This window comes from Rousettus aegyptiacus, unplaced genomic scaffold (assembly GCF_014176215.1).
Source record: "Rousettus aegyptiacus isolate mRouAeg1 unplaced genomic scaffold, mRouAeg1.p scaffold_m13_p_8, whole genome shotgun sequence".
Lineage (NCBI taxonomy): Eukaryota > Metazoa > Chordata > Mammalia > Chiroptera > Pteropodidae > Rousettus > Rousettus aegyptiacus.
In genome coordinates this window covers 30,392,756-30,515,422 of record NW_023416311.1, presented here as the reverse complement: position 1 = coordinate 30,515,422, position 122,667 = coordinate 30,392,756, and the positions used below count along the sequence as shown (strand labels likewise).

Sequence of the window (122,667 nt, the reverse complement as noted above, 5' to 3'; positions counted from 1 at the left end):
AGGGTCATCTGCAGCCCATAGGAGGCCTAGGGAGTCCAAGCATTGAGACTGAGTTGGAGATGTTTTGGGGCTGGAAGTCATACAGCTCATCCATCTGCGAAACATTAAAAGATTCTAGTCCCCTGGACTTCCCCTTAGATACCTACTTTATAATTCCTAAGTATTTATATAAATAGCCCTGAAAACAATCCTCTTTACTTCTTGGTTTCTTCTTGGTTTTGCAATTATTTTCTGCACCACCAATAAAGAAAAAACACTGAAAACTAAATTATGAATAAAACTTTATTATTACTTTGATATTTTTATATTATTAATAGATCTCTTTTAGACTTATTTAGACATAATTTTAATCATACATTAAAAAGTGATACATGCCTCTTATACTCATATAAAAAGGAAAATGTAAAGAAAATAAAATGGTTAAGGTATCGCAAAACTCTTCATATTCAGAATCCTATTCTGAATCATTTTTCTGTGCAATGTTGTCTGTGCCCATGTTTTTTCACCCTGTATTGTTTTCCTTGCAACCAAGAGTATAAAATCCTCTTGTATTATATAATAAGGTAATAAGGCAATTCTTAAGTATACTCCACTATTGTCTCTGGGATTTTCTTCCAAGCTGTTGACACCCATTTTGGTGCGCCTGCCTACTGGTACAGGCATGACGACTACGCACCACTGGCACCCAGCCAGCAATAATTGTACATTACTTCTGAATTTCGGAGCTATGAAAATGTAAAAATAAAATTATACATATTAGATTCAGTAAAAACAGTAGCATTCACAATACAATCTGCTTTTCATTTTAATACTGTAATAATCACTCCTGTATTATTTCTGAATAGCTTGTAAATTGCGTGTTCTCTACCTGTAGTTTTTAGATTGAAGCTGAGAAGTGCTTTAGTCATGGTCTATTGACTATCTTTGTGAGTATAACATGAACAGTAGTGATATTGTGGATATCTGCACAGTATATGCCAGATGTCTTGTTAATTTAATCGTGCTTACTAGAATTTTGTAATTTACCTGATAGTTATACTTTTATATTTTTAACTAATTTATATGACCTAAAGCTGGGCACTGTGATTGTGTTGGGGAACATGTTGATACTTTTCCTGAGAAAAATACATTCCTTTATTATTTAAAACAAAACAAATGTTCATGCATTTGAAAAGTATTACCCTAAAAGTGCTCAGAAAGCATCTTGGAGGGGCTAGTTTATGCTCTAGAATCAAACAACCTGAAAACTCTCAGAGACAACAAACAAGGTATCTTTCTTACTCAGTCTACATGTCCGTGTCTTCACTCTGGAATACAGACTGATGGAACAGTCTTATATGAGACATTCAGAGTCTCATGGCAGAGGGAAAAGAAATAGTAGACCAGAAACTGACTTTTAAATAAGAAAAAAGTGCACATCTCTGTTAAGAAGGTTATTGCAAATCATAGGCACAACCCATAATTCAACTGGGCAAGGAAGTATAATCCTCTTGCAAGGAGGGGCAGCACAGATTTTGACTAATGTAATCTACCATGGGTGTATAGTTAAAATATACCTATGGAAAGACAACTTTGAGGTAATCTGTGCTTCCACCTCCCAAATAATTTAGAGACTTCATGCCTTCAGATTTGAGTACAGGGAAGTTGTATAAGAGCTCCCCAGTGAAACAGAACCAATAAGATATACATAGATAGATAAAAACGTTACCGGAGAGTGGAGGTTCTGTTCCACTCTCGACTCGTTATCCAGGCCCTTGATGTCTTATACAAAGAATTGAGCGAGACACCGAAATACAACAGCAAAGAATAGTTATTGGAAATGGAGAGTACAGCAACAGTACACTTGCAGATGTGGAAGTGGGCCGAGCAAGAGAAGGGCGGCTCAAAGGCCTGGTAACTAAGCCTTTGAGGTTTTTATCCCTACTTAACTGTGGGTGGTTACTTTTCTTAGAGGAGTGGGCTTCCTTGATTGAAAACTAAGATTGACAGGACTCAGTGACTAATCATTTACTTTCTGTACATGTTCATTCCCAGAATTCAGTCTAACGAATTAGTGAATTTTCGGTCATATGCATTACATCATAATGATGGCATAATGAGGCTCAGGTGAGTTGGGGTCATTCTGGTCTCCATTACACAGGTGTAAGTGACCAGTTGAAACTGGTACCTAATCTCTGCCTACTTGTTTCTTTGTGGAAGTTACTTTTTAGGAAATGTTGCAGGATACGCGGACAGAGACACAGGACACCGAGGCAATAAGCAGGAAGTAGTGTTTACTGGTGCTGGCCCTGGCTCAGTCTGAAAATGCCTTTTGGCTTACTTAATTGTGGGAAGACTCGGGTGGGCCTTTTCTAAAACAGGGTGGCCTTGGTGTTTTGCAGCCGAAACCCCTTGTCTATCTTTCCTGCCTAATTTTTTCTAATGGTCATGAACACTTTCTTACTGGTATGGATGTTGAGGAACGGAAGGTCTCTTCTGTATCTGCTCCCTGCTGGGAGGGTCGTAGTCTCTGCCTTTTGGGGTTTCATGGAGCTCTTTCCCTCTCTAAGTCAGAACGGGGTTTTGGCTTGTCCTCCAGAGGATGTATCCTGCCGAAATGCTGCCCCTGTCCCTAGACAAGGAAGGAAGGAAGAAGATGTAAACTTGTTATTTAAACCATATATCTATTAATTTTCTTACTATTGATAGGACATGAGTTACTTAATAACCTGAGTTACAAGCTTCAGGGTAATTACCCGAGTTTGAGGGAGAGAGGCTTTCTCCCAGGGGAAGGAAATAAAGTGATTAAAAGTTCTGTGAGCACATTTTGTAAATAATGGCCCATATTACAAAGAAATGTATTATGAGGGATTGGCTCAAGCGATTGTGGAACGGAGAAATCCCATAATCTGATAACTACAAAGGAGTCCCAGGGAAGTTGGTGGTATAGTTATAGTCGAATCCTGAAGGCCTGAAAACCAGGAAGTCAATGATGAAAGGCCCAGTTCAAACCAGAAGACCCAGAACCATGAGCACAAGTGTCCAAGGGTAAATGAAATGTCTCAGCTCAAGCAGAGAGAAAACTTGCCTTTTTGTTCTATTCAGGCCCTCAAAGGACTGAATGATGCCCACTGGCTTTGGTGAGAACAATTGTCTTAATTCAGTCTAATGTAGGGAGGAGGCAAGAGAATTAAAAATGTTAATCAAGTCACAATCAGAGACTGCAATACGCTAATCAGCCCTGCAGCCAGGCCTGGAGGACACCTTCAGAACAAAGAAAGATTCTGTTGGGTTACTAACAACCCATTCTCCACACCTGTGACAGGGAAACAGAACCCAAGAATCATATCTTTGGCTAAAACCGTAGGGAATTTAAGGATTAAAGAAGGCTGGAAACTGCCAGAAGGCCTTTCACTCTACATATTCTTACCTTTTCATGCTACATACTCTTCTCCTTGCTCACTGTATGTCCATATTAAAAGAAATAGGAACTAAAGAATGACATATAAACTGAATTCCCTGAACACTCAATGTCCCTCCCAGTGCCTTACCATGTCCCTCTCACTATCCACCTCTGAGAGGAGACCACACTCTGTGGAGTGTTACCTCTTTTCTAATTAACTTTCCTTTTGACTCCAACTTTGGCGTGTGTTGAATTCTTTCCACACTCTCTGCCAAAGGACTCTCTTCTCTCCGTACAGGACTTGGGCTCGCTGTCACCTGGGAACATTTGCCCTGTCCTGTATTGTCTATCAATTCAAATGCTAATGTCTTCCTGAGACATTCTCACAGACACTCAGAAATGCTTTACTATTTGGACATTTCTTGGCTCAGTCAAGTAGACAGATAAAATTCACCATCACAAAAGTTGGATGTGTTCCCACTTGAAAACCTTTCATTTTCCTTGAAATAGATGATGGTGACTTCATTGACTAAGAAAGAGGAGCTTGGTGAGAGGTAGGGAGCTTAGGAGAGCAATATTTGGAATGGCTGTTGAGTCAGAAAAAGAGACAGCCATGGTTAAAAGGAGATAACCATGGACAAATAACTCCTAAATTAAGCTAGAACCTAGCTGAGGTTAGGAATAATTGTGAAATGGCACCTTCTCAACATTCAACTATATCAAACTCTGTGATTCAAACTTGGCACAGTGATGCACAAAACATGTATGGTCTTTGTCTTCATGGAATTTACAGTCAAGTAGGAAGATGGACATTTAATAGTAGCAAAAATAAATGTAAAATTACAAATTGTGGCAAGTCTATGGAGAGAATAACAGGTTTCTGTGAGAAAATTAATTTGAATTAAGGGGAAGAGGGTCAGGGAAGGCTTCTCTGAAGAAGTGACATTTGACCTGAAATCTAAAGGATGTTTTAAGCAGAATGTGTAGATTAAGGAACAGCGGTTTGGGATGAGTGAGATACTAAACAGCACCTGTGATCTGAGTGTAGGGAATGATAAGGAGACAGCAAAAATTCAGGATTAGTCAAGCCAGATTATGCAGGTTTTTATAAACTATGTAAAGTTTACCTTATACTTAGGGCAGAGGGTAGCCATCGAAGGCTTCTGGGAAGAGTAACATAAACAGATTTAATATTTCAAAGTTCATCTCGGCTGTCTTGGCTGATTGAAAAAAAGACAAGATGCAGAGATCATTCAAGTAACTGGTAATTTGGACTAGAATGACACTGTGATACAATTGGTTTCTTCCCATTTCTGTATTTCTGACACTAAGAAGTACATTTTGTCTCAAAGATCTTTGGTTCAGGGGAAGTGGCCTTTCCCGCATTAATGTTCCTAAATTCCAGGTCTGCACAACTCTGCATTTCAAAGCCAATCTCCTTCCTTGCAACTTTCTCACATCTAACTTTTCCTTGTGTACTCATTCCAAATCTTGCTTCTTCTATCTCGCCAATCAGGACAATGGCTTCTCAGGACAATATGCTTTTTATTTACCAGCCAGAATGCTTTCACTCAAATCAGCATTAGCACTTAGCTTACAGATTTAGGCTTTATTATAAGAAATAATGATAAATACTAGGGTAAAAAAACTGTGTAACAGGTCCTCACCCCACTTCCAATTAATAATGAGGCACGAAAATCACTTGGGGCTTTTAAACGACAGCTTCTCATTTTATTCAGAAAGACCTATCAGGTGGGGAGGCTGACAGTGAAAGCCCGCAGTTCTCTCCCCTCGATTCTGCAGTCGCTTCCCGCAACCCCGCCAGAACAGTCATCAGTATCCCCGAGCCCTCTGGGAAGCGGAGTCCCTTCCGCCGAGACCCCCGACCTGGGGCTGTCGCCAAATGCGCAGATGCCACTCCGGACGGAGCCTCCGCCTTAAGTCTTTTGTCTTTTCGGAGCCCCGAGGGTCCGCAAGACGACTCTGTCCGCGCGTCCCAAAGCGCAGCCCAGCGGAGATCGAGACTAGTGGCTGGGCCCAAGTCCGCAGCCCGTCCAGCGGTAAGAGAAAGCTGGGCCTGAGACGCGGGTCTGCGCGACCCACCCGCTGTTCTAATGCCTCCCACCGCAGCTCGAGCCAGGCTCTCAGGTTCGGGCCTCGGTGGGAAAACGGTTGGGCCGTGCCAGCATCCAGCTCCGCCTCCGGCATCGATGACTATCCCGCTGGGTCTCGAGCCGGCTTTGTCGGTTTAGCTCTGAGCGAAGAGGCGCGGGGAAGCAGGGTTGCCGCTAAGCCCCCTGGGCAGTGGAGTCCGGGAGCGTGACGTGGGCGTGACAGATCGGGGCCTTCTGGGAGCCCACGTGGAGAGGCCGGAGGGCTCGGCTTCTGAGGTGTGGCGAGCGAGAGCGCCGCCGCCTGGTTTTGACCTTAAATCTTGTCACTCCACCAAGATCCTTAAGGTTCTGAAATTTTGGTACAAAAAGAAAAAAATGGGGACCGCATCTTACTTATTCCCCTCAGCGTTTATTAGTTTGGGAGCCTGCCTGTGTTTGGGGCGCCACTGCAAGGGGTTTAACTTAAAGTGTGAGGGAACCTCGGCCTGTATATTTTCAGGGTCTTAAAATAAGGAACTAGTGAGGGCCCACTTGATCAACTGTCTTGTGTTTATGAATAGCAAGGATGAACCAACTGTGAGAGCCCTGCTTATAGTTATTGCTACCATAATCACAGGTCACCTTATGGACACTTGTGACATTTAGGGTCTTTTGGGAGTTTCTGCACGATTTGGAACCAGATGTATGACTGAGTCTAACAGTTCCACCACCCTCTTTTTTTTGCCCTGATGTGCCATGTAGTGGGTTATCTTGGTACTCCAGAGGATGGTCTTCCAGCCTTAAATAATAAAGGTTCCAAGCAAAGTAGAATTACTTCTGCATAGGACTAAGCTTCCTAGGAGTAGGAGGGAGTAGAGGGAGATGCTTCAAGGAGCAGGAATCAATTCCAGAGGAGGGCAAGCCTAACATCGAAATCTTTCTCCAAAGCTTCAGAGTTGAATGATTTACACAAAGAAGCACAAAGATTACGCATTGCTGAAAATCCATGTTTATCTCATCTGAAACAGTGAATAAGGAGGAAGTCAAAGCAATAACAGGACAAAGAAGAGAAGCGGATCATGGATTATCTAACCATTAAAGTTGGGGGGAAAGGTAAGAATTGCAGAAATGAGCGTGGAATTGAAAGTAGTGACAAGTGGAGGAAATGTCTTTGATGAGATTGAAAAGGTTAGTTGTCCCTGTATGATAGAAAAGGGAAGCAGACACATGTCAGGGGAAGGCCCTGAAGTAGAGAAACTCTCAGTAAGCCACCACGTATGGGAATCACTAAACAGGTTTCTTGTAGCACATTCTCCAGTCCCATCTTTTTCTTTTAGCACTTCTGTGCTCATCCATATTCCCTCTGAAGCCATGCAAGGGAGAATATTCTATAGTGGTTGCTATAGATGAAGGGCAGGTCACACTTTTCCACCCCTGTTAGACTGTTTCAAAAGGTCGATGTATTGTGGATCTGTGAGTTTAACTTTTTTGGTCAAAGTACTTTCACTTTATTGTCTTGTTTTATCCTCATCTGAGCTTTTTAAGTTAAGTAAAGTAGGAGATAGATAGATAGATAGATAGATAGATAGATAGATAGATGATAGATAGATATCTGTATATATATAAATTCAGCTGGCTTGTGATAGCTTTTGTCCTAGTAAATTTGGAAGTAGGAAAATAGAGTTTTATCTCCTTTATGGCTTTTTTTTCTTCTCCTTCTAGCCATGACTACTGAGGATGCTTCTGTGCCCCAAACACAGAGCACAGAAGAAATGGAATCTACTGTTGAGCTCCTGCCTGATGAGTTCCAGGTAAGCTTAAGTTTAATTTCCCTCCCCTGAAATCTTAGCTTGGTGTTTATAGTATGTCCTTGTTTCATTCTTCCACCTTGTTTCAGAGGTTCATGGAAATTCATTGTAGAGAACTGAACCAAAGAAATTTTTTCTTGAAGAGTTGGGGGTGCTCAGGCTGAAGCTTTAAATATGGGATTAATCTGAGTTTTAAAGTATGAAACTATAATCACTAAGAGAATAAGCATAGATAGAAAAGAGGTGAGATCTTACTGAGTTCTGTAGCTCTCCAAAACTTAGAAATCAAGGGGATGGAGAAGAACCAGCAAAGGAGATTGAGAAGATATGGCCAATGAAGTAAAGGGAAGCCAAAAGTGTGGCATCATGGTAACTAATAGAAACAAGTGTTTTAAAGAGCTGTGTTAAATATTGCTGCTAAGTCAAGTAAGATGAGGCCTGAGAGTTGATCATTGGATTAAAAAATATGAAGATCATTGATGACTGCCAAGAACAATTTCATGGAGTAGTAGGAGGGAAGGCAGGATTGGGATGGGTTTAGAAGAAAATAGGAGGAAATTGGAACCAGAGACTATAAACAACTATTTTGGAGAGTTTTACCGTAAAGGAAAAGAAAAAAGTAGGGTGATACCTAGAAGGACTAGTAAGACCAAAGAGGTTTTTAAAAAGATAGGAGAAATAATAGGTTTTTTATAGGTATTTGAAAGTAAATGGAGAAGAGGTTTAAGGACTGAGCTCTGGGGAACTCCAACATTTGGAGCCACTTTTCAGACATTATTACATTTATTTTAAACAAATTTTGTAAGTTAGGGATGATATCTATTTTAAAGTAAAATGAGGCTCATGGTAACTTGTTTCAAATGATAAAATGATTGAACCCTCATTAGAAACCAGCTATGTCTGATTCTAAATCCCATGCTTCTGATCCCTTTATTCTATTGACTGACTTTCTCCTAAAGTCTTTTCTAATTAACTGTGGTCACCAAAGTACACGCACATGACCGTCAATATAACATAGAAGTTTGAATCATTGTAGAACAGCTGATCATCTTCAATTAAAATTAGTAAGTCCATTCATTAAGAACAACTTTAATTACTAAAGGATAACAAGACAAATCTAAAAGTCATGGCCCCAAATACAGAGAAAGAAAAGTAATCTATTTAGGATAGCATGACTTTCCATATGCATTCATGATAGCAAGCTGAATTTCTATAAAAGCTCAGAATATTCCAGGAATCAGTATAAATTGCACATGAGACTTATCTATAGCATAGTTAGTAATTAACATGTTTGTCATTCCGAATGTTAGATTTATTTAGTAAAATATGTGAGAAGCAGAAGAGTATAGTTAAGAGTATAGCTTTGGAGTCTAAATCTTAGCTCCAATCTTTACATCTGTAAATAGTGTTAATAATAATACTTACTTCATATAGTTATTAGTGCAAGAGGTAGTTCAAAGGACTTAGAAAATAACATAGAAAATTAGTTATAAATGTTAGCTATTAGTATTTTCTCTAACACAGACTAATACCTAGGAACTTTAAAATATTCCATAAAATCATTAAAATAAAGATTTAACTTTTAGATTAAATAACACTTTCTCTTCTAGATCGTTCTCTTCTCTCAAGGATTACCAGGTCTTATAAGAATGTGCTTGTTCTTCCAGGAATTGGTGACTTTCAAAGATGAGGAAATGGACTTTATCCATGTGGAGGAAGGAGAGCTGAATCCTGCCCAGAGGTACATGGGCGTGGATATGAAGGTGGAGACTTGTGGGAGCCTAGTATTTTGGGGTAAGGAAGTTATGTTGTAATGCAAGCTTACTGGAACATAAGTTTTCTCTATAATTAATGGCATGAAATGTCATAGTTTTACTTATGATCCAGAGAGCTCTGATCCCCTACAGGATCCCTGATCAGAATTTGTCTTCTTTTTTTCTTTTGGTAAGTTAAAGTTCACCATATGTGTAACTGAAAAAGGACAGCTTCATTATATTGATTTTAAGACTTACAAAGCTGTAGTAACCAAAACATTGTAGTATTGCTGAAAGGATAGATGTAAATTAATGGAACAGAACAGAAAGTCTAGGAATAAACCCACACATATATGGTCAATTAATTTCTGAAAAAGTTGCAAAGACAATTCAATGTGAAAAGGAGAATCTTTTCAACAATTGGACATCCATAAAATAAACTTTAAGTCATACCTCCCATCATGTACAGTAACTCAAAATGGATCACAGACCTACTTATAAAACCTAAAACTGTAAAACTTCTAGAAGAAACATTAAGGATAGTCATCGTAACACCTTTTAAGGCAAAATTTTGTTAGATGTGGCACCAAAATCTTGATCTGGTAAAGCCATCTGGGTCTTGAGTTTATTTTATTGGAATGTTTTTAACCTCGAATTTTGGGTCCCCTGTTAGGTAGAGGACCATTCAGATTATTTATTTCTTCTTGAGTGAGCTCTGGTAATGCTTTTCTATCTTTCATTCCTGATATTGATAATCTGTATCTTCTATGTTTTAATTTTGTTGGTCTTCCCAGGAGTGTAATAATTTTATTATCTTTTCGAGGAACCAGCTTTTGATTTCATTAATTCTATGTATAGTTTTTTGTTCTCAATTTTGTTCATTGATGCTGTTATCTTTTTATTTTTCACTTTTGCTAACTTTTTGTCTACTTTGCTCTCCTTTTATTAGTTTCTTAAGGTAGGAGCTTGATCATTGGTATAAGATCTTTCTTCACTTGCAATATGAATATTTAATATTATAAATTTCTTTCTAAGTACTGCTTTAGCTGCATTCCACAATTTCGATGTGTTTTCATTTCTGTTCAGTTCAATATAATTCAGTTTTCACTCTTCCTTGACTCATGAGTTATTTACAAATTCCCAAATTTTAGGTGATTTTCAATAAATTTCTGTTTTTAAATTTTGCGGTTTAGGTCTGTGTGGTCAGAGATACTTTGTATGATTGCAATTCTTTACAATTTTTGAGACTTGTTTTATTATCCATAGTATAGTCTCAATGAATGTTCCATGTACACTTAAAAAAATTTAATTAGGTCAAGTTGCTTGACAGTGTTGTTCTGGTCTTTTATATCCTTACTGATTTGCAGTCTACTGACTTCTGTTGATTACTGATGGAGGACAGTTGAATTATCTAACTATAACTGTGGGTTTGTCTCTATCTTCTTTTAGTTCTATCAGCTTTTGCTTAAAGTAGTCTGAAATTCTTTTGTTAGGTGCATATATACGTTACGAGTTTTATGTCTTCTTGGTGAATTGACCCCTTTATCATTATGTAGTATCCCTCTTTAATTTTGGTAATATTCCATGTTTGCAAGTTTATTTTGTCTGATATTAATATAGCCATGGTAGCTTTTAATTAGTGTTGCATAGTATATATTTCCATTCTTTTAGTTTAACCTATTTAAAGTGTTTTCTTGTAGACAGCATACAATTGGGTCTAATTTTAAAATGCATTTTGACAATGTCTGTGATTTTTCAATTGGTATGTTTAGATCATTTACATTTAAAATCATTATTGATATGGTTGGATTTAAATCTTCCTTACAGCTAATTGTTTTCTATTTGTTCCATATTTTTCTCATAATTTTTTTCTGTCTGTTTTTTCATTTTTTATTTCAATTTATCTCCACTATCAGCTTATTATTATACCTTATCTTATATTATTTTATTTTTTAAGTTTATTGGGATAACATTGGTTAATACAATTATATAATTTTCAAGTGTACATTATAATTTGACATCTATATATTCTATTGTGTGATTACCACCCAGAGTCTAGTTTCCTTCGGCTACCATATATTTAATCCCCTTTATCCACTTCACCCTCCTCCAACCCCCTTGTATTTGACCCCCTTTACCCTGTCTAACTCTTCCCTCTTCCCCTACTCCCCACCCTCTGGTAACCACTAGTCCATTGTCCATGTCCCTGAATCTCTGTCCTGTTCATTTGTTGTTTTTAGATTTACATCCCACATAAAAGTGACATCATGTGATTTTCAACTTTTTCAGTCTGGCTTATTTTGCTTAGCATGATTATCTCGAGGCCCATCCAGGTTGTCGCAAATGGCAGTATTTCATCTTTTCTTATAGCTGCGTAATATTTCATTGTGTGTGTATATATACACACAATGAACATTGGTATGCAAATATCTTTTGGGATATGGGTTTTCAAGTCTGTGGGGTAAATACTCAGTAGAGGGATTGCTGGATCACATGGCAGATCAATTCTTAGTCTTCTGAGGGACCTCCATGCTGTTTTCTATAGTGGCTATACCGCTTTGCAGTCCCACCAGCAGTGTAGGAGGATTCCTTTTTCTCTGAATCCTCTCCAACATTTGTTATTACTTGTTCTGTTGATTATAGCTATTCTAACAGGTGTGAGATGGTATCTCATTGTGGTTTTGATTTGCATTTCCCTAATAGCTAGTGATGTTGAGCATTTTTTCATATATTTGTTGGCCATTTGTATGTCCTCTAGGGAGAAGTGTCTGTTCAGATCCTCTTCCAATTTTTTGATTGGACCTATTAAACCTTATTTTTAAAGTTTCTTTAAATGGTTTTCCTATGCTTCTTTAATTAATCACAGTATACCTTTAAATAACATGCTACTTTATGTATAGTATAGGAACCTTCTATAAACTTCTAATTTCTCTCTCCCATCTTTTGTGTAATTGTTGTCTTGCATTTTACCTTTATGTATGCTATAAACCCATAATATTTTGCTACTGTTTTTGTTTAAGACAGTCATTATCTTTTAGAGCAATTAAAAATAAGAAAAAATTATATATTCATAAAAATTAATATTTATTTTTATTTATGACATTCCTGGCACTTTTTTTTTTCATGTAGATGAGAGGTTGGCAAACTTTCTCTAAAGAGGCCAAGATAATAAACATTTTCTGCTTTGTGGGCCATATGGTTTTTTTTGCAACTACTTAACATTATAGCATGAAGGCAGCCATAAACAATATGCAAACAAATGGGAGTGGCCAGATTTGGCTTGTGGTTGGTCACATTTATCCCATGGGCCATAATATGCTGACTTCTGGTATAGAGCCAAGTTTTTGACTGATAACCAGGTACCTTCTGTCTATATCATTTCTCATAGTTCAGGTCTACTCGCAATGAATTCTCTGAGCTTTTCCTTGTCTCAAAAAGTCTATATTTCATCTTCATTTTTGAAAGATACTTTTCACTGAATATGGAATTATGGTGACAGGTTTTTGTTTTCTTTCAGTACTTTAAATGTGTCACTTCACTGTCTTTGGGTTCACATAGTTTGTGACAAAACTTTGCTGTAATTTTTTATCTTTGTTCTTTTGCATGAAATGCATCTTTTTTCTATGGCTATCTGTAAGATTTTCTCCTATGATGATTTTCAAAAGTTTGGATATGATGTGTCCGTGTGTGTGCATGTGTGTGCATGTATCACCCTATTGGGGGTTCTCTGAGCTTTCTTGGTTCCTTGGTTTGATGTTTCTCATTAATATTGGAATATTGTCAGCCATTAACAAATCAAATATTGTTTCTCCCATTCTCTCTGTCTCTTTTCTATCCTGGATTCTAATTACATGTATGTTAAAACATTTGATATTGTCCTATAGTTCTTAGATACTCTTCTGTTCTGTTACTTTGTTTTTTCTCTTTTTTCTCTCTTTTTTTTTCTTAGTGTTTTAGTTTGGGTAATTTCTGTTAACCTATTTACAAGTTTACTGATTCTTTTCTTACCTTTATTGACACAACTTCTGCACCCATCAAAGACATTCTTCCTCTCTGTACCATATATTTTTTTCATTTGACTTTTATAGTTTCCATCTCTTTGCTAAATTTCCCCAACTGTTAATGCATATTATCTATATTTTCCTCTAGAGCCTTTTACATAAAAATCATATTTTAAAATCTCTTATAGTTTTAATATCTGGGTAATTATATAATCTGGTTCTGTTGATTACTCTGACTATGGTTTTAGACAATCTGATTTGAATGGAGCTGGAGCTGGGTGCATGGCATGAAGAGAGGATGCAAGCAAACCTGTTATGAGGCTGCTTTGTTAGTTTAGGTGAGAGTTGATGGTGCTGAATTGGGGTGGTAATAGTGGGAATGAAGAGTACAAAATAGATATGAGACAAATTTGAGAGGAGGTATAATCCTTAAAACTTGGTGATTTATTTGTTGTGTTTGGTAGGATAGAAGGAAGAGTTCAATATTATTTTCAAGTTTCTGACTTTCAACTAGAAAACCTTTTGGAGGTTTTGTGAGGATAAGATGTGTTTATATATTTAATCTTTTAGAATAGTAGCTTACACTTAATTAACACTATATAAATGTTTGTCCAATATTATAATTCACAGTAAATTTTAAACTTCATATACACACATATTTTATTCATATATTGGTTATGTTTCTATAATGGGATAAAACAATTTAAGAATGCTTATTACCCTCCAGATTTACCTACGTGCTTGTATTGTTTGTATTTAATTCATTTTATACAACATATATTTAATTGTTGTATGATGTGTTATTTAAAATATATTTAATTTAAAATCTTGGTGGTTCTGTTTTCTTGGATGGTGAAACCTGGGAATGAACGGGTTGAGGGAGAGGATGAGTTAACATATGCCTCTATTGAATTCAAGGTTTCTTAGTGGATATATATATAGTAAATAGTTAGCTATTATGGGTGTGGGAGAGAGAGAACTGAGCTACAATGGCAATCATATTTCAATGTATAAATATATCCAAACAACATGTACACCTTAAATTTGTGTCAATTAAATATATTTCAATTTTTTAAAAGGCGGTTAATACCATGGATTGGATGAGGTCTTTAAAGGAGACAATGTAGTTCGAGGGTAACAGGGACAAAAGAGGGTAGCCGAAGATTGAATACTAAGAACTATCAACATTTAAGAAAACACAGCAGAAAAAGGTCCAAAGAAATACAGATCCAGAGAAAAACCTGGAGAGCTTATAATTACAAAAGTGAAGAGAGAATATAGGTCAATTATATCTGAACAAAGTTGAGGTGGCAGGGAGAATGTTGTTAGGAGGAAAGCATGGTCAGCACTGTCAAGGGGTACTGGGAGGCCAAGCTAAACAAGAATGAAAGGATCACTGGATTTAGGTGACATAAATTGTTAGGGACTTCAATGAGAACAGAGAAAAGCCGGACTGCAGTAAGTTCAGGAACAAGTATGTGATGAGAGAATATCCAAAACCTTTTTGAGAAATTTGGCTGTGACAAAAAAAAAGAAGGAAGAAAGGATGGAGGGAAAGGAGATGGAAGGAAGCAAGGGATGAAGGAAAGAAAGAAGGGGAAAGTAGTTAGTGGAGACACAAAAACATAATTAAGGCATATGGTAAACAAAAAAATCTGTGCCTTTAATAAAGGACTGGAGAGAACTATTTAAAAAGTTAAAAATAGTTGTCTCCAGATGGCATTATAATAAGTGATTTTTGTCTAATACTTTTTTAAACTGTTTGCTCTCAACCTGTGTTTTCATCTTTCTTCCCTTCCTTAGTTATTTTGTGTTAACATTTATTTTCATTCTATCTGCTTATTTTTCTCCCTGATCAGTCTGTTCAGTTTTTTGTTCACTTAAATAGCACATTCTCATTGTCTGTCCTTCTATTGTGCCTTATATTAGTCATTCTCCCAGCTCTGCTATTCCCTGAAACAACCTAATTTTCCACCACCATGAGGCGCTTTCTTAAAATATTCAAACAAACATTTTAATAGGGATCATTTTTATTTTTTTATCCTCTTGCCAACTCTATGGTCTTCTTCTTATTCTCTTCCTCTCTCCCTCCCCCTCCAATTTCTCCCTCTCCTTCCCCCTTCCTCCTCTGTCATCATCTTATTATTATTTTATATTAGTTTCAGTATGACAGACATTTATATAACTTATGAAGTGATCCCCCCGATTACTCTAGCACCCACCTGGCACCACACATAGCCATTACAATAATTCAACAGTTTTCTTACTCTCAACATGGAGAACATAAACATTTTCACTCTTTATTTCAGATTCCGAATCTATACGTGAAACCAAAGAGTTTCTTTCAAAGCAGGAAGTGTATGAAGAAGTATCATCTGAAAGGGAGCTACTAATAGAAAGACTTAAAAAGGATGATTCCTGGGACTCCAGAGTCACAGAAGCCTGGGAATGTAAAGGCACATTAGAAAGGCAGCAAGGAAATCAGAAGAAAGATTTAAGGCAAGTCATAATTAAACACAAGGAAAACCTTATGGAGGAGTGTAATGAAATCAGGGGAAGTTCAAACTCAATGAAACAGCAGAAAGTTTACTCATTGGAAATGTAATGAGTGTGGGAATTCTTCAGTTACTATTCAGCCTTTCTCCTACATGAGAGTATTTATCCTGGAGAGAAGCCCTATGTATGTAATGAATGTGGAAAGGCCTTCAGTTGGAGTTCATCACTTATTCAGCATCAGAGAATTCACAGTGGAGAGAAACCTTATGAGTGTAAAAAATGTGGGAAAGCTTTCAGTCATTGTTCAGCCCTTATTCAACATCATATCACTCATACTGGAGAAAAACCCTATGAATGCAATGAATGTGGGAAGGTCTTGAACCAAAGCATGTACCTTATTCAACATCACAGAATACACACTGGAGAGAAACCCTGTATATGTGAGGAATGTGGGAAAGCTTTTAATGACAACTCAATCCTTATTAAACATCAACGATTTCATACTGGAGAAAAACCTTATGGATGTAAAGAATGTGGGAAAGCCTTTAGTGGCAGGTCAGGCCTTATTCAGCATCAGAGATCTCGTACAGGGGAAAAGCCATATGAATGTAGCGAATGTGAGAAAGTTTTCAGTTACTGTTCAGCTCTTATTCAAAATTAAGGAACCCACACTGGGGAGAAACCTTACAAATGTAATGAATGTGGGAAAGCCTTCAGTGACCACTCAGCTCTTGTAAGACATCAGAGAATTTATACAGGAGAGAAACCTTACAAATGTAAAGAATGTGAGAAAGCCTTCAGTCAGAGCTCATCCCTTACAAAGCATCTGAGAACTCATACTGAAGAGAAACCATATAAATGCAGTGACTGTGACAAAGCCTTCAGCCAGAGTTCATTTCTTATTCAACATCAGAAAACTCACACAGGAGAAAAATTCTACAAATGTAAGAAATATGAGAAAACTTTCAGTGTGTGTTTAGCCTTTCATCAACATGAAGAAATTCATAATGGATATAATGCAGCAAGTTTCTAAAATAATTATGTATTCTCACCATGATTGTAATGATGAGCAAAGTTGGAGTACTCACCTGATAACAGGAATTACTATCAAGTTACAATAATTAAGAAAGCGTGTATTAGTGTATGCTAGATAAATAGGTCAGTAAAACAGAAATGAGTCCTGAAATAGACCCACCCACTTAAACTGTCATTTTCAAAAAGAGGTGTCAGAGCAGTTTAACAAATAGTGCTTGAACAAATGGATATTCATAAGGAGAGGGGGAAAGAACTCTTGGCCTCTATTTCACTTTATATGCACAAGTTAATTGGAAATGGATCAGAGACCTAAATTTAAAAACTAAACTATAAAATACTTAGAAGAGAGCATCAGAGAATACCATCATGAGATGATGGTAGACAAAAATTTCTTAGGACAGAGAAGCAATAACCATAAAGAAAAAGAAAAATTATAAATTATGCTTAATGAAAATTTTAAACTGTTGTTTTATTTTCATAAGTCATTAAGAAAATAAATAGACAACCCACAGACCTGGAGACAATGTTTACAAGTCATGTATCTGATAAAGACTTATGTCCAGAGTGTAAAGGGAACCCCTACAATTCCAGAATAAAAAGATAATAACCCAATACATAGTATGGGCAAGAGAGTTGAACTTCACAAAAGAAAATATACAAATATTTAAGAAATTCATGAAAAAGTGCCCGACAACATTAATCATCAAGGAGATGAAAATTAAAATTATACTGAGATGCTACTACACACACCTGAACAGTTAAAAAGTAAACATTAAAATTAAAAATACAAATGTTGGTAAGGTTGAGGAACAACTGGTAGTCTCATGTATTGTTGGTGAGAATATAAAATGGTACAACATTTTGAAAAACAGTTTGGCCATTTGTTTAAGTAAAATTAAATACATGCTCTTTGACTCAGCAATTTCACTCAAGTATTTACAGTAAAAATGGAGACATATGCCTGAAAAAGAATTGTTTTTAATTTATAATAAAAACAAGAAGCAATACAAATTTCCATTAAGAATAGCATGGAAAATGAAACCCTTATATATTCATGCAATGCATACTACTTAGCATTTAAAAGGAATGACCTACTGGTACACACGACAACATGGATGTATCTCACAGATGTTATGCAGAGCGAAAGAAGCCAGATATAAATTTTATATATATATATAAAACGTATATATATATACGTTTTATATATAAAACGTATGATTTTATTTATATGAAGTTCTAGGGGAGGTAACTAATTTTGGTAGGAAGATTGCCTCTCTCCCCACAAAAGATGCTCACACCCTAATCCCTGAAACCTGTGAATATGGTGTTACCTGGCAAAAGAGACTTTCCAGATGTAATTAAGGTTAGGGACTTTAAAATAGAGAGATTATCTTAGATTACACATAATCATAAGTCTAATCACATGGGTCCTTAAAAGCAGAAAACTCTCTGGAGGTATAAAGGATACAACAAAAACGAAAAAAGTTAAATGCACAGGAAAGATTTTATGCTCCATTAGTGGCTTGAAGATGGAGGGATCTAAGAACCACAATCATAAAGGAGCTGCCAATAACCTGAATGATCTGGAAGCTCTGGGGGAGAACTTCTCTGGGGAAGAACTTCCAGCTAAGAGCCCAGGCTTGTGGACACCTCAATTTCAGCCTTGTGGGCAGAAAACTAGCTGAGTCCACCTGGACTTCTGACCTATAGAACTATGAAAGAATAAACTTTTGTTGTTTTTAAGCTGTTAAATTTGTGATGGCAGCAATAGAAAACTATTATATAAATCTAATGTGAAAAAGATTAGAACTGTGATTGCCTCTCTTAGGAGGGATTGACTGGGAAGGGACACTAATGCATTTTCTAGAATGAGGAAACAACTCTATACCTTGATATGAGTGTGAGTTACATGAACATACCCTTCTGTCAAAAGTCATCAAATTGTGTAATTAAAAATTGTATATATTAGTGTTGTTAATGTTACCTCACCCACACACACACAACTATAAATAAACCCTGAACTTTAATAGTTTTGTTTATTGTAGTGGTATGGATCGACAATTTTGAAACCTATGTGTTTATTAGGTATTTTAGTTAGGATATGACCAGAGAAGCAAAACCACTAGGGAGCTGGATAAGCAGTCTGTGAGTCTGCTGAAGTCAGCGGGCTGGCATTTAGGAAGAGAAGATGGCTGTGGAGTGTAGAGGAAGAAAATGAAACCCCTGTCTACCTTTCACCAGATCCACATCGGTCTCTTTCCACCTCTAAGCCTCCAATATTGATGATGTAGATAATCTGTAAAAAAGATTTCAAGCTTCATAGCAGAACTGCACATGAACCTGACTCAGGATTCATAAAAGGTGAAGGAGAAGATCTCGCAGGAACTGAAGGAACTGGAGTCTCAGTTCTTGCCTCCAAAGAGATCTGGTGGTAGCCAAAGAAACTAGAATGGGCTGCCATCCTAGGCCAACAACTTGAGCCAGCAGACATCCCACTGAACAGCATGCCACCTGGGCTTCCAAGCTTAAACATACTTGATGCTTGACTTCCACCTCTCATATCTCATGCAAATTTTTCTTGTAGCCAATCCTAAATGAAAACTATGCAGGTTAGGCAATTCTGAGAAATGTAGTTCTATTTTAGCTGAATTCACACTACAAAACCACCCGATTCCACCTCCTAAAAATGCCCTCTGCTACCTCTTAATAGCCAAAAACCTACCCCCCACTCTTAACCCCTGGGAACCATTGAATTATTCCCCATCTCTAGAATTTTATCTTTAACAGAATATATAAATGGAATCGTACCATATATAAGATTTTAGTCTGGCTTGTTTCATTTGGCATAATATATTTAAGATTCATCTGTGTAACTGTGTGTGTCAATGGTTTGTTCCTTTTTATTGGTGAGTAGTGTTCCCTTATATGGCTATGCCACAGTTTGTTAATCCATTCACTAATTGAAATATATTTGAGGGGTTTCCAGTTTTAAACAATTTTTAATAAAGTTGCTATAAACATTAGCATACAGGATTTTGTCTAAACACAAGTTCTCATTTCTCTTGGGGAATTGTGTTGAAGTAGTATTGCTGGATCATATTGTAAATATTTTTAACTTTAAAGGAAACTTGAAATGTTTTACAAAGTGGCTGTACCATTTTGCATTTCCACCAGCAATGTATGAGAGTTTCAGTTGATCTACATACTTTCCAGCATTTGGTATTGTCAAGATTTTTTATTTCATTTTATTAAAAAATTTATACATGTTAATAAGCATGTAGTGGTATCTAATTGTGGTTTTGCTTTGCATTTCTATAATGGATAATGAAGCTGACCATCTTTTCATGTGCTCAGGAATAAAAACAAGTTGAATAAAAAGTTCTCAGTAATCCTACCTTCTCAAGTCCTGTGTCAATTTTGTGCATTCCATTGCCTTCAAACAATAGTTTCTATGTTTTGTTGTTATAGATCTTGACTGAAAAATAGTTCTTTTGTTCTCCTCATTTCTGAAGATGATTTATTCACCCCTCACCCCAATTAACCTTCATTCTGGTTTTAACCATGCAACTTGCTTTGGCCAATGATATGTTAACATAACACAAGTGTGTGCTTAAAAAGTGCTTGCATGTTTGGACTTTATACTCTTGTGTCTTCCCTGACCATGAAAAGAACTTCCCTAGACTAGCCTGTTCTTTCCAGGAAGAGGATGAGAGACAAGTGAAGCTGAACTACTCTGACGGAGACCAGATTAAATCTGCTGACCTCTAGCCAACCTCCAAACATGTGAGCAAGCCCACTCAAAATTAGAATTCTTCAGGCAAGACTAGCATAGAGAAGCCATCCTCCAGAAGATCCACAGGCATGACAATAATAAATTCTTACTGTTGTATGCCAGGAAACTTACGGTTGTTTATTAAATACTATTGTAGCAAATGGTCATTGATATATTTGTCTAATATTTTGCCATTTTGACTGAAGGGCTATAAATTTTCTCATATATTTCTACTTTTTTTTTGTGATTATTTTTTCATGTTTTACAGGTTCTCATAATGCTCTGGAATGGTTTGGAGAATACGTTCGCCCCAACTGTATGGAATTTGCAAATTGTAAGCCATTTTTACATTTGATTTTTTTCGCAAGGTGTGAAATGCCAGTATTGTTAATTTGCGTGCAAACATTTAAAGCACAAGCTAGGGGCTCATATATCACTCTTGTGAGCTCTTTTCCATACATGGCTTAAGATAGGTTGCTCTTCTCACCATAACCCTAGGCCGATAAAGAGATTTTACCAATACATTGATTTCCTGGCCTCCTAGTTCTTATAAAGTCCAGTTCCAAATTCATGCAAGGCATAGGGCCTATAGCCTCACCTCTTGCTCCTAGATAAGTATTAAAATACCAACCTTTACCTTTCCTCCTTAGTGCAGTAAGCTGCACATGCCAGTTTCATAAAAATACCAACCTCTAAATGTTATTCAGTTTTGATTTCATTGAGTTCTGCTGCTTCAGTTCTTCCCCATAATTATAATTTCCCCCTTCTTTCTTTGTTTCTGTTCTTATAGACTTCCATGATTTTTAGCTCAGTGATAGATATTTAAAATGTTTTATCTAGCATTTTATATTCTTGGGACTAAAAGAGGAAATATGTTCATTATCTGTCATCTCACCTAGAAGGCTAAGTCTAGCTTTTTTATATTTTAATTCTAAGAATACCCAGTAAATAAGATACATCATTGTGCCCCAAATTAAGTAAAAACACCTCATGAAAGATCAAAATTTCTTCCTCTAGTCCCAATTTCTTCTCCAGTTTCATCTCTGTCTACCATCCCTCTTTGCACATTATACTCTAGCATTTGTGATCATTTCTTCAAACATCATCCCCTCTCTTGATTCAGGGCCTTTGTATATGCAGTAGCCTCTACCTGAAACATTCTTGTCATCTCTCTTCATCTGATTTACTTCTATTTATCCCTCTAGTATCAGCTTAAATTATCACTTGTTCTAGAAGACTTTCCCCAACCCTAAGCTAGGTCACTTACCTCTAATATTATGTTCTTGTGACCCCTTTTAGTTTTCTTGCCATCACTTTATTATCATTACTTGCTCAATGTCTTTCCTATTACAGTTGACCCTTGAAAAATGTGGGGGTTAGGGACATCCAGCTCTGTGCAGTTGAAAATTCACGTATAACCTTTGATTCTCCAGTTATCCCTGAATCTGAGGGGGATTGGTTCCAGGACCTCCCACCGCCCCGCCCCCACAGTTACTAACGTCTGTGAGTGCTCAAGTCCCTTATATAGAACATTGCTTATAGTTTGGTCCTCCACATCTGTGGATTTCCCACCATGGATCAAAAATACTGTTTTTGATCTGTGCTTGGCTGAATCTGTGGATGTGAAACACAGGGATGTGGAAGGCAAACTGCATAATGAAAAAATCGGCATATAAGTGGATCCACACAGTTCAAACATGGGTTGTTTCAAGGGTCAACTGCATATGAAAAGCTGATTCTTTGTCATTCCAATGATAGAGTTTTGTAGTGCCAGAGACATAGTGTATCTTGTTCACTGCTTTATTCTCATTGCATATCACTTGTTGTGAGAGACGCCTGCAGTCCTGGCAGGATGCCTGGTGCTTGGAGCAACAAGGTCATCAGAAGCGGGTGCGGACTTGCACACAAGCTCACACTACAGGGAGGGTGCACACAGGCCTTACCTATTCTGGGACTTCTTGCTCTAGGGACAAGGATAAGAAAAAAGAAATAGCTGATAACACAGTAGTGGCCTCCAGGCTGAATTTGGGAGTTGGCTGTAGTTTGTAATTACTAACCTGATAGTAGCTAATAATAATAACAAAGCCAGCTTTGTGAAAGAGAGAATAAAAAACCATGGAGACAGGGTTGGGGATGCTAGCTAGCATTGCCATTCATCCCTTCTCTTTTATCCATGTTAGTTAATGCATTTCCAGACTCTTCTTCCTAACTGTCTCCGCAACAATCACTTACTGCAGACATAATAAATAATGGTGAAATGACAGAGTGAATGAACCATACCTAACTTTATAGTTACTAAGAGTAGATATAGGATTTACTTTGAAATTAGACTCAACATGAAAGAGCCTTGTATAAGGACTCAGTGGAGTAGTCTTTCATTTGCTGTTAAATAACTCCATGATTATGGGTGTGTTTCTTAATTTATAGAAGTACAGTATCCTATTCTGGATTATGAAAATTATGAATTAGATCATTAAATGTCTTCTGTGCCTCTAATGCTCAGTGTTCTCTCTGTCTGGAGTGTCTAGGATCCCAAACTACCCAATTTATTCACGTAGAGCAAAATTTATTCCCTTCCAAAGTCAAGAAAGATAGATAATTATTTTTAAAAAATAAAAAAACAAGATGAAACAAAACATTCTGTTGTGGTGTGTTCAAATCTAAGACCCACAGAGCCAATTGAGATTAATTATGAGCCTTTATTAGCTGTCAGGTGACTGACTCTCCACCATGCAGGGTTAGAGAAGATCAGCCCCCGGTCTTTGTTTGAGGCAGTTTTATAAAGCCTTGGACTACTTCCTAGAACAAAGAGGGTAAGGAAATTACAGAGAACAGATGTTAGCTGTTAATGTCTTTTACAAAGATAAATGTATCTGGGGAACTACTAAATCACACCTAGGCTGATAGGCAGTTTTGTTATCTTTATCCTGTAAGCAGGTTACAAGAGTAGAAATTGACCATTAACACAATACAAATATATTGTCTCATACCACACTCTGGTTAATAGGTGAGCTGATTACAGAAGCAAACACTGGCCATCTTCATATCCTATGCAATACATTTTCTAAAACCACACCCAAGCAAGTGGGGCAACTTTTGGTATCTAAAGATATTTCTTCCCTGTAGCTGACTTAACTAGTCAGCTCACTCTGAAAATTTTCTAACCTTAACAATTCCAACCCAAACAAAACAAAACAAAAACATGATTTCTCTACTTTGCAACAGCAGTTTTTAGCTGTTTCAAGATGACTTTCTGTGAGAGATAAACAAATTCAATGAGTTACTGAAGAGTTCCCAGGAGCCTCCATGGGCCTCTATTACTCTAACCCTCATGTTCCTCTGAGAGATTTCTCATTTTATTTCCAAGCAGTATCATCCAGCTGCTCCTCATGGTCTAGCCCAAAAGGGAATAAATCAGAAGCCAACCCCCTGAAATTACCAGAATTATCTAAAATGGTTCCAATTAGCACATTAGCAGCTCTGAAGCAAAACCTTCAGTGGCCTTTAGCTCAGGACCATTTGCAGTAGGTTCTGGGTCCTGCCCTAGCCCCAGGAAAACTCTAGAGAAATGAGTCCTTTTGAGGTTCCATGAGTTGTGTCAGAATTGGGAGGGGATGTTTGGGGAACAAGGGAAGCATTTCTAAGTCCACTTAAATGGATAATGAGTGAGGAGAATACTGTTTCCTATAGGGAAAACCAAAAGCAACACAATATTTACATTACTGAGCCTCAAGGGCTCTCAACAACTTGCAGCCCCAAGTTGTTTTCAAATGTCTTATTTCCTTTTCTAAGATCCATCAAGATCTCTGAAGTCTGGAGAACCAGAGAATTTTTATAAAGTTTAAATTTCTTTTCTTAGACAAACACTATTTGATCCTCAAAGAGCCCAATGAATGGGCTAGAAAGGTGCTGAATATGTAGATAAATGCCCATCAGGTGCCTAGTAGCCTCCAACAAGATCATTACCACAGGCTCTACCAGACGCACCCTTGGTTCTTCTTGCTTGATCTTCTGTACTTCTATCCCCATAATAGAAAGGTGACCTACTCCCCAGAATGTTCCTCTGCTCTTTGCTTTCCTTATTCATGAGTGCTTTGTCTGTTACTAACACCACAGATTTAGAGAATCCAAACAAAAATATGGGAATACCAAGGTTGGAGCAACCAGGGGACATGATCATTGGAGGCATCTTTCCCATTTACATGACATAGTCTTCACTGAAGTTGAATTTCACTGCTGGGCCAATTAGACTGCACTCATCAAAGTGAGTAACTTATTGGTTTTGACTGCTGTCTAGCACTTGAAAGGAGATGGTGAGGAGTATTTTCTAATGATATCCTCAAATATCCTGGCATATAGGTGTAGTCAGTAACTAATAACTACTTCTTTTTAAAATAGTATTAATATTAACATCCTGTCCTGTCTTTGAGTGAAGCTCTTGTCCTGTTCCACTGTGTTCAATGTCATTTTTTAAAATGTCATTTTAAATGCTGTACAGTACATATATTCATGATTACATTTTTAACAAAAACTTATATGAATGATTTTTTTACAAGTGAATTTTTTAAATTTAATTTTATTAGTTTCAAGTATATAGTACATTGGTTAGACATCTATATAAGTGGATTTTTAACAATTATTTTTATTCTTCTTCGAAAATTACAAGATGCGTATTTACTACAACCTGTGAAATGATACCAAAAAAAAAAAAATCCATAGTTTTTAGCTTTCACTTTTCATTTCTTCACTCATATCTTTGAGAGCATAGTGGTATATCATTCAACACCTTTCTTCAGTCTTAACCTTACACACACATCTGTACAAATGAATAGAGTTTTAAATTTTATTTTACTGTTTATTTAATATCTATAAAAAGGAATTGTGCTATCTGCATTATTATGTAACTTGCTTTTCTCCTTTAATATAAGCTTTTAATTTTCTAGAAAACATTTGGAAAGTGGGATTGCTGGGCCAATATGAACATATATTTTTTATATCAATAAAAATTGCCAGATTACTTTTCACAAATACAGAAAGGAATATTTCTTCTTGTAATGTTGAGATAGTCAGTGGCTATCAGTTAGTGCATGCCCACAAAAATTGCTCTCAAAAAATTTCCTAATTTGGCTTGTAGCTTTGAGGAGATAGTCTAATACAGCTGGTTGCTGGTCAAACTCTGGTCTAGTAGTTCTCAGATTTTGGTGTGTATAAGAATAACTGAAATGTCAAATTTTAGATCCCTTAGGCTCACCCCCAAAGGTTTTCTTCAGTAAGCATGAAGAGGAATGCAGGAAACTGCATATTTATACTGCATATGCTACTTGATGTGATTATTTCAATAGCTGTACTTTGAGGAACACTTTTCAACCCCATGGTACCATAAGTTCAAAAAATTTTGGTGGTCTGGTTCAATTTAAAGATAATGATTTAATGTAAGATAGTATAATCAAGTTCTAAAATTCATCCTTTGAATTAGACTGTGAAAAGTCAAATATGCATTTTGTAATCTCTAGATTAATCATGAAAAGAAAACTAAAAGATTAAATAGCTAACAAGTTAGTACAAAGACTAAATAAAATGATGAAAATATCTTAATCTAAATAAGGAGGAATAAGGAGAGGTAAAAAAAACATTTAATATGTTGGTCCAAGAAAGCTAGTATATCTAAATGTCAGCCATTAAACATAAAATTGACATACTAAATAAAAGATTCAGATTGTCAGGCTGCATAAAATAATTAACAATATGCTATTTTTAAGGGACACTTAAGGACACAGAGTGAAAATAAAATGACATACTATGCAAACACTAATCAAGAGAAAATTGATGTAGTTATATCAATATAAAACAAGGTATAGAATAGAACAATGAGTATTACTAAAGATAAAGACAGTTATTTTATAAAGATAAAAGGGCAAATCTAATAGGAAGACAGAAGATCTTAAATATGTATGCAACCAATAAAATATCTTCCAAATACAGCAAGAAAAAATTGACAAAGTTAAGCTCATCTCACAATAGCTGATAGAATGAGAAACAAAACAGAAAGACTATAGAAGCTTTGAACAATGCAAATAACTAATCTGACCTAATTGACACGTATGGAACACTTCCACCCAAATAACTGTAAAATGCGTATTCTTTTCAAGTCCACATGAAACACTTATCAAAATAGACCATATGATAGGCCATGAAGCAATCTCAACAAGCTTCAGTGGATTAAAGTAACATATATTCTATTCTCTGACCACAGTGGAATTGATCTAGAAATTAATAACAAAAAGATAATGAGGAAAAAAGCATCTACTTCCTAGAAATTAAACAATATACTTTTAAATAACCAAAGAGAAAAGAGGAAATAGAAATAAGAATTGGAAATATTTTGACTAAATAATAATGAAAATGCAGCATACCCAAATTTGTGGGATACAACTAAAGCAACATGTTAGAGAGATATCTCTAGCACTGAATTTTCTGAAAATAGAAGAGGCTGAAAACAAATTATCTCAGTTTTCACTGAAAGACCAGAAGCAAAAGCAAATTAAACACAAAGTGAAAGAAAATACATAATAAAGAACTGAAATTTTAAAATAGAAAGCAAAATTCAATATAGGAAGTCAACAAAGCTATGAGTTAACACCTTGCATATGACTGTGTTTGCAAAAAGAAACTGGAAGAACTCACAAGAAACTAATTATTACATGTTGGGGTTTAAAGGAATAAAGTTGATGGGGTAGGTGTAGAGGGCAGCTGTTCCCTGTATTTTGTTTTGATTTATGAGCCATTGCCTTTTCAAAAAATTTTTACATCCACCCAGTGCTGTTCCAAACTGTATTGAATTCTGAGTCAAAAAGAAACATATGTACCCCAGTATACACTTATCAAAATATTGTTTTATGTTTTAACCAGATGGGAAAAGTTAATAAAGGCTCTATAATTTTTAAAAATGACTATATATAAAGTCCACATTGCTCAGTCTGTTTGCACATCATTGTCAACCTGCACGAAATGGGATGTGATGACCATGAGGCCTAGGAGTCATTAGGCAATTGGAAATGACTATTCCCAATGCATAATAACTGCAGGTTATAAAACAAGCAAACAATAACCTTTCTTATTTAACGTTTTGATATTTTTGTTCATCATGGACTTTTTGCATTAATTTTGATTTTTAAAAATATTGTTTTAAGATATTATTCATCTTGAATACTGTCTTTCTTTTTTTTTTTTTTTTTTGCACACTCTTAAATTTTGCACCCAAAATGAATGCTTCACTTACCTCACCTTAATTTCTACCCTAAACACCTTATGTGAGACCATTTAGAGCTGGGAAAGTTGGAATGGGAGTTGATTCAGAGTGATTTTCATCATACCCAAGGAGAGTAAAGAACCTTTGTAGACATATGTATTTAAAAAACTTACTAAGGGACTATGCAGATATTGGTAGATGTAAGGAAATTTTAAAACTTAATTTGCAGTTTGTTTGTTTATTTATTTATTTTACCCAGAATTACCACCTGGAGTTACTGGGTAATTTGGGTCTTAATCTTTGTAACTGAAGAAATCAACAAAAACATCTATTTGTTACTCAATCTCACTCTAGGATTCTCCATTTGGGACTCTAGGAGCTCCATCTCAGGGTCCCTCCAGGGAACCATCAGCTTTCTGACTGGGTCGAAGAACCTAGTACCCAACTATTGCTGCCAAGCTTACCCTCCTCTCTTTGCTCTAACTAGGGAATCTCAATCAGCACTGTCCATTCCCATGGCAAGATAAGTTTCCCCGGGTGAGTAACTTGGAAGCCTGTTCTCATTTCTTATCATTCTTTACCCACCAGCCTGACTCTTCTCTTGGCAGTTTGAGCCTAAAGTCATAGTTCTTTCTCTCATTACAGAAAGCAGCCCCACTCAAAATATAAACAAGCACACAGGCATTCATTTATACAGATACAGCAAACATTTTCCTCAAAATATTATATTATCCTATTGCTAAATATCCAACTGGCATTCATCTTTCAGTTTTCCCCAACCCATCTTTAATTATTCAAATTATAAGATTTTCGCCAATATGAGAGCGGATGAGGACAGGTGAAGATTCTTGCCATCTGTATTTGTAGATAAAAAGGTCAGGTAAAAGGAAAATGAGCCAGAGAAACCCTTGCCCCACAGAATCAGAATGACATCTGTGGCATGTAGAATCCAACTCTGGACTGAATAATCTGAAAGTGCATCAACCTATATGGCATTAAAATCTCAAACCTTAAGGTTTCAAGATGAATCTTAAAATCACAGAATATGAGGTTGGGAATCAATGTATTGATTTAGTATATTTATATTGAATATACAATTCTGTAGGCAATATAACATTGGCTCAGTTTACTGGAGCCATCATTACTGGGGCTACCTGATTACTATAAGGGACTGATCATGATTAAAAAGTAATATAATCCATACTTCCTATCAATAAAACATGACCTAAATATGTTTGGAAAAAATACTGCAGGGATGAATATGATAGTAGACAATTTAGTGCAACTAAAACCAAGAGCTTTGAAAACTGGCAGAGATGAGTGCTTAGATAAGTATGGGTTAAACTTTAACTTTGATTAATTTTAATTTTGGTTATTATTATGAGCAAAGAATAGTAATAGTGGGTAATATTTATATAGTGCTTATTTTGTGTAAGGTGTAATTCTAATCACCTTACGTATAATAGCTCATTTAATCCACATAACCATTGCTTAGGTACTATTATTTCCCCCATTTTAAGGATAAAGGTAAAAGCATAAAGTCACAGCTCATCAGCAGCAGACCTGTGACTTAAATTCAGTAATCTGGCTCCAGAGTCTCTACTGTCTTTGCATGTGTGTGTGTGTGTGTGTGTGCGCGCGCGTGCGCGCGCATGCTTATGTAAAATACCCAGGTAGAGAGGAGGCAATCTAATTCTAGACGTGGTTAAGTGTAAGGAGAAGTAGTGATATAAATATACAGTGAAGGTGCTTTACAGAGTCACTTAAACAAATTAGACTGTATGAACTAGGCCATATATTTTGGCTCTTATGCCAAAACTTTAACTGTAAGAATAAATTTTAATATTTCTATATGCTTCTGTCAGAATTAATTTCTGATTTCTGAAAAAGATGAGTTCATTTTCCAGGTCAGTTATGCATCCTCTACACTCAGCCTTAGTGATAAAACTGAATTCCCTTCATTCCTAAGGACAATATCCAGTGACCAATCTTGGGCCCAGGGTGTAGCACACCTCCTAAGCTACTCTAACTGGGCATGGATGGGCATTGTGACTCAAGATGATGATTTTAGAATCCAAGGGAGCTCCCTATTGGTCACTGAGCTAGAGAAAATGGGAGCCTGTAAGGAATTCTTAATTACCATTCCCACCTCCAAGTCCTGGGAGAACATAGAATACAATAAGGAACTGCTAAGAACATCAACTTCAAAGGTCATTGTGATGTATCTTATCAGCATCTCCCCCCATATCTATGAGAGACTCTCAGTGAGTGATATGAAGGGGAAGGTATGGATAAAAAGCACTGTCCAAGAAAATGAACTTAAACAGTCTAACCTGGGCCTGTCCCAGACCATCAGCATCTTTAGATCCAAGGTCATAATTCTAGGCTTCTCAGAATTCCTTGATCGAATGCATCCTTCCAGAACATGTTTATGAAGACATTTTAGGAAGAAAATTTTAGGTGTAAGTGGCCAGGTCAAGAACTTGGTCTACAAAGTAGCACAGACTCTGGAGAGGTCAAACTTTGCACAAAAACAGAGCATCTACAAAGACAGTACATGAGTGCTTTAGTACAGACTTACAATACTTACACTTCTGTCTACAGCATTGTTCATGCTCTTCAAAACCTGTATTCTTGGGATGAGGAATGAGGGCCTTTAGAAACAGGGCATACTCAAAAGACAAAGACATCCAAACCTGGCAAGTGAGAAACTAAATAGCCTTCAAAGAGATTATTCAATACAGCAGGTCCTTGAATACATGTTTTGTTACAACATTGATGAGATGCTATAGGAACTTAACTTGGTTTATATCAATTAGTCTATGGTAAAATTGGTTTCATTATACATCATTTTGCTTCAAATCACAGAACTTATTGACAACGTTAAGTGAGGGCTCCCTGTTGTAGTAGGAGGTGTCTGTTCTTCCAACATGCTCATTTGCTATTCCCATCCCCTGTTTTAAATGAGTGTGATTATGGAATTGCAAAGGGAAAATTAACTTCACGTATTCAATTTCCAGGTTAGATGATAACAAGTAAGCCATTCTCTCTTCTGGTCCACTCAAGTTCAACAATACATTATTTCTGGCTAATAGACAGTAAATAGTCTTTCCTGCTGGACAGATCACTTGCTTGATAGTACCAGAGGTGAAAGGGGATAAAAATAGGAGAGTAATTCCACCACCCAAGACTAAGAAGTCCTTCTGACATGATCCCGCTTTCAATTTCCCCATAAATTAGAGAACTTAGAATAGGCTAAGGGTACATAAAATAGCTGGAACTTTTTATTTTGAGAGCAAAGATTTTTGAAGTTGAAGAATTCAAATGTTATTCTTTCTGCGGTATGTTAGTCCAGGTCCTTCAAGAAGCAGATGCCAAGATGAGATGAAACTTGGAAGGATCTTACCAGGAGACATGCTTCTGAAAAAGGAAATAGGGTGGGAGCTTGTAAAGTATAGGCCTGGGGTGCAGGAGGAGCCATCAGCTTAAGATACAAGTCTAACCTTAAGTGCAGGAGATGGGTGTGAAGGTCAGTAGGATACATCTTGGTCTGCACTAAAGTTTAAGGAAAGTTTAGCAAAGCCCTTGGGAAGTCTATGAGCCAATGTCAGCTTACAAAAGAGTCCCATACCTTCTAGAGATGGGTCTGCCTTGGTGTCCCCATGCGCTCAGTCAGTTACAGGGAGCAGCTTTTGGGAGGCATGGATTCTGCAGGAAGGTGAGGAGACAGGGCCCCAGTCAACTGTTCCTTGTAGCAAAAGGTTTATGATGCACATCCTCATTGCCACTGCATGAGGCTTAAGAGAATATCCTGATGGACATTTAGGAGTATTAAGATGGATTTGCATAAAAAATTACATATAACATAGAAAAATACATAGGATAAGTGTCTATCAGTTTAGGTCAGGCCATAGCCCATAGTCAAAATTGGATTTTCATTGATAAGAAAGCTTCATGAAATAGAATTATTGAACTCTGTCATGCAGCTCTAGTGGATATTTCTCAATGTATTTCCTTAATAACACACTACAATTTAGCCAAAATGTGTTTTGGATCCAGGCATGTTTTCATTGTGGCTGATTTCATAAGTTTAAGACAAAACAGATAAAGTAGAACCTCTATTTATCCTAATTAAACTCCATTTTTGCTCTCTAATCCCAGAAAAGAGTGAGAGCACTTGGGCTATGGATGGTGAAAAAGAGGAACATATTCTTGCCATCCTGGCCCTTTTTAGCAAGTTACATACTATTCTGCAGACCAAGAACCTAGTCTACCTGCACAGTCTGCTGCTGGTTCTTTCTCCACAGTGGGAAGTATAGAAACAGGAACACAGGATTTCCACCAGTTCATTGGTTGTGCCAGTAGCCTGACCACAGAGGTATATGCATGGTGGTCCTAAAAAAGAGGACTACTAGACAGGATGATGCAGTTTTTTCCTCTGGGCCTGCTCCCACAAACAGCTCAGAAACATGTAAGGGAATCTTATAGTCTCCAGTCCCCATCACACTTCCAACCTACAAGTGACCTTGACTTATAGCTTGTCCTGTACAACTGCATCTGAAGGGAAAAGAGAATTGGGGGTCTCAGTATCACTGGTAAATCTCTTCTGCAGCAGCAAGTTGCAGGAGCAGGAGCTACAACGATGTGCTGGCTCAAACCTCAGGTACCAGTACTGCGAGCTGCCCTCTGAATGCTTAGAGTGAAGGTCACTGTGGGAAACTACATCAAGCCTGGGGTTTGGAACTCTACTGTACATGGACTCCAAGTTTATCCTCAGCCACTTCAGGCTTGAAAATATACTGGTGGGTGCCAGAGTTTGTGGTTGTCAGGGTATGCTCAAAATTCTGTAAGTAGGTGCTATAGGTGCTATAGCTCCAGTAGCACAGAGTCCAGGAGAAAACACATAGTGCACAGAGCTGATGTTTGAGAATGGCTTTAGGGCAGGGATAAGCAAGAATTGTCTATTGTTCAGGATGCAAATTTCTGAACAATCCTTATGGAAAAAGCCTGAGTTTTGAAGGTTGGGATAGGTAGACACTCATGGTCGACTTGGTACATGGGCTGCAAAATGTGGAGTCAGTGAGCGATCCAAGGGACAATCTGTGGGTAAGACCAAAGCATTAGGTATTTAGAAAAACGGAAATGCCAGTGCAGAGGTATTAGGCATAAGGCAGAACACAGGAACCTGGAGAAAGTGATTAAGAGTAGAGCCTGGGGAGATGTCTTGAGGTGCAGAGAAATGGAGACACACATTTTATAGAGTATGCAAGGGGACTACAAAGCATGCTTTGCCAGCATAAGGACAGAAGGACTGGTTAATTCCGGCAAGGGATCAGTCATGTATGTATGTATGTATGTATGTATGTATGTATGTATTTTAAAGACTATAGCACCTGGTATTTCTAGGTGGTCTCCCTTCCAAATACTAATCAGGCCCAACCCTGCTTAGCTTCTAAGATCAGACAAGATCAGGTGTGTTTAGGGTGGCATGGCCATAGACATTGAGATCAGTCATTTAAATCACAAGTTCAAGGGAGTAGATCTAAGGTAGGGCCAATATCCAAGTGTAAAGGGAAAAACCAAGTCTTCCCCTCCTGTGATTCTTTCTCCTGTTTGTCTCCCTTACTACTCAAACAAAACACCTCACTTCTGGTCATGAAATACTTGGAGGTTTTCCCCCACAACAAGCAACTCTCTGCAACACCAACTGGGTGCCCTACAGTATAACTCTGTTCTAAGACTATCTACTTAGAGATAGTCTCAGTTCCCACAGGTTAAGGGCTCAGTCTTAGACGACTGCTCTCACCCCACTTCAGATGTCAATCACAAGTAGTAGGTCTCCAGGTTACCCACAACTTCTGTCTGATTTGGCTACAAATTGGAAATTCCCATGACCTCTACCTTAGGTTTGATTAATTTGTTCGAACAGCTCACAAAACTCAAGGAAACACATATTTAGGATTACTATTTTATTAAAGGATATGATAAAGTATACAGATGAACAGCCAGATGAAGAGAGGTCTGGGAGGGTCCAGGGGCTTCTGTCACTGGGAAGATGGGATCTGCCACCCTCCTGGTATGACTGTGTTCACCAACCTGGAAGCTCTCCAAAACACCTATTGGGATTTTATGAAGGTTTACCCATATAGGTATGATCAGTAATTAACCCCATTTCTAGCTCCTTTTCCCTCTCTGGAGACATGGGTAGTGGGGCTGAAAATCCCAAGCTTCTAATAATGACTTGGTCTTTCTGGTGACCAGAAGCCCCCATCCAGGAGCACCTCCAAAGTCACCTCATAGAACAAAAGATGTTCCTAGTGCTCTTATCACTTAGGAATTTATAAGGGTTTTAGGAGGCCTGTACCAGGGGATGGGGTCAAGGACAAATATTAGAATAAGAGATGTTCCTAGTATTCTTTCACTTAGGAAATTACAAGAGTTTCAGGGTCTCTGTGCCAAGAACTGTGGGCAGAGACAATATTTTCTATTATCTTACACAAGGAGAGTCTAGTCTGAAGGCTGGTAGACAGTCTGAATGATGCTTTTGTTAAAGTTTCACATAATGAGATAAGATTCATTCAGATTTTGCAGAAGAAATGTCAATGCCTAGGTCAGCATAGACAGGAAGTACCTGGCATAAATCTGATAAGAGAGGACACCAGAAAACTTGGTTTAAAGTTAGACACAATGATATCTGTGTTCTGCCTCATCACAGAGATGTGGTAGAGTGTAAACAAGAAGCAGCAATAGGTTCATAAGTACTAAGGTAAGAGACAGGAAAACTGAGGTCCCAAGATTCAGCACCTACTGCTTTGCTCATTCCCAAACATATAGAAGAGATTATAACATCGTGACTTTCTTGCTCACTGCTGTTGTTCCTGTGGGCTGGCAAAGAGACTCTCATATAATGTTGAAAGAATGAAGGAAAAAAGCAAGCAAGCAAATAAGAGGCATACTCTTTCCAGACCCTATTTGTTAGTTGAGAAGAAGCTCAAATAAAATGCTATGAAAAGCTTTCAAAGGTCCAGGGACAGTCAGGGCCATTGTGTCAGCAGTTTGTGATATTAATAACATCTGTGTGGAGCTTGCTCTGGGGCCAACAGAAATGGGCATCCATAAGTTTGGGAATTAGAAGCCTACCCCTTCCTTCACCACTTTTCACACTTTCTCACCTTCCACAGGCCTTCCCGATTTTAGTCTTTCATGAGGAACAAAACACTGGGCTCTAGGTCAACACCCTAGTAACCACTGAGTTCACATTTCCTGCCAATAATTTATTCATTCATTTGTTAAGTTATGTATTGAATTCCAATCATAAATCTATAAAATAGGATAGGAAGGAATAATAGGAACTCAGTGGTTTTGAGTAATGAAAGAAAACCGCAGTTGTGACAAATTACCCAGTCCCTGGTCCATTTCTCCCTCCTCTTTTCCCTTCCCCCACCCCAACTACCTGCATTCATCATGCATTGCATTGTCTCTCCCCAGCTTCTCCATTACCTCAGGAATGTGCATTTCCAGGCTCCCAGTGGAGAGAAGGCGTCCTTCAATGCCAATGGAGACTTTTCTGAAAGATATGACATTCTTAACAGGCAAGAGACCCCTAAAGGCAACTTCTACTCTGTGAAAATTGGATATATTTATCCCATGGTTCAAAGAACTGATGATCAACAAAAGCACCATCACCTGGAGGGGACAAGCATCACAGGCAAATGAGGGAGACTGTGATTTTAAACTAAGGCCAAAAAAAAATTGTTCCTTTCACACTGGTGAGTAATATCACACTGTAGAGTTTTAAGTGAGTTTGCTTCATTGCCTAGAGAAAGCAAGGAAACATAACAATACATTTCTCAAAATATGGGAGGGAATATTTAAAACAATAAAAATCATTAACCTTTGGAAAGTCCTTTGTGCAAAGAAATGATGACACCAAAGGTGGAATGCAGAGAATACTTACTCAGGACACTGGAATATTATTTTTTTGCCTTTTATCTACCAATCTCATGTGTGAAGCTTGAGGAATCTTTCTTTTCAGATAGCTCATTTGTTTTGTCTGTAGGCACATGTATATAGCTATACGAAAGCAAAACAACAACAACAAAATATTTCACTAATGTCTCCCCTCTCAGTTCTCTTAGCTCTCATTCCCACACGAATTTTTGATTTTCAAGTTTCTGTGGTGAAGGACTGAATAGAGACATAAATAGCTTCCTTTCTTTCAAGCCAACTTATACCACCTCTTTCTGCAGTGGAGCTTCTAATTCTCCTGAACAGGAAAAGGGAGAATCTAGGGATCTATGTATATGCTATTCTCCCCTACCCCCAGGTTCCCTCTCTGTCTGCAGTTGCTCCCCAGGGTCCTACCAGATTCCTCGCCCTGGGTTGCCCCACTGCTTCTTCTATGGCAGAGTTTGCCCTGAAGGGCAGTTTTCGGATAGCGGAGGTAAGGATACATAAAAAACCAAGCTGTGACTTCTCTCTACATGGACTCAGATTCTGTCTTCTAAGTTCTGTTGGATTTATGATATTTGCTAAATCATTATTCACATCACAGGATTTCAGAAGAATCTGAATCCTGTCTTAAAATATAAAATAAATCTATATCCATGACAGATACCATACAAATATTTATTATATTAAAAAAAAACAGCTGAGATCTGAAAAAGTGGCTTTTCTTAGCAAATCTATTATACTGTCAAATGCGGTATCAAATGTTTTTGGTGCTTAGTGTAAATTAATTTCGTGAGTATCCATGTAAGTGCAATATACTCCCAGGATTCGAAACCGGAAAGGGTAGACTAGAGGCTCAATTCCTTTACTAGTCGCTGTTATTAATGGTCACCAGAATCTTTGGTAATTGAGAATGCTATGTGTGTAGGCTCACTGGCTTAACAAAAACTCATATTTCCAGATTCAAGTGTAAATCACAATATCCTCCCCTCCTTCATTAATTTATATCTTTTGCTTTAAAATTTCTTATAAGACTGGTTCAAGACCATATTTCATTTCCAATACAAGGCTATGAAAACTTTCTTTTAATTTCTACTGCTTCTTCAGAACTTTCCACCTGTGACCTTTCAGTGAAATACTCTAATGACAAGTTAAAATTCTCTTCTCCTGTCCTTGTGGTGTTCTCTAGTACCAATAAGACTTGTGTAACAAACAGCCCCAGATATCATGCTCTAAAACAGTAATCAAAAGTCCACAGGCAAATTAGGTGATTTTGTTGATCTAGAGCGGATTCAGTTGATTACATTTGGCCCCGTTCATGTGTTTACAATCAGCTGGATTAGCTAGGGGCTGGTTCGTCTAATATTGGTTTCAGCTGGGATAAATTGGCTCTCCTCCTTGTATATTTTATATCTCTTCAGCAGGCTAGCTCAAGCTTCTTGTTAGATGGTGGCAGGGTTTTAAGAAAGAGTTATCCAAGGCATGTTCTTACATGAAGGCAGAGAAGCTAGAAAGGAAGCAAAAGCATGCAAGTGCTTTTCATGATTCTGCTTATATCATGTGTGCAAACATCCCAATGGCTAAATCCATGGCTGGGCCCAGAACCAGAGTAGGAAATAAACTAATAGTTAACAAAGCAAAGGGTATAAATACAGGCGGGCCATTAATTGGGGTCATTAATACAATCAACCACCCTTCCCAAAGAATAGAACTGGCTTCAGATAGTGTAGATTTCCTCAACTATTGCTGATAGTCCCAGGGAAGCAGTCTAGGTCCAGTGAATTTTGTCTCAGTGGAAGGCGTTAGTCAGTCCATACACAGTCTTTTCCAGGAGACTCCAGTTTATTAAGAAATAGAGTATCTGTTTAGAGTCATTTGAAAATTAGTTTCTGGCATGGATTTATGAGGGATTTTTTTTCAGTCTTCTGCACACTACCAAACTCTCATAATGCTTCATTTATTTAGTTGCTGCTCAGAGCACCCTACCTATGACCCCACAAAGATTATAACACTCATCTCAGAGTATTTTCTGCAACACTCAGCTAACTCTGAGGTTCTATGCACAGCATTGCTATCAGTTATGCAAGCTAATTACTACGACTTGCAACTTGCACCCTGTTCCACCAAAATGGCGGTCATGTGGAGGAAGCCCACATGAATCACTTAAGAGTTTATAAATTAATTTGAAATCCTGCTGAGTCCTGCAGCTTAATTTATAAATCTTAGCTGGAAAGTCTAGAATGTAACCCAGATTTCAGGAGGCTCCTTTATATCTGGAGAACTTGTTAAATTTTCCTTGGATGTCATTTATGTGGAATATAACAGCTAAAAACTGTCCTTCCTTCTATGATTTCCATGCCAGATGTACTCATGCTTCTCTCTGCCTCTTTCAGAATCAATATGTGTTTTCTTGAATTTTCTCTATTAAACTCCCGTGGCACTTAGGACTTCAATTTCTCCACCCCTCAATAAAAATACAGTCTCACTTAATTCTTTGTAAATAAAAAACAGCTGAAAACTTGGAGTTTTATGGAAAGGGATGACATTGCACTCTGCAATTTCACCATCTCTCCCCTTACATGCTGACATTTTCCAGAATGCACATTCCCTTCATGATATCTCTCTACATCTTGTAGACCCTTGAAAAATGCTGTCCAGTCCCACTCTCTGTTGGGTTTATATGTAGAAATTATGTTTGGTAGGCCTGGCTTCCACAGAACACATTTCTCAGAATATTGCAACATAAAATGTTCTCAGTCTTATGCAAATATATATTTATAGCAATGTATGTAAGTATATGACCTGTGTGTATACATGTGTGTGTTTATAAATTTCCTCAAATCAAATAGTATATGTTTGTATATAGGCAGGTTATAAAATAAAAACAATCAATAAAATATATCCATAGTATAAGACTTTTGAGGAATATGCCCATTCTATGCCCCCACTCACTCCTCCAGAACAGTTCTCACACTTCACAGGTTATCCCCAAAGTCCCATTTGTATTATGCAACCTTCCACCACCATGGTTCCTTCCCCATCAAACTCCTGATTTGGGATACAGTTTCACCCCTAGTAGGGGCAGGTCACTGTTTCTCATCTTCCTCAACTCTGTGTTGCAGAAGATCTATTCAGGGTAGGCACTGCCAATATGACTGTGGCTTTTTTTTCCACACAGCCCAGTCACTCCAGGTATGGCAGGCCAAGGACACTGGGGCCTTAGTATTCTCAAATTCCCTTGCCCCAGCTCATTTGTAGGGTGGGGATGCTAATCCAACAGAAACAAGCCAAGAAGACCAGGGATCAGTGCCCTCAGAGTACAGGAGAGCTACTCCAAGAGAAATGGGCTTCTGTCCCTGCCCCCTACTCTTGCGCAGTGGCACAAAGGTCTGACCCAGTCCAGAGACTGAAGGAACAAGATATATAAGGCAGTTTCTCTGGAATGGAGGTTCCAACTCCATTTTGAAATGGCATTTTAAACAAAAGTCAGGCTTAAAAATAAAATCACACATGTCCCTGGTAGTCTGAAAGACCATGTACATACCCAAGGCTGTGCCCTCTTAGGAAGATCTGTGAGTATAGTTTTTTCAGTGGCAGTCATTTCTTAATCTTTTGGCCTTACTATATCTACATTATAATAGAACATTAAAACACATGATAGCTTTGATGAGAAGGTAATGTTTAAGCTACAATCTTCATTATTATCAATGGAAGATGCTAAATTAAGAAGAGGTAAGAATTTTTGTGCAAAAGAGAACAGAATATGTGAAGGCCCAGAACCAAGACGGCACATTGCTTTTAGAATGGGCAGTGTGACTGGCAACAACGTGGATGGGCCTAGAGGGTATTAATGAAATAAGTCAGACTGAGAAAGACAAATACCTTATGATTTCATTTATGTGCAAAATCTAAAAAAAAAAAAAAATAAATGAACAAACAAAACAGGAACAAGGGGTTAGGGGGATGGGTGAAAAAGGGGAAGGGATTAAGGTATGCAAATTGCCAGTTATAAAAACAGTCACGGGGAATTGTCAATATTGTAGTAACTAATTATGGTGTCAGATGGGCACCGGACTTATTGGGATGATCACTATGTTGTATACGTGACACTAATATTATGTCAACTGTAATTGCAAACTAAAAAATTATTTTAAAAAAAGAATGAGTAGTGTGGCTAAAGTCTTAAAAGCAGTGAGATTAATGACAGGCAATGTATGAATGAAGCAGAACCCAAGGAGTGTAGGGCATCGAAAGTTACATTACCTTTTGTCCTAAGAGCCATAGAAAGTTATTGAAGAATATAGGACATGTGTGTTTAGATGATCAACTGTAATATATATTCCCCTTTGTGATTAAGTTTGTCTGAATTATTGTTACTTGTAGTTAAAAGAACATTGCCAAATATAATAATTGTTGCACAGATTAACCATAAAATGACTAATTCAATGTACTTAACCATTAATGATCACCTTTTTCATTTATAGGAAAGAAATTTACATTTAAGACTTTTAGCATTGTAATTCCCAAATGCAGCAGAGAATTGTAGTTTGTAGACTAAAAGAAATGTATTGCTGTAATCATTATGTTGGCTTGGGGAGAAGTAATATAGACTACAAGAGATAAAGTTATTTTTCATTTGTTTGCTTAGACTCCAAACGGTGTGTCAGGAGTCCAGAAGATCATTATCCAAACAAGGGGAGAAGCCACTGCCTCCCGAAAACAGAAATATTTCTATCGTTTGAATAATCTTTAGGAATGTCTCTGGCCTTTCCTTTTCCATCCTCACAGCTCTAGTTCTTATATTTTTTGTAAAACATCAAGACTCTCCTATAGTCAAAGCCAATAATAGCACTCTCACCTATAACCACCTCATCTCTCTCTTCTTCTGCTTTTCCTGTTCTTTGCTTTTATTGGTTGACCTATGGAAGCCTCTTGCCTCCTTCAACGAACAGGTTTTAGAATTATATTTACTGTGGTTCTTTCCTCTGTTTTGGCCAAAACCATCACTCTAGTCTTGCCATTTAGAGCCAAGAAGCCTGGGAGTAGAATAAGGAAGAGCATGGGACCCACAATCTTTAAAACCATTGTTCTTGTCTGCTCACTGATCCAAGCAACAATCTGTGGGATTTGGCTGGAGACTTCTCCCCCATTTCTAAATAAAGACTCACATTCTGAGTCAAGTTTCATTGTCATTGAATGTAACAAGGGTTCCATCACTGCTTACTACTGTGTCTTGGGCTATAAGGATTTCCTGGTACTTGTGAATTTCATTGTGGCATTTTGGGCCAGGAGCCTACCTGACACTTTGAATGAAGCTCTAAGATCACTGCACTCAGCATTCTGGTGTTTTGCAGGGTCTGGATCTCTTTTCTTCCCACTTACCACAGCACCAAGGGGAAGGCCACAGTGGCTGTGGAGATCTCTATTTTAGCCTCAAGTGCTGCATTATTCACCTTCATGTTTATTCCCAAGTGTTAAATCATTCTGCTGAGGCCCGAAAAGAATGTTCAGAGATATTTAAAAAAATGACCGTGGTATTTAAAAACCAGAGAATTTAAAAATTTGTCTCAGCAATTAGACGACATTAAGAAAATAGGTGAGAAATATCAAATGCACAGACTGTTTCTCATACAGTTAGTCTTACAACATAGGGCACATTAAGTTCTGAGTTAATATTGAAAGTATTTACCAGTGTATGTCATAGGCACTACCCCATATTAACAGATCCTGCTTAATCAGAATAGTTGGTGCCAGGAACACTGTAGTGGTGCATACCAGTTGAAAAGCAGCCCCACTTCTACTAAATTTATGGTAGAAAAGGTAATTGCAAAAGGCTTATGAGCCGACAGAGTTTTATGTGACATGAGTTGAAAAGTAAGGTAATGATTGGGTGGGAACAGAAGACTATAGTGATTGAAATAATATTGAAAAACTAAAGCCTTTCTTCCAGAGCACTATCCCTATTTCTGGCCTCCACCTTCTGTGAGAATAAGAGTACAATCATGTGGAAGTTGATACATCTAAAAAAATTGCCCAATTTCCAGAGGATGGAGAGATCGAGGAAAAGGGATGAATGGCATATCACAAAAGCTCAGTACATCTTTCTGATTTTATTCATTTAAACAGAATATGTCATGAGTAATACTATCATAATTTAGAAGAACCAGAAGATCCCAATTAATGGAGCAAGTGACATATGAAATTCTTAAAATCCATTCTCCTTGTTTTCAAATTCAGTAGGTACCTTTGCATTAGACCATGCAGATAAACAGAAACAATCAAATCTTTAACTTTTTCTTAAATTAACTGTATCCTAATTCTCTTGGAGGTGATCTCATTTCTTTTCAAGGCTAATTGGCATTCCTATGCTTCCGATCTCATCCACTCAAACATCTTTGGAAACTCTGAGTCACCAATATTATATTTCTAAATTTGAAAAGCATACGTTAATTTCCTTATCCCCATTAACACAAATTTTAAACACTTAGATGAAATGTATAATTTTCTATACAAATATAGTTTACCAAAAGTGGTCCCAGTAAACAAAGTCTAAACAGCAATTTCCTTGGAGAAGAAATAAAGAACATTGGGGAAAAAAATCTAGATTCAAATGCTTTCAGTGCAAAATTCTAAAATTTGTAAAGATTTGATCATCCCAATATTTCTTAAACTTAATAGAGAAAGGGGGTAAAAAGAAAGTTTTGTATTTTAAACAACTATAAAATTGAATAAAAAATAGAGCTATACATCATTTTAAGTTATGAATATCAATGTATTAAAAACATATTAGCCAACAGAATTCAACGTCACATTTAAAAATACATCATGATTGAATGGAATTTGTTCCAGAGCTGCAAGAATAGTTCAATATTAGCAAATCTATTAATATATCTAAAGAGAAAAAAATGATTACTTCTATAGATATTAACATGGCATTTATAAAAATCAACACCTATTATTGATTTTTTACAAAGCTCATTAAATGGGCATTGATAGATACTTCTTTAACATAGCAATAAAGGAAGAAAGAAAGAAAGAAAGAAAGAAAGAAAGAAAGAAAGAAAGAAAGAAAGAGGAAAAAAGAAAAACTTACACAAAGCATTTCAAAGCCACCATTTTATTTAAAGGGAAGCTACTAGTAGCAAGTCTACTAAAGTTGAGCACAATGCAGGATGATTACTATTGTCATGATTCTTTAATATTACATAGGAGTCATTACATAATACAGTTAGATAGGAAAAGGCAACTAGAAGCCTAAAATTCTAAAAGGAAAAAGAAAACTATATCTATTATATACACAGAAAACCCAAGAGAATTTAAAGAAAAAGTCCAAAACAAAAGAATTCAGTATTGCAGCAAGTTATAAAATTAACATACAAAAATCAATAACCTTCATATATACAAGATTTTTAATTAAAAATTTATAAATGAGAAGACTTTATTTACAATAGTAACAAAAATGATAAAATTCTAGGAAATAATTTATCAAGAAATGTGAAAAATTTGTATGAGGCAAAATTTAAAACACTCCTAAATGAAAAAAGTACACTTAAACAAATGAAAATATATTTATTCTTAGATATTTATTCTAAGTGTCATAAAGGTGTCAATTATCTCTGTTAATTTATAATTTTAGCATGATACCAATACAAGTACTTTTCTGCCGCTGTATTTATTAATTGTAAAGTTCATGTGGAAAAACAAATAAGCAAACAATAACAATAATAAAAATGCTGAAAAAGCAAATAAATTTTTCTACCATTTATAAAAACATACTATAAAGCCATTTTAATTAAAACAGTGTGATATTGGCATGTGAAGAGATAGAATAACAAATGGAACAGAATAGAAAGCCCAGATATGGGTACAAGAATGTGTGAGGATTTAGTGTACAATAAAAATGGCATCTTGTCTATGGCCATGCCACCCCGAACAAGCCCAATCCCATCTGATCTTGGAAGCTAAGCAGGGTTGGGCCTGCTTAGTATTTGGATGGGAGACCACCTAGGAAGACCAGGTGCTATAGGTATAAAAAATTTTTCAAAAAGCGATTGTAAGCTGACAAGGTCCTTACAATCTGTGAGGTCAACCAAGGGTTGCCTCGCCTTAAAAAAAAAAAAAGAAAAGAAAAAAAGGCATCTTATGTCAGTGGGAAAGACAGGCCATATAAACAAATGGTATTTCCACTATTGGATAACCTTTGAGAAAAGGTCAAATTTAAAACCATAACTTTCACCAAATACTAGGTTAAATTCCAAATGGATCAGGGTATTATATATGAAAGAAGCAGAAGCAGCAGCAGCAGAAACAGGAGCAGAACCGGAAACAGAAGCAACAAAAGCAGAAGCCGCAGGGGCAGAAGCAGGAGCAGAAGCAGGAGCAGGAGCAGGAGCAGGAGCAGAAGCAGAAGCAGCAGAAGCAGAAGTAGGAGCAGAAGGAGAAGTAGGAGCAGAAGCAGAAGTAGGAGCAGAAGCAGAAGTAGGAGCAGAAGTAGAAGCGGCGGAAGCAGAGCAGAGGAAGAAGTGGAGGAAGAGGAGGAGGGTAGTGGGGGAGAAGAAGGAGAGGAAGGATAAGAAGCAGGGAGACGAAGAAGAAGAAGAAAAAAAGGACAAAATAAAAGGAAATTTAAAAAAGTACAAATTTATTTTTAATCTGGGAATGGAGAAATATTTCTAATGATGTCCATATAGACAGACTATATGATGCAAAATGTTTTCAGACCTTGGACAACAGGCAGTGCAGAACTGTGATCCCTGAGCAAAAAGAAACAGATGAGGTAAGGCCAATAATTGCCTTTGCTTTCTAACTGGATGCACTGTATAAACTATAATGCAGAGGAGGAAAACTCAAAGAGACCATAGCAGGCTCTCTGATAGTTCAAGGAGGCAGAGGTAGCTGGGAGAACTGAAAGCTACACAGAGAAAGAGTTCTAGAAATCTGCACAAGGGGTCCTCTTGAGGCTGTTCCTGGCTGACTCAATGGCTGGCAAAGACTGAACAAGAAGCTGTAAGTTGAATAATTCTTAGAGCTCACACAGAGCTGGGAGATGTTCATGTCCTGACCAGTCATAATGGGGAATGCTCACTGAACACCTGAAGAATTCAGTAGAGATCCTAAGGATAATGCCTTAGTAAAAGTACTAAACTAGCCAAGTACTTCAAGATCTGTTTATGCTTAAGCCAAGTTCATACTCTTCTTGGAGCACTCACCCTTACGACCCTGGGCAGGGTAAGAATGAAGCTGATCTGAAAGTCATTTAAACTGCCTGCCAGAGAAAAAATACTTTTTAAAAATTTATTGCGGTAAAATATATACAGCATAAAAGTTAACTTTTAAGTCATTTTAAGTGTACAGTTGTACAATTCAGTGGCATTAAGTACATTCACATTTTTGTGCAATCATCGCCCCTCTCCATTTCCAGAAGTCTCTTCATCTTCCCATTCCGAAATTCTGTATGCATTAAATACTCTCCATTTTCCCCTCCCCTCAGCCCCTAGCAACCACCCATCTATCTACTTTCTGTGTCTATGAATTTGAGTACTCTAGGGATCTCATACAAGTGGAATCATACCATATTTGTCCTTTTGTGTCTGGCTTATTTCATTTAGCATAGTGACCTCAAGTTTCATTCATGTTGTAGCATATGTCAGAATTTCTTCCTTTGTTGTACAGTCATCTGACCATGGGCACTTGGGTTGCTTCTACCTTTTGGCTATTGTAAGCAATATTATTATGAACATGGGTGTAAATTGCTTTCAGTTTTTTGGAGTATTTATCCAGATATGAAATTTCTGGATCATAGGGTTCCAAAACTTTTTAAAGGAAGACAACAAACTCTTAACACTCAATATAAAGTTTATAGTGTCTAACATCCAGTAAAGAAATTAATAGGTATGTAAATAAGCAGAAAAATATAATCCAAAACCAGGAAAATAGTCAATAGGAACATCCAGATATGACGGAAATTATACAATTAGGAGACAAGGACTTTAAAACAATATGAATGTGCTCAAGGATTTAAAATAAAACAATGAACAGAAAATATACAAGGTAATAAAAATAAATAAATGGAGCTTCCGAAGATTAAAAAACCCAACAATATCTGAAAAGATCAGTGAGCTTAAAGAGTAGCAATGGAAACTTGCTTATAGCAGCGGTTCCTAACCATTTTTGACACCAGGGATCCGTGGTCCTATGAGGATATAATGCCTGATGATCTGAGGTGGAGCTGATGCAGTGATGCTAGCACTGGGGAGTGGCTGCAAATGCAAGCTTCACTGTCTCATTCACTGTTCACCTCCTGCTACCCTGCCGGGGATCCTAACAAGACACAGACTGTATTAGTTCCTGGCATGGGCGTTGGGGTCCTCTACTCTAGAGTTCACGCCAGGTGCAGTGTAACTCGAGGTCGAGGCACGACCATAGAGTTGCGAAGCCTCCGTGTTTCCTAGAAGGTACACTGGCGGGGACTCTGCTCGTGAGCGTTAGTGGGCGGAGGAAAGGCGGGGGAAACTTCCATTTTAGCTCCCTAAGGTCGGGGTTGGCAAGGGTTGTACAGTCTCACCCGGGTGGGCTGGGAATCTGGAGAGGGAAGACCAGCCTACATGGTCGCTGCAAGTGGACAGTTAAGACTTCCTGGAGCAGGCGCCAAGCAGGTTTGGGGAGAAAGAAGCTAGTGTGATGAGAGGGGTGCATAGCGTACGGAAGCCACAGTGGCTCCGACACGGAAGGTGTCAGGGCTCGGGAGTCGCCTCCGCGCCTTCTGGCCTTCAGGGGAAGTCACGGGGCGTTTACGGAGTGTCTTTCCAAAGACGCCAGCTTTTGGATGTTACGCGCTGTCACGTCTTCAGCCTTAAGGAAGAAGAATCCGGTTATTGATTGCCTGGTTGATACTATTGTTTGGTTTTGTTATAGTGGAAAACAAAATATGATTAAAAGTTTGAGGGGTTCACATTATTGTGAAGTGGCATTTTAGATTCTGAGTTTCAGGTGTATAGTATTCATAGTAGATAATACAGTTTAGATAATGAAAGGATTGCCGTTCTTTCCTCAATTTGGGGCCATTATCAAGACGTTTTTTGGAGCCCTTTCCTGCTTAAGAGGCAGAGTGTCTTCTCACACAATGTTTTTAGGGAACGTGAACTGTGTTGAGACCTTTTTAAACATGAACTTACACAAAAAGCAAGGTTCACCGGTAGCCAGAAAAGCACAAGAAAAATGAAAATCGTGTGCATCCCACCACTTGTGTACTCCCTGAAAGTAACAATATTGAATTTATATGTTAAAGAAAAGCTAAAATGGAGGCCACAGTTTGGGTATAACCCTGGGTCAACCATTCATAGCTTGAGAACCCGAACTTAAACACCTAATTTCTGGCAAATGCTGACTTGGTCCTGAAATGAAAGTTAAGCTTTCTTGTGTGATGGGTGACCTTGCATCTTCCTAGCCATTCCGTTGCAAGCAAGTAAACTTGTACAACACTGCTACTCTAAAAGGAATGTAAGTCTCTAATAATCATGGAAAAAAAGGTGCTTCTTCATTCGCGTGTAGGGGGAAGAAAAATAATTTTCTCTCAGCCCTTCTGAGTTCTTCACTAACACCCCTGCAATAAAAGATTAAGAGAAAAATAAACAAATTATTAACATGTATACCTCATGTATATATGAGAGATAATCAGGGAAAAGTGAGCAACTCCAGGCTTGGCTTAGAATTCAGGCCTAAGTACCCTCTTAATAGGGAAAGGGGTGGGAGAATGTACGTCTCTTAGAGTAAAGGATGAAGGGGGGCCCTTAGGAGAAGATAGGAGGTCTGATAGTTTGTGACAAAATTTGTGCGGGTGTGGTGTTGACTTCTAGTCTTACCTCCTGTGACAAGAGTCAGTCTTCCCTGGTTGATGAAACTCCCTGGAAGGAACTTAAGACAATTGAGTCCTTTTGGAGGATCTGTCTTTAGGCAGATAAGGGGAATTCATAGAAAGGGTCTTTCTACATTTACTATTTTCAAGTGCCTGCAGCTAAAAATAATATTCCAAAGGGACATATTTGGGGGTAGGGCATTCTGCTACCCTTCACATGCTTTAAACTGCCAAGAGCCATGCTTCTTAACGCTTTTGAGTTTTGAGATCTTGTTTGCAGTTTGTTTTTCACTCAAAAAATTCATATCAAGTAAAGCTGAATTTCTTTTGACAATAATTACCTCCTTGTATATAATAGGTAGCCTGAAGTCTCAGATTACTGCTCTAAAAATCATGTTTATGCTCCCTAAGCTGATTCTGTATGATGTAGAAATAAATGAAGACCACCCAAAGAACAAACATTCTCATTCAGAACCTGCTATAAGCAAGGGAGTCAGCCACCATCACTTGTGTATTGCAGAGTCTCAAAGGCAGGGAGGGGAAAGCTTTATAGTGGTAAAAAGGGAAGGCTGAAATATGCTCAGATTGGAATTTGTCATCTTGGGAAAGTTAGAGCACGTTAGATTAATATAATCAGGACATTCTAGCTGGTTGGATAGTAGGGGACATGTTTAGCTTTCTCTGTTGGTCCTAAATTGGAGGAGGGGGTAAATATTAGCAATAAGTTTTCAGTTATTGACCGAGTCCTGATTTAGGGCATATTACAGCGTTGGTTGTAATTTGAGTTTTGGCCTAGTTGCTTCAGGTTGCAGGTCAGAGTACTGTTTTATCTCTTTTTATTCCTTTATGTATTCAGTCTCTCAATGAATACAGAACATAATCTAGGAAGAAGGGGGAGGACAGGGCTACAGATTCTTTTGGATATTGCTTTGGAAATTGATCTAGCTTCAGAAATTACTAAAAAGACTATTCTAGTGGCTTCTTTCATATTATCACATAGTCCAACACCAAACAATGACTTTGTATTAGCTGAGGTTTGTTGGCCCTGTTGGAATTCCTGGTCCCAGAGTTGCCTAGTGAGTGAGGTTCAACTTTGGACTGGCCTTACTGGTTATCTTTTTTTCCCTTCAGTCTAGCCTGGTAGCTGGGATCCTGCCCCATCTCAGAGATCAGGCCATGGAAGCAGTGTTCCTGACATCCCCGTGGAAGGTGAGCTGGGTTCCTCCTCCACTTCCTCAGTATAGCCTCACGGCCGGGTAATGCCTTTAACATGGCTTTAACTCATTTTTTATAGTTGAGCCATCTTTATCAGTTTGGAGATTTTTCCTTCTTGGAATGTGAGGTAAAGATCTTAAACTCTGGAGTTCAGACAGGTTCAAATCCGTGCTCTGTTTTAGATGTGCCCCTTGCAGCATGTTACATAGGTTCTCTGGGCCAGTTTCCTTATCTATAAAATGAGATAATAGTAGTACCTATAGCATAGAGTTGTGAGGATTAAATGAAATAAGGTATGTGGAGTACTTTGCTTAGTATCTAGTTACATTTTAAGCACTCTGTATGTTTAGCTATTGTTACCATAGTTGTTCATTGTTTTAGTAAAAATTACTATGTATCTGCTGTATACCAGATACCATACCTGGTGCTAGGAGATAAACTCTTACCTGAAAGAATTTACAAGGTGTTTGGAGAGGTACATATGTAAATTCTTTTAATACAGAGAGAAATTCAGATCTATTAGTATTAAAGGGTAAAATGGAAACTTAGCTGATGAATTTGTAACATTATGATGGGTAATTATAAGAAGTTGAGTTTGAAAGTAAGGAGACAAGTTGGGATGCCATTACAACAATTTTGAAAGAACAGTCTTGATCAGGAGGGAGGGAGTTGGAGTTGCAACAGATGGACCATATTGCTCCAGCATGTCTGCATGTTATGAAGCTCTGCCTGCCTTCTCAGCTTCATCTCCAGCCTTCCCCCACAGCCAGAGAATGTGCAGTGTTTTTCCATTCTTCCATTTCTTTATATTTCCTGTTCTCTTCCTCCATAGACAAACTCACCTATTCATATTTTAAGACTAAACTCAAAAATCATCTTCTCTATGAAATCCTCTGACTTCTTACATTAACTACATTACTCTTCCCTGTGTTTCCAAATAGGCCCTCATGGAGGAGAGGGTGGTGGCTTAAAAGAATAGTTTCAGAGGAGGTATAGAGGCCTAATCCAGGTGCTGAGTTGTGGGGTGATTGGAAGTGAGTGTGCAGTTTTCTTTACAGAAGGTAAAGAAGGAACAAGAGAGAGTAGAAACCAGAGGGATAGGAAGGCAAGAAAAACATCTTTTTAACAATAGGAGAGATTTTAGCAGTTTTGCTGGCTAAAGGGAGGGAGTTAGCAGAGGAATGATTGTTTAGGAAAAAACACTCCTGTGTTTCTCTGCTTTCTCACTTCACTTCACTTCTTCACTCCACTCCACTCCACTTCTGATACCAGACATGTGGGGTTTTTCCATCTATCAAGTAGTTCATCTCACCAGTTAAGTGCCTTGCAATGTAATTCAATTCCGATGCTCCCTGCCTGGACTTAACTTAGGACCCTGTGGGTTAGGACCTCAGTCCCACAAGACTGCCACCAATCACAAGTCTAGTTGGTCACCTGTGCTTCTGAAAGACTGGCTATAAGTTGGAGGTTCCCACGACCCTCTTCTTGGGTTCCATTAATTTGCTTCAATGGCTCAAAGAACTCAGGAAAACAGTTTACGTACTGGATTATGAGTTTATTATAAAAGGATCTACCTCAGGAACAGTCAGAAGAGATGCATAGGCCAAGATAAGTGGGCAGAGGTACAGAGCTTCCATTTTCTCTCTAGGCATGCCACCCTCCCAGCACCTCCACGGGTTCAGCAACCAAGTTTTCAGTTTTTACGGAGGTTCAGTGCGTAGGTTTTATTGATTAAATCATTGGCCTTGGTGGTAGGTTCCATCTTTAGCTCCTCTCTCTTCCACATAGTTGGGTTTGGGAAGGAGCTGAAAGTCCTTACCCTCTAATCTCATGGTGGTTCTTCTGGAAGCCAGCCCCTATTTTTATGGACTTTCCAAAGGTCATCTCATTAACCTAAACTCAGATTTTGGAAGAGATTTATTATAAGTAATAAAGCATTTCTTCACCTTTATGGCTCTGGAGCTATCTCAGAAACTGAGGACAAAAGCCCAGATATTACTAGATAATGCTCATTTTCTGTTATTTAGGAAATCCCAAGGGTTTTAGGAGCTCTGTGCCAGAAACAGGGCAAACATACAAAGACCAGATAAACTTTTTTTGTTTTTACTGTAAATCACAATATCACAAGGGGAAAGAAGATAAAGATATAGAAAAGAAAGACTCATTGGATTCAGACCCTGGAGGAGACAGTAGAGAATGGAATCAAAGGCAGAGGAGGAGAGATTAAAAGAAGAGCATCCTGAGGGAGAAGAAGAAGGATGAGTAAAAATGTAGGTACTGTCTGGAGGAGGTGGTGGGGAGTGTGAGAGGAGTTAAAGGGCATGTGCCCGGGGCTGTTATCTGGTCATAACTGCCATTACCTTCTGAAAGGGAAAGTGAGCTACCTGTCTTCACAACCCCCTCTGATTACCTCCCACAGGGCATTGACCACTGGATTGTTACCATGTTTATTTCTCGTTCTTCCCCCTATGGACCATTTACTCCCTGAGGCAGGGACCAGGGCTGCTATGGGATTGTACATGGTGCACTTGGCAACTCTAGGAAGCTGTATTCACCCAGCTATGAATGGTTTCCTCAGAGTAGAGCACTGCACAGCCTGAGTAGCTGTATTGTGTGGCCTAAGCTGTAAGCTTTATTTTTACTTGCCTATACCATGAAGGCTGATAACTTACTGGTGGCTCAGTAAATGTTTTTTGAAGAAACGAGTGATAAAGATGTAGAGTACTGCTGGTTAGGAATATGAGAGCAAGAGTTGTTGGGAATCATTAAGGACCCAACTGTAAAATTAAATATACAGAGATAACTCAATGGGAGATAAAACCATTTCATCCCCCAATGCTTGTTATCCTTCATATAGGTGCAGAGAATGCAGATGGCTAAATTGATCAGGTTGAGGAGACAGTAAAAGGAGGGATTTTTAGGATGGTGGTGAGAGAGAAGGCTGGAGGAAGGCAGGTTTGGTAGGGAAGAGAGAAAGGCCGTGTAACTTAGGAGAGTCCAATGTCTACTCCAGAAGGAGCTACAGGAAGTTTCTCAGGATGAGGGTGGGTATTCCCTGGTCCCTGTGCCAAGCACCCTTGTTCTGTACAAATACCCCTTGAACCCACACAATGTCTTATAAGAGAGTATGCTGGTAGACAACCAGGCCTCTGCTCCAAGGGCTGCAACAGTGTATGAATGAGACACCTTCCATTCTCGGCCCACTTGAAGTGAACACACAATTGCAAATGGAAACTTCTACTGCTTACATTGTGATGAACACTTTATCTCTCTGGATATACTCTCTACCTTTCCCCACTTTGGGCTGTGCCCTAGGAGGCTGACCTTTACATTTACCTTCAGTGGCTGCATTCCTCCAAGGCCCTGCCTCCAGCCTTGTACTCTTTCCAGCAACTTTCTGGATTCCAGTAATCCTTCTGCCTATCTTCCTCTTGCTCAGCATAGCCAGCCCCTGCATACTTCTGCAGGCCTTGTTGCTTCCTGGGAAGCCTCTCCATTTCTTTGTGACTAGTGGGCATACTAAGCTACCCTCAGTGACCTCATTTGTGTTTGCCATCTCTTCCCTATGGGAACCTGGGCAGAAGAAACATATATTTATAAAAGTTAGTATTGTATAGAGCAGAGGTCAGCAAGCTGATATTGACCGGATAGTAAAGTTTTATTGCAACACAGCCATATCCATTCTCTTACCTGTCCTCCATAGCTTTATTTTCTGCTGCAGTGGCAGGGTTGAATAATTGAAGCAGATACCAAATAGCCTGAGAAGCCTAAAATATGTACCATCTGGCCCTCTAGAGAAAAAATTTAATAACTCTAGTATAGAGGAAAGAATGTGCCTGCCTGGGGGTGGGAAGACTGGAATTGATCCCTGCCGAATCTACTTATTAATTGAATGAACTTGGCTAAGTCACTTTACCTCATCAAACCTGACCTATAGAATAATAGTACTACCTTGCAAAGTTATTGTCAAAATTGAAGCTATAATTAGTCGCTGTGTTTTCAGGAGATGCTGTCCTTTGAGGATGTGGCTATGTACTTCACCAGAGAAGAGTGGAACAAACTTGATTGGACTCAAAAGGACCTCTACAGAGATGTAATGCTGGAGAATTACAGAAACATGATCTTATTGGGTAATGACTCTGCTTAAAGATTTGACTTTGAGTGCTTTGAGTGTCTAGTCCTTAATCCCTTTTCTGCAATTCCAAAATCAGAAAAAGCTCTGAAAACCAGAAGTGTTTTCATAACCCAATTGGCTGCAAGATCCATCCAGAAATCATTGGTGGCAAAACCTGATTTCATCCTACAGGAAATTTATCATCCTTATTTTTCCCATTTGGTCTTCATATTTGTTTTGTTTTGGTTTTTCTTTGGCATCAGAAATCTCAGTGTGTTGGATTAAAGGTACAGTTTCAAACCCTGTCGGGTTAGGGGTGATATATAATAGAAAATGACACACCAAGGCACCTTTCTAAAATCTTGAGAAAATTTTGAATCTTGAAACACATCTGGCCTCAAGGTTTTCAGATAGAGGATTGTGGAGGAGAGATAATTTCCTTTTGTTTTAGAGTTTATTCCTCGCCCCCACTGGCCTCTTCCATATCTATAAGACCTCTTGGAGTTGAAAATATTGTGGCTAATTTGGATTCCAAAGGCTAGCTTTTTATCCTCTTGAAAATCTTATTTGTTTTCTCTGGAAATGGGTTTCTTCTTTGCAACATCACTAGTTGTGTCTTAACTGACTTCATTTTTGAACCTTCACTGCTTTTGTCTTCCCAGGAGCCAGCCTTTATCTTATTCCAATGCTGTGTCCTACTGTAGGAGTTTCCTGGATAGTTTTCTTTTTAGGACCACATATCAAATATTGTAGACCCCCACACTGACACTATTGGCACAAAGTCTGTCATGAGATCATTCACTCACCTTTAGATTTGTTAATATTTCTTTTCCCGTTAAAAATTCTAAGAGCATACTTGAATACATGGAAGGTGTAGGAAAGCATGAAGGGAAGAAGAAAACATTCAAAGGTAACACCGTTGGAATATTTCCTTTCATTTTTTTCTTTCCCTATGTTCTTAAAAAAATGTAGCTGAGCATGTTTGTATACTTCTGTAATCCCTTTCAAACTTAATGTTGAGACAGGAAAAAATGGTGTAGATGGCAGAGGCTCTGTTCATCCCTTTTACGACAAAATCAAAGTTGTGACAGAAACACGGAGCAAACAGCCAGGAAAGTCACCTGGGATCAAGATGAACAGAAGCCCTACAACTAATGAGAGAAATGAGAAATAACTTTGTAACTGTAGAAGGTAGGAGGGGGTGAAGACACAAGGTGGCCCAGTCCTGAGTGGCTGATGGGACAGAGTGGGACAGAGGCTATGGCAGCGGCAGCTGATGGCTGCAGATGCCTCTTAAAGGAGCCATGTCTGCGAGTGGACTTTCTCACTGCGCACCAGCGCTGGGTGGGCTGCACTGGGGCCACCAGGGACTTACAGGGGAACACTGAGTTGTCAGTGAGGGCCGGAGGCAAGGCTTTCTCCTATACAGAAGTGCTTGAGTTACCCATTGTTCCTCTTTTGAGCCCTGCCCCCCACCCAGTGTGTGGACTCAGCGCTGCCATAGTAGAGAAATCATCAAACTGAATAACAGAGGTCTCTCTGCCCTGGGGATTGCCTGAAACTCTGCTTCCCTCAACTCATGGCCCCACCCAAACCACATCCAGGTGTGTGCTCAGCGAGTCAGGTGCTCCTTGCTAAGCAGAGCCAAGACTCATACTGGTGACAGCTGGCTTCAGTTTCTGGTGTGGTTTCTTGTGGCAACTATAAGCACAACATCTGTGGATTGCTTGCCGAATCTTAATAGGTGGCCCCGGAGGGGCACAGGCTGGGGCTAAACTTGACCTGCAACTGAACCCCTCTCAGGACTATGCTACTGGACACCTACGACACAAAGCCATGCTAATAAGACTGGGAGACTTAGGAGCTTTGCTTAGTACATAGAAACAGACACAGAAAGGCAACTAAAACGGGAAGATAAAGAAGCAGAAACCATAAGAGAGAACAGACCAGAGATCCAGGAATAATGGAGTCAAGAAATCTAAGAGATGCAGAGTTCAAAACACTGGTTATAAAGATGCTCAATGAATTTATGGAAAGTGTAGGTGAATTCATTGAGAACTTTTAACAAAGAGAAAAAACATAAAATGGAAATTAGAAAAGGGAACTAGTCAGAAATGAAGAACACAATATCTGAGATGAGAAGTATATTAAATGGAAAAAGCAAAGTGAATAAAGAAGAGGATCAAATGACCTATATAGAGGATGAAAAAACTAAGGACACTCAATCAGAATGGCAGGAAAAAGAAGCCAAGACTATAATAATAATTTAAAGAGTCTATGGGACACTATTAAGGGTAAAAATATCCATGTCATAGGGGATCCTGAAGAGGGAGAGCAATAAGTTGAATATATATTTGAAGAAATAATGATGGAAAACTTTCCTAACCTGGCAAAGACATAAAACCCCAGGTAACTCAGAGAATCCCCAAAACCAGGAACACAAAGAGGCCCACAACAAGATACATTAGAGTTAAAATGCCAAAGGTTAAATACAAAGAGAGAATCTTAAAAGCAGCAAGAGAAAAGCTGTTAATTACCTACAAGGGAGCACCCATAAGACTGGCAGCTGATGTCTCAAAAGAAACTATGCACGACAGAAGGGCTTGGCACAAAATATTCGATGTGATGAAGACCCAGGATCTACAACTAAGAATACTTTATCCAGCAAAGCTTTCATTTAGAGTTGAAGAATAGATAAAGAGCTTCCCAGACAAAAATAAGCTAAAGGAATTTATCACCAAGCCAGTATTACAGGAAATGTTGGAGAGACTTCTTTAAGAAGAAAAAACATGTATCAAAAACAAGAATAAAGAATGGAAATAACTACATTCCTATCAATAAGTACCTCACATGGAAAAGAATTAAGTGCTCCAACCAAAAGATGGAGCGGCTGAATGGATAAGAAAACAAGACCCCTATGTATGTTTCCTACATGAGACTCACTTCAGATTAAAAGACACACAGACTAAAAGGAAGGGGATGGTAAAAGATATTGCCTTGATGGACCTATAAGGTATGTCCTGAATGAAATGGGTCAGAGAAAGACAAATATCACATGATTTCACATACATGTGGAATCTATAGAACAAAATAACAACAACAACAACAAAAATGGAAAAATGGAAATAAACTCATAGATAAAATTTTGAGGGCTACTAAATGGGAGGGATGTTTGAGGGGACAGTGAGAAAAGGCAAAAGGATTAAGAAGTACAAATGGATATTTGCAGAATAAACATGGAGATGTAGAGTGTAGCATGGGGAAGATGGTTAATAATGTTAAAATATGTAAGGACAAAGAGGGTTACTAGATTTAGTGGGGTGATCACTTTGTGAGTTATATAGATCTCTTATCACTATGCTGTATAACTGAAACAAATACATTATTGTATGCCAACTATAATTGAGAAAAAAACTAATTGTACAATATAAATATGAGCAACTAATTGTCTTATATATCAATAAATTTGGGGGGAAAAAAACCTTAATGTTATAGCATCAGCATTTCCCCTATGTTATTAAAAGCCCCCATAAATATAGTAAATGATTTTAACGTAATTTTATTGTATGATCCATAATATTTACTCATTTTCTCATTTATGAATGTTTAGTGGCTTTGTGTTTGTTTTTTGGTTTGCTTTTGCATTTATCATTTTCTGTATTATAACATTCTAATGGATATTTCTGACTATAAATCCTTACATGAATTTCTGATTATTCCCTGAGGTATATTCCTAGGACTGGATTTTGGAGTTAAAGGGTATGGGCACTCTTGAGTCTCTTAATATATACATATTACTGAATGATTTTTAAATAACAGAGAAGAAAGTAAAAGTCATCTGCAGGCCTACTGCTCAAATAATTTCTGTTGACATTTTGGTTTACTTTTTCCTAGTCTTTTCATATATGTGTATACTTATGTACATACACATATACATTTAGTTTTAAAAAACAAAACTTGGATCATACTTTACATGAGTTTTGAATCATACCATGTATGAATTTTGTATTTTGCTTTAAATATCCAGGGAACATTTTCCTATTTTAATAAATGTTCTTTGAACACATGGATTTTTAACATGTACCTAATACTTTTTCCTTTGTTGTATTAATGTTTTATGCTTTTTTCTCCTCTTAACATTTAGTTTATGTCAGTTTTGTGTTGTTACAACTCTGCTGAACATCTTTGGAACATTAATTTTTGTCCTTATTGTTCCTTAGACTGTATTTCTGAGAGTGAAATTACCACATCCAAGGTGTGAATATTGTTCAGGCTATCAATAAAGACTACCAAATTTTCAGAAAGATTGTTCCGGTTTCTATTCTCAGTAGCGCTTTGATTATTGTTCTTATCTCTGCTTGCTCCTGTAGACCCAAAGGTTAAACTGAGCTTTAGGACATCTCTCTGTAACTCACTAACCACCACATCCCATTTACTTCTCATGAGTAGGATTTCAGTTTCCCAAACCTGAGGTGATCTGTCAGCTGGAGCAATGGGAAGACCCATGGATCCTGGATCTACCAAGAGCTGGGACTAGGAAGTCTTCCAGTAGTGCTTGCCCAGGTGAGTGAGAAGACCCAGTCAAGTGGAAATCATAAACAGGAAGGGAAGTCACATTACTGAACCCATTTCTGTGGCCCGGATACTGAGCCAGCTGTTTAGCATATCGGCTCCCACTTCATCCCTACTGCCCTCTGAAGGTAGTAGGTTTGACCATCATCCCTATTTTTCAGATGAAGAAGCACATAGCTTAAGCTATCTATCACACAGTAGGTTGCTAGTTGGGATTTGATTTCAAGTCTACAAAGCTTATTCTCTTTCTACTGCAGTGAAGTACTTCCCTGAAGCAGCCGGTGTGGTGTTTTCTGACAGCTGCTATGCCATCCTAGATACTGCTTTATTCTACTCTCATTACTTATCCTTTCTACTTTGTCTTGTTTCCCTGCATTCCTTTTGTTTTCCACATTCCTCAGTATTTCTTGATGTACCTGTTTTTTTTTCTACTTACTAAATCCTGTTGCTGCTTCTACCATTTCCCACATCCCTTTACTCCAGGGTTTCTCAGTTGAAGTACTTCAGCATTTTGGGCTGGATAATTCTTTGTTGTGGAGGAACTGTCCTGTGCGTTGTAGGATGTTTAGCAACATCCTTGACCTCTACCCATTAGGTTCCAGTAGCACCATCCAGTTGTGACAACCAAAAATGCCCCTTGTCAAATAATGGCCCCCAGGAGGTAAAACTACTGATCAAGAGCCAATGTTCTGTTCTGTTAGCTGTTGTACCTTGTTCCGTCTGATTCCTTTCTATTATAGCTTACACTTTCTCCATTTTTAAGGAGCTATTTCTCCCAAAATTATTAAAAACATGCTTATTTAGAAAATATAAGATGCTACCTCTCCTACATTTATGTGACACTACTGAGTACCTATAATAAGTTGTTGGGTAAGTCGGTGATGGGTTCGTTTGGTTCTCACGTTCTGACACACTTGTTCATCTTTTAGTTGGTTGCTATCAAGAGCTCTTTCTGTTATGAAAGCTGAGAGTCCTATGAAAAATCAGAATTTTGGCCTCTTTAGTATGTTGATGTAACTAAATAAACATGTCTTAGCTTTATTTGAGTATTTTATATCACAATTGGCTTCTTTTCCCTTTTTTCTTCTGCAGTGGACAGGTTGGTTATATATTTCCTTTTTATTTCACTAGGTTCTGAAGCCAGATACCAGATGATAGAGCTGATTCCAAAGCAGAAAATTTCTGAAGATTTATTAGAGTCATATAAGGCATCAATGATAAAGCAGAAGATGGCAAAGACATCTTCAGAAAAATTACTTACATGTAACAAATTTGTGGACATTTACGGAGTTACACTCCCTACTGTTGGTGATGAATGCAACCAGGACTTCCTTCAAAACCTTTACCTTTTTCAAGATCAGAATGCTCAAACAAGGAAGAAGCAGGGCAAATATGATGGATATGGAACACCATTCTATCAGAGATCATTGCTTTTGAGGCATAAGCAAATTCTTACAAATGCAAAATTTTATGAATGCAATGAATGTGGAAGAGTCTTTAAGCGTCAGGCAAATTTTGTTCGACATCAGAGAATTCACACTTCCGAAGACCCTTTTGAATGTGACATTTGTGGGCAAGCTTTCAAACAGAAGTCTGCTCTTAATATCCATAAACAGTGTCACCCTCAAGAAAAGCCATATAAATGTCATGACTGTGGAAAATTTTTCCGTCAGATGGCATATCTTGTTGAACATAAGAGGATCCATACCAAAGAAAAACCTTATAAATGCAGTGAATGTGAAAGAAAGTTTAGTCAGAATTCAACGCTTATTCGACATCAGGTAATTCATAGTGGAGAAAAACCCCATAAGTGCCTTGAGTGTGGGAAAGCCTTTGTTCGGAATTCAACCCTTAAGAGCCATCAACAAATTCACAGTAAACAAAACACTCACAAATGCAGTGACTGTGGAAAATTCTTTGGTCGGAATATAGATCTCATTCAGCATCAAAGAACTCATACCAAGGGGAAATTATTTGAATGTAGAGAATGTGGAAAAACTTTTAGTTTCAAGTCAAATCTTCGTCGACATGAGGTCATTCACAATGGAGAAAGACCCTATAGATGTGACAAATGTGGGAAATCTTTCAGTTGGCGTACAAGCTTTATTAAGCATCAGGGCACTCACAAAGAGCAGATATCTATTTGAGACTAACCAGGAAAGTTACCATTTAAATACCAGAACTTAACCATCAAACAAGTATGTATAATTTGATTGTTTTATGAAAATTAATAAATAAGAACAGAACTTTTTTCTTTGGGACCCTCTTTTTGTAGGTAAGCTTGCTGTAATCCAGAATTACTTAATAGACAATACGATAGGCTGTCCAGTTTCCCTTGAGACCTCTATACCTTGGTTCCCCCAAATCAAGTTAAGGCAGAAAGGAGACATAGTAGCTCCCACAGGCTGGAGACCATTTAATGGATCACAAATGATTTAAGAATGCCTTTCTTTGTTTCATACAGAAAAGATGACCTGGTATTCATAGGCTATTTAAAAGTAAGTGCTACTCACTAGTAGCTAGTGAGTGATTACGAATTACTAAAATTTATTTATAAAATTAAATTAGCATGCTACTAACATTCTACTGTAGGTCACCAATACAAGAAACCCAGTCGAAATTCTAATAACCTAAACATCACCCTAGGTCTGCATTATAATTTGCTATTTAGACCCTGTCATATCATTCAAATCCCCTGTAGTTTCTTCTTTATATTTATTATTTTCTTGTTCCACAGTTTCATTTCTTACCCAGCATATAAAAGTAAAAGTTCTATTGAGAATGAGAAGAAAGCAAGTGGCACCCCATAAAATTGAGGACTCTTAAGCCTTGCCAGAGGAAAATATTGGTTAGTGTTAGATTGTATATTGGGTTCAAAAATACCAAATTAATATTTTTGTACTGGTTGTCATGAGTTGGCTAGAAGAAAGGACTGCAAAATTGTATTTCTCTAAGCAAAATTAAGTTGAAATTTCTCACTGATGAAGAAATAAGCCATTGAGAGATAAGTCTCCCTTTACACAGCCTTGGGAGATGGGGACCTATGAAAAGCAGAAGAGGGCTTGAGTACACAGAGGTCTAGCCCTGGCTATTAAATCTATTCTGAAAAAAATAAATAAATCTCAAATAAATAAATTCCTCAGTCAAACCTCACTTTTCAAGGTCAGCACAGATATAGAACGTTCCCATCAATAGGAAGTTTTATTGGACAGCACTGTAAAGAGCTCCTAAAGACTTCTTATGGAAACAGAGAACTTGTATATGGTTCCACTTCCTTCTCTAAAACTAAATGAAATGGACTTTTCCCGATATTAATAGCCTCTATAAAATGTTCGAAAATATTTTTTCAGTCAAATTTCTGAGACTCAAAGGAGGAAGGAAGGGATGATGCGGGTCTGAAAGCCTTGCTGAACTAACTTGCTTTGGGAGAAAGGAGACCCCACCTCAAGAGTGCAAGTGCAAGGAAGGCTTTCTGCCTTCCCCAAAAGTGTAAACAAGTGTCAGTCCAAGAGTACAGATTAGCAAAGTTGATGTCAGTTTGTTAACTGCAGTAAGGCAAGAGTTCCAAACTAGCCCTCAATAGAAGGTAATGGGGAAGAAATGCACAAGTTTTTGGATTCTTATTTGGCTAATGGGATTGACCCATTGTCCTCCATTCCTTGGTAGGCTGAGTAATCATCAGCTCAATCAGTGAAGGTAAGGGGAGTCTGGTATCAACAGTTTATTCCACTGGATTCAAAAAGGCATATCTTTTTTTGACAAGACTATTGATGCTTTTTTCCCCATATTTAAATCAAGGGGAAAAATAAATAATACAAATGTTAATTTGCCTACTTTAGCTGAAAATGCTAGACTAGGAATTAAAAAAACAATGTGTTAAAATTTAAATAAGATAAAAATTGATAAATGTTTTATTTTCTCATTTTTACATACTTGGGTTACAGTTGAGTAAAATCTCATGTAATGTGGCCATATGTATGACAATTACGCCACTCACATTCAAGTTTTGACAACACCTGTGAGTCTAGACATTGTTAAAACTCATTCTCAATTGTAGCTTCATCAAGATGGATTCTCCCTTTGTCAACATTTCTTAGCCGATGGAAATGAATAAGAGGGTAAATTGGGTGTAAGCAAGTATAAAGCAAAAGTATCACATAACATTTTAAAATAAATTTTAAAATAAAAATGACTTCCTGGCAAAATAAATTTTCAAGTAAGTCCCTCTTCACTAAAAGTTAACAAATACTACAAGTTTTATGCTTAGCATTCCTTTGTATAATGTACACATACAACCTATCTATGTCTAGATACTCTATAACTTAGATTTGATTTTTCTAGAATTTTACATTCATGGATCATACTCTAGTTCTTTCACTGCACATGTGTTTTGAGAAACATCTGTATTTCTTTGTAGCCATTTTTCAATCATATTAATTGGTACTGAGTATTCCATCACAGGAGTATACTACAACTTATGAATCTATTTTGTTGATGGGCTTTTAGGGTGCTTACAGTTTGTGACTATTATGAAACAACATTTCAATGTGCCTCTAAGTTCCCTGTGAAAGACCTAGAAATAAGAGATAAACGTTTTCATGACAAGTCATAAGATGCATACATGTTTCAGCTTTAAGAACGAATGTCAAACTTTACTATATGTAACAGTTTACACACCCAACCACAATAGATGAGAGTTCCTGTCATTCTATATGTTTATCAATACTTATTTTGACAGATTTTTAAAGATCTGATAAACCATTAATTGTGAAATAGAATCTAATTATGGCTTAATTTGCATTTTTCATTAATGTAATTGAATATCTTTTCATTATCAAGGGCTGTGCTTCCTATTTTGTCTTTCCCCAATCTTAATGTAGTTGAATTTATCAATCTTTTATGATAGTGCTTTTTGAGTCTTGCAGATTGCTACCAATTTATCAGGAATTTGTTATTGTTCTTCCTGGGTACAAAGCTAGATCACATTTTGCAGTTTGTCTCGTTCAATGTGGTTAGGTGACTGAGTTCTAACTAATGGGGTATGAGTGGAGATGATGTGTGCCACTTCTTGGTTTGGCCCATAAAAGCCCTCTCACATTTTCATGCTCTTTTTTCTCCCTTCCAGTTGACTAGGTTAGAAAACTCAAGGGATCTTAGAAGCTGTGTATTGAAGATGGCAGGGCTGCCATCAGATTGACTACTTGAAGGAGAGCCACCCTGGCAGTCATGTATATGTGCCTTAAAACTGTTACAGGAATGAGAAATAAACAACCATATCTTTTTGGATCTATTTTTTATCACCAACAATATATATTTAAGATAGTCTTCATTAATCTGATATCAGAACAATACCTCCTATATTTTTTTTTTCCAAAAGACTTTCAGTAAAAAACTGAGTTATTGAGCGAATAACTAAGTTTGGTCTTTTAGCAGTTTCTGTGTATTATGGGTTTAGTTGTGTATCCACTCCCCCAAAATGAGTATGTTGAAGTCCTAAACTTCAGTATCTCAGAATTTGACTGTATTTGGAGATAGAACCTTTATAGAATTGATTAAGTTAAAATAAGGTCACTAGGATGGACTGCAATCTAATCTGGCTGGTGTCTTTAGATAGATAGATAGATAGATAGATAGATAGATAGATAGATAGATAGATAGATAGATAGATAGATAGATAGAGATAAGATTTATACAAAAGGAAAAGCATGTGAAGACACAGGGAGAAGATAGCCCTCTACAAGCCAAGAAGAGAGGCCTCAGAATGAACCAATTCCACCAACATCTTGATCTTGGAGTTCTGGCCTGTAGAACTGTGAGAAAAATTTCTGTTCTGGACGATTTAGTCCTAGTGAGGACTCTACATGACTAACAGAGCTGCTATGTCATATGGTCTTTCCTCAGTGAATGTATTGGGAGAGAGAGCAAACAAGCTTTCCGGTGTCTCTTCTTAGGACACTAATCCAATTGGATCAAGGCCCCACCTTATGAGCTCATTTAACTTTAATGACTTCTTTAGAGGTCCCATCTCCAAATACAGCAACATAAGGAGTTTGGGCTTCAATATATGAATTTTAAAGGAACATGAACCTTAAGTTCATAGCAAATGTCTACCACTAACTCAATGGTATAGATAAATTTCAAAAATTTAAGTGAAATAAATTAGACACAGAATAATACATGAGTGATGCCATTTACATAAAGTACAACAACAGGTAAAACTAATCGATGTTGCTTGAAGACAAAATAATGCTGTTGGTTGGGAGATAGTGATTGGAATGGAGCATGGAGCACAAGGTGGAGGGACTTTTTGGTACTAGTAATGCTTAGTTTATTGATCTGGATGATGGTTTCATGGGTGTGTTCAGTTTGTGAAAATTCACCTAATTTTTTTATGTTATAAATTGTGCTTTATTAAAAGTTTTTTTTTTTAAATCCAAAGGGTCTGGTGATACAATGGAGATACTTCCAACGATCAAGATCTTTAAGATGCCCATCGCCTTTAACTTCAGTACCTTCTTTATTTATTTTAAATTAAGTTTATTGGGGTAACATTGGTTGATACAATTATATAATTTTCAAGTGTACATTATAATTTGACATCTGTATATTCTATTGTGTTTACCACCCAGAGTCCAGTTTCCTTCAGCTACCATACATTTGATCTCCTTTACCCATTTCGCCTTCCCCCAAGCCCCCTATATTTGACCCCCTTTAACTATCTACCTCCCCCCTCCCCACCCCCCCGCTCACTCACCCTCTACCTTCTGGTGACCACTAGTCTATAGTCCATGCCCATGAGTCGCTGTTTGTTCGTCCTGTTCATTTGTTGCTTTTAGGTTTATTATCCCACATGTAAGTGATATCATGTGTAACTTCAGTACTTTAGAAGAATTGTAATCATTTCCTAATTCTTCAGGAGTTGCTATCATTTGAGGAAATGGCTCTGTATTTCATTAGAGAGAAGTGGGAAGACTTGAACTTGGTTCAGAAGGATATCTACAGAGATGTATAAATATATAAATTGGTATTTATAAATATATATAAAAATATCCAAGGCCTATATATAAAAAAAATTCACAATCCTTTTATTTCCAATTCCAAAAATCCTAGAAGGTCTGAAGGCAGAAGTGTTTTCTCATAATCTATTTAGGTACCAAACCTGAGCTGACCTGAACTCATCTGGTGGTGAAATTAAAACTATTTATAGTTCCAAATGGCATTTTCATATTCATACATTTCATTCCAGAAATATTAACCTGTATTGGCCCAATCCCCTATATGATGTTATGTAAATACTTTACCTTTTTAAAAACTGAAAAATTCTGATTTTTGAAACACACGTGACCCCAACGCTTTGGATCAAGGATTTTAGACCTATGCGTAGTGGAGATTTTGGAGCTCAGAGTAACATTAACCTCCCCACACCTCCACAAGAAAGGGCTTGAGAAGAACGCATGTCACATCAGTAAAAAGTATCAGCACTATTATTGGATTTATAGCTACCCACTCCAAGGACTTTCTTTCCTCCACTGCCAGATGGAAGCCAGGAAACTCCCTGATAAAGCAAAAAGGGGTAGCTTTCGGTTGTATGGATGAGAACTGATCTGGAAATCAGCAATCCAGCCTGACATACTGAATCACAAGCAGTACATTTAGCTATAAGAGAACTAGAGACGTGTCCTAAAGGCTATTCTTGCTGTGGCCAATAGCTAAACCATTTAGTCTAGCAAGTCAGCATTGGACAGTTAAAAATAATCAAAATGGGGAGCCCAAATTATGATAAGCCCTTTGCTCACCAAAAGAATCCAACATGGATTCTGAAGGGGACAGGAATGCTAAGATAGATTATCTAGTCCAATTATTTGAAGTGGCAAAGTGGCTCTCTGGAAACTCAAGATGAGTGGCCCACAGAGTCCCCCAAGCCATGCTGTTATTATCCAATGATTCCACATTCCATTATGACGCCTGCTAGCCCAACGATGGTTGCCAAAGACTGTTCAGAATCCTTCCAGAAGGTAAGCATGTGGGAAACAGGGACTCACCTGTTCAGCCTCAGCATTCTCCACTGCTTGTGCCTGGTAGACAGCTCTGCCCCACGCACCCTCTGGGAACCCGGGGTGCTTGGCAACCCTCTGGTCCCTCACTTTGGTCAGGCCCGTCCTTGCAGTTCCCACCAGGGGGCTTCAGGAGCTTCGCTCTTAACTGTGCCACTGTGCCAGAGACCTACAAGTCCCAAGCAGAGTGCAGGACTTTCCAGAACAGAACTTGAAAATTTCCAAACAAAGACATTCAAAGATAATAGATTTTAATGTTATAACTCTCCCAGCTCGAGTCAGGTCTCTCAGCTTGCTAGCAAAAATCTACAGATTTACTATTTTGCTGGCTGCTGTGCTTGGTGTTATAGGAACATAAGAGTGGTGAGATGGTTTCTCAGTTATGGACTGAATCCTGTTACCCAACATCATGAATTCATACATTTAAGTCCTAAACCCTAATGTTACCGTATTTGGAGACAGGGCCTTTAAGGAGCTAATTAAGTGAGGTCCTAAGTGTGGGGCCCTCATTAATAGGACTTGTGTCTTTATAAGAGGAATAGATAACAGTTCTCTTTCTGCCCACCAAACAAGAAAAGCCATGTGAGGACACGATGAGAAGGCAGCTGCCTACAGGACAGGAAAAGGTACCAAAAGACACCAACCCTGATGGAACCTTGATCTTGGACTTCCAACGTCCAGAACTGTGAGAAAATAAATTTGTTATTTATCCATCCAGTCTGTGGTATTTTGTTAGGCATTAAAGCAGAGTAAGACACTTACCTTTATAATCTAGGGATCAGAGATGGCATATACACACTTACTGTATATAGTCACTTGTGAATAATTTGGGGTAGGATAATAGAGAAGTGAAACTTTTAAATTGTTTTATAAGAGTGGAGTTTTTCCTTTATTAATTTGGTGATTTAGAAGCTGAGAAAAGGGAGCTGAGATTAAAAGCATAATTCTTGACCAAAGATAGATATGTGGGAAATTCAAGTAGTCTGTAGGTTACAGTAAATGTCTATAGAAGGTAGAAGAATGGAGGGAAACTAAAATCGGAGAGAGTACAGTCCATTTTAAGTTTGCAGAGTTCCTATAGTAAGAAGAACACTAGGATCAGAACCCCTACCAGGTTATATATATGACTCTCATTTACTAGCTGTCTGACCTTGGGCAAATAACCTTTATAAGCTCGGGAAAAACCAGTGTGATACAGCTCATGGCCTGCTTAAACTTTTTACCATTAACCGGCTCTCTTAAACTTGTTGGGGAGTCAACAATTATACCTGGATTTTTGACTGCATGGAGGGTGTGGGCACCCTAACCCCCAGGTTGTTCAAGAGTCCACTGTAAATGCCTGTAACAGATCACATAAGGGAATATAGTAATTATTGGATGTTTTCCAAAACATCCAATAATGTGCTTATAACCCCTTAATTTAAAAAAAGTTCAAAAAGAATTTGGATGTAATATATATTATCAGTGTACAGAACTAGTAAGAGAGTAAGACAGACTTAAGCTCTAATCCAAGTTTTTAGTTGTGCCTGCAGTTTAACCCAATAAGGAAAGAATGCAAGAGAGGGATTCTGCAAAATTAATTTTTTTTAATTCAAAAATAAAGAGTGGCTCTTGTATGCACTGAACTATATAAGTTGTTTTGGATGATAAAGTATTTGCAATCCTCTCTGACATCTAAGCAGAAAGACAATTCTAAGTGACCAAAATTCTTACAGAACTGGAGTGCGCCAAGATTTAGTTGTTCAAGAGCAAAGGTAGGAGAGTGATGAGAAGGACAGAACGTCACATGTCAGCTCTCACTCTTCTCAGAAGTCTCCTCCGAATCATGTTGGAGGGGCTTCCGACTGATGAGTTTCTCCTTTGTAATACTCTTATCAACGTATGTCTTGAGACTTGAGTCAGACTGAATCTATCTTGGGTGTGATGCCCAAGAAAATACAATCCATGATTGACTGAAATACTCCACAAGCCAAAGAATGAGTATTTGGGCAATGAAAAAAACAAAACAATTCATACAAAAGTATGTCAAAATGATAGGACTTTATTTCTATGGATCCTTTGGTGTCGGATAAGGTGTGGACTCTGTCTAAAGCTTTCTCCACATTCAAGACATTTATAAGGTTTTTCTCCAGTGTGAGTTCTCTGATGTGTAATGAGGGTTGCACTCTGACTGAAGCGCTTCCCACACACAGAACATCCATAAGGTTTCTCCCCAGTGTGGATTCTCTGATGTTTACAGAGGTCAGAGCACCGTTTGAAGCTCTTTTCACATTCTTCACATGTATAGGGCCTCTCCCCTTTATGGATTCTCTGATGTCTAAAACGGTTGGAAATACGGCAGGTTTCCCCGCATTCATTACATTTATAGTGTTTCTCTCCTATGTGTATTTTTTGATGCCGATTGAGATGTGAGCTCTGTCTGAAGCTGTCCCCACATTTGGGACACGTGTATGGCTTTTCCCCTGTATGTGTCCTTTGGTGTTTAATTAGGGCAGCACTCTGACTGAAGCTCTTCCCACATTCTTGGCATTTGTAGGGTTTCTCTCCAGTATGGATTCTCCGGTGTTTAAAGAGGTCAGAACGCTGTTTGAAACTCTTCTCACAGCTTTCACATTTATAAGGTCTTTCTTCACGGAACTGCCTCTGAGTCTCAAAAAGGCCTGAACTACGAATGCAACATTCATTACCATTAACAGATCTCTCTGCTGTCAGGCCATGCTGACAAAAAACCAAGTGTGAACTTCTAGCACTATTCCCAAATTCATTATTTTTGGAGTCTCTCTCTTCCGTTGGACCATTCTTGAGATCTGAGATGCTGGTGAGTCCTTGCTCTTCCGGAGAATTTTCAAATTTCAGTGATGAGGGGGTTCCTGACTGCTTATCTACTCTGTCCTCATGGGTATCAGCACACTTGAAAAACAAGGGAGCCTTACCCTGGGACGCTTCCTGTAGCTGCCTCTGTGGCTCTACTTCTAGAATTTCTTGCTTTGGAATCAACTCTTTGTTCTCAGTTCTGGTTTCCAAACCTGAAACATTAAAATACAAATTACTGATATTTCAGCCTGTGCAAGAGTAAAATAAGCAAGTACCAGCAGAAAAATGCATCCCCACTTTTTGATCTCCATGTAACCACTTCTGAAGTTAAATTGTTTTAGGTAACCTGTCAGATGTGCTCACATTTTCCTATACAAACCCTGCTTCTTTGCTTTTGTCTGCACCCACCAACCCATCTCTTCTCCCCCACCCTACTCCACTGTTGTATTAAGCACCATATTATGACACATAAATTGGGAAGGGGTATTAAGAGAGCCAGTATAGCCTTTATCCAATGTCTGAAGGATGGCTTAACAAGAGAAATTCTATTCCTGTGATGAGTTACAGTATTAGATATACCAAATGCCTCCAATGTCTGAAGGCAGGGTTTGTGTGGGAGATAAATCTGGGACTGATTGAAAGTCTACAGAGGAATAGTCAAGACACCAAATTATATCCCCCAATCCAGAATTCTTGTAGTTTACTCTCCAGAAAGGCTTAACCAGATAAATTTTGGATCAGGGACATCAGGAACAGCTAAGAATAGGGGAGAGTTACTGCTGTCACATCAGTACAATTAAGTGAAACCTGACACTCTAATTGGTAGAACCTCAATGCACTGTCTTCTCCTCAGGCTCAAACTATTGGTTCCAAGCTTATGTCCTCTAGACAGAAAGGGCAGAAATTTTTATGGCAGGGATTTCATAAGCTTATTTCCTATTGTATCCCCACCTAAAATAGCACCTGGCTTACTGCAGACACTCAATAAAATATTTGTTGAGTATCTCTCCATGGTAACATTTACCAGCCCAGGTGAAAAACACCTAGACATGACATAAGGAAATTCCCACATATGATGGCACTTGGATGGACAACCTCATACTGAAAATCACCAGTTTACAAGTCCTTTTCTAACAGAGATTCCAGTCAGAATTCTTATGTTTGGCTATTAAATACAAATAGAAAGTGAAAGGTCACCAACATTTCAAGAAAACTTTTGATAGAAATGCCAATGAAACATGCAATGCGTGAAGTGAGAAAACTTTAATAACATATAATTAATATTCTCAGATAAATGAGAGAAGACATTGCATCGAAGAAATAAAGAGGCTATAATAAAAGGAATATTTGAAGAAGAAAAAGCTCTTGAAAATATTCATGAGAACAAAAATATTTCAGAGTAAGAGTTAGAAAATAAATCTAAGGAGATCTATCTTCTAGAAAGTGAAATAGAAGATAAAGAAATGGGAAGGTGGTGGGGAAACCCGACAGGATCAGCCTATGAGTTCCAACATACAACTGAAAGAAATCCCAGTAAGAACACAATAAAAATAAGTGGATAGATAAAAAATACTATAAAAAGTTCCTCACAATTCGATTCCCAGAGTGATAGTGAAGGAAAGTTCTAGGACAACAGCTGAGTAACAGGTTTAGAGAAGAAGTCTTTTCACATAATGGCAAGAGGAAGCTTCAGAAGGAACTCTCCAAGGGGATATGAAAATGATGGCTTATCTGCTATATGTGATCGCACGGAGAGGAGTTTTACATTTCTAACAGCTTGTGGATGAACTAGTGTGTGCAGTAGTTAGAAAATGAGAAACATGCAAGACAAGGCATTTTTTAAACATTAAAATTTTTCCCTTTTTTAAGTAATAATTCAATTACAAAGGTTAGAGAATATTTAACTGATTATTTCCTTTTGCTCAAATTTGGTATGTTTTCTTTTTTTAAATTAAGTTTATTGGGGTAACATTGGTTAATACAATTATATAATTTTCAGGTATACATTATAATTTTACATCTATATATTCTATTGTGTGTTTACCACCCAAAGTCCAGTTTCCTTCAGCTACCATATATTTGATCCCTCTTACCCACTTCACCCTTCCCCCCTATATTTGAGCCCCGTTACCCTGTCTACCTCCCCCCTGGTCCCCCACACCCTACTCTCTGGTAACCACTAGTCTATAGTCCATGTCCATGAGTCTTTGTTAAAACAAGGCATTTTTAATTCAAGGGAAAACTAAAAGCTGTAAAAGAAAAGACATACAATCATATGTACTATGTGAGTGAATACAGATAATATTTATATAGGCATAATATTAAAACATTATATTACTGAACAAAAAAGACTGATTTAACTATAATGAGAGAATTACGGACTGCTAACTGTATACACATTGTGGGACGGATTTTTGTCTTCCTCAGTAGGCAGTCAAGAGATAATAACTGAAGGTGGAAAACCAGCAGAGTATCTTATTTAGAAATATGAAAATAAATACTACTGGAAAGAGTTAAAAAGATTTTAAATCTGCTGTGTCTGCAAAGTTGGAATCAAGATTGAGAAGGGCCTGATATTTTCTTAAGAAGATTTGAAAAATACAAACCAGTAAAAGATTGATGAAACTGACTATATCAAAAAAGTTTAATTCTATATAACAAAAGATGTCATAATTAAAAGACAAGCTACCCTCATAACCAGTAAAATAACAAAGGATTCATATCAAAAATATAAAGAACAGCCACAAAGCAATTTAAAAAAAGACAATGGAGGAAATAAAGATATAAACGGGCAATTCACAGGAGAGGAAACCAGAATGTCTAAAATACATCTGAAAGATATTTAACCCAGTAGAAATCAGGGTAAGGCAAATTAAAATCATCAGATACCATTAATCTAAATAGTATTTATTTAGCATCTATTCTGTGCCAGGCACTATTCTGGGTTATATTAATGAACAAATGTCAAAAATCTTTCTTCTTGGGGAGTTGACATTCTAGATGGGATGGTCAGACAATAAATAAACAAAGTAAATTACAGAGGATGTTAGAGCGTAGTAATGCTATGGACCAACTTGAGTAAGGCAAAGAATCAGTCAGCAGTGTGGGAGGAAGACAGATGTAGGCAAACTGCAGTATTAAACATGATGCTCAGGCCTCACTGAAAAGTGAAATTTAAGCAAAAACTTGCAACAAGTCAAGGAGTTTGCATAGTAAAAATCTGAAGGAAGACTATTCCAGGCAGAAGGACCAGTTAGAGCAAAGACCATGATGCAGCAAGGTCAGTGGAGCTGGAGTAGAGTGAGTGAGCGGGAGAGTAGGAAATGGATCAGTGAGGTAATAGGGCCATGTCACATTAACATCACAGGCTTTTACTCTGTGTGAAGTGAGTATTGCAGGTTCTGAGCACAAGCGTGACATAATCTAATATTTTAAAAGGAACACCTGGACTACTTACTATGTTAAAGCACTGTGTCATCAACTGAACACCAAACGTTAACAAGAATGAAAGAAAGAAGAGTTCTCATGCATTGCTGGAGTATCCTTTTGGACAGCAAGCTGGTCAAACATCGCTAAGTATATTTTCTTCAGAAACTCCTATATATGACCACGGGGAGAAATATACAAGAATGTTCACTGTAATACTGTTTGTAATGGTGAAAAACTAGAAGCCTTGATGCCCATGGATAGGAGAATGGATAAATACAATTTGGAATATTCATATGATGAAATATATAGGTGTTAAAATGAAAACACTAGAGCTATATGTATCAACATGGATAAATCTTAAAAATTGAATGTTGAGAAAAAGGCAAGGTGCACTGGAATCATACACTAATATAATTTATATACCATAAAACATGAAAATAGTATATATGTTTACATGTTTATATACATGTTTACATATACATTTATTTATATGTGTGTGTATGTATACATGGGGAAAGAAAGGAAGGGATAAAAATGTGTATGTGGCTACATGAATATGAAGAAAGAATATAAAATACACATGGACATGATAAATACAACAGGATATTGGTTACCTCTGGAAAAGGAACAAGGGGAACAGCTTTCAGGGAGGGTACATAGGGCTTCACCTATAGCTGTAACATATTATTTCTTTAAAAAAATATGAAGCCAATACGGACAATATTAAAATTTGATAAGCCTGGGTGGTAGATATACAGATACCCATTATATTTTTTTATACTTTTCTGTAGGTATTTTATTAAAAATGAATTAAAATAATAAGCTGAATGTCCCCTAGCAATATAGAACAGAGAAGTCTTGCTTGGGTCACAAAAAAGACTCTAAGGCTCTCAACTTGTATCTGTGAACAGCAGAGTGGCTCTGGGATTGGACTTAAACAAGCCCTTCACAAATCACAAACAGCTAGAAACAAGCAAAGTAACAGCACTTACTTGGTGGGGCTATGTTCCCATAATCCTTTGGTTTGCTCTCCTTGTAGAAGACCCTCTGAACTGGATCCAGATGATCCCACTCCTCCCAGGTTAGAGAGACAGCCACATCCTTGCCATTCACCAAACCCTGAAACAACAGGTGACCTCTCCTCAGCACCTGTTGTCCCAGGATACCCTTACCACTAGTCTCAGGATGAGGCCTGACTCCAGAGAGGCATCGGCCAGCACTGAGAATAAAGTAACAACCATGGCTGTTGAGTCTACCAGTGAATCTTATACTGATGGGGCACTTTCAGATTTGGAATAAGAGCACTTAAGTTATATCACTGTGATTTATCAAAAGAGAACTCTGAGATAGATTAAAAATGTACAGATAACCAGAGTTCCAAGTTCCAATGCTGGTTCTGAGACAGTTTCCTCATGTGCAAAATGGATACAAATATTTACCTTAAGAAGATGAAGGTACTTCACCAACAGCAAGTGCTCAGTATAATTTCCTTTCCCTTCCTTGACCATTGACCAGTAAGATAATTATCCAACAAGATGATCTTTTGAGATGGTTTATTTAAATGTAAGTTGACTATTCAGAGATGGTATAGCCACAGTTCTAAGAAAGGGAAGGTTCTAAAATTGATGCAGGGAAATGGTTGTTTAGGTCCCAGTGATGGCTTGCAAATTGACTCCAAGGATCTCTCACTCAATAACAGAGAAGGGGAATGTATTTTTTTTCCTGTTATGTTTTATTATATTTTGTTATGTTTTGATATTTAAAAAAAAGAAAACCTTTGTGGCTAGGGAGAGCTAATTCTTAGAGCAAAGGGCTCAGCTGAGACTGGGTAATCCAGAGCCCTATCTTCTCCATCTGGCCTTTACACCCCAGGAGGTAACATTCCTCAGCCTTAATCATCCTAAGGCCAGGTACCAGGCAACTAGGGACCACTGCTATAATTTGCAACCCACTGAAATTATTCAAACTAGTCGATCCTACTGTTTACCCTGCCTTGCCCTTCCTTTCCCCTGGAAACCCCAAAATAGGCTCTGGCCTAAACTTTTCGCTTGCTCCTGTCATCTGCCTGACCACGCTGGTGTCCTTCCCATTATGTTCTGTGTGGCATGTGGTGCCTCCTGTCTCTAGGACCTGAATGTAATAAATTTTTTCCCCTTGAGTCTCTCTTCTGTCTCTGTGTAAAGGAAGACTACACTACTGTGTGTCTCCTACACTCTGAACACTCTGAATACTTCACTGCACTACTTCACCTCCAACACCAGATGTGTTTGTTTCCACACATCAAGCAATTCTGCAACACCAGCTGGGTATCCTACAGTTCAGCTCAATTCTGATACTACCTACCTGGGGATGGACTCAGATCCCTCAGATTAAGGGCTTAGTCCTATAAGACTGCTCCCCTCCCCAACTTCTGACGCCAACTGCACGGCCACACAACCTGTTTCTGACCAACCAGCTTTAGATTAGAGGTTCCCACGACTCCCTCTTTGGGTTTGATTAATTTGCTACAGTGGCTCCAGAACGTAGGAAAACAGTTTACTTACTAGATTACCAGTTTACCATAAAAACATAAAACTCAAAAACAGCAAGATGGAAGAGATGCATAGGGCAAGGTCTCAGAGGGTCCTGAGTTCAGAAGCTTCTGTCCTCATGAAGTTAGGGTGCCCTACCCTCCCTTTAAGTTGGGAGCTACCAACCTGGAAGCTCCCAGAGCCCCATACTATTGGGATCTTTATGGAGCCTTCATCATATAGATATAATCAATTATTAACTCCATTTCTACCCCCTCTCCCCTCTCTGGAGTACTATTCTCAATTGTGAGAGAAGCAAGCCTCCAAAACGTTAAAGTAAAAAGGGATCCTCACATTCAAAGTGGTGGGGAATTACTGTTCTAGCATCCTGATAACTTTCTTTCTCAAATAATGCAGTTAGACAAAAGGATTCCTAACGATGAGTAAACGATACTCCTGTGCAGGTTTTGTGCTGAGGTCCATACTGAAGGATCATTTCTTGGATGGATTGTTGCTTATCTATTGAAAGTTTCATGAACATCCTAAAGTTGGCAAAAAATAAAATGAGGAAGGAAAAAACTTCTGAAACTCATACCATCCCATACACCTCCATTCCCCCAACTCCCACCATCGGCACACTCACTCCTCACCTGGGGTGAGGGCTCACCCAGTGCCCTCTGAAGAGCCCGCACAATAGCCCCTGCCTCCTTCTCACTCTGGGGGCAGTGCTTCTGCACCCAGGCCTGGAGCTCTGGGGGCAGGATGGCCAGGAACTGTTCTAGTACCAGCAGCTCTAGGATCTGCTCCTTCGAGTGCATCTCAGGCCTCAGCCACCGACGACAAAGTTCCCTGAGCCGGCTCAGAGCCTCTTCTGGACTAGCCACCTCCTGGTAACGGAACCGCCTAAAATGCAGTCGACAAGTTTCGGTGTCCTGACAGTCCCCAGGCAGATCGGACTCCAGACCTCCGGATGAGTCTTCCTCCACTTTCACTATCAAAAGTCCATCACGCGAGGGTGGCGCAGCAACCCTGGCCCCCGCCTCAGCGTCACTGCTTAGACTTGCGGTCAATATCGAGCTCATCTTTCTCTGGCACGAGTCGATTTCCCTAGAGTTGTTTCTTCAGGTGAGAGGAGGGCAAACCCTGCAAAAAGCCGCGGAACCCATCGGCTCTCCCCAAGCAGGGGCGCACCCTGCTCGGCTCCCTCCCAGACTTCTACCCGGAGCGGCGCCGCCTAAAGAACCCATCTACTCATGACAAAAAAAAAAAAAAAAAAAAAAAAAAAAAAGGCTTGTAACCCAGGGCGGAAGTGCGACACCGACTCCCTGCGGTGCCCACCTCCTGGGCATTTCCGGGGTCTCTCTAGGCGCACCGGAGGAACGAGATGCATCTCGGTGGTTTGCCGTTTTCACTCCTTCCAGAGATGCTCTAGTGTGTGTACTTTGCTTTATGGAGCTTATAGTCCTTCAGGTTACTCTTTAAATAAAGGATACTCTTGACTTAAAACTTGAACGGCATTCTTTAACACACTGTCTGTGAATAAACTTTGTAAATTTTGTTTTAGGAAAAGTTAAAGGTCCAACTGTACAATGAGTGGTAAATGATCATTCAGCCAGGTGGTATTCACTTGTACAAGAAAGGTTTGTAGACTATGTTCTACATGTCAAGGCATCATGCTTGACACTATAGATAGAAAACTGGAGAAGACACAATCTCTGTCCTCAAGTTGTTCATAGTCTCCTAAGACAGACACCATTCTCACTTCTGAAATCTAAGACCCCATTCCCAGCCTTTTCTCTTTTGTATGGAATTTCACATCTACCCAACGTTGCCTCACTGTCTTTGGAATTTCAGGCATGTGTGAATTCCCCATGCACATGTATTAAAAACTTGATTTTTATCCTGTTCATCTGTCTCTGTTAATTTGATTATTAGCCCGCCTGGAACAACTTAGAAGGTAGGATAAAAAAGCATTAATTTTCTTGTTTTTAGCCCCCAAAGTGTACACATACCTACAGGTGACAAGGCTACATGAGGCTTTGTCTACAGTCAGCATTAGCATTTCCTGGGATCCTGTTAGAAATGCAGAATTTCAAGCCTTACTCCAGACCTAATGAAGAATAATATTCATTTTAAAAAGATCTCCAGGTGATTTGTGCATGCACTTAATTTTGAGAAGCAGTGATCAGATCAATCTTTCTGACAGTAAAAAATGTAGGTAACTTTTTGTACATATAGATCATGTTTTGCATACATAAGCCTTATCCACTATCCTTAATTATCCGTATTGCAGTTCCCTGCTATTAGTACACATATCTTATGAGATGACAATATAAAGCAGAGTTGTACTTCAGGGAAATTCTGGAAGCAGTAACGCTCCACATATAGGCATCTTCCCTCTGAGCATTTGAAACTAAGCTGTAATTCAGTTTGTAACAGGAGTAAGTGGCAAATTGCAATTTTGGTCATTTATATTTTTACTTAAAAATATTTTATGATGATTTGATCTTGACTCTAGGACTCTGTTACATGTGACTGTAACTTTTAGTTACAAGATGTTCGAACATATATGAAATACCAAAGACTTATTTTAAGTATCATAGAAATAACTGAGCCTTTGAATCCCATGTATTCAGAAAAGTCAGAAGCAGATAATAATCGAGCCAATAGTGGAAGATTTTTTTTCTGGTGTTTTTTTTTCTTGCTTCAAGAAACAGAATATATAATGAAACTACAATAAGCATCTTTTGCATGTTTCATATCCACTTACATTCAACAATGTTCAGGAAAACAAATCATGTAATACTATGCATTAATTCAATATTTACATTAAACGAATACTACTCAATAACTTAACATCTTATTCAATCATCTTCATTATTTAACAAGGGAAGAAATATCAAAGTTATGTTATAGTTAAATTCATTTTTAAAATTCATTTGAATGAATAAAATTAATGTTCTGATTTATGAATGCAAAGTCCCAGTGTCAGAATTCCATATGACATCTCTATGGACTAAAGTTTCAAATATAAAAAATGTGCAAAGGCACAGTTAGTCAACCCCTACTTTAGGCTTTAGCAGCTAAGTGATTGTACTAGTTTGTTGTGTACTAGTTTATTTTGATTAGACATTAACAGAACATGAAAAGGCCAAGGCAGGGTTTTCAGGATTAATTTTTATGCCAAATCTGCTTCTAGAAAAACAATTTCACTACTCTCAAGGCTCAGATTTGCCATTTTAGAAATTTGGAGCAACATGTAATAATTCAATGACATAACTCATCACATGTTGATATCTGATCTCTCCAAGTGGCTTGAAAGTTCCTTAAGGACAGAAACTTTGCACAAGTCTACTTACTCATCTGTGTGGAGATGCTATTGTAATCTGGCAGGAAATCAAAAGTTCTTTTTCCAGTGTTGCAGGACAAGGCTTCAGGGATGAGTGAGAGAATTAAAGGCAGAATGTAATTTCATAAATAAGAGAACTCTATAGTACAGGCAAAACTAGCTCCAGAAAATATCTACCTATATAACTAATTACAAAATCTAGGAGAGAATATCAAGTACTATGAGGGCAATAGAAGAATTTTTCATTACCTCCTAGCAGGAGAAGCTGTAGATTGTCTACTCATCAGCTGATTACCAGTATGTCTCTGGGTTGGGCTGTGTACTCCGATTGTGATATACTGCTTTTCTTAGCGCATATCTCCCTTTCTCCTGTAATGTAACTTTTGCCATCATCTGTAGAATGTCAAGTGCTTTCATTTGCTCTCACTTATATCATTGAATGGTATATTTATGTGTTTCTAATGCCATTTTTGGTGCTTTGTACACAGAAGTTAATGGGAAAATGCTAGTTGCCTCACTTAAGTGAGGAAATAATTGAGAAAAGGAAAATAGGGCAGGATAAACAAGAGGGAGCCAGGAATAAGATGGGATTACAAATTGCCTACTGTAAGCTCCCGTGTGCTCATAAAAGACAGCCCACAATTAAGCTTTAAAAAGTGTCAGCAGCCAATGAAAGAAAAATAGATAAGTTAAATGATTTGCAGTGTATATTGGGGAAAAGCAAACTATTAATAATGGCTTAGGAGAAATCCAGCTATTCTTGGTACCAAGAAGGAAGAGAAATTTTCCTTGAGTGCTCAGAAAAAGGACACTACATGACATAATGGACAATATCTTAACAAGATCTCCAGAGTAAACAAGATTAAAAATTTTTAATGTCCATTTACCGTTAGCTGATGGTAGGTATCAAAGCACAATTCAAAAAAGCTGATTATGTGAAGGAAGAAGAGTGTAGTTTAAGTACGCAGCTCTCTTAAGTCCTGGTTTAACATAAGGACAAAATTCAACGTGCCTAGGGCAAGACTTTTCAGACCTTTTGCCATGCCATGCAGGCTGATGGTTATATAAAAAGTCCATTCCCAGAACTACCTGGATCATCACCCTTTTTCTCTCCTCTTAAGAGAATATATCTTATCATGGTATATTGTAAAAATGGCCACAAAGGTTTTAAACAAAAAAGATAAAATACCAGGAAAACACTTTGCAGTTCCTCTTGTCAAGAAGTTAGGTATTTCCCCACCTTTTGAATTTGGGCTGGCCTTGTAGCTTGCTTTGACTAACAGAATGTGGCAGGAGTGATGTCGTATGAATTTTGAGCCTAGGTATGAAGAACCCTTGCAACTTCTGCTTTCTTGCTCTTGGAACTTGCCACCAACAAGTGAACAAGTTTGAGATAGCCTGCTGGATGATGGGAGGCATATGACTGAGTTGCCACCTGCACTTCAGCTGACCATGAACCAATCCTGCAAAAGAGAACTGCTTAGCTTACCTGTAGCAGACAATAGACAAAAGGAGACCAGCAGAAGAGCCACCAAGATAACCCCAGACCAAACCGCCAACCCACAGTCATAAACTAAATAAATGGTTATTTTTTTAGGTCGCTAAGCTAGGGAGTGGCTTGTTATGCAACAAAAGCTAACAATTATACTTTTAAAAACTAGACCAACCTAATTCCAATATTAACAACAACAACAACAACAAAAGATAAAATATTTAGAACATAAAAAGATATGTGCAAAACCTATGTGAAGAAATATTTTAAATACTGCCAAAGGATCCAAAAGCAGGCTATTTTTCCACAAATGGAAAGACAAACCATGTTCTTGGATAGAAAAATAAACTTTGTACGGATGTCAATTTTCCCTAAATTAATGTGTTAAAAGTGATTTCAAAAAACATTTCGTTCTGGAACTAGATAAAATGAATCTAAAGTTAATTTGGAAAAAATAAAGAAGCAATAATACTTTAAAAAGAAACACGATTGTGAGTTTTTGCCCTAAGAGATATTTAAAAACCAGTGATTAATCCTCAATAAATTAAAACAGCATGGTATTATCACATCCGTAGACAAATAGACCATTGCAATAGGTCTAGAAGAAAAAATCTAAACGCCACGAAACATACAAATTTACTATGTGATAAAGACAGCGTCACAAATCGATGGGGGAGGGGGGTATAAAGATAGACCTTTTAAAAATAAATGTTGGGACAACTAGATAGTGATTTGGAAAAAGATAAAGTTGGATCTACCCTTGTTGTATCAAAATGATACACCAAGATCATTTTGAACGGATGAAAAGACCCAATGTTTCATTGTGAAACTATGCAAAGTTCTAAATGTAAAAAGTGAAACCATACAAATACTACAACGCACCAAACGTACGGCAGTGTCAATTTAAGCCGCTCCACCTATCTCTTTGGAGATAGGTGATTTTCTGCATCGCCTTCTTCCTATTAGGTAGACCACAGCGCTGGCAACACAGTCTTAAAACCCATCCCTGATTGAAAATTCATCCCATACACTAAAAATCAACTCTCAGATGTATCCAAAGATGTGTGTCTTCTGATTCAAAGTGGAGTCGGTAAGTCTCATTTTGGCATCGTGTGAAAGAGTGGTGATAGTGACTGTTGTCTTGCCTGTCGAATAGCTTTGTAAACAGATACGAAAACGAGAAATTATTAAGGATGGGATTCCCTTGACTGGAGAAGCCCAGTATAGACGACTCTGCTCCTCACAGGAATGCAGGATTACTGCCCTTACTCTACCCAGCAGGGAAGGCAACGGGTTTCGCCAGGCAACGGTTTTCGCCACCCACCGCCTTCCAGCGGGAGCCGCGGGGTTAACGCCTCCTTGCCCTCCTGCATTCTGATAGGTCGGCAAGATTGACGTTACAAAGAGAACCGCAGCCCTATTGGTTAGCAGGTATGGTCCGCGCTGGGCTTTCTGGGATATGTAGTCCCAGGATCCGCTGGCTCTGGAGGTTCGCGAGTCTGACGTCGGAGATTTCTGTCTTGAGAGCCGACTGAGATGATAAAGAGGTGGGTGTGTCTGGAGAAAGGTGCAGGGAATGGCGAGATTCAGTGAAGAAACTGAGATGCGAGGGTTGCGAGCTCGCAGAAAGGTATGGACCTACTTCGAATTGGGACGCAGAGTGTTGAGGGTGGGGGAGCGCGAGTTTCACGGCCAATCAGATACTAGCAACTGTTGCCTTAACAACTGCTTCGGACACCTAAGGCCACGCCCCCTGTCCGTACTCCAAAGAAAAGGGAGGAGCCCGGGCTGTTTAAATGGCCTTGGGTTTGGGTGGGGAAGGAGGGTAGCCCTGTTTTCTCCACGACTCCAGTGGCCTTGTCACTACGGCTCCGTGGGACGGTTTCGGAAGGTAGAACTGGGATACCAGGCCGGCGCCCCATCTCCCCGCCGATTGGCCCATAGCCCCTCGGGGGCGGATCCCGGGCTGGCACCTCCTGCCTGCTGCGAGGCGAGGACCTCCGGGATTCCTAGAGAGGACTCGGAAGTGCAATCGCGGTTGGGATTTCTAGCTCAATCCTGTTGGACTGGGAAAGCTTGGGCTCGCTTACTTCCGGCGGGGAAGTGGTGCGAAGTGTCGTCTTCGGTTTTCTTCGTTTGTAAGAAGCAGCCCATTTTCCCCAGCGTTTATTGCGGAAGCTTGGTCTTCCAGGAGAGCTCCCCGGGTCTGGAGCCTCGGGGAAAGGGAATGTTCTTTGTGTCTAGACGGTGGTCCTGCCTCTAACCTTGACTGGGCCGGTCTAGGTGTTTACGAGGTCAGGGTCGATTCCGAGGAATCCAGGTCCAAATCTCTACTTATAACCCTGCTTTTCTTTGGGACCAATGAAGTCTACCGTTTGTCCGTCAGGCCCTTTTGGCTTGAAGGACAGGACCAATTTTGACCATTGTAATATTTTTGACCCTTGTTCTGACTTAAGTTTGGCTTATGGTAGAGAGAAGAAGCGACTGCTTCTGGACTAGTTAGTAAGTCTTGTCCTATTATTTATATGAAATTTAATGTTCTTCACCAAAATTATGTTGGGCCAATGTCAGATTTTTATGGCTCGTTTACATTTTTTAAATGTTAGAAATATTTTTTTTTTTTTGTAGTTTACGGGATGGAGTGACAGCTGCCTTGTAGTTCATATTTTTAAGTAAATTGTTGAGTAGTCATCTTTACTATAGATGACCTTTTTGTCATCTCTTTGCTAATAATGATTTCCAATATATCGGTAGGTTGCACACTAATGAAAGCGCCCTTCAGAAAATAAAGAGCAGAAAACAGATCAGTGTAACACAGCTAACCTGGAGAGACATCCCTCTGAGTTGGAATGATAATGACAGATTCTGGGGAAGTTACAGACTTGGACCCTCCAGCTGAGACTTCGCAAGAACAAGAAGACCTTCTAATAGTGAAGGTGGAAGAAGAAGACTGCACCTGGATGCAAGAGTATAATCCACCAGTATTTGAGACTTTTTACCAGCGCTTCAAGCATTTCCAGTACCATGAGGCATCAGGCCCCCGGGAGGCGCTCAGTCAGCTCAGGGTGCTGTGCTGCGAATGGCTGAGGCCGGAGCTGCACACCAAAGAGCAGATCTTGGAGCTGCTAGTGCTGGAACAGTTCCTGACTATCCTGCCTGAAGAGTTCCAGACCTGGGTGAGAGAACATCACCCGGAAAATGGAGAAGAGGCTGTGGCTGTGGTAGAAAATATACAGAAGGAACTAGAAGAACGCAGACAACAGGTGAGTGGAGACATTAGAGCAATGAGGAAGGAGAGGAAGAGAGTTAAGGAGCTGCTAAGCAAGGGTGAGATCCTTAGCACTCTGGTGCTTCATTCATATTCTTTTGTTCTCCTGGGATTAGGTACACTGTGGAGATTTCCTGGCATTCCAGCAAAGAGAAGCAGTATCCAGTGTGTTAACCTGGAGAAGACAATCTGCGATTTTATTTATTTTTAAAATTACTGTATTTATTTTTTGAATGACATGATACAAAATTCAAAAGGTACATAAGGTTGTAATGAAAAGTAAGTTTCCCTCCCACCCCTAATTCCCCAGCTGCCTAGTTCTTCTCACCAGAGGCAACTGCTGTTACACAATTCATGTATATCCTTACAGAGATACACCATACTGATATATAAGCATACATGACATGCTTAAAAAAACACAAATGTTTTAAAATCACTGCGCATTTCTGCATCTTGCTTTTTTTATATATCTTGATTTATTCCGTGTCCATGCAAATGAAGCGGCCTCACTCTGAAACTGCATTATATTGCATTGCATGGATGTACCATAATTTAACTCCTATTAAGGGCCCTTTAAGTCGTTCTTAGATTGTTTCTGAATTTTTACTGTAACCAACTTTGCTGCAATGAATATCCTTTACATACATCATTAATTGTAGAATGAATGCTTAAAAGTCCAATTGTTGTCTCAGAGACCATATGAATTTGTAATTTTGACAGCCGATGACAGATTACCCTCTGTAGAGGTTATACCGATTTATAGTCCCAACAGCAATTTTTAAGAGAAATTCTTTGCCCACAGCCTGATAACACAGTGTTATCCAACTTTTTGATTATAGCCAATCTGAAAGATGCAATTTTGGTGTAATTTTAACATGCATTTCTCGTATTATGAGTGGGTTTGACCATAGTATGTATTAAAAGTGTTATGCCTATACTTTTTTTTTGGTAAATTATCTATATTATTTACTTATTAGAAAAAGTAAGCACTGTGTCTGTCATTTATGTTGCAAGTGTTATTTTCCTATGTTGTTTTTCTTTGCTTATAGAGATTTTCGCATTGCAAGGTATTTAAATTTCTGTGCAATCAATTTAAATCTTTTAATTTTGATTTTTGAGTTTTGTGCCACACCTAGAAAGGTCTTCTCTACTACAGTATTGTAAGAGACTTTTCTCATAGTTTTTTTTTCCTTTTTAATACTTTTAAATGATTGATAAATCTGGCATTCACTTTGGTTTAGGGTATTTGGTATGGTTACAACTTTTTTTTTCCAGATATTTATCCAGTTTCCCCAGCAACTTGTATAGTAATCCCCCATTTTCCTCTTTGCTTAAAATGCCATCTTTATTACATACCAAATTCTGCATGTATTTGGGCCCATTTCTGGTCTTTTTATTCCATTTTATTCATCTTACTGTCTGTTCAATATCAATATTTTATTTATTGGAGCTCTGTAAAGTGCTTTGGTATTTGATAGGGCTACCCTTCCTTCCAATGTTTTTTCTTTTTTTTTTAATGAACTTTAGAATTACTTATTTAGTTTTTATTATCCAAAAATCCTGTTGGTATTGTATTAGATCATATATTAATTCAGGGAGGATTGCTATCTTTATGTTGTATGTCTTTTTGTACTTTCTTATTCATTTATAACTCAACCCTCTACTTTCTTGTTGTCGCTAGTCTCACACTCTCTTAAACTTGAATTTTCTTTTTGTAACAAACAAACAAAACTCCTGGGATCATAGGGCTACAAGAGTTTGAGGCTGGTTAGAGAATTTTCTTTATTCTTCAGAGCTATTGCACTTTAATGTAAGGTATCAGTCTCATTATTCTTTACCTCTGAGTAAAGGATACTTCAGGATTCTAGAACATCAAGATCCTCAGCTGGTTTAGCTCACTCCATGAGACAAGTGGGCCGTGGAGAGAGTTACTGCTGATCTGTGGCCAGACCCTGCCGCTCTACTGAACGATTGTCCTGCCAAGGGGATGTTCAAACCTTACTATTGCTTCTGTAAAAATGGGAAGTAAAGGTTCACGGTGCCATCTAGTTATTCCTTTTTTAAACCTAATTTGGGACATAAGAGACTTTTTCCTATTTTTTATAGTAATAAATATTAAAAAGCATAGTTTAAAATAAAAAAGCATTTTTTTTTTAGTAGAGGATTTACAGTAGATGTTACACATTTACCTCTCTCAGTGTGATTTGCAGCCCATCTTTGGAAGGGACATATAGTGATGGTCAGGATTTGAGGCCAGAGAAAGGATTTCGCACAGGTCTCCACAGTGCACTTTGTCTTTCTCTCTGCCTACCTTCTGTATCCCTGACATTGTTCTTCAGCTTTATCTCCAGACAGTTCTTGTTTCTGGCAAGCCTTTCCCAGGCCTTATTCTTACCCTTCCTCCTTGGTTTCCCTGTCCTAGTCTCAGGGGATATCAAAGGCTGCTTTGCTTCTTTGGTGTCTAGGTACCCTTTGACATATTTGGTGTCATCTTAACTCTTGTTCTGAGCGGGTCCACAAGGACACAGACTACCATGCAAAGTGACTATCACTTTGTTTCCCCACCATCACTATGTGTCCCTTCCACAACTGTTTTATAGCTGCCTCTTAACTCCTGTACTATATTTTGCCAGTACTAGGAGGATTAAATTCTACAGTGCTTCGAAACATATGGCGAATATATCACAATGCAGGGTTTTATTACCTGCTAGGATGCTCCTGTGCTAGTACCTTCCAGAATAGACAGGTTGTGGCAGAGTAATTGTGTGTCCCCTAGGGTTGAGCAAGAGCTAAGAACAGAAAGGAAGACTGTAGCACACCAGACATGCACTAGCTCCAGTTATGGTGTTGGTCTGCTAGGGAACCAAGTATAACTTCCTGAGTCTTATCATTGATCTTTCCAACTTTCTTACCTCTCTCACCCGTTCACTAAACTTGACCACATTGGCCTTCTTACGATTTCTTGACTATACCAAAAACCCGCTTTCTGCCTGCGAGTCCTTGCTTGTGTTCTTTCTGCCTGCAACACTTTTTACTTTTCTCCTGCCTGGCTTCTTTCATTGTTTAGGTGTTTACTTAAGTAACACTTCCTTAGAAAAGCTTTCATTGGCCACCCAGTTTAAAGTAGGTCTCAGGTGTTCTGCCTTGTGGTACCACTTTCTTCTTTCTAACATATAAGTATATATTTGTGTTGATATGTTCAATGGAAGTCGTCTTCAACTAGACATTACCCATGTTATTAAGCCACCATATAACCAGTGCCTGGCTCATAGACACACATTAAATATTTGATAAAGGAATGAATGAAAGAATAGTGTGAATTTACAAGATTCTTTCATAGCCTTCTTGGTAATGTACTGATTGGTGTGGTTGTGGTTGTTAGATTGTGGCATGTCCTGAAGTCCTTTCTCAGAAGATGGTGCCACCAGGAGCTGTGCAGGAGTCCTTCGGTCACCAGCTCCTGTCTCTGAACCCCCAACCTGAACAAGAGCCACAGAAGCCTCATCTCCTGGAGGAAAATGGTGAGGATCTATGATTCAGCGGAACAAATGTGGCTAGAGAGTAGGTGCCGTCGGGGCAAGCAGTGTCAGCAGACTTTGGGCTGGGCATCCTCTCTGCAGTCAGGAGGAGATGGAGGTTGTGGAGGGTTGGGGACCTGGAATTGAGTCCCTGGTGTTAAAAAAGAGGTCAGCATATAGGATGGCTAAGAACTGTACCACAGTTCTATTCAAGAGCAGTAATGCAGATGATGACAACTATATAGATACTGTTAAAAGAGCCACAAAAGTATTTTACAAAAGTATCGTAATTGTTTTGTAGGAGTTTTTCAACTCTACCTCATAGATTTTGTTGTTTTAAAGCTTATGTAAAAAAAGCTTTCCAATTCCTAACTGCACTCATTTCTGGCTGCTCATTCGATTTGGAGTCTTATTTCAAACAGTGCTTCACAATGACTTTAAGAACATTTGCTCGCTCTCTCTCTCCTTGTCTTCTATTAACCTGTATTAGATACATCAAAGAAGAAATACGCACAGCTGAGTGTTTTATTTATGATATATATCCACAAGTCTGCAGTCTCTAATCAGAGAAACTTGCTATTACATATAATTTAGAATTCAGAATTTTTCAGGTTAAATAAGATAATAGGATTTGTATACCGTATATTACACTAACAGGATTTGAGGTGGTACTCCATAATCACACACATTAATATTTTGTAGTTAAATGTGTGCATATTTCCAGTAAGTGGATTAAATGAAAACTTTGAAAAGCTTCACATATAATTTGGTAAGATTTTGTTGTCAAAGTAGTTCAATGCCTAACTTAAAAAAACCTTCGGTATTTAGAGCTTTGGGATTTCAGAATTGTGGATCAAGAATTGTAAACCTGTGCTTCCTGTTTGGCCCCAAGCTTTATTTTTGGATCCCCTTCTGGCAGGTCTTTCACTTGATATGTCCCAAGGCTCTAATCTTTTCCAGCTTTCCCTTCACTGTGGTAATAATAACTAAGTAGCAGCAGCAGCAGCTATTACTTCTGTGGTACTTACTGTGTGTCAGGAACTGTTCTAAACTTTACTTGTAGGAATTTGTTTAATCTTCAATATATCAGGAAAAATAGTCTGTACTGTGACCATCTGTGGCCAATAGATTCTTTTTAATTATTTTTATAGTTAAGTCATTTTATGCATAATTTACAGTAGAATCAAAGGATAATGAATAATTTTTAAAGAAATTTTAATAAAAATTAAACCTCTTTGTATCAAGTATATTTTGAAAATAAAAACATCGTACAAAAATAAAAGAATACTGCCGTAAAATACTTTCGCTTTAACAAAATGAATACTGTCCTTGCAGCAAATTGAGATAGTGCAGAATCATGTTGCAAAATATTATGTGATGAAGTCCTTCCTGTTGCATGACTCACTGGATGAGATGGTCATATTCCTTTTATGAAATTAGAAATACAGTGTTTATTGTTGATTCTTGAGTTTGAGAAAAGTTATCTAGGATATTATCATTTGTAGCCTCATACAAAGATTTCCCTTATACTTTCAGTTTCATTGTTATCATTAGAGAGCACATTCTCTCTGTCTTCATAATCTTCTCATTCATCTAATAATAGTAAAATGATTGCAGATTTTTTCTCTTTGACGATATAGGTGGAAAATGAGAAACTCTGAATTCTCAACTATGTTTAATGAAAGCTAAAAGCAGTGTCAGTAGTTTTATACCTTCTTGAAGATGATGCAGAACTCTGGGCAATGCACTTAATACTTTGGGAATAGTGAAGAATGATGATGTATTTCACTATTGTGTCGTCCTAACTATTTCTTTTATTCTCTCGTTTTCTTATTTTAGTCTTTTATGCTCTCATTGGAAATAATTAATGAATAATGATAGTAAAAATTAAATAATTCTGAAGATGATGAAATAGAAAAATGTTTAATGATACAGGAAAAGTAAGATCACTTTGATCTCAAAATCTATTCTAGATTTGTAAAAGGGTCCAGCAGATCCATATAGAAATTATATAATAGGATGAGTTTTATTCTATTTTTTAATAATCCTAAAGCAAGTGTTCTTTTTGTTCTTCAGAAGGCCTCTAAAGGAATACAAGTCATATAATTCCAGTCCTTAAAAATAGTTAAAACTTGAAAATAGAAACCAAAAACCAAAATTGTATTTAATAACCCTAGTTGGCATACCAAGGGTTAATGCTCAAACTTACCCAGTGAAGTGAATAGGTATTGCTGTTATCCTCATGTTAGAAATTAAGAAGGTAAAGTTCCAGTCAAGATGGTGGGACATAAAAATTTTATGGAAATTTTTATGAAAGTATGTCAAATTCAATCATGAAAAAAAAAAGAAATTAAAAAGCTGAGGCCTACAAAGGTTAAGTAATTTGTTCAAGGTCACAAGCTAGTAAATGACAGAGCTGGGATTTTATTTTAACGCAAACGGTCTAGCTCTGAATCTACACTTTTACCTCATTCTGTGCTACCTTTAACTTGGGAGGACTCTACCATCAGGCCCTCTCAAGTGTAGAATCCTGTCCTCGAATCATGTCATCTTCCCTCCATTTGCAGAGTCTCATCAGATCAGGCTACTCTTTTCTTCTGTTCCTAGGTGCTGCTTCTCTTCTCTGGCCTGTTAGCCAGACCCTAGCCAGTTTCTTTATCCCATCAAAATTAATATTGTTTGTTTGTTTGTTTGTTTGTTACACATGAGGTAGCATTCCTCATGCCTTTGATAGCACTGAGGGCTGGTTTTCTGCTCAGGGGACAAATTTGAGCTTGAGAGGGGCAAAGTCATTTACTTAAAAGCTAAAGAAACAATGGATTTCATGGAAACTTCAACAAATAAGTAGAATTATTTGGAATGTAATTATAATTAGAATGTAGTCTATACTTAAAATTACTGTTAAGTAGATCACATTTATCCATTTCTTCAAGTCTTCTTTTTACTCCTTAGGAACACTCCTGTTTTCAAATGTTGTCTCTGTTTTTGGCTTTTATCCATAACCATTATCTCCTCCTTTTTGTGTCATTGCTCATTACTTCCCATTCCTTGGACACAAGCAAGCTAAATATGCACATACATCTCCAGAACTGGGTGAGCCATAGCAAGGTGTAAACTGTCAGGTTGAAGGTTAATACCAGCTGGATTTGTCCAAGTTGGGGCACACATAGACAGTGAGGTCTGGATGCACCATGCATCTTGGACAAAGAACAAGCAGAGGTGATAGCAGAAGGTCAGATGGTCATCAGCATCTAGAGATCAGACCCTCCAGGCATTGCACATTTGCTCTACCTGCAAAGTACCCTTAATCCCTATTCCACTCCACTTCTACTTCCTGTAGAAAGGCTTTTCTGATTCTCCTACCTCCCTCTCTCTATTCTGTAGGCGCCCCTCCTGTGTTCCTTTGGGAACTGGGGTGAACTTCAAGTTAGTACTCTTTAGCCTATTCTTGAAGTAAGACTTATATGTCTGTCTTCCCCGTTAGACAGTGAAGTTTTGGAAAGTAAGAATTGTTTTATCTGCCCATTCCTATAACACAGAGTTGATTTATTACTACTAATTGGCTGACTATAAACCACTCACAGTAATTCCTTGAAGGGAGAGACTGTGGACTAAGATTTTGCTAATCAAAGTGTGACCCAAAGAGCAGCAGCACCAGCATTACCTGGGAGCTTGTAAGAAGTGCAAAATACGGGGGCCGCCCCAGATCTTTTGAGCTAGAGTCTTCCCTGTACCAAGATCCCCAGGCAATTTGTTTGTACATTAAAGCTCGAGAAGCCTTGGGCTCTAGTCAGTGCTTTAGCTCCATGGAAGCTGTGGAACTCTGGTTATTCTTTGAGATAACTAGGTTGGATCTTGGCAGAGCAGAATACATCCTTATATAGGAATGGTACAATCTGCAGTCAGCAGCAGGGACTTGCCTAACCAAAGCAGGAAGTCTAGATTTTTTGGGAAAAGGGTACATATAGGGTAATTGTTGGAGTGGCCAGTAAGTCAAGGGTGTTAAAAGCCAACCAGAAGAATCTGGCTTTGATGTATCAGGACACCATTGTGGATTCTTGAGCAAAAGCGGAATATGATGGCAGTTGGAACTGAGTAAAGATATTCTCACTAACACCTCTTTTTCTCACCCCTCAGCCCTTCCTGCTCTACAAGTTTCTTCCCTTCCCCTGAAGGACAGCCAGGAGCTGACAGCTTCACTTCTCTCAGCTGGGTCACAGGTGAGCTGGCATCCTTGTGCCTGCAGTGAGGCCCCATGTCTATTCTTGGACAAGTAGCTGCCTTAATTCTGAATCTGTTATCAGTTCTGTCTCTTTAACTAGAGACCAGGCCCATCTTGGGTTCGTACTTTAATGTCTGTTTTTATTCTATTCAGTACTTCCCATCCTGTTTGAAGCGTAGACCCTCCCTTTATTTCTTTCTTTAATGCACGAAGTTCTTCCCCTCACTCCAAATTTGAACAAAGGGAATGGGAATTTAGTGGAGATCTCATGTTTCAGAAGTTGGTGAAAATTGAAGATGTGGCTGATGTGGCTGTTTCCTTCATCCTGGAGGAATGGGGACCTTTGGACCAGTCCCAGAAGGCCCTCTATAGGGATGACAGGAAGGAGAATTATGAGAGTATTACTTCCATGGGTAAGACTTATTTTGTCTGCATGGATTAGGACATCTTAATTTTGTAATAAAAAATGTTTCTAGTACAGATCATAAAAGCATGTATGTTTTAATTGCTATAACTTTTTTTTCTGTGAAAAGTATTATATCTATCATAATAAGGTTATGACTGAACACTGATGATGCTTAGGGGATAGTGTTTGTGATCCAACAAATACAGTCTTTTTACCATTTTAATAAAAGAGCTTAAAACTAACAGGTTTGGATCTTTTAAAATTTTAATTAAAATTTTTTTAAATTTTGTGTTTTTTTAAACAGAATTGGATTTTAACAAATTTGTAGTAGTTATTGTATCCTATTCCATGACAAATTGAATCTTTCTTAACTGAATAATTCTCACTTGTGAAAGTGTCTCAGACTTTTTTGAATAACTGCTTATTATAGTAGTAATTTCAATATCTCGATAGCATTTATTCTCTTCTTCTAATGCATGATTGGCTAGTTCAGTTACCATTCTCAGAACACTAGTACCTATTTTATGATGTTTGCCCTATTAGCATCTACACTTTACACATCATGTCTTTTCTTGAATTTTGTGCCCCAAAAAGATTTTGTACCTCTTTCTAAGTTACGATCCTGGAAACTAATATTTGATTGTGCTGCCTGGGGCAATTATAAAAATTTTGGCACTGTGGCAAACGTTTTAGAACTTATAGCATTTAGCTTCTTTTGAATGACTTCTTTTAGAAAAACCACTATATATATACATATCAGGCACACTGGTAGACTTTAGACGAAATACATAGATACTGCCAGATTTCTTTTGTAAAGGATTATACCAGTTTACATTGTTTAAGGGATTTTGTTCATTCATAGGCTTTTATTTAAAAGTGTGAAAACTAACTCATGCTCTTTTAAAGTTTCCATTTCTTTTATTACTATTGATACGTATATTCGTATTTCCTTTTCATGGATTTATTTGTACATGCCCCCTATTTATCTGTTGAGATCTAGTGGCCTTTCTTCCCAAGGAATTATTTATGTAGTGTATTATTTTAATGCAAAAATTTTTTCATTCTCTTCTTTTTAAATTAAATTCTAATATCTAACTTGTCTAATCTTAAGTCTATTAGTATTATTTTCCTTTTCACTTACTTTACAGGTATTCGTTGGGTTTCAGAGTTGGAGGTTATTGACACAGCTCTTTTTTTTTTTTTTTTTTTTTTTAAGGCGAGGCAACCCTTGGTTGACCTCACAGACTGCAAGGATCTTGTCAGTTTACAATCCCTTATTTTTTGTTTTTTATGCCTACAGCACCAGGTCTTCCTAGGTGGTCTCCCATCCAAGTACTAAGCAGGCCTGACCCTGCTTAGCTTCCAAGATCAGATGGGATTGGGTTTGTTCAGAGTGGCATGGCCATAGACCACAGCTCTTTTCTATACCATTCTCCAAACAGTTTAAAATTTTTACTTTCTCATTTTTCTTCTCATTATTCATTTCTTTATTAATCTTATACTCAGTATACTCTTTTACATTAAGAACATGTTCAGAGGTTTCTGCTTCCTGAACTTCTCTGGGAAGAAAATAAATGAATCTTGGAAACAGCTGTTACCAAGGATGGCTTTAGATGTTTGGGAACACGAGACAGTTTCGTTGAACATTGCAAAGGAGAGGAAATTTGAGAAAGATCTTATAGATAAGCTTTCAAGAACTTTGTCTGTGAAGGGGAAGAGAGGGAAGGCTGGTCACTGAAAGAATATATTGGTTATGAGAGGTTTTAAGTATACTTAAAAGCTATTGGAAAATAACTAGTTGAGATAAGTTTGAAATGTTGGGGCAAGGAAGAGCATGTAATTGATGTAGAGTGGTCCCTGGAAAATAGGATAGCGTGATGAGATCCAGGGTATAGGAGGTAGGATTAACCTTGGCCAGGGAGAGAGACAGCTCCTCCATTGTGAGATGAGAGAAGGATGAAAGAATAAGGGTGCCATCAAGTTTATAGTTCTAGTTGTAGGATGTCCAATGAGTTCTTGACTGGATAGCTTTGACCTTCCTAAAATAGGAGACAATAAGTCACTCGCTGAGAGTGAGCAGGCGAATGGAGTAGAGGTGTGAGTATAATGAACTTTTGTTATAAAAAGGTCATTCGTGCACATAGTAAAAACAATTTAGATAGTATAAATGGGTATAAAATGAAAAGTGAAAAATTATATAATTGAATTAACCAATGTTACCCCAGTAAACTTAAATTTAAAAAAACAAAGTAATATATATATATATATATATATATATATATATATATATTCTAAGATCACTAGTAAAGTCCTATAAAATAAATCTTTAAAATATAAAAAAAAAGTAAAAAAAATAAAATGAAAAGTGAGCTACCTACCCTTACTGATACTCAGTCTCCTAGTTCCTCACAGAGGCAGTGACTATTACTAGTTTCTTGATTGTATCTCTAAACATATTCTTTGTCTGTACAAGTTTGTGCAAAACAATAGCATATCATACACACTTTTGTTTTTTAAATACAGTGATATATCTTGGAGATCACGACAGAGACATTTTGATGTAGCTACGAGAAAAAGGAGTAGGGAAACTAGCCAACCTTAGAAACAGAATGCCAGACAGCACCAGTGAGATTGATAAGCATGAATTTTTAAAGTACCAAATCTGCCTGATTAGATGTTTTTGTAACACCCCACCCCTACAACACATACACACATGCGTGTGGGCACACACACACACAGTGCATTACTCAGAAGCCAGGTATAGCATTGAGCTATGAGTTCAATTGAGCTATTGAGTTCTCTGTCAAATATACATAATACCTCTGTCAGGGAAACCAGGAGAATCAACAGAAAGCTTTGTCATATATGTGAAGAAGAGGTGGGGAAACAGGAAAAAAGCAAATCTGGAAACCAACCGGAATAACAGCCTGTATAATCTCTGTCTCTGAAAAGGGCCATTGTTAATAGTCCCAAAGAGGTGCATTGGGCTAATCTGATTATTTTCAAATTCACCCCCAGAAAAAGAAAGTCATGAGCTTGTTTGACTCGTCGAATGGGAGAGAATTATAAGAATAAAATGTGTGAGCATAAGTAGATATGAATAAAAGAGAGAAAGAAGTATTGTGATAGCTGAGATTACCTGCTTAGTTGAATGGAGTAGGAAAAAACATGTAAAAAGTCTGGTTTTGTGATAGAGTTTTTTTGTTTGTTTGTTTTTATGTTTGTTTGTTTCCACTATTAAAATGTCTTTTTAGGAAGAGAATTAAGTAAAAACAGTTGGGAGATAAATTAAAATTAAAGTTGTCTTCATGGTACAAGAATTATAACTTCTCTGTCAAAAAAGGTAATATCTACCTCAAAGGATCATCGTAAGGATTAAATGCCATAAAATCATAAGGCATTTAAAGGCATAGCACCTGGTCCACAAGTATGCATGCAGCAAACGTTAGCTTTTATTACCATTATTATTATGTAATATTTGAAAACAACTTTTTCTTTTATAGAAAATTTGATTAGATATAGTTCTCAAGAGGCCATGATCTGTCTCTCTAGCATTTAAAAAATAATATTCCTTAACTTTTGTCAATTACTGAAGATTCGTCTTTTCAAACCATATTAAATGTCAGTGTTTTGAGTAAAATATATGCTGTTAATCCAGTGTCTTAAACATCTATATTTGTTGTGGACTACTGACAGTAGTTATTGAGAGTAGTAGATCTTTTTTGGGTATAGAAAGAATGACTTTCCTTTAGAATAATTTATACCAAACTGAAATTTTGAGGGAATTGAAAAAGCTAGAAAGATCTTTCTTCTCTAAGCTATGACTAAACGGGAAGAGGAAAGTGAAGACTGGGTTAGCTATAATAACAGATTTAATTAAGAATAGTTAATATTGTTCAGGTATTCACAAATGGGTACTGTATGTAAGTACCATACCAAGAGAATGTCATCATCATTAAATAGAATAACTGCTCTTCCAGTCTCATCCTTCTGAACCATTCTTGCCAACCCTTTCGTCTTTAATCTGTCTCAGTTTCCTGCTTAAATATTCTTTATCCTGTCCCTGTATTATAAAGTCATAAATGTCTTTACAAAGTCATGTGCTCATGTTGGTTTTTTTATAATTATTCTATATCCCTTAGACATTTCCTTTCTTCTAATGCAGGAAATGGCTGAGTTTTTCATTTTCCTTCTATTATTTCAGATTACGAATCCAGTAATGACAATATGGAACTCATAGTAAAGCAGATTTCTGATGAAACTGAATCACACTGGATGACATCAGGAAGCACTGAAAGGAATGTTCCACAGAGTCAAGAATTTGGAGAAGTTAATGACCTTCATGGCATGGTAGACAGGTGGCAGGTAAACCCCACTGTGGGGAAGTCAAGGCAGAACCCTTCCCAGAAAAGAGATCTTGGTGCCATTACAGACATTAACCGTAAGCAAAAAACAAATGCCGAGAGAGGTCACAAATGTAATGATTGTGGTAAATTTTTCCTTCAAGCCTCCAACTTCATTCAACATCGGCGAATCCACACTGGTGAAAAACCATTTAAGTGTGGTGAATGTGGGAAAAGCTATAATCAGCGTGTGCACCTTACTCAGCATCAACGAGTCCATACTGGTGAGAAACCCTATAAATGTCAGGTGTGTGGAAAAGCCTTCCGTGTGAGCTCCCACCTTGTCCAGCATCACAGTGTGCACAGTGGAGAGAGACCTTATGGATGTACTGAATGCGGGAAAAACTTTGGTCGGCACTCCCATCTGATTGAGCACTTGAAGCGCCACTTCAGAGAGAAATCCCAAAGATGTATGTGTGATGAGTTTGTATCGGTGAACAAACAGGGGCAAATATTGTTTTATTAGCTTTGAACAATAATAGCACAGATGGATTGTGATACTAGGAGCAGTAGGAAGGGGCATAGATTACAATCTATTTTATTATACTTTAATTGCCAAATTAGTAGGCAAAACCCTATGCCATCTCCCTGATATCCACAACTTCCCTTTCTCGATAGATGCCTGCTTTCAGTTCTATCTGTTTCTTCTGGTTATTCCATATTTAAATAATTCTGCTATTGCTTTACTCATCCATTTTAGACACTATCTACTGACTTTCTATTGTAAGCGAGGATTTTGACTCTTTTACTTCTTTCTCTCTTCCCCCTTTCCCCAATTTAGTTATTTCACTTATTTTGTTTTAAAATGGTAGAAAAATAGGACAGGAAGTTTGGAAGTAAGAAATTGGAAGAAAAAAAGTTGCCCATAATCCTACTGTCCTAACTAATAGAACTATTATTAGGTGTATTTCCTCCTGTCCTTTTTCATAAGCCTTTATTTATATAGTTGTCAGGTACAATTAAATGTTAGACGTACATGTTTTCCTGTGTTACTCTGCCCTCCTGTTTGTTATTTTTGACAATCTGCTATTGTGTGGAGACATCACAATTTACTTGGCTGTCCCCCAGTTGAATTTTTTTTCTTTAATAGTTTCTTTTTTTTAATTTTCAATTACAGTGGGCATACACTATTTGTTTCAGGTGTGCAACATGGTGATTTATATACATCTATATCACTTATGAAGTGATCACCCCAATAAATTTAGTCTCCATCTGACATCATATATAGTTATTACAATATTATTGACTGTATTACTTATGCTACACTTTATGTCCCCATGCCTATTTTGAAACTGCCAATTTGTATTTATTAATCCTTTCCCTGTTTTCACCCAACCTCCAAATCCCCTCCCATCTGGCCACCACCAAAATGTTCTCTCTCTCTATGAGTTTGTTTCTGTTTTTGTTCTTTAGATTCCACATATGAGTGAAATCATATAGCATTTGTCTTTCTGTGTCTGACTTACTCTATTCAGCACAATACCCTTTAGGTCCATTCGTGTTGTTGCAGATGGCAAGAGTTGATTCTTTTTAAATTTTTTTTTATGGCTGAGAAATATTCCATCTTATATATATACCACCTCTTTATTCATCCACTAATGGACACCCAGGTTGCCTCCATGTCTTGGCTGCTGTAAATAATGCTGCAATGAACATATGGATTCACATATGCTTTTGAAGTAGTGTTTTGGGTTTGTTTGCATAAATACTCAGAAGTGGGATTACTGGGTTCTTCTTTGTCTCCTGTTATAGCCTTTATTTTAAAGTCTATTTTGTCTCATATAAGTATTGCTACTTAAGCTTTTTGTTGGTTTCTTTTTCCATGAAATGTCTTTTTCCATCCCTTTACTTTCAGTCTGTGTGTGTCTTTTATCTGATGTGAGTCTCTTCTAGGCAGTATATGTAGGGTCTTGTTTTCTTATCCATTCATCCGCCCTATCTTTTGATTGGAGCATTTAATCCTTTTTTCATTAGAAGTAATTGTTGATATGAAGTTATTGCCATTTTATTACTCATATTTTTTATCTCTTTTGTTTTCCTTCTTCTTAAAGAAATCCCTCAAACATTTCCTGTAATACTGATTTGGTGTTGAGGAACTCCGTTAGCTTTTTCTTGTCTGGGAAGCTCTTTATCTGTCCTTCAGTTCTAAATGATAACTTTACTGGGTAGAGTAGTCTTGGTTGTCAGTTCTTGCTTTTCATCACTTTGAATGTTTCCTGCCAATCCCTTCTGGCCTGCAAAGTTTCTGTTGAGAAATCAGCTGACAGTCTCATGGGGGCTCCCTTGTAGGTAACTAATTGCTTTTCTCTTGCTGCCTTTAATATTTTCTTTTTGTCTTTAACCTTTGGCATTTAATTATAATGTTCTTCCTATGGGCCTCTTTGGGACTCCCTGTGATTGCTGAGCTTGTATGTCTATTTCCTTAACCAGATTAGGAAAGTTTTCCATCACTATTTCTTTAAATAGGTTATCAGTATCTTGCTCACTCTTCTCCTTTTGGTACCTCTATGATGTAAATGTTGGTATTCTTGATATTGCCTCAGAGGTCTGTTAAACTATTCTCATTTTTTATTTTTTATTTTTTTGGATTCTTTTGTCTTGTTGCTGTTATGATTGGCTGTTTTCTGCTACCCTATCTTCTAAATCAGTGATTAGATTCTCTGCTTTATCTAATCTGCTGTTGATTCCTTTTAATGTATTCTTCATTTCTTACTGGTTCTTTTTTATGTTTTCTATCTCCACTTTTATGTTTTCGGTCTCTTTGTTAAAGTCCTCACTCAGTTCATCTACTCTTCTCCTCAGTTCATTGAGCATTCTTATAACCAGTGTTTTGAACTCTGCATCTAGTAGCTTGTTTGTTTCCATTTTGTTTAGTTCTTTTTCTGGAGCTTTGTTCTATTTTTTTATTTGTGACATCTTTATTTGACTCCCCGTTTTGGCTGTTTCCCTGTGTTTGTTGCTATGTATTAGGTAGAACTGCCACTCTTAGTAGAGTGGCCTTACGTAGGTGTCCTGTGGGCCTCAGTGGCACAGTCTTCCCTGGTCACCTGAGCCAGGTACTCCAGGTATGTCCCTTGTATGGGTTGTGTGTGCCCTCCTATGGTAGTTGAGCCTTGATTGCTGTTTGCACATTATTGGGAGGGATTGACCCTTGGGCTGATTGGTTGTGAGGACTGGCTAGTAAGGGGCAGATTTTATGGAGCAGGATTCACTTTAGCAGGGCTCTAGTGCCTGCTGAGTCTGTCCTTTGGCTGTGTGGTTCTCAAATACAGTCCTGGGTAGTGCTCTAGATTAGTCCAAAGCCAGCCACTGGGCATGCTGGTCCAGGGGCCTCCTGGGAGGGGCTCTAGCCACAGTCTGTGCCCTGACTGGGGCCACCTGACAAGAGTCACCAAGCAGTCTGCAGATGGTCACCAGCCAGTCTGGGCTTGTAGGTACCTCAAGAGGCCAAGCCAGGAACTGAGTCCAGCTGCCACTAGTGCCAGGCTTGGGCTACTCAGCAAGAAGTACGGGACACAGTGAGGCCAGATGCTTCTTGTTTGGGTTTTGCAGACCTGCCTGTGAAAGACTTTAGGAAAGTACACAGCATGAACCAAGACAGGCTTTTTGTATGGAAAAGCCACTGGAAGCAACTTGGGTGGGCCGAAAAGTTGAATGGGGTGAGGCCTCAGAGAATCTCCAGGGCGGGGTGATAGGTATTAGCCTGGTTGACGGACACTCAGGTATGGCAGCCACCTGTGTCTGCACACTGGGTGGAGGAGGGCTCAACAAAGGAACAATGGATTCTGCCAGTACTTCTGTCTGGAAGAAAGCTGCCCCTCCAGCTCTCACCCTGAAGCCATTCAATTCAGTTCCTCCTCGTGTGTCCCTGGTGCCTTTCGAGCTACTACTCCAGCCCTGAAGCTCAGAGCAAGTGAGGCCATCAATTAATGAGTCCGCTTGTGGGCCCCTTAAGAGGAATGTCTTTGACTCCGGCTACCCTCCATCTCAATCAGGCACAACCTCTGCTGGTTTTCACAGCCAGAGTTGTGGGGACTTCTCTTCCCAGCACTGGGACCCTGGGCTGGTGAGCCTGGTGTGGGGTTGGGACTTATTGCTCCTCTGGTGGGACCTCCATAGCTGAGATATCTCTCCTGATTCTCAACTGTTACATGTGGGTGAAGGACCATCCTGTTTAGTATCTCCGCCCCTCCTACCAGCTTCGAGATGGCCTCTTTTGTATGTCCACAGTTGTAAGATTTCCTGTTCAGGCTACTCCCAATGATGTTTCTGTAGTTTAGTTGTAATTTTGACGTCATGCAAGGAGGTGAGCACAGTGTCTACGTAGTATGCCATCTTGATGGGAAGCCCCCACTTGAACTTCTAATTTTTTCTCTTTTGTCCTGATAACTGTGCTTATGTCTTTTTCTATATTTGGGACTATTTTCTTATAATAAATGCCTGGAAGTGGGATTGGTGGATGAAAGGCCAAAAATATCTTTATGGCTCTTGATACATATTGCTAAATTGCTTTTTGAAACAATCATACCACGTACTTTCTTTCAGGGTTATCAAAAATTTGTTGTATTCTTTTTTACTAATTTAGTTATAAATGAGATTTAGTCATTTTCTTGTTTGTTTACTTATTTTTTTAATCTATTTAAGTGACTTATATAAGATGGCATTGCCTTAATTAAACTGTGCTTTGAATTTAACGGCTCTTATTAACATTATTCAGAAAAGTCTTAAGACTGGCCAAAGTATTTAATTTTAAGTTATACTTTTAATGTTCCCAAACGTAGCTACTTGTCATTCATATTAATAGCCACTGCCACCTCTTTCATCATGGAATAGAAATTGTTGTAGTTCATAGTGTCTTGAAAGTTATGAGTTAAGCTGAGCTATCTTCTCAGCCAGTTCTATCCCATTCTACTTGGTGACTGTTTCATTGGAGAAATCTGTCTAATAGGACTCTGGACTTGGAAAGCAATTGCTTTAAAATAGTATCTTTTCTTTTCAATCTTTCCTGCAATTGTTCTTATGACTAATTTCCTAGTTGATCCCTACCTTCCCCATATTTTTTTTTTTTTTTTTATGAAAGGAGGGATACTTTGTGTGCTCATCAGCCATATTTATTGAGAACCTCTAGGTTAGGTTCTTGGGACACAGCAGTACAGAGAACAGATGCAGTTCACGCTCTCAAGCTGATGATCTGGTGGGAGTAGCAGATATTAAAAGTCTATTCAAAACTAGACAGATTTGAATAGATGAGCATTTCCAAAGGAGAAGTATTGGGTGCTGTAGGAGGGAAACTGAAGGTGGAATGTTGGCTAAGGTCGAAGAAAACAGAGATTGATATATCACCTACCCTTGGTGTTACATCACCAAGCTATAATCAGTGTGTGCACCTAACTCAACATCAGCAAGTCCACACTGGTGAAAAACCTTATATCTGTCATCATGTGGGAAAGCGTTTAGAGTGAGGTCCCATCTTGTTCAGCATCAGTGTGCACAGTGGGGAGAGGCCTATTAAGTGTAATGAGTGTGGGAAAGGCTTTTGGAGATGTTCTCACACCTTGCTGGGCATCTGAGACTCCACTATAGAGAAAAATCCCATCAGTGTCATAAATTTTATACTGGTTCATTTTTCTTTTTTTTCCTGTTTCCTTATCAGATATTCTTCAATTCTATATATGCTTCATAACCCTTTGCTTCCCATTCTTCTAGTTTTCATCAGTTCACACCATAGTTTTATTTGATTATTCTCTTTTTTCCTGATAGTTTATTTTTCTTCTGTAAAAGAACTGATGACATTTGCATCTCTTTGTTTTTTCAGGCAGTGACAAAAGAAGTAAGAATACAAAATTGAGTGTTAAGAAGAAAATTTCAGAATTTTCAGAAGCAGACATGGAACTATCTGGAAGAATCCAAAGAAGTGTTTCTCAAGTTCAAGATTTTGGGGAAGGCAAGTTAGATAGAAAGCAGTGCATTCCCATGAAAGAGATACTGGGACAACCCTCTTCAAAGAGAATAAATTTCAATGAAGTCGCATATGTTCACAAAAAATCCTCCACAGGAGAGAGACCACATAAATGTAATGAATGTGGAAAAAGCTTTATTCAGAGCGCCCATCTTATTCAACATCAGCGAATACACACTGGGGAGAAACCATTTAAGTGTGACGAGTGTGGGAAAAGCTACAATCAACGTGTGCACCTAACTCAACATCAGCGAGTTCACACTGGTGAAAAACCTTATACCTGTCATTTATGTGGAAAAGCATTTAGAGTGAGGTCCCATCTTGTTCAGCATCAGAGTGTGCACAGTGGGGAGAGACCCTTTAAGTGTAATGAGTGTGGGAAAAGCTTTGGGAGGCGTTCACACCTTGCTGGGCATCTGAGACTTCACTCTAGAGAAAAACCCCATCAATGTCATGAATGTGGAGAGATCTTCTTTCAGTATGTTAGCCTCATTGAACATCAGGTGCTCCATATGGGTCAGAAAAATGAAAAAAGTGGTATTTGTGAGGAAGCATATAGTTGGAACCTAACAGTGATTGAAGATAAGAAGTTTGAGCTACAAGAGCAGCCTTATAAGTGTGACATATGCGGGAAAGCCTTTAATTATAGCTCTGATCTTATTCAGCATTACAGAACTCATACAGCAGAGAAAACCTATAAATGTGATATATGTAGAGAAAACGTTGGCCAGTGTTCCCACATAAAACAACATCAAAAAAGCTATTCCAGCATGAAATCCCATCAATGTAATGAATGTGGCAGAGGCTTCACTCTGAAGTCACACCTTAATCAACATCAGAGAATCCATACTGGTGAGAAACCCTTCCAATGTAAAGAATGTGGAATGAGTTTCAGTTGGAGTTGTAGTCTCTTCAAACATCTGAGAAGTCATGATAGGACAGATTTTATAAATACCTTAAGTGTGTAGGTGTTTCCATTGTAGCACAGCTCTTACTCATTTTTAGAGAAGTCTTACTGAAGAAAAACCCTACTACTATAATGAATGTAATAACAACTTCAAGCAAGTTCTCCAGCTTAACCATCAAAACTACAGATATGTGGAAATCCTTCAGTTAGAATTCAGGAACAATGGAGAACAATAAATAGATATCTGTTTGCTTTTTCCATTGAGAAATACTTTCATTAGCATCTTCATGGTTAAGAAGGTAGGCAAAAGAGAACCCATAGATAAAGCGGATGAAGGAAAGCCTTCAGATGGCACTTACTCTTCATTCGAATCTCTGAACATTGATACTGAGGAAAGCCTCATAAATTCAATAGAAATAAGCTTATTTGTGGTTTCTGCCTTGTTTGACAGCTTATCTATTCAGGGAAGAGCACAGATAAAGAGAGAACCCTTTAGCACAATATCCATTTTGGTACCTCAGCAGTGAACCTTTCCTAGAAATGATTATACCAGTCACTAGAATGCTCCAGTCATTGTTCCCATCATAAGTATTAAACCCCTTGAAAAGAAATCGACTTAAGATATTTATATATTGGCAAAATTGGGGTCAGAGGCTGGATGGTATACGTTCCTACTCTCATTCAATCTACTTCTCCATGAAACACTACTTTTTTGTTTTGTTTGATTCTGCTAGCATCAAGACTAGCTATTAGAGGAGTTAAGTTTGTCAGTTGAGGAGAAACTGTTGGCTAGTCATCTTGAGAATAGGGGAGAGGGGCCTTAACTAAATAGAAAAGAGAAGACAGGCCAAGCCGTGGACTGTTTATTTTCTGTTACCTACAAGAATGAGGGCAGCTATGTCCATAGTAGGAATTGGACCAAGTTAGGAATTGTGGCTCAAGCAGTAGGTGTACCAATTCCTAGTTGCTCTGAAGATAGATCTCCCCTATAGCATAATGGTATGTAAAAATGAGTTTCAAGTTGAGTCACAGCTGTATTTGAAAGGAAACATTAGGTGCAGGGAGGACATGGTCTGGTTAGGCCTGCCTTGTGAGGTCTGGGTAGGAGTTGTGGGGGAAAAAAGATGACATGGATAAAAGGGTTAACCTGAGTCTATTTGCTAGAGAGAGTGCTTTGGGGTGCTTTTAAAGTCCTACTTCTACTTATTGCCTAGCGTACAATAAACAATAAATACTTGTTGATTATGTTGTACACTGGTGTCTTGTTCAGATCCCCTTGACCAAGCAGGCATACTCATCCCCTAGCTGCTATAAGTTTGGGCTGCTAAATGCTTACAGCTCTTCACTTCTTCAGAGACTCTGGGGAATTGCCCTCAGATGGTGGGAGCTGCCTCACCCAGGAGTTATCTTCCCTTCCCACTGCCCAGATGGTGACTGATTAATATGGGGGTACAAAAGGGTGATTCACTTGTGTCAAAACAGAGGTAGAGTAGTTAATGCTCCAGAACCCATCCTTTGTGGATCAGGCCAAGGCCTTATGAGACTACATCTATGCTTGGCTCTTGCTTTTCTTGATCCTGTTTCATTCCCTCCCATAAAGAATTTTTCTGAAGAGTACACCCTCATACAATCATGTGGCTCTGAATCCCCGTCTCAAGCTCTACTTTAGGGAACCTGATTTGGTGCTGTGAGCAGTCCTAGGAGGCTGACTGTAAGAATGAATTATGGAGTTGGCTACTGACCATGATGCAGTGAGGACCTCATTACTGATGGTGGAGTATTGGTAGTCCCTGGTATGTGGTGGCCATTCAGTTGTGTGATGTTCACTGGTAAACTGGAATGGTAATACAGGTGGAAAGGGATGTACTGACTTGGGTAAGATTTGCTGGGTGGGGGAGGGGGAATGAAAATACAGAATTTGTGGTTCTTGTTGAAAGTGATTGCTTGAAGAGAAAAAATGACACACTTGACAAATAACCACTAAATGCAAAGTGTGCCAGAGGGCCTCCTTGGGAGCATTAAGTTTTATTTCCTGCACCTAGAATTACAGAGCTAAATGTTAGATGTAAGACTTGAGAATGACAACTTCAGTAAAGCCTAGTGTTAATGTTTATTGAGCATTTGCCACGTTCTAAATAGGCCAAGTGCTTTCTGTGGATCATCGTACTAATCCTCACATTTTGAGGCAGTTTCACTTATTAGCACTCTCATTTTAGAGATGTGAAAAACTGAGGTTCAGAATAGTTAATTCACTTGCCAAAGGTCATAAGCCCTTGTAGTACAACTCGCATTTGAACCCAGATCACTTAGCCCCAAAGCTAAGCTCTTAAGCACTAAACTATACTGTGTCTTATAACACGTCAAACTTCACAAAGTAGTGAAACTCTGTTCTTGTTAAAACAATTTTAATCCAAGGTATTGAAATCATACAATCATAGAATCTTAGAGTTTGTAATGGGCCCCATGGGATCATCAAACCCAACCTCCCACCCAATGGAAGAATCCCCATTTGATTTGTAGGCATGTGCACATTAACAGGTGCTTAATAAATATGTTGAGGAAAACATTTCCTGGCAACTGATTATCTAGTTTCTGCATGAAACCCTTTCAATGATGGGTAGTTAATTGCCTTCCAAGGCAACTGCCTTTATTTTAAAACAGCTTTGATTTCCGGAAACTTTTCTGAGCTCAAAACTATGTTGATCCTATAGTCTTACATCTTTCATTGTTTTTAGTTGCAGAAAAAAACAAACACAAATAAACACAGTTTTATGATTCGAACAATTGACTGAAAAGTATTTTGCTGCCATGCAGTTACCATATCCATCACAGCCTTCCCTTCCAAACCTCCAAAAGTAAAGAGAAACAAAATATTAGGGTCACATATTTTGTTTGCTTAAGTTTGAGCAAGTTAGAACAAGATTTGTTTGCTCAAGACACTACTTTTCCTTTTAAATGAAAATGTTGGAAAGGACTAAAGGCAAAAAAATGAAAGAACAATAGTCTGCATTGCACTTACATCAGTAAATGAGTACAGGGAGCATGTAGGTCAAATTCTATAGAAATATCTGCTAAGAGATAGGGATGAAGCCTGCGACTGATTCTATCAAAAGTGTTTACTGTTTTCACAAAAGTACCAGAGCCATCTGGGGCTGACAGGTCCCAGTCATTAGCTTGGAGTCCTTTCCCTGCAGAAGGAACAATTAGAAACAGATACCAGGCACTAGTTCTCAAAACTTATGACCTGCCCCTTTCACCCAGGAGTCTAGATTCTCCATTAGCCCCTTACTCGTTTCTTATTAGTGAAAGGCTGCTTCTTAACCTTGATCTTTTCCCGAGACTGAGGAGGAGGTTGAATTACCCTAGATTTATAGAGGAAGGCTCAAGGAACCACTGGAACCCTGAGACCGGCTAGATTCCTAGCAAACGTGGAGCTCTAGGGGAGTGGCTCAGGCTGGGATCACTTTCATTAGGCTTTCTGGGGCTCGTTCTATTTATCCTTAAGGTCCTGTGTTCGGCTCAATGACCTCCAGGCTGACTGTATGGCTCTGAGTTCCTGGCTGCAGATGACAGAAGGGATGTGAGCTGCTTGTAGTTACTGCCCACCATCAACCCACCCCCCACACCCCCTTCCCAATCTGGCCCCAGCAGGATGTTGATAGAAGGAAGCCTCTCCCACGTTTCCCTCTCCCCCTTCCCAGGGCAGCTAGCTTTGTGCTTTGACAACCTAAATGATGGCATCCATCAGGAAAGACATTGGAGATAAAGCCTAAGACATTAGCATTTTTCTGCCTTTGTACAGAATCGTAGGATGACTTCACCATAAAGTGCGACTCTAGTGGTTTGGACCAAAGGAGAAAGAACAGCACCTAAAGCAGGTCCAGAAAAAGGAAAGTATAAAATTTTGGATGACCACAAATTTGAAACTGCCAAATCACAGGTAGTAGAACTAAGAGATATTCCTGGAAATCAGAATGAGATAAGGAGAAAAATTAACAGAAGTACTCTTGCTCCATGGGTAGTAAACTAATAAAGTGCCTGCAGAGATACAGAAAGTATAGCAGATAAAAAATTAGGGAAATTCAAGGATGAGCACTAAAATGGAGGAACTAGTGTGTTTTAGAATTGATGTTAATGACAATTTTACCTATTCATAACACATCTGTTCCTTGGTACTTCCGACAGAGGCAAAATGATGAGCATGATAGATAAATCATGAATTTGATGCAATATGGCAACTGTTTTAACCTTGGCTGGAAATATTACAAATATGTGTCACACTGATCATGAGGACAACCAGGAGAGAGTATGACTGGATTAGCACAAGCCCATCATTAAGTCTGGATAAATAACTTTAACAAACCATTGGGACAGTAATATAATCTTGTTTCTAAGAGAAAAAAAAAGTTATATTTCTTGTGCACTTGATAATGTGATTATTTTTATATTAACTACCTTACATGGTGTTTTAGTCTGCTGTGGTGGTCATAACAAAATGCAAGAGACTAGGTGGCTTAAACAATAGAACTTTATTTTCTCACCATTCTGGAGGCTAGAAATCAGATCAAGGTGCCTGCAGGGTTGATTTCTACTGAGCCCTCTCCTTGACTTGCAGACAGCTGTCTTCTCACTGTGTCCTCACATGGCCTTTCCTCTGTGCACCCTTCTTATGAAGATACTAGTCCTATCGATGAGGGCCCACCCTTATGACTTCGTTTAACCTCAGTTACCTCCTTAAAGGCTCTATCTCCAAACAGTCACACAGGGGTTAGAATTTCTATGTATGAATTTTAGAGGAGGGGGACACTATTCAGTCTATAACACATGACTCACCATGTATTTACAATAGTTACTTAGGAGTATATCCCAATTTTACAGCTGAGCAATCTGAGCCCCAAAAGGTTAATAAATTGTCCATGGTCAGATAAGTAGTGAGAGCTGGAGTCAGGATTGAAACCCTGATATGCGCAGCTCTTAAGCCTGAGATATTAAAAAAACAATTTTTTTTAGTTGAAGAAATGATTTAAATTTCCCCCGTTTACCTCCTCCCTTCCCCTTCCCCACTACCTTCTGGTAACCACTAGTCCATTGTCCATGTCCATAAGTCTCTGTCCTATTCATTTGTTGCTTTTAGGTTTATATCCCACATATAAGTGATATCATAATTTTCAACTTTTTCTGTCTTATTTCACTTAGCATGATTATCTCAAGGCCTATCCATGTTGTTGCAAATGGCAGTATTTCATCTCTTATTGAAGCCTGAGTTTTTTCTCTGCAGCATGTGGATTATCTTTTTTCCTTAATATAGTTCTATGAGGATTTATACTTTATGTCTATGTAATACTTTAAGTTTCCAAAACATTGTCATATGATCTTCCTAAGCTCTGCAGGGAAAGCAAGCAGTATAGTACCATTGTACAGATGAAGAAATGGAGGCACAGTGACCCTGAGCAGGTCACTACTTTCTCTTTATTCTTGTTTCTTATCATGTGAAAGGTGAAGTAGTTAGATTAAATAGCTTCTGAGGGCCCTTCCACCTCTAACACTATAATTCTGTGACTTTTCAAAGTCAGATAGGAAGGGGGAAAATAGACCCTGATCTACATTCATTCATTCATCATTGTATTTAATAAATATCTGTTGAGGACCTACTTTGTGTGATATTAATTAAAAACATAGATTACAAATAATTTAAAAATTTGGAAAATGTCACAAAGAAAAAGGACAGAATATAGAGACTAAATAACAAAGCACTTTAAATTGGTGAACAAGGAAGTCCTCTAAGTCAGATTTGAACTGAGACCAGAAAGAAGGTATGGGGCTGAGAGACTGAATATAAAAACATACTGTGGCCAGACCATACATAAAAATAGAACCTGACCTACAATCTGCAGCACCAGCCCAGGAAACCAACCCATTTTCTACACTAACCAGCCCGGGAAGCCAACCTACTATCTACAGGTCAAACATGTAAGAAGTCAGACCACTGTCTGTAGCAACCAATCCACGAAGCCAAACAGTAACCCTTGTAAAAACGATCCCGAATAACCAGGGCTTGTTTAGTAAATGAGAGCTTTCTTAATCTTTGCCCTCACTTCCAACAGGACCAGCTGGAGAAAGCCAAATGTGTATACTTAACTAGTCACAAAGGATGCCCTAGTGAGCTTGCTTAAAGCTTCCCCAGGCCAACAGCTCCAGTCAGGGCACACCTAGACCTTCCCCTTTTTCCACTCCTTTGCCTGTCTTTGAGTTTCTGCCAAAACATAAAGTGATCGTGGCTGACTACCTTGCCTTAGGGGGCTCTAATAAATAACCTTCACTTGTTCTCATTTAGATGATTTCTGTTCAATTCCACAGAGCCAGGTGAATAAAAGGAAATAGTTCTAAGGAGAAGGAATTGGCTGCAGCATGATGAACTAGAGAGTGGTGCATGGTGAGGCAGGAAAGGTAGATAAGGGCTGATTACCAAGGTTCTTGTAGTTAATTGGATTTCATTCTAAATGCAATGGGAAATTATTAAAGTGTTTTAAGCAGAGGCAAGGCACAATCCTGTTTATATTTTTAAAAGTCACTGCTGACTGAATAATGGGGACATTGAAACCAGAAATAAACAAGATTACTTAGATTATACTCCTGAATGGCTTAAAGCATGGATGGTGGAGGATTTGACTCTAGGGGGAGTGGATTGGAGAGATGTGGAGTAAGTCAGTTTGATATTTAAAAGTAGAATGATAAAAATCATTGAATCATATAATGGTTGGATTTTATGATATGTAAATTATGCCTCAAGAATGCTGTTTTCAAAAAATACAGTTGGCAGAACTTAATGATAGGTTGGAGGTAGGGTAGTGAATGAGAAGTAGATGTCAATATTGATTACTGGGTTTCTGTTCTGGATTCAGCACAGGGGGGCTGGTGGTGCCATTTACTGAACTAGGAATGATTGGGACAGAAGAAAGGATAGGACTGTTATGGTATGTGCATTGTATAGGGAGACAAAGAGTTTAGTTTTGGACATGTTATATTTTGAAATACTTGAGAGATATCCAAATGGAGATATTTGGTGGATAGTCTACATAGTCCTAAACTCAGAGGATATATCTGGGATAATGTTTTTAATTTGTCAGTGATAAACTAATAAATAGTGATAGTCTTTAAAATCATAAGAATGACTCAGGCCACCTATGGAGAGAATGAAAAAATGAAGGAGGACCCTGGACTGAGTCTGTAGATGTCCACTATTTAGAGGCTAGGTCGAGAAGGGAGAGCCAGTAAATAGAAAAACTAACAGGTTATAACTAAGAGGTGAAAGTGTTTTGAAGAGGAGAGAATTGTCAACTTCTGAAAGGCTACTGAAAGCTCAAGTAAAACGAAGATGGAAAAAAATAATCATCGTGGTGTTTAGTTACATGGAAGCCAGTGGTAATTCTGGCAAGAGCAGTTTTAGTGAAGTGGAGAATCTGGATTGGAGTCAACTGAAGAGTGACAAGGAAACAAAGGGTCCATGTCACTTGTACTGACAGCGTTGAGAAGCATGAGGCATGGGAAGTGAATGGATGTGTAAGGGACAACAAGGAGATTTTTTAAGATGGGAGATATGAGAACAGTTTTGTATGCTCTTAGAAATAAGGCAGGAGAGAGTGAGAGGTTAGAAGCCAGAAAAGAGAATAATAGAATTGAAGTCCTGGAGAAGAAAGGAGGATGTGGAACTAGGAGTACAAGTGGAGGTATTTGCCTCTAGCAGAAGGACCAACATCTCCATTGTATAGAAGGGGAAAAAAGAAAAAAATGAATGGATACACAACGATTTGGTGGTAGGGAGATCAAGTTTACAACTATGTTTCTCAGTTAAGAAAACTAAATACAAATTGAGATCATCTGCTGAAATGAGGCAGACTGTGGACATTGGGGAGGTTTGGGAGTATTAGGAACTTGTCTACATGAAATGACTTATTACTATATTGATCTTCCTATAATCTGGGCACTCATCAAAACAGTAAGTGAGGCACCCCCATTGAGTAATTTTTGTGCTGTCCCACATCCAGCCAAGTCTCTCAAGCAAATATTCACTGCATACATTGTATGTGTCATCTCCGTAGCAAATACTCCATGAGAGTTATTTTTAAAACTTGATAAGTTGCCTTAAAAGTGTGATATTAACCACAAGTTAGAATGTTCAGAAAAGTTCATCCATGTGAGGTGGAGAGATCAGAGAGTACTGAGCTTCTTGCCCCTGTAATTGGCAGGCTGACGACCATCTTGTAAGGATCTTGTAAAAATTGCCCTGTACTGATGGGAAATGTACTAAATGACCTTTCATACCATGTGCCTATACCAGCAAGTCTGTGAGGCTGAGCTAGCTCCAGAAGGCGCTATGGGGAAGGTGACCTTAAAGGTGACTTGGAATGCCATGGGATATTAACATGCACTTCTGCTTTCTATGCAAAATCCCGAAAGATCCCTCTGTCCCTTCTTCCTTGGCCATTCCCAAAGAGTGAGGTAAGAACTTTCGAATTATAATCTGTCAAAGAAGTGTTCAAATTTGACTTCGTGCCTCTATTTTCTGAATGACTTTACTGCCAGAAACTCAACAGACCTAAGGAGGGAATTGGGCCAAATCTAGACTTCTTTTGTAGACTTCTTTTGTCACCATCATGGTGATGTGGGGGCAAATGATAATAGCTGGAAACAGTAACAGTGGTGGTGGGTTTTGCTGCTGTGGGTATATATGAGAAATGTAATTGGAGGTACATGCCTCTGCCATTGAGGGAGATAAGACCGAAAACTCTAGGGAGAAAGCCTCTTGAGATCACAGGAGGCTCTATTCTCTGCACCCCCTTTACCCTACTCTGCCAATGTAACTATCTAGTTTTTACCTCAGCTCTGCTTTCTCAAGTTGCAGAGGGTATTGCAAGCCACCTTTGCTGACCAAGTTTCTCCAGCAGCACTAGGGGAGAGGGGTCTGCAAAGGGATCAGGATCTAAATGGGGACTGATAATAGAATGTTAATAAAGTGCCTCAAATAACTTAGTTTTCTTCCATTGCCCTGAATTGTCTTTATACAAGTGCCCATAATTTGTGTTATAGCACTAGCATTTATTTTACATATGTTGTCTTTTGTGAATCTCTCTTGCCTTGAAAGAAGTGAGCATGCATGTCACGTTCTTCTCTGAGGTGGAAAGCTAACCAACAATGTCTTCTGCCTCCTTTTCCTCTCTTCAGCACCTGAAACAGGTCTGTCACTGGGGATTGCCAATGACCGATAGTAAAATGATACTGCTTCACCCTTCTTTCCTAATATTGCTATTCCTAGCCACCATTCTACCCTCTTCTTTCCCCTAGAAGTATACTGTGTGGTTCTTTTCTTTTGGTGTCTGATCTCAAGTCTTTGTTCTAGTGAATACAGACAGCAGCTGGCCCTCTAGTGGGGAATTGGGGAGTACAGATAGCCCATATATCACCTAGTGGCTGTAGGCTGTAAGCAGCCCTACTACACCTTCAGCCACAGAGTCACCTTGCCTTCCTAAGTATAAGCACGGAATTTTCCTCTTTTGCACCTTAGACTTCACCCCCATTCATGCCTTCTCTCACAGCCTATGAAACTGTGAAGAGAACATTAGTGAACCTCAAAGATTCAGAGAAGGCATATCTTGAAAAAAAGCGATGTTTTCAAGATTGTAAATTGGCTAATGGGACTGTGTGTCTCTAAGGCAATCAATTAGAATACGAAACAGTTATTTTTTGAGTTTGTGCCACTTGTTAAAAGTACAAAAGGAGGAAAGATTACTCTGTATTCTCTTTAAGAAGAAAAACCCATTCGAACATTAATAGTTCCTAAAGCAATGATTCTTAACATTTGGGGGTCAGGTAACCCTTTTAGAATATGTTGAAATTCACCAGCTTCTTACCAGAGAAGTGTACATTTATACAGAGTTTTATGCACAAAGTTAGAGAGTCTGTGGACCTGCTGAAATTCCAGAAGAAAAGGCACGGGGGAAAAGCTGATAGAGGAGCCATAGCAGGAGTACGTTGGGATGGAGGCCAATAATACCTAAAGTAAGAAAACACCAAAGTGCGAGGCATGAGATGTAATGCTCTTCGGATACCTGAGGAGGAGTTAGAGACTGGAAGAAAAGTCCAGTTTATGGATTATAAGTGAGAAAGCAGGCAAAATTTGTACTTTGGAAGCTCAGAGAGTAAAGAAAAACAGAACTTTTTTTTTTTGCTTTGATGGTATACTATACATACTAATCTTTCAATAATATTGTACAAAATATGTGTGTTTCTTAAAAACCTGAGAGTGGTTAACCTGGGTAATATTTTCCTGAAGGATCCAACATGCTTTAGCTAGAGGAAGGAAATAAAGCCAAAAATGGGCAGGTGGAGAAGAGAGAAACTCTTAGAATTTATCCTAAAATCAGTATTTATGGCCGAGATAACCCTATTACAAATTCCAAGGTTTACCTCCTTTCATATCAAAGCAATCTTGTCTTGGTCTCAATATCTCTGACCCTTGATTGGTATTATTTTGATTGGCTGAATGTAAAAATAGGAAATGGGAAGTGAGAAGACACTCCCACATGAGAGTACCTAGCTGTCTCTTTAACACTATGCAGTTAATTCTGGGAGTAAAGGAAAACAATAGATGGCTTTGATCTTGTGGTATTTTATCCATGAGACAGGTCACCTGTAGGGTAGTGGATTCTCTCCTTTGCTTGGTATAGCTGGTTATGACCAAGGAAATATAATCTTATAGAACTTTTCTCTTGTCAAACCATTCCTGAGCTGTGGGTTTTCTGTATCTTAAAAGATGAAGCTGCCACCAAATCTCTTCTCCTGTGCACAACACTGATACATTACCTCTCCCAGGTAGATTCCACAATATAAAATTAAGCTGGTGCCATGACCAAACCTTTCCCACATGCAGGATATGTAGGGCTTCTCTCCTGTGCATTGCAAAGAGTTTTCTGAGGCTAGAAGCCTTCTCATACCCATTGCACACACCAGAGGGTCTCTCCCCAGCTGAATTCTCTATGGCATGGTGTGGTATGAGCTTTACCTGAAGCTTTTCCCACACTCACCACAAAGACAGGGATTTCTCCTCAGTGTGGCCACCTGGGGGTGATGAGGGTGCAGATCTCTCTGAAGCTTTTGCCACTGACAACATTTTGGTTTCATGTAAGTGTGGATTCACTGGTGAACAATCCGAGTGGTGAATGTTAGGTTTTCTCATAGTCAAGGCAATGATTCAGCCTCTCCCAGGTGTGGGACATGGTGAGGCATGAGCCAGAAATAAATCCTTTCTTGCATTCACTGCACACTCAAGGGCTCTCCCGGTTGTGCGCTCCAAGCTCTGCTCCGGCTAGAAATTTCCCACATTCTTTACACTGGTAGGGGTTCTCCCTGACACATGTCTTCTGATGGCACACCAAGTTAGAGCTCTGCCAGAGCTTGACCTATTCTCCCCTGCGTGGTTTATGAAGAGAGATAATATGGTACTTTCACCAAACTTGTTTCTGAGGTTATTTTCCCAGGCATCTCTGTAAGCATCTCTACAATGCTTACTCTTCTGCCCAAACTTTCACAGCCTTGCCCACCATTATGGCCAATCTGTTGTTTGGTTTTCCTAATAATGTCCTGGAAGTTTCACTTTTCCCACCATTTTCTGTCTCAAAGACTTTGCTTCCTTTTTCTTCACTTTACAATCTAAAGGAAAAAATAAGAAGAGAAGGTGTTAGTCTTGAAATAGGATTTGGAACTGGGAGAATGGATAATTGGAACAATTATGCTAGACTAAGTTAAAGTTCAAGTTCCTCTGAATGAAGGAATTTACAGAGTTCAAAGTCAGAGAGAAAAGGAGGGAGGCTTGGGTGACTGTCCTAACAACCCCTGAGTGAGGTCTTTTCATAGGCCGTATTCATATTGATGGTTCTGAATGTTTGTTTTTAGTCTGTTTTGTATTCACTTCTTCTTTGAAGACTTATTTCATTAATTCCATCTCTGCTCAATAATTTAATTTAAATTACTCATCTCTCTCTCTCTCTCTCTCTCTCTCGCTCTCTCTCTCTCTCTCTCTCTCTCTCACACACACAGACACACACACACACACACACACACACACACACGAGTGTGGCACTTACTACATGTCAGGCACTTTCTCAAGTGAATATATATATTCATTTAATTCTTACAGCAACCTTATTAGGTAGGTCTTATTATTCTTCCCATTTTATAGAGGAGAAAACCGAGCCACACAGAGATTAAGTATCTTGCCCAAGTACAGGCTCATATGTGCTAGAAACAGGATTCCATCCCAGGCAGAATGGCTTTAGTGTCTGTGCTCTTCAAGCTTCCTATGTGAGTATACTTGATTTCTCAAGATGAGAAAGAAACTTTGAAGACCAAGTATTCCGCCTCTGATTCTGTTGAGGGTGCCATGTAGTCCAAATACATATTTGCAGAAACCCTATGTGCTTAACAGGAAGGGTGCAGAATTCATCAAATTGGTTGAAGAATAGATGTCCTGTTGGTTGAAACCAAAAACTCGGAAGCAATGGAACAAATCCAACTCCAGCAACCCAGCCTGGGACTCCTGCTTATCCTTTTTTTTCTTGGGAGAGAGATGCTCATGGACCCTCTAATATACTGAGAATTGTCATAAAGCTATACATCTCTTTGAAGACCTGGCACAGTGAATTGGCAACAGTATCCTTTGTTCTGCTACAAACCTGAGACCTCCAAACCCTCCCTCACTTTTCTAACTACTGTGTCTACTTTCCCACCCTTTTTTCTGTTCCTCAAAGACCCATATCTTCCCTTTTATCTTTCTACTAATTTTTATGTGTCTACTTATGTATGCCAATTTCTCTGTACATTCTCATAATGCACCTCTGTGTGTGGGAGATACTTGCATACCTAGGGGACATGGACATAAAATATGTTTGTAACTGTATTCATTTATCAAGAGGTATTTTTTCTTCCATGCAGAAAAGAGTGGCTAGGAAAAGACAGCCTATGAATAAGTATAGTTGCATATATCAGATATTCAGCTATTTATTTTTATTTTAATGATAAAATTAGAAATAATAATAAGCCAAATTGACTTTTCACTTATATACCAAGCAATATTTTCTTCAATAAAACTGTGACATGGGCAGAAAACTGGAGAGACTCTATGGTCTAGAAAATTATGTAATGTGATTTGAAAAATATCACTCTGTATTCCCTGGTCATTGGTATGCTGTAATTTCTGGGCACTCTCTTGCCATACAGCATAGGCTTTGCATCAGGCAGTCCTTGGTAGATATTCTATCTCTGCCATTTGGTAAATGTGACAGTGGGCAACTTATTGAGGTTTTTTTGAGCATTTCCTTCATCTGCAAAAAAGAAAAAAATAACAGCTTCCTACTGTGTTACTGTGAAGTCAAAAAATGAAAGTACCTAATGTAGTGCCAGACACACAGCAGGTACTCTACAAACGTAACTTTTCTTCCTTATCTCCTGGTCTCTCCTATGGTCGTCCCCCTCCAGCTTCTGTTTTTGTTCCCATATGGAAACAGAGGGGCACCATTCGTTGCCTTCCTTCTGCCATCATCCTCAGCTGATCAGGGAAGTTTTCCATCATTATTTCTTCAAATATATATTCAACTTATTGTTCTCCCTCTTCAGGATCCCTTATGACATGAATATTTTTACCTTTAATAGTGTCCCATAGGCTCCTTAAATTATTATTATGTCTTGGCTTCTTTTTCTTGCCATTCTTATTGTGTATCCTTTGCTTTCCCATCCTCTATATTGGTTATTTTATCCTCTTCTTTATTCACTTGGTTTTTTCATTTAATATACCTCTCATCTCAGATAATGTGTTCTTCAATTCTGACTGGTTCTCTTTTCTAATTTCCATTTCCATTTTAATGTTTTTTTTATCTCTTTGTTAAAGTTGTCACTGAATTTATCTACACTCGTTGTGAGTTCATTGAGCATCTTTATAACTAGTGTTTTGAACTCTGCATCTGTTAGATTGCTCGACTCCATTATTTCTGGATCTCTGTTCTATTCTCTCATATGGTTTCTGTTTGTCTTCCCATTTTGGCTGCCTTTCTGTGTCTGTTTCTATGTACTAAGCAAAGCTCCTAAGTCTCCCAGTCTTATTAGTGTTTATTTGTGTAGTAGGTGTCCAGTGGCACAGTCCTGAGAGGAGTTCAGCTGCAGGCCAAATTTAGCCCCAGCCTGTGCCCCTCCAGGGCCACCTGTTAAGATTCAGCAAGCAACCCACAGGTGCTATGCTTATAGTTGCCTCAAAAGGCCGCACCAGAAACCAAGGCCAGCTGCCACCTGTGTGAGTCTAGGCACTGCTCAGGAAGGGGCACCCGACTAAGCGAGGACACATCTGGATGTGGCTTGGGTGGGGCCACAAGTTGGGGGAGGCACGTTTCAGGGAATCCTCTGGACGGACTGACCTCTGTTATCCAGTTTGATGACCTCTTGGCAATGGTGGTGCTGTGTCCACACTCTGGGAGGTGGGAGGGCTTACCAGGGAACAATGGATACTGCCGGCACTTCTGTACAGGGCGAGTCTTGTTTGGGCCCTCACTCCAACAATGTCTCCCTGTAAGTCCCTGGTGCCCCCTGTGCACTGCTGATTGAGCACTGGTGCTCAGAGTGAGCAGGTCCATCACTGAGAAAATCCGCTCGTGAACACGGACCCTTGAAGAGGCTTCTGCCGCTGGCTCTGTCTCACTCAGCTGCTTGAGACTGGGCAGCCCCGTGTCCTTGCCCTGTCCTACCTTCTGCCTTTGCAGGATGATTTCTTGGATTTTTCCCTAGTTGCATGGCTTGTTCATTTATATCCCAGGCAATTTTCTTTGCTGCTGCTCTTTGTTTCTGTGACTACTTTGATTTGGTTGCCAGAGGGATGAACAAAGCCTCTATCATCTACACAATTTTTTCGGTCTGGGCACAGACTTTTAAGAAGTCACAAGAAAATCTGCAGGAAAGAGGAGACCTAGCAAGAAAGGAAGCTTTTAAACAACAACTGCTCTACTCTAGTTAAAAACCACACACCCATCACCGTCAGCAAAGGCTGAGTGGGCTCACCAGGCTGGTATCACTAGAGACCACATGGTAACCTGTGCTCAACCTTTCACTCAGTGGAAACAAGTCACCCCCTCTTCTTCTCAACATAGATGAGTATGTTTATAAAGAGAAGGAATCAATGGAAAAAGAGGATATTTAAACCAGAAGATAATTTGGCGGGATCAGACTCCAGGGACAATGGAATGGTATGGAGATGTAACACTAGCTCCTTAGATACAGAAATTAAAAAAAGGAAAGGATAAACGGTGAAACTGCTGAGGTGGAGGACATAGAAATTAAGGACATTCTCCTCTGATGTCCTCCTGTCTTTGAAGAAGGGAGAGAGAGAGAGAGAGACAGTGATGGACATGGATGTTCTTTTCCATCGATTCCTTCTCGTTATAGTCATGTTTTCCCTATACTTAAAAACAACAACAAAAAAATACTTTCCTCTAGACCGTCCTCCCACAAAGTCACATTTTACCTCTCTCATGTTCTTTCCAGGCAAACTTCTTCACTCTTTGCAGTAGTCTTCCAGTCCCGCCCAGGTTTCTGTTGTAAGTGCTCTTGATAGTTACCGGTGACCTTGAATAGCACACACCTATGACTCCTGTACGTCAAAGCCTTTTGCCATCAGGCCTTATGCTACTCCCATGTCACTCCCACAGCACACCACAAGCCTCCTCCTTTGCCCATGCTGCTCTTTTCGCCTGGAATGCTCTTCTATCTACTTCCGTTCTAGGCCCAGTTTAGATGTGACTGCTTCTGTGAAGTCTTTTTCATCATGTAAATCTTCTCTTTCAAGGGCCAACACAGCCTTGTTTCTCACCTGTATTTTAGCACTTTATTCTTTCTGCTTACATTTTCATTGGTTGTCATCTCCAAGTCTGTCTTCCTCAAAGAGTTTCCTTACAATAGGGGACAAGGACCATGGTTTCGTCCCCTTCGCCCCTGCAGCATCTAACACAGCATGCCAATAGCAGCTTCCAGGCATCTCAGATTGATGTTGGCTGTATTTAGGACTTTGGATGTTTTCTGCTCTTCACCAACCATCCCACCCCATCTGTACCTGCCACCAACTCTGTGTTTAGGTAAAGAAGAGCCAGGAAGGAACATTAAGAATAACAATAGGTGACAGGTGGGAGATGCCAGTGGAAGGTTGAAGGTGCTGTGGCCCTCTAGCATGTGGAAATTATGTCTTTTGAAATAGTGCCCAAAGTTGATTTACAGAGGGCTCTTGTCTCTATTACCTGTTTTTTATTGGACAAAAGCTAGGCAGTCTAAGGACTATGACTGGATGCATGCCTTCAGAATAAAATGTAGATTGTGCCGATTGACAGTACAGCTCGGAAACGCTACTGGCACAAATAAATAATGGATAATCCAAAATTCATCTTCCTCTACTTTTAGAATATATTATTAACCGTAGATTCTCCTTCTTAGTTATATTGTATTAAGTCTAATACTAAATACTACTGTAACATAGAAGAAAAAACATGGGAAGCATTCAAAACCAAGAGTTCTAATCCTGGCTAGTGAGTCAATTTTCTCACCTATAAAATGAAGAAATTCAACAGATCATTTTAACATTCCAATAAGTTTCCTAATTCCCTGGGCCCTCACTGACTGGAGTGGGACAGCCAAGGAAAGCCACACAGAGCTAGAGACCCCTAACTCCGGGATCCGATGCTTGGGCTATAAACCCACTTCTGCATCACCCTTTGGAACCAACCATAATAGTAAGAACTGTAAGAAGGGTTTGCACATGTGGTAGACCTCTCCAATGCCCATCTCTCCCCCCGCCCCCTCACTGGATGAAGAGTTTGGTGTTAACAATAATCATTACACCCGATAATACATTGGGTCTGTTTGCAAAACATCCTTACATTTAAAAGGATAGTCTCATAGCAAACCTGGGTCAGTTCAGTTAGGGAGTGACAGGTTCATGACTGGACTCAGTCTCCTGATTCTTCTATGTGGGACCTTCTGCCATCACTCACCTTCTAACCCCAATTCCATCTCTCATGTCAAAAATCCTCAATTTTGGCATCTCTGGCCCAGGGCCCAGGCACCTCATTGCTACTTTTGCTGAGTCCAGCGCTCCTAACACTAGCCTAGGTGGGGTGTAGGCAAGGCAGTTTTGGCTGTGCTGTAGGCTTCCCCTTCTCTCCCCACAGCTGTTGGACAGGGTACATGTGTTTACTGGACACACTGCCCCCACTTACTTGGTTCCGTCTTGCTCAGAACTGGAAGTCATGACATAAAGCCCGCAGACCAATTGCTCCAGTGAGGTCCACAGGGCGAGCATGGGGGCACCGATTCTCTTCCCTGAGCTACTCACCTTCTGGGCTCTGGCTTATCCTCAAGTACACAAAGTTAATAGTAGGTCTCTCTTGTCTCTGTCTTGGTTAATTTGGATTCTATGTCACAGGGCCCAAAACTGCTCCCAGGCTTTACCACAAACTCCTTAAATGGCCCCTCTATTGAAGTGCGCAAACTCCTTCTGGTTTCAGCTGCTTTTCTCAATACAGCTCACTGAAATTTTGCACGAGTACATACTGATTGTTTTGCAGCACTCAGATCTTTCTGATGCTTATTGCTTTTCTGCTTCCTTTTACGCAATGGCTCCAGACAACATTCGTTTTGCAACTGTTGGTGGTACCCTGTCATCTAGTTTTGTTGTAGATGCTGTCCTTGGGTTTCAGTTTTGCCATCCTACTTGCTGTGTTTTTCAAGGGGAGATTTATTAAATATGCTACTATCAGCGTTATCCTTTCTGTTGTGTGCCTTTCTGAAAGCAAGAGAAACCTTCACAGAAATATTGTGATAGACTGCCCGTGTACACCTCATCGGCTAGAATGATAACACATGCCCCTGCTTACATAAACCCAGTGACAAGGAGGATGGTGTTAAACCATGAGTGGCATCAAGATTCACTTCCTGAAATTAAAAAGGAAGGAGCATGTAGGCACATCCATGGTGAGAAACTGACCCTGAATGGGGCTCTGCCTGAAAGGAGGGAGCAAGACTGCAGCAGTGTGCAGGGAAACAGATTTTAGTATAAAACTGTCAAGAGCACTATTTTGTTTTTTTAAATTGACAGAATTCACAGAAAGATAGTTTACAATATTATCCTGTACACACACACACACACACACACACACACACCCCTTCATGTAACTAACGAGTTTCCAGAAATAATGCTTACTGTTACAATATAGAAAAAAGAATCTAGTTAATTCCAAATATATTTTTACTGTCAAAATGTTGTCACGATAATTATGGTTTTTACCATCTTTTAGAAAACAGTAACAAATCATAAATGACTGTGACACGACTCTTAAGTTCCTAGGCAAATTTGAGTACAATAATGGAAAGCCCACAAAAGGAATAGCCACCTGCTACTGAGGCTACCAATGACTAGGTGAAATTCTGAATAACCTTCCAAGCCCTGAAACATGTTCCATTCTCTATGCTGTGGCTGCTATTGTTTTCTCTTTCTACTTCTCCATGACTCCTCAATAATCCACTTGAATAGGTTTTTGTTCCTTTATCACTGGCTAGCTCACTAACCTATGGTCCTCCTTAAAAACAGCAGAATGTCTTCCTCCAGATACTTCCGCATATTTCTGTCCGCATAAAAACAAATCATATCTGAGAGCCACTAAATTGTTATGCATTGTTTTTCTTCGTCTAAATCTGCCCTCTCCCATCTACTCCCATCCCTACTTTTACATTAAAGTGATTAAATGGTCCAGGAAGGTAGGTTATTGAATGCAGCTGGCTGGGTATGTTTTGTGTGTGTGTGTAGGGAGGAGAGAGGGGCGGAGCAGGGACTGTGGAGGCATTTATAATAATTCCATTCTTTGCTAATTGCTTTACTGGTACAAAGAACCCAAAGTGGCCTGGTGGTTTCTCAGTTTCCAGTTCAGTGGAACACTTGTTGTATCTTCTAAAAGAAATATAATTGCTGAGAATCAGGACTATAACTCAGCAGACTCTAGGTGTGGAGATAGGAAGCACAAATTCCACAAATGGATTACTGTTACCAGAGAGTAGGGTTCCCCCTCTCAGTGCGTTGTCCAGGTTTCAATGTCTTAAACAAGGAATTGAGCAAGAAACCAAAATACAGCAGAAAAGAATAGCTTTATTAGAAGTTATAGCACACTTCCTGAAGTGGAAGCAGGCCTAAGTGAGAGGAGTGTGGCTCAAATGCATAATAACAAAGCCTTTCGGGTTTTTATCCCTATTTGCTGTGGGTGGTTACTTTTCATAGAAAATTGGGCTTCCTTGATTGACAACTAAGATTGACAGGACTCAGTGATTCATCATTTGCTTTTTGCACATGTTTGTTCCCAGAATTTAGCCCGTTACAATGATATTAATGAACTTCTAGGCATATGCATCATATTATAACGATGGTATAATGAGGCTCAGGTGAATTGAAGGTTGTTGAGTCTTCATTGCTCAGGTGCGAGTGACTGCCTGAAACTAGTACCCATTTTTCTGCTCACTTGTTTCCTTGTATGAGTTACTTTAAGCTCCCAAATGCCTTCTGGCTTGCTTAATTGTGGCTGACTAGAATAGGATGACCTCAGCATCTTTGCCCGCAGACCCGAAACCTCCTATCTGACTTTCCTGCCTAACCCTCTTTTCTGAGAGCCATAAACCCCCTTATTATTAGTATGGATCTTGAGGGATGGGAGGGCTCTTCTTCTGTATCTGCCTCCTGCTGAGGAGGGTCATAGTCACTGCCTATTGGGATTTCATGGAGCTCTTTCCCTCTCTCCTTTAGTCAGGACAGGGTCTTGGGTTTCCTGTCCAAATGCCGCCTCAGTCCCTAGACAAGGAAAAAGACACAAACCTGAATCATATCAAGTTACATTTCTATTATTGATTTACCTATCAAGCAGGTAAAAGAAATCAGGCCTGATTAATGTATTTCGTAAAAGAAAGAAAAAAAAACTTTGGGTGAAAAGGTCTCTTTGTGGCTGGGACTCCAAGGGCCCTGTTTTGGCCTAAAGCCATTCCTGCCTTATAATGGGCCAAAGAGAATGCTGAGTTTCAATGATCCTTATCAGTATTCAGAGGACCTGAGTTGCCAGTTTCAAGGTAATTATCTAAATTCAAGAGAGAGGGTCTTTCTCCAAAGAAAGGAGGAAAGACTTAACTAGGTTTATTAAAAAGTTTAAGAATTTTGCAAGTGATGGCCTGTAGCCTTACTGTCTATGACAGTAATAGGGGCCACTCCTGTGTTTGACCTCTTGGTTCCGGAACTCATGAAGTCTTTCTGTTGGAGACAAAATACTACACACACACACACACACACACACACACACACACACACACACACACATTATTGGTTTAGTGCATGTCAATACATATACTGTATCCCTAACTTTGCAAGGTGCTGTATCTTGTATCAGCAATTTAGCTGAGACTTCAACATGCCATTCCATACTTCTGTCAGGCTAGCTGCTTCTGAGTGATGAGTAAGCACCATGAATTCTGTAGTTACAAGCTGAATGTCATACCTTCTTGACTACAAAATGAGTTCCTTGCTTTAAGGTATGTCCAATGACATCCTGTAAGTCTGCAAGTGGTGGTGGAGGCAAAGCGGTCAGGAAAGACAAACTTATACTCAGAGCATATATAAATTCTGGAGTGATATTTTACTTCTTTTGTGAATTGGTGGGCATAAAAGAAAGATTAATGAAGTGCTCAATTCATTGGGAATAGTTGCTATGTAGTTTAAAAATCACAAATTTTATGAGTTGGCTGTTTTCACCTGTGTCACTTGACGAACCCTTGAAAGAACATTTTGCTCAGAAACATAGTAGCTACTGTTTCTTACCACTCTTTGTTAGAGATTGGTGCAATTGGTGGGAAGTAGATTCTTTAGTAGGTGCCTCTTGTGGTCCTATCATAGGAGCAAATTAAAGTCAGCTAAAACTTATTAGAAACCA

The 122,667-nt window shown here is 38.6% G+C and overlaps 4 protein-coding genes and 3 pseudogenes across 19 annotated transcripts; 4 read left to right on the top strand and 3 right to left on the bottom strand.

The window, feature by feature from the left end:
• Nucleotides 1–5,759: 5,759 nt before the first annotated feature.
• Nucleotides 5,760–16,719, top strand: LOC107498131 (zinc finger protein 286A-like). 2 transcript variants are annotated; one of them, XM_036226227.1, is made up of 5 exons: nt 5,760–5,841; nt 6,504–6,588; nt 7,198–7,286; nt 8,951–9,077; nt 15,348–16,719. In XM_036226227.1, the coding sequence occupies exons 2-5, from the start codon at nt 6,555–6,557 to the stop codon at nt 15,641–15,643; spliced, it is 546 nt and encodes a 181-aa protein (XP_036082120.1). In that variant the 5' UTR covers nt 5,760–5,841; nt 6,504–6,554; the 3' UTR covers nt 15,644–16,719. The 2 variants fall into 2 exon arrangements, with proteins under 2 accessions (XP_036082120.1, XP_036082119.1); XM_036226226.1 differs by having other exon boundaries at nt 5,762–5,841; nt 6,424–6,588.
• Nucleotides 16,720–32,971: 16,252 nt separating this feature from the next.
• On the bottom strand, nt 32,972–33,090 carry LOC118607099 (annotated as a pseudogene).
• Nucleotides 33,091–43,450: 10,360 nt separating this feature from the next.
• LOC118607081 lies at nt 43,451–43,569 on the top strand (annotated as a pseudogene).
• Nucleotides 43,570–46,046: 2,477 nt separating this feature from the next.
• On the top strand, nt 46,047–59,547 carry ZNF789 (zinc finger protein 789). 2 transcript variants are annotated; one of them, XM_016120465.2, is made up of 5 exons: nt 46,047–46,195; nt 48,526–48,603; nt 52,613–52,739; nt 57,173–57,286; nt 58,427–59,547. In XM_016120465.2, exons 1-5 carry the CDS (start codon nt 46,145–46,147, stop codon nt 59,440–59,442), a joined length of 1,386 nt encoding a protein of 461 aa, XP_015975951.1. In that variant the 5' UTR covers nt 46,047–46,144; the 3' UTR covers nt 59,443–59,547. The 2 variants fall into 2 exon arrangements, with proteins under 2 accessions (XP_015975951.1, XP_015975955.1); XM_016120469.2 differs by having other exon boundaries at nt 46,059–47,039.
• A 7,371-nt stretch (nt 59,548–66,918) lies between these two features.
• Nucleotides 66,919–75,362, bottom strand: ZNF394 (zinc finger protein 394). 2 transcript variants are annotated; one of them, XR_004952681.1, is made up of 4 exons: nt 74,753–75,362; nt 72,585–72,711; nt 71,621–71,760; nt 68,266–68,375 (listed from the first exon to the last, which is right to left on the bottom strand). XR_004952681.1 is itself a non-coding variant. In XM_016120497.2 (3 exons), the coding sequence occupies exons 1-3, from the start codon at nt 75,182–75,184 to the stop codon at nt 67,375–67,377; spliced, it is 1,560 nt and encodes a 519-aa protein (XP_015975983.2). In that variant the 5' UTR covers nt 75,185–75,362; the 3' UTR covers nt 66,919–67,374. The 2 variants fall into 2 exon arrangements, 1 of the variants encoding a protein (XP_015975983.2); XM_016120497.2 differs by lacking the exon at nt 71,621–71,760 and having other exon boundaries at nt 66,919–68,375.
• A 5,082-nt stretch (nt 75,363–80,444) lies between these two features.
• Nucleotides 80,445–102,878, top strand: ZKSCAN5 (zinc finger with KRAB and SCAN domains 5). 13 transcript variants are annotated; one of them, XM_036226254.1, is made up of 8 exons: nt 80,982–81,445; nt 81,698–82,206; nt 85,594–85,732; nt 89,867–89,949; nt 90,229–90,364; nt 94,562–94,722; nt 94,865–94,984; nt 100,576–100,790. In XM_036226254.1, exons 2-8 carry the CDS (start codon nt 81,793–81,795, stop codon nt 100,606–100,608), a joined length of 1,086 nt encoding a protein of 361 aa, XP_036082147.1. In that variant the 5' UTR covers nt 80,982–81,445; nt 81,698–81,792; the 3' UTR covers nt 100,609–100,790. The 13 variants fall into 13 exon arrangements, 12 of the variants coding, with proteins under 12 accessions (XP_036082145.1, XP_015976022.2, XP_015976031.2 ...); XR_004952680.1 differs by having other exon boundaries at nt 80,985–81,445; nt 94,865–95,170; XM_036226252.1 differs by lacking the exon at nt 80,982–81,445 and adding an exon at nt 80,445–80,490 and having other exon boundaries at nt 94,562–95,170; nt 100,576–102,878.
• Nucleotides 91,649–91,767, bottom strand: LOC118607447 (annotated as a pseudogene).
• Nucleotides 102,879–122,667: the final 19,789 nt, after the last annotated feature.

Excerpts from the sequence above, each read along its gene's own strand:
- LOC107498131 (XM_036226227.1), top strand. The coding sequence starts at position 6,555 with ATGGATTATCTAACCATTAAAGTTGGGGGGAAAG. Across the intron at positions 6,589-7,197 it reads CATTAAAGTTGGGGGGAAAG|CCATGACTACTGAGGATGCT; the intron begins GTAAGAATTGCA and ends TTCTCCTTCTAG. Across the intron at positions 7,287-8,950 it reads TCCTGCCTGATGAGTTCCAG|GAATTGGTGACTTTCAAAGA; the intron begins GTAAGCTTAAGT and ends TTGTTCTTCCAG.
- ZNF789 (XM_016120465.2), top strand. The coding sequence starts at position 46,145 with ATGGTCGCTGCAAGTGGACAGTTAAGACTTCCTGGAGCAGGCGCCAAG. Across the intron at positions 48,604-52,612 it reads TCCTGACATCCCCGTGGAAG|GAGATGCTGTCCTTTGAGGA; the intron begins GTGAGCTGGGTT and ends CTGTGTTTTCAG. Across the intron at positions 57,287-58,426 it reads TTCCAGTAGTGCTTGCCCAG|GTTCTGAAGCCAGATACCAG; the intron begins GTGAGTGAGAAG and ends TTATTTCACTAG.
- ZNF394 (XM_016120497.2), bottom strand. The coding sequence starts at position 75,184 with ATGAGCTCGATATTGACCGCAAGTCTAAGCAGTGACGCTGAGGCGGGG. Across the intron at positions 72,712-74,752 it reads TGGGTGAGCCCTCACCCCAG|GGTTTGGTGAATGGCAAGGA; the intron begins GTGAGGAGTGAG and ends CTGTTGTTTCAG. Across the intron at positions 68,376-72,584 it reads TGGGAACATAGCCCCACCAA|GTTTGGAAACCAGAACTGAG; the intron begins GTAAGTGCTGTT and ends TTAATGTTTCAG.
- ZKSCAN5 (XM_036226252.1), top strand. The coding sequence starts at position 81,793 with ATGATAATGACAGATTCTGGGGAAGTTACAGACTTGGACCCTCCAGCT. Across the intron at positions 89,950-90,228 it reads TTCTCTCAGCTGGGTCACAG|AAGTTGGTGAAAATTGAAGA; the intron begins GTGAGCTGGCAT and ends CTCATGTTTCAG. Across the intron at positions 90,365-94,561 it reads TGAGAGTATTACTTCCATGG|ATTACGAATCCAGTAATGAC; the intron begins GTAAGACTTATT and ends CTATTATTTCAG.